At 43.9% G+C, this 144,179-nt stretch overlaps 2 protein-coding genes and 1 non-coding gene across 4 annotated transcripts; 2 read left to right on the top strand and 1 right to left on the bottom strand.

The window, feature by feature from the left end:
- The first annotated feature begins 20,685 nt into the window (after positions 1-20,685).
- On the top strand, positions 20,686-20,767 carry trnas-gcu (transfer RNA serine (anticodon GCU)). Its single transcript has one exon. It is a non-coding gene; the product is annotated as a tRNA-Ser (tRNA).
- Positions 20,768-42,313: 21,546 nt separating this feature from the next.
- Positions 42,314-111,506, bottom strand: nrip2 (nuclear receptor interacting protein 2). The gene is made up of 7 exons (XM_068050705.1): positions 111,054-111,506; positions 110,427-110,714; positions 91,479-91,655; positions 82,216-82,298; positions 71,581-71,720; positions 54,885-54,937; positions 42,314-46,855 (listed from the first exon to the last, which is right to left on the bottom strand). Exons 2-7 carry the CDS (start codon positions 110,580-110,582, stop codon positions 46,724-46,726), a joined length of 741 nt encoding a protein of 246 aa, XP_067906806.1. The 5' UTR covers positions 110,583-110,714; positions 111,054-111,506; the 3' UTR covers positions 42,314-46,723.
- LOC137379618 (probable E3 ubiquitin-protein ligase bre1) lies at positions 73,230-139,298 on the top strand. 2 transcript variants are annotated; one of them, XM_068050695.1, is made up of 2 exons: positions 73,230-73,256; positions 136,063-139,298. In XM_068050695.1, the coding sequence occupies exon 2, from the start codon at positions 136,269-136,271 to the stop codon at positions 138,060-138,062; it is 1,794 nt and encodes a 597-aa protein (XP_067906796.1). In that variant the 5' UTR covers positions 73,230-73,256; positions 136,063-136,268; the 3' UTR covers positions 138,063-139,298. The 2 variants fall into 2 exon arrangements, with proteins under 2 accessions (XP_067906796.1, XP_067906794.1); XM_068050693.1 differs by lacking the exon at positions 73,230-73,256 and adding an exon at positions 132,609-132,705.
- Positions 139,299-144,179: the final 4,881 nt, after the last annotated feature.

Below are 144,179 nucleotides of genomic sequence, written 5' to 3'. Positions count from 1 at the left end.
TTCTCAGAATAAGGGGCAGGCCATTTAAGACTGATGAGGAGGAATTTATTCACTCAGAGTGTGGTGAATCTGTGTAATTCTCTACCCCAGAGGGCTGTGGAAGGTCAACCAAGACAGAAATCGATAGATTTCTGAATACTAACAACATCAAGGGGTATAGGGAAAAATGGCATAGAGGTAGATGATCAGTCATGCTGTTTGAATTGTGGAGCAGGCTCGACGGGCCGAATGGCCTGCTCCTATTTCGTATGATCCTAACATTGTGGACTTGTACCAAAATTGGAAGAGCTGTTCCACAGACTAGACAAGCAACAACCTGACAAAGTCATACTCACAGAATTATATCTTTCAGCCAAAGTCTCAAACTCCTCCATCACCATCCCTGGGTACGTCCTGTCCCATCGTCAGGACATAACACCAATGGTATACAGTCAGAGGGAAGTAGCCCTGGGAGTCCTCAAAACTGACGTCGGACTCTATGAAGTCTCATGGCACCAGGTCAAACGTGGGCAAGGAAACCTCCTGCTGATTACCTCCTATCGCCCTCTGTTATCTGATGAATCAGTACTCCTCCTTGTTGAAGACCACTTGAAAGAAGCACCGAAGGTAGTAAGAGCACAGAATGTATTCTGGATGGGGGGCTTTAATACCCATCACCAAGAGTGGCTGAGTGGCACTATTACTGACCCAGCCGGCCACGTCCTGAAGGATATATCTGCCAGACTGGGCCTGTGCAGGTGTTGGGAGAACCAACACAAGAGAAAAACTTCCTTGATCAGTATGTTCTTGGCCCAACTAGAAAGGAGGCACTAGTAGATCTGGTGCTGGGAAATGAGGTAGGCCGCGTGGACCAAGTGTCTATGGGGGAGCACTTGGGTAAGAGTGATCATTGTATCATAATGTTTAGACTCGTAATGCAGAAAAAACAAGGAACGATATAAGGTAGAATGGCTAGATTGGAAGAGGGCTAATTTCAATGTGATAAGAAAGGGTCTAGCCAGGATAAAATGGAACCAAAGACTGACAGGAAAAGCTGTAACGGAACATTGGGTTTTCTTTAAGGAAGAGTTGCTTCAGATGTAAGCTAGGTACATTCCAACAAGGGAGAAAGATAGGGGAACTAAAAACAGGGCTTCATGGATGACAAGGGCGATAGAGATTATGATGAAAAAAAAAGAATGTATGATATACGTCAGGTGAATTCTTCAAGTGGGGAACCAGGTCTAATACAATAAGTTGAGAGGGGAGGTGAAGAGGAAAATAAGGCTGGCAAAGAGAGAATATGAGAATAGAATGGCAGTCAACATAAAAGGGAACCCAAAAATCTTGTACCAGAATGTAAATAGTAAGCAGGTAGTAAGAGGTGGAGTGGAGCCTATTAGGGACAAAGAGGGTAATATATGCTTAGAGGCACAAGGCAAGGCTAGGATACTTAATGAGTACTTTGTATTGGTGTTTACTAAGGAAGAGGAATCTGACAAAATATTGGTAGAAGCATAGAAGGTAGAGAGATTGGATAGGGTAAAAATTGAGAGTGAAGATGTACTGGAAAGGCTGACTATGCTTAGGGTAGATAAGTCACCTGGAGTCCTGATGGCTTGTATCCCAGGTTGCTAAGGGAAGTGGGGATGGAGATAATAGAAGGGCTTGCCATAATCTTCAAAACTTCTTTGAATTCAGGGGAGGTGCCAGAGGATTGGAGAGTGGCAAATGTGACACCCTTATTCAAGAAAGGGTATAAGGACAGGCCCAGCAACTACAGGCCAGTTAGTTTAACAGCAGGGTTGGGTAACGTTTTGGAAACAATAATCAGGGAAAAAATCAACAGGACCTTGGAGAGGTTTGAGTTAATTAAGGACAGCCAGCACAGATTCCTAAAAGGGAGATCTTGCTTGACTAATCTAATTGAATCTTTTGATGAAGTGACAGAGAAGGTTGGTGAAGGGAATGTGGTGGATGTTGTCCATATGGAATTTAAGAAAGTATTTGATAAAATACCACATAAAATGCTAGTTAACAAAATTGAGGCTCATGGATTAGGAGGGCCTGTGTCCAATTGGATAAAAGAAATGGCTTGAGGACAGAAAATGTACCTCTGGGAGTTGAGAGGGCTGGAACTGGACCTGCGAGGGAGAAGCTAGACCCAGGAGAGAATAAATACAGCCCAGGCTCAGTGCCTGCACTTACTTTCAGGAACGGAGAGGGCTGGAGTTGGACCTGCGAGGGAGCAGCTAGATCCAGGAGAGAATAAATACGGCGCCAGGCTCGGGGCCCACTGACCTTCAGAAGCTGAGAAGGCTGGAACTGGACCTGCGAGGGAGAAGCTAGGCCCGAGAGAGAATAAATACAGAGCCAGGCTCGGGGCCTGCACTTACTTTCGGGAGCGGAGAGGAGTGAAATTGGACCTGCGAGGGAACAGCCAGACCTGGGAGAGAATGAATACAATGCCAGGCTTGGGGCCCATACTTATCTTCGGGAGCAGAGATGAGCGGAATCAGACCTGCAAGGGAGCAGCTAGACCTGGGAGAGAATAAATACAGCACCAGACTCGGGGCCTGCACTTACCTTCGGGAGCTGAGAGTGCTGGAGTTTGACCTGTGAGGGAGTAGCTAGACCCAGGAAGGAATAAATACAGTTCCAGGCTCGGGGCCTGCACTTTCCTTCGGGAGCTGAGACGGCTGGAGTCGGACCTGCATTGGAGCAGCTCTTCAGCTGTTGGTGCGTGCTGACTGAGTTTAAAAAAAGAGAAACAGTGACATCACAGGTGATGTAAGGTGATTGGTTGGTGAGTAACTGCTGTTAAAGGGTCTCTGTAAATAGCTTGGTTAGTACAAGCTAAATAGCTACAAATTAGAAAAAAACTTAAAATTAGAATTTATGTAACTACCTTATAATTAATTAAGGCACACAAGCAGAAGGGAAAAACTGGTGAGTCTACTGTTTTATTTTAAAGCAGTAAGGTTTATTACTGAAGTTATTACTACTATTGGTAACAGTTTCGTATTGGTAGGGTATATTAATAGTGGTAAGATAGATAGGTTTTGGTGAAGTTTAGTATTAGCAGTAGTAATATCATTACTATTGGTCAGGTTTATTACTGTTGGTTGGGTTATTAGTATTAGCCGTAGCAAGGTTTATTAGTACCAGGATTTAGTTGTCGTACCAAGGTTACTATCTAATAGATAAAGGAATGGCAGGGCTGCTCCAACCTCTGCAATGCACATCCTGTGCTATGTGGGAACTAAAGGATGCTTCTTTGGTCCTGGATAACCATATATGCAGGAAGTGTCATCAGTTGCAGCAAGTTGAGCTCCGGGTTTCAGAACATGAGCAGCATCTGGCGTCACTGCGGTGCCTTCAGAGGATGAGAGCTTCGTCGATAACACGTTGATAGATGTGGTCACCCCACAGCTTAAGAGCATGCAGGGAGAGGGGGAATAGGTGACCACCAGACAGTCAAGAAGAAACAGGCAGGTAGTGCAGGAGACCCCTGAGTGCATCTCACTCTACAGCAGGTATTCATACGGAGGAGGGTGATGGTTCACCTGGGGAGTGCAGCCAGAGCTAAGGCCTTGGCACCATGGGTGGCTCAGCTGCACAGGGGGGCACAAGGAAAACTGGAAGAGTGATAGTAATAGGAGATTCAATAGTCAGGGGGACAGACAGGTGTTTCTGTGGCCGCAGACATGAATCCAGGATGGTGTGTTGCCTCCCTGGTGCAGAGTTAAGGATGTCTCCTGAGTGGAGAGGGTGATCAGACAACAGTTGTGGTCCACATCGGAACCAATGACATAGTTAGAAAGAGGGATGTGGTCCTGCAGAAAGGGTTTACTGAGCTAGGTAAGATATTAGCAAGCAGGACCTCAAAAGTAGTAATCTCTGGATTATTTCCAGTGCCATGCGCAAGTGAGTAGAAGGATAAGACAGATGAATGCGTGGCTGGAAAGTTGGTGCAGAAGGGAGGGCTTTTGATTCTTGGAACATTGGGACTGGCTCGGGGGGAGATGGGACCTGAGCAGAGCTGGGACTGTGTTTCTTGCGGGACATTTTGCTAGTGCTGTTGGGGAGGGTTTAAACTAGTTTGGCAGGGGGGTGGGGACCTGAGGGCAGACTCAGATGGGACAAAATCAGAAATGAAAATGGAAGGCAGAAAATTAGTGGATGAGTCTGGAAGGCAGAGGAAACAAAGATTAGAAAATTAAAAAAAAAAAGTTTGGCAGTGCTCAAGGATATCTACTTCAATGCAAGGAGTATAGCAAATACATCAGATGAGGGCACAGACAGACAGGTAGCAGTATGATATCATAGCTATTACAGAAACATGGCTTAAGGAGGCTCAATGTTATTGATTACAGGGTTTTCAGACGCGATAAGAAGGGGGATAAGAAAGGAGGGGGAGTGGCAATTTTGGTCAAAGGAACAATTACAGCTGTGAGGAGAGATGATATGTTGGAAAGTTCATGAAATGAGGCCATATGGATCAAGCTAAGGAGCAAAAAAGGGGCAATCATATAGACCCCCAAATAGTCAGAGGGAAATAGAAGAGCAGATATGTAGGCAAATTTCTGATAAGTGAAAAAAACAATAGGGCAGTAACAGTAGGGGATTTTAACTATCCCAATATTAACTGGGATAGTGTGAAAGGAATTGAGGGAGTAGAATTCCTGAGGTGCATTCAGGAGACCATTTTTGCCCAGTATGTAGCAAATCCAACAAGAGAGGGCACAGTTTTAGACTTTGTTATGACCAAGGATGGAGGAGTGCACATTTCTCTAGTTCCACTTCTCCACAGGTCACAACATATATTTTGGTTTCAGAATACAATCCACCAACCAGGTTTCTTTATTTCACAACAGAAGTATTAATTGATTATAAAACAAGACTTAGTCAATGAAGATGTAAAGCTTTAACACATAGTTTGAAATATGACGGTAAATATATATATTCTCTTCTAAGTAGCCAACACACACACACACACACACACGCACACACACACACACCGATTAAAGGAAAAATAAAAATACTTTGGCCAAAGTATTTGTTAATTCTTGAAGAAAAAGGATTATATGTTATGTTCCAGTTGGCATACAGTCTGGCATCCGAGTACATGTAGATGGGTCACTGGGATCTTTTCAGAAGCAGTTCGTTCAGGAGATGTCGAGAGGAAGTCTTTCAGAAGCTTCTCAGGAGAAATGCTGCTTCGGTTTCTCTATTACTTAGGGGTTATTCAAAGATGTGGAGAAAAGATGAGCCAGGCGTTTCTTTCAGCAGACTACAAAGCCAACTGACTCAAAACAGTATTCAAAAATGAAACCCACTCTTGAGCACTATAAATCTTGACATGTCACTTCTCTTGGAAGCATATCCCATAGTCAGAAGGCATGGGTTGTTTATTTAGCTGAAGACATGTGACATCTTTCCAGAGTCCTTCCAGTGACCATTTAAAAAAAGTTCAGCATTTATGGAATCGCTTCAGTCTTCCAATTAATCCATCTCCTCAATTCTAAAATACGAGTCCTCAAAAATATGAAAAAATGGAAGCACTTTCTTAACACCTCCATCCTCGGAGGAATGAAATGCCATTTTTAAATGTGTTTCATTACGAAGTGTAGATAAAAAAAGATGAAAAAAAAATTGAAATACATTTACACAGTCATTCTCATTCATTCTTGACCTGTAACTAATACTGTTCCTTTGTACCATCTTTGTACTCAGATAACTCAAAGCAAAGTTAATTTCTAGACAAAGCATCAGCATAAATTGGGAACAGATGTTCTCAGGGAAATGCAGAACAGAAATGTGGAGGTTGTTTAGGAAGCACTTGCTGCGACTGCTGGATAGTCTTGTCCCGATGAGGCAAGGAAGGGATGGTAGGGTGAAGGAACCTTGGATGACAAGAGATGTGGAACAGCTAGTCAAGAGGAAGAAGGAAGCTTACTTAAGGTTGAGGAAGCAAGGATCAGACAGGGCTCCAGAGGGTTACAAGGTAGCCAGGAAGGAACTGAAGAATGGACTTAGGAGAGCTAGAAGGGGACATGAAAAAGTCTTGGCGGGTAGGATTAAGGAAAATCCCAAGGCGTTCTACACTTATGTGAGGAACAAGAGGATGGCCAGAGTGAGGGTAGGGCCAATCAGGGATAGTGGAGGGAACTTGTGCCTGGAGTCGGAGGAGGTAGGAGAGGTCCTAAATGAATACTTTGCTTCAGTATTCACCAGTGAGAGAGACCTGGTCGTTTGTGAGGACAGCGTGAAACAGGCTGATATGCTTGAACAGGTTGATGTTAAGAGGGAGGATGTGCTGGAAATTTTGAAAGACATGAGGACAGATAAGTCCCCGGGGCCAGACGGGATATACCCAAGGATATTACGGGAAGTGAGGAAAGAGATTGCCGTGCCTTTGGTGATGATCTTTGCGTCCTCACTGTCCACTGGAGTAGTACCAGATGATTGGAGGGTGGCAAATGTTATTCCCTTGTTCAAGAAAGGGAATAGGGATAACCCTATTCTTACGTCAGTCTTACGTCGGTAGTGGGCAAATTATTGGAGAGGATTCGGAGAGACAGGATTTATGATTATTTGGAAAAGCAGAATTTGATTAGAGACAATCAGCATGGCTTTGTGAGGGGCAGGTCATGTCTCACAAGCCTTATTGAATTCTTTGAAGATATGACAAAACACATTGATGAAGGAAGAGCAGTGGATGTGGTGTATATGGATTTTAGCAAGGCGTTTGATAAGGTTCCCCATGGTAGGCTCATTCAGAAAGTAAGGAGGCATGGGATACAGGGAAAGTTGGCTGTCTGGATACAGATTTGGCTGGCCCATAGAAGACAGAGGTTGGTAGTAGATGGAAAGTATTCAGCCTGGAGCTCGGTGACCAGTGGTGTTCTGCAGGGATCTGTTCTGGGACCTCTGCTCTTTGTGATTTTTATAAATGACTTGGATGAGGAAGTGGAAGGCTGGGTTAGCAAGTTTGCCGATGACACGAAGGTTGCTGGAGTTGTGGATAGTGTGGAAGGCTGTTGTAGGTTGCAACGGACATTGACAGGATGCAGAGCTGGGCTGAGAAGTGACAGATGGAGTTCAACCTGGAAAAGTGTGAAGTGATTCATTTTGGAAGGTCGAATTTGAATGCAGAATACAGGCTTAAAGACAGGATTCTTGGTAGCGTGGAGGAACAGAGGGATATTGGGGTCCATGTCCATAGATCGCTCAAAGTTGCCACCCAAGTTGATAGGGTTGTTAAGAAAGCGTATGGTGTGTTGGCTTTCATTGACAGGGGGATTGAGTTTAAGAGTTGCGAGGTTATGCTGCAGCTCTATAAAGCCCTGGTTAGACCACACTTGGAATATTGTGTTCAGTTCTGGTTGCCTCATTATAGGAAGGATGTGGAAGCTTTAGAGAGGGTGCAGAGGAGATTTAGATTAGATTAGAGATACAGCACTGAAACAGGCCCTTCAGCCCACCGAGTCTGTGCCGACCGTCAACCACCCATTTATACTAATCCTACACTAATCCCATATTCCTACCAAACATCCCCACCTGTCCCTATATTCCCCTACCACCTACCTATACTAGTGACAATTTATAATGGCCAATTTACCTATCAACCTGCAAGTCTTTTGGCTTGTGGGAGGAAACCGGAGCACCCGGAGAAAACCCACGCAGACACAGGGAGAACTTGCAAACTCCACACAGGCAGTACCCAGAATCGAACCCGGGTCCCTGGAGCTGTGAGGCTGCAGTGCTAACCACTGCGCCACTGTGCTGCCCTAGGATGCTGCCTGGACTGGAGGGCATGTCTTATGAAGAAAGGTTGAGGGAGCTAGGGCTTTTCTCATTGGAGAGAAGAAGGATGAGAGGTGACTTGATAGAGGGGTACAAGATGATGAGAGGCATAGATAGAGTGGATAGCCAGAGACTTTTTCCCAGGGTGGAAAGGGCTATCACCAGGGGGCATAATTTTAATGTGATTGGAGGAAGGTTTCGGGGAGATGTCAGAGGTAGGTTCTTTACACAGAGTGGTGGGTGCGTGGAATGCACTGCCACCGGTGGTAGTAGAAGCAGATACATTAGGGACATTTAAGCGACTCTTGGATAGGTACATGGATGATAGTAGTATGAAGGGTATGTAGGTAGTTTGATCCTAGAGTAGGTTAAAGGTTCGGCACAACATCGTGGGCCGAAGGGCCTTTACTGTGCTGTACTGTTCTATGTTCTATGTATGTTCTGTTTAAACTATTTTTCCCCACAACATGGATAATCTTTAAGTGCTAACACTGCGATCATAAACTCCATCAAAATAGTCTGCCATTCTGGTTTTTGAGTTTTTCCACAAAGGGTTGTGATCAGTATATACCGGTGTCTCTCTGTAGTCTTGGCAGACATAGACTTCAAAATGCTTAAGAGCTGGTAGTAAGCCCATGTTTCTTTTTCCACTGTTGAGTATCTCTTTTGCTGTCGATTTAGCTTTTTGGAAAGGTATCCTGCTGGCCTTTCTATGTCTGATTCATCGTCTTGTAGCAGGATTGCACCGACCCCCAGGTCACTAGCATCAATTGCTACCTTGAAGGGTTTAGTGAAATTTGAGGCAGCCAACACTGGTTCATTAATCAAAATGACTTTCAGCCTCTCAAAAGATGCTAGGCACTCTCCTGACCACACGATCTTGTCTTTCTTTTTGTGTAGCAAATCCGTCAATGGAGCAGCTAAATTACTAAAATTTGGTACAAACATGTGTCGCTGTATACCAGCACATCATCAAGGTAAACTACACAGTTTGGAACACTGGCTATCACTTGGTTCATTAGTCTCTGAAAAGTTACTGGGGCATTTTTTAGCTCGAATGGCATCACTCAGCATTGAAAAAGACCATCTGGTGTGACAAAGGATGATATTTCTTTAGCTTGGGGTGTTAAAAGAACTTGCCAGTATTCCTTTAACAAATCTATTTTGGTAAGAAATGTGACACTGCCAACTCTGTCAATACAGTCTTCCAAGTGAGGAATTGGGTAAGAGTCTGCCTTTGTTACTGCATTAACCTTTTTGTAGTCTATGCAAAACCTATTTGAACCAACAGGTTTAAGCACTAACACCACTGGGGAACCCCAGCTGCTTTGACTGGGTTCAATTAGGCAGTTTTCTGACATGTATTGGATTTCTGCTTTCACCTGGGCCTGTTTCTCTGGACTTAAGCGATAAGGATGCTGTTTTATAGGAGAGGATTCTCCTATTTCCACATCATGTATGGCTAAGGCTGTACATCCTGGTTTGTCCCTACAGACTCCTTTAAATATCGTGAGTAGCCTTATTAGGTCTCCTCGTTGTTCTACATCTAAATATGAAAACATAGTGTCTAATCTCCCTAACCATTCAGTGTTAGCTAACCAGATAGTAGGAGGTTCAATTTGAGAATTGTCTAGGCCTCCTTCTGCCTCATCCTCACTATCCCTTTTGTCCTCACTGTCTTTACTACCTGACATACCTGTGCTTGCTTAGCCTTCTCCTGGTGATGATATTGTTTCAAAATATTGATGTGACACAACCAATTCTTTTTCCGGCGATTTGGGATGTCAATCAAAAAATTTACTTTATCGATTCGTTTGACCAGTTAATGTGCACCACAGAACCATGCTTTCAGTGGTTCACCCTGTAAAGGCAGTCATACTAACACCTCATCCCCTTTTTGAAATGTTCGGGTCTTGGCATGCTTGTCTGCCCATTTCCCCAGGGCCGGATGAAATGTACCCCAGGATGTTAAAAGAAGCCAGAAAGGAAATAACGGAGGTCTGTCGATCATTTTCCAGTCCTCACTGGATACAGGTGTGGTGCCGGAGGATTGGAGGACTACTAACATTGTACCTCTGTTTAAAAGGGGAGCGAGGGATAGACCGAATAATTACAGGCCGGTCAGTCCAACCTCAGTAGTGGGCAAATTATTGGAATCAATTCTGAGAGACAAGATAAACTGTCACTTAGAAGGGCACAGATTAATCAAGGATAGTCAGCATGGATTTGTTAAGGGAAGATCTTGTCTGACTAACTTGATCGAATTTTTTGAAGAAGTAACAAGGAAAATAGATGAGGGTAGTGCAGTTGATGCTGTCTCCATGGATTTTAGCAAGGCTTTTGACATGGTTCCACATGGCAGACTGGTTAAAAAAATAGAAGCCCATGGGATCCAGGGAAATGTAGCAAGGTGGACACAAAATTGGCTTAGTGGCAGGAAACAAAGGGTTGACAGGTGTTTTTGTGACTGGAGGGCTGTTTCCAGTGGTGTTCCGCAGGGCTTAGTACTGGGTCCCCTGCTTTTTGTGGTATATATTAACGATTTGGATGTAAATGTAGGGGGCATGATCAAGAAATTTGCAGACAACACAAAGATTGGCCATGTGGTAGATAATGAGGAGGACAGCAGTAGGCTGCAGGAAGATATCGAGGAACTGGTCAGATGGGTAGAAAAGTGGCAACTGGAATTCAACCTGGAGAAGTGTGAGGTGATGCATTTGGGGAGATCAAACAAGGCAAAGGAAAACACGATTAATGGGAGAATACTGAGAGGTGTAGAGGAAGTGAAAGACCTTGGAGTGAATGTCCGCAGATCTCTGAAGGTAGCAGGGCAGATTGATAAGATGGTTAAGAAGGCATATGGAATCCTTACCTTTCTTAGCCGAGGTATTGAATATAAGAGCAGGGATGTTACACTGGAACTGTAAAAATCATTGGTTAGGTCACAACTTGAGTACTGTGTGCAGTTCTGCTCACCTCATTACAGAAAGGATGTAATTGCACTAGAGAGGGTACAGAGGAGATTTACGAGGATGTTGCTGGGACTGGAAAAATGCAGCTATGAGGAAAGATTGGATAGGCTGGGGTTCTCCTTGGAACAGAGAAGGCTGAGGGGAGATGTACAAAATTGTGAGGGGCCTGGATAGAGTGGATGTGAAGAGCCCATTTACCTTAGCAGAGACGTCAGTGACTAAGGGGCGTAGATTTAAAGTGATTGGTAGAAAGATTAGAGGGGAGATAAGGAAAAGATTTCTCGCCCAGAGGGTGATGGGGGTCTGGAACTCAGTGCCGGAAAGGGAAGAAGAGGCGCAGAACCTTCAACTCATTGAAAAGGTGTCTGGATATGCACGTCAAGTGCCGTAACCTGCAGGGCTACGGACCAAATGCTGGAAGGTGAGATTAGACTCGGTGGCTCATTTTTCGGCTGCGCAGACACGATGGGACAAGTGGCCTCTTTCTGTGCTGTAAACTTTCTATGATTCTATTATTCTAAAACAGCGAATTGTGGTAAATGGTTTTTCAGACTGGAGCATGGTAGTCAGTGGTATTCCCCAAGGGTCATTTTATGGCAATATATAAATGACTTGTATCTTGGAATACAGAGTAGAATTTCAAAATTTGAAAATGATAGCAAACTTGGAGGAGTAGCAAACAGTGAGGATGATATGCACCACTGGCAATAGGACATAAATAGGCTAGCAGAATGGGCAGACAAGCAGCAGATGGAATTTAATACAGACAAGTGTGAGGTGAAGCATTTTGGCAGGAGGGATAATGGCACAGTTCTAAAGAGTGTGCAGGAACAGAGGGACCTGAGGGTGCATGTGCATCAATCTCTGAAGTTGCAGGACGTATTGAGAGAGTGGTTAGCAAAGCATATGAGATTTTGGGCTTCATAAATAGAGGCATTCAATACAAAAGCAGGGAAGTTATGCTGAACCTTTATAAAGCTCTAGTTAGGCCCCAACTGGAGTATTGCATCCAGTTCTGGTCATCATACAATCGGAAGGTTGTGAGGGTCCTTGAGAAGGTGCAAAGGAAATTTACAGAATGATTCCAGGGATGAGGGATTTTAGTTACAAAGTTAAGTTGGAAAAGCTGGGGTTGTTCTGCTTAGAGCAAAGGAGATTGAGGGGTGATTTGATAGAGGTGTACAAGATTATGACAGGCTTAGATAAGTCGAATCAGGAAAAACTGTTCCCATTAACTGATGGTACAAGGACTAGGGGACACAGATTGAAGGTTTTGGGCAAGAGGTGCAGGGAGATTGTGAGGGAGAACTTTTTTCTGCAGTGAGTGGTAACGACCTGGAACTTGCTGCCCTCGAGGGTGGTGGAAGGGGAGACAATCAATGATTTCAAAAGGAAATTGGTTGGGCACTTGAAGAAAATAAACTTGCAGGGCTATGGGGATCGAGCAGGGGACTGGGACTGACTGGAAGTGCTCTGAGGAGAGCTGGCATGGACTCGATGGGCCGAATGGCCTCCTTCTCTGCCGTAAATGGCTCTATGACCTCATCCTCCAGTTTAAATGTCAGAGATGCACCTGTCCATGACAGTATTGGTAGGAGTGACCACCATACAGTCCTTGTGGAGACATCCCATCTTCATATGGAGGACACCCTTCATTGTGTTGTGTGGAACTGCCACTGTGCTAACTAGAACAGATTCAGAACAGTTCTGGCAGCTCAAAGCTCAGCCTAGATCAAAGCTCTACAGACCTGCCACATCCAGTTATGAATGGTGGTGGACAATTAAGCAACTAACAGGAGGAGGAGGCTTCACGAACATCCCCATCCTCAATGATGACAGAGCCCAGCATGTGAATGCAAAAGACGAGGCTGAAGTATTTGCAATCATTTGAATCCAGAGGTGCTGAGTGGATGATCCATCTTGGCTTCCACCTGAGGTCCCCCGCATCATAGATGCCAGACTTCTACCAATTTGATTCACTCCATGAGATATCAAGAAACTGCTGAAGGCACAGGATTTTGCAAAGGCTATGGGTCTTGATAACATCCCGGCTGTAATGCTGAAGACTTGTACTCCAGAACTAGCTGTGCCCCTAGCCAAGCTGTTCCAGTACAGTTAAAACACTGGCATTTACCCAACAATGTGGCAATTTGCTCAGGTATGGCCTACCCACAAAAAGCAAGGTAAATCGAATCCGGCCATAAAAACATAGGACTTAGGAGCAGGAGTAGGCCATTCGGCCCTTCGAGCCTGCTGTACCATTTGATAAGATCATGGCTGATCTGGTTGTGGTCACAAATGCACTTTCCTGTCTGCCCTGCATAACCCTTGACTCCCTTATCTATCAAAAATCTAACTAACTCAGCCTTGAATAAATTCAGTGACCCAGCCTCCACTGTTTTCTGGGGAAGAGAATTCACCAGACTAATGACCCTTTGGGAAAAAATATTTCTCCTCATCTCCAGCTTAAAAGGGAGACAGACCTCTTATTCTTAAAATATGTCCCCTAGTTCTAGTCTTCCCCACAAGAGGGCACATCCTCCTGTTATCCTCTCTATCAAGTCCCCTCAGGATCTGGTTTCCAATACGATCACACCTCATTCTTCTAAACTCCAGTAGATATAGGGCCAACCTGTTCAACCTTTCTTCATAAGGTAAGCTCTTAATCCCCGGAAATAGTTGAGTGAACCTTCTCTGAACTGCTTCTAACACAATTATATCCATTTCAAATAAGGAGACCAAAACTGTACACAGTACTCCAGATGTGGGCTGGAATTTTTCGCTGCACGGGAGGCACCGCCCACCGGCCAAAAAGTCGGTGGCGAGCCTGCCTCCGCCGGGCCTGGGGAGCCAGGCTGGGATTTTTCGCTTCCCAAGCCCGTAATTGGTCTTGAGCGGGAAGTCTCGCCTAATTGAGCTGCCGGCCAATCAGTGGACCAACAGCTCTTAGTCGCAGCAGTGCCACGGGACCAGTGGCCACTGCTGGGACTACACCCAGCCATTGCAAGCAAGGTGAAGGATGGCCCCAGAAGACAGGTAAGATTTTAGGGCCTCGACAGGGTCAATCAGCTAGGCATCGGTGAGGCATGGTGAGTCAGGGGGACAGAAGGAGTGATGTGCATTGGGGGCGGTTGGGGCTTTGGGGACGGCCCTCCGTGGGGCGCAGGGTGCCCAATCAGGAGGGCCCCCCACAGCCCGCAAGAAGGCTGCCTGATTTTAACAGGCGGGGCTCTTGAGGTTTTTGTCGTCCTTCCACCAAGGGTAAAATATCCACAGTGGCGGGAGGAGGCCCTTAAGTGCCAATTAATTGGCCACTGCCTTTTTTGGCCTGGGGTGGGTGGGCCATTTCTTGCCGCCACCGCCCTGTGTAAAATTGCAGCGGGGATGAGAGGGTGTCGGGAATGCCCCCCCCCCAACCTCCTACTCAATTTTACGCATGCCCCCCTGCCACCAGTCCACTCTTTGGAGGTGGTAAAATTCTGTCCTTGGTCTCACAAAGGTCCTGTACAGCCGCAGTAAAACTTCCCTACTTTTATACTCGATTCCCCTTGCAATAAACGGCAACATTCCATTTGACTTCCTAATCACTTGCTGTACTTGCATGCTACCTTTTTGTCATTCATTTACCATGGCACCCAGAACCCTCTGTACCACCAAGTTCTGCAATCTTTCTCCATTTAAATAGTATGCAGCTTTTCTATTCTTCCTGCCAAAGTGGACAAGTTCACATTTTCTCATTATACTCTACTGTCAAAGTTTTGCCCACTCACTTAATCTGTCTATATCCCTTTGTGGGTTCTTTACATCCTCTTGACAACTTGCTTTCCTACCTATCTTGATGTCATTGGCAAACTTAGCTACCGCACATTTGCTTCCTTCATCCATGTCATTGATATAAATTATTCATAGCTGAAACCCCAACACTGATCCCTGTGGCACTCCACTAGTTATAGCTTCCCAACCCGAAAAAGACCCATTTATGCCTACTCTCTGCTTCCTGGTAGCTAACCAGTCCTTTATCCGTACTAATATGTTACCCCCTACACCATGTGCCCTTATCTTGTGTAGAACCCTTTGATGTGGCACCTTATCAAATGCCTTTTGGAAACCCAAGTACACCACATCTATAGGTTCCCTTTTATCCACCTTGCTTTTTACTTCCTCGAAGAACTCTAATAAATTGGTTAAACATGATTTCCCTTTCACAAAGCCATGTTGACTCTGTCAGATCCAAATATGATTTTCCAAGTATCCTGCTATAACCTCCTTAATAATGAATTCTAGTAATTTCCCTGCGACAGATGTTAAGCTAACTGGCCTATCGTTTCCTGCTTTCTGTCTCCCTCCTTTCTTGAATAAAGGTGTTACATTTGCTATTTTCCAAGCCGCTGAGACTCTTACAGAATCTAAGGAATTTTGGAAGATTGCAACCAATGCATTTACTATCTCTGCAGCCATTTCTTTTAAGACTCTAGGATGCAGGACATCTGGTCCTGGGGACTTATCAGCCTTTATCTTTGTGAGGTTTTCTAAGTCTTCTACAATAAAAACAGACACAAAATACCTGTTCAACGCCTCTGCCATTTCCTTGTTTTCCATTATCAATTCCCCAGACTCTCTCTCTTGAGGACCAATTCTAGCTTCAGTTCTTTGGGCCTCCTTATCTCGAGAGACAATGGAAATGCCCCTGGAGGTGGTCAGTGGTTTGTGAAGCAGCGCCTGGAGTGGCTATAAAGGCCAATTCTGGAGTGACAGGCTCTTCCACAGGTGCTGCAGAGAAATTTGTTTGTCGGGGCTGTTGCACAGTTGGCTCTATACTTGCGCCTCTGTCTTTTTTCCTGCCAACTACTACGTCTCTTCGACTCGCCACAATTTAGCCCTGTCTTTATGGCTGCCCGCCAGCTCTGGCGAATGCTGGCAACTGACTCCCACGACTTATGATCAATGTCACACGATTTCATGTCGCGTTTGCAGACGTCTTTATAGCGGAGACATGGACGACCGGTGGGTCTGATACCAGTGGCGAGCTCGCTGTACAATGTGTCTTTGGGGATCCTGCCATCTTCCATGCGGCTCACATGGCCAAGCCATCTCAAGCGCCGCTGACTCAGTAGTGTGTATAAGCTGGGGATGTTGGCCGCTTCAAGGACTTCTGTGTTGGAGATATAGTCCTGCCACCTGATGCCAAGTATTCTCCGAAGGCAGCGAAGATGGAATGAATTGAGACGTCGCTCTTGGCTGGCATACGTTGTCCAGGCCTCGCTGCCGTAGAGCAAGGTACTGAGGACACAGGCCTGATACACTCGGACTTTTGTGTTCCGTGTCAGTGCGCCATTTTCCCACACTCTCTTGGCCAGTCTGGACATAGCAGTGGAAGTCTTACCCATGCGCTTGTTGATTTCTGCATCTAGAGACAGGTTACTGGTGATAGTTGAGCCTAGGTAGGTGAACTCTTGAACCACTTCCAGAGCGTGGTCGCCAATATTGATGGATGGAGCATTTCTGACGTCCTGCCCCATGATGTTCATTTTCTTGAGGCTGATGGTTAGGCCAAATTCATTGCAGGCAGCCGCAAACCTGTCGATGAGACTCTGCAGGCATTCTTCAGTGTGAGATGTTAAAGCAGCATCGTCAGCAAAGAGGAGTTCTCTGATGAGGACTTTCCGTACTTTGGACTTCGCTCTTAGACGGGCAAGGTTGAACAACCTGCCCCCTGATCTTGTGTGGAGGAAAATTCCTTCTTCAGAGGATTTGAACGCATGTGAAAGCAGCAGGGAGAAGAAAATCCCAAAAAGTGTGGGTGTGAGAACACAGCCCTGTTTCACACCACTCAGGATAGGAAAGGGCTCTGATGAGAAGCCACCATGTTGAATTGTGCCTTTCATATTGTCATGGAATGAGGTGATGATACTTAGTAGCTTTGGTGGACATCCGATCTTTTCTAGTAGTCTGAAGAGACCACGTCTGCTGACGAGGTCAAAGGCTTTGGTGAGATCAATGAAAGCAATGTAGAGGGGCATCTGTTGTTCACGGCATTTCTCCTGTATCTGACGAAGGGAGAACAGCATGTCAATGGTCGATCTCTCTGCACGAAAGCCACACTGTGCCTCAGGGTAGACGCGCTCGGCCAGCTTCTGGAGCCTGTTCAGAGCGACTCGAGCAAAGACTTTCCCCCCTATGCTGAGCAGGGAGATTCCACGGTAGTTGTTGCAGTCACCGCGGTCACCTTTGTTTTTATAGAGGGTGATGATGTTGGCATCGCGCATGTCCTGGGGTACTGCTCCCTCGTCCCAGCACAGGCATAGCAGTTCATGTAGTGCTGAGAGTATAGCAGGCTTGGCACTCTTGATTATTTCAGGGGTAATGCTGTCCTTCCCAGGGGCTTTTCCGCTGGCTAGAGAATCAATGGCATCACTGAGTTCCGATTTGGTTGGCTGTATGTCCAGCTCATCCATGACTGGTAGAGGCTGGGCTGCATTGAGGGCAGTCTCAGTGACAGCATTCTCCCTGGAGTACAGTTCTAGGTAGTGCTCAACCCAGCGGTCCATCTGTTTGCGTTGGTCAGTGATTATGTCCCCCGATTTAGATTTGAGGGGGGCGATCTTCTTGATGGTTGGCCCAAGAGCTCTCTTCATGCCATCATACATTCCTCTGATGTTTCCGGTGTCAGAGGCCAGCTGAATATGACTGCATAGGTGTTGCCAGTAGTCGTTTGCGCAACGCCTAGCTGTTCTTTGTGCAGTACCTCTGGCTGCTTTAAGTGCTGCGGATGTTAAATCGCTGGGGGCTTTCTTGTAGTTCAACAGTGCAATGCGCTTAGCGGCTATGACAGGTTCCAGCTCTTCATTATGAGATTGAAACCAGTCTGCATTTCTCTTCGCACTTTTGCCGTAGGTGGTCAAAGCTGACTCATAGATGGCGTCTCTGATCTTTTCTTATTTAAATCTTGTAGAATCTCTTACTATCTGTTTTTATATTACTAGCTAGTTTTTTCTCATACCTACTTTTCCCCTGTATTTTTTTTTCATCATTCTTTCCTGGTTCTTAAAATCTGTCCAATCTTTTGACCTTTCACTAATCTTTGCAGATTTGTACAGTGTTTCTTTTAATCTGATACTATCCTTAACTTCCTTATTTAGCCACGAATGATGCATCCTACTCAAAGAATCTTTCTTTCTCACTGGGATAAATCTTTGCTGAGAGTTTTTAAATACCTCCTTAAAGGTCTACCACTGCTGTCCCACCTTTTAACCTAGTTTCTCAGTTTACTTTAACTAGCTCTGCCTTCATACTCTTGTAATTACCTTTATTTAGGTTTAAAACACTAGTCTTGGACCCACACTTCTCCCCTTCAGACTGAACGTGAAATTCTATCATGTTATGATCGCTGTCACCTACAGGCTCCTTGACCATGAGGTTATTGATTAATCCTGTCTTATTGCACATTACCAGGTCTAGAATAGCCTGCTCCCTAGTTGGCTCTAGAACATACTGCTCTAAGAAATTGTCCCAAATACACTCTATGAACTCATTTTTCAGGCTACCTTTGCCAATCTGATTCGCTCAATCTACATGCAGATTAAAATCACCCATGACTATTGTGGTACTTTTCTTACATGCCCCATTTATTTCTTCCAGCATACTCTGTCCTACAGTGTAGCAACTGTAGGGGGCCTATAAACTGCTTTTACAAGTGACCTCTTACCTTTTCTATTTCTTGTCTCTACCCAAACTAATTCTACATCTTGCTCTTCCGAGCTAAGGTCATCTATGGCTACTGTACTAATGACATCCTTAATTAACAAAGGTACCTCACCACCTTTTCCTAGCTTCCTGTCTTTTCAAAATGTCAAATACCCTTCAATATTCAGATCCCAGCCTTGGTCACCTTGCAACCATCTTTCTGTAATGGCTATCAGATCATACATATTTATTTCTATCTGTGCTAACAATTCATCCATTTTGTTACGAATGCTGCATGCATTCAGATACAGAGCCTTTAACTTTGTCTTTTTACAATTTCTGCAATCTTTGGCCATATCTACTGGTGCACTCTTACGTTTGTATGCTCTGTCCCTTCCTGCCACACTCTGGTTATTAATACCCATATCGCTACCCTGCTCTATTACTTTGTTGTTTCACTTTGATTTAGCACATCTCCTCTCACATGATCACTTCCACCCACTATTTAGTTTAAAGCCCTCTCTACCACCCTAATAATATGACTTGCCAGAACACTGGTCCCAGTACATTTCAGGCGAGAACCATCCCAATGGTACAGCTCCCACTTTCCCCAGTACTGATGCCAGTGTCCCATGAATCGAAACCCATTTCTCCCACACCAATCTTTGATCCACCCATTCAACTCTCTAATCTTATTTACCCTACAATTTGCCCAAAATTTGCTTTTGGTTCAGGTAATAATCCAGAGATTATTACCTTTGAAGTTCAGCTTTTTAATTTAGCCCTTACTTAGCTGCTCATACTCCGTATGAGGATCTTCTTTCCTAGTCCTATCTATGCTGTTGGTGTGTGTTGTTGTTGTAGTAGTAGCGTAACTAGGGCATTGTTGATCGAGTCTCGGAGTCTGGATAAGGTGAACTAATAACTTATTATTTACACATCTCTATTTCTACTCTCCATAAGCCTCTCTAGCTAGCATCCTTTGTGCTGCTACTCTCTTCTTCCAAAACCCATTACCATGTGTCTATTACATCACCATCATACAGCGGGAGGGGTTGCTCTCACTTTTAACCTTTTCAGGTTCTTGTTTAACATATATACATTCTTGACTTTACCTACTATCTTTTCTTCCCCCAAGTCTCTGACTTCACAGATTTAGTCTGTGAGGGGGTTTCACGACTCCCTGATCTTGTTCTAGTCTGACTGGGATGATCTAGTCTTCCTTGTAAGTCTGGATCGCTGACTTGGTGGATTTTTACTAAGGACTGTGGTATTCTGTTCGCTCTAAGTTTCTTCATACTCATCCGGTTCTTCCAAATACATGATTGACTGTTGCTTCTGGGGAATAGGGATAATGTTTCTTCGATTTCTATATATGTTCCCTTCTGTTGTGTCTACCACATACGATCTCTGGTAGTTTTTATCTCTGTTGGTTACAATACCTTCCCTTTCTAGGTCTCATATCCATACTCTTTGGCCTTCAGTCAGTTTCAGTAAGTCTGTGGCATGAAATCTTTTGTTGTAATTTCGAGTTTGTTGCCTTCTGTAAGAATTTTCCTAGTCTCTTACTCTCTCATAGTCCCGGACATCCAATCCTGGAAGCAATTTTTTAGGCAACATAGAAAGTTGCATTCTTATCTTCCTGCCCATAAGTAACTCTGCAGGTGATAGTCCACACATCAATGGTGTAGAATGATCAACTATGAGTGAGGTTGGAAGGTCTTTATTCTTCTTCAAAAAGGACTTTATGGTTCTTACATCTTACATCTCTTTTCGCTTCACCATTCAACTCTTGTTATGACCAAGGCGAGAGGAGTGCACTGTTTGTTCTAGTCCCATTTCCCCACAGGCCACATCATATATTTAAATTTTCCCACTTACCGAAACAATCATATACTCTATTTTTCCCCCAGAATAAAGCACACCAACCAGGTTTCTTTAATAAACAACAAAAAATTATCAGTTTATTATAAACCGAGGCTTAACCAATAATGAAGTAAAACATGCACACAAATTGAAATATTAAAGCCCCTTATTTATCCTAGCCCTCACACACACCCACACACATGCATACACACCGGTTAACTGGGAATATAAAAGATATTTTTGTTTGCAGCTATTACAAAGAAAACAGAAGAAAACAAAACTTAGGCTGAAAAGACAGTATGGAAAGATGTCTGTTGTTTTGGTTAGGCATCCCAAATGCGTGATAGCTGTCAATGGGATCTTCCTAGAGCTGCAGGATGAGGTGGCCGAGTGGTTATGGTGATGGACTGCTAATCCATTGTGCTCTGCATGCGTGGGTTTGAATCCCATCCTTGTCATTTATTAATGAAATATTTAAAGTAGCTGTGTATCACTCTGAAGAGCACCGGCTACAGGTGATTTTTAAAAGGAAGAATTTACAGGGAGAAGGCAGGGGAATGGAATTGTGTAAATTGCTTTTTCAGAGAGCCAGTGCGGACACGATGGGCTGAATGGCCTCCTCCTGCACTGTAACAATTCTGTGATTCTGTGAGATTTTTCCAGGCCATGTTGAAGATCAGTTTGGGTAGGCTTTCCAAGAGATGCAGGTACAGAGGCTCCAAATAGGTCTTACAGCAGGAATTCAGCACAAACATTTCAGTTCACATACGTTTGATACAAAGGTTCCTTCAAACATACAGGGTTTCTGCAAATACAGGAGGAATTAGGAAACTGACACACTGTATGCAGGTTGGTTTTCAAAAGAGAGAGAACTGAGCTGTTTGACTTCTGGCAGGAAAAAAAGAACTGGCTTTTTTAACAGCTCAAAATGGAACTGAAAACATTCCAGAATCAAGTCTCCTAGCATCCATAAATCTTGGCCTGTCACTCCTTTGTAAAAATCTCCCCAAGTCAAAAACAACCCCTGCTGGGTTATTTGAAAACAGGTGCCTTCCAGTAACTGTTTACAGTTCAAACTCAGTCCAAACTAAATAATCAATGATGATTATGTAGGGGTTTCTGTTGAACATGAATAAATCCATACCTAGACATTCCCATGGTCTGGTCAGAAATTGAATAGTATCAGAGGTTCATGCTGTTCTGGTCTTTGTATTGCACAGAACTGGCAGTTCTGGATCACATTTTCAATGTCTTTGGATAATCCTGGCCACCACACTGTTGATTGTGCCCTTGCTCTGCACTTCATTATTCCCACGTGGCCTTGATGTAGACATTCCAAGATGTCCAATCTAAATGAACTGGGAATGACTAGTCTGTCATTATAAATGAGCAAATTGTCAATTATTGTGAAGTATTTTCTATATTTATAGAAAGTTTTCATTGTCTTCCCACTAGGACATTATTGTGGCCACCCTTGTGTGCAACACGGCCTTATACGAATACATTCTTCATCACTTTTTGGGCATGACGAATTTCTTGCAGTTTCTGTATACTTGCCGGCCATTGTCGTGCAGTATATTATGAAAATCACTATCTTGTCCACAAAATTCACATCTTGTTGTGTCAGATGGTCTACCATCGCTCTAGATAGCGGATCAGTGGACACTTGCATCTTTCCCTAGACATATATGGTCTCATACGTCTCTTTTCATCCAACAAGGATACCAAAAATTGATGGTCTGTCTTGATGACGACTCTCAATCCAACAATATAATCAGAGAATTTTTCATATGCCCATGTGATGGCAAGTGCTTCTTTTTCAATTACCACATATTTTGTCTCTGTCTTGGATTCGTCACGCCCAAAAACATGATGAAGATTGTATTCGTATGAGGTTGTATTGCACACAAGGGTGGCCACAAGAATGTCCTAGTGGGAAGACAATGAAAACGTTCTATAAATATAGAAAATACTTCACAATAATCAATAATTTGCTCATTTATAATGACAGACTAGTCATTCCCAGTTCATTTGGATCGGACATCTTGGAACATCTACATCAAACTCCAAAGCTCTAGATGCATAGTATATTGGTCTGCAAGAACCATCAGGTTGCTCTTGGAAAAGGACTGCCCCTAACCCCATGGAGAAGGCATCTGCAGTTAACATTGTTGGTAATGTAGGGTTATAGTGTGCGAAGATGTCCAGCGATAAGAGCATTTATTTAATCTTCTGGAATGCTTGCTCTTGATGTGAGCTCCAGTAGCATGCTTGATCTTTTTTGAGAAGTTGGCTTAGTAGTTCTGTTACCTGCGCTAAATGAGATAGAAATCTGGCTAACTGATTCACCATTCCAAGGAATATTTGGAGCTGTTGAACGGAAGTAAACGTAGGAAATTCTGTAATGGTTCGTGTCTTTGGTAGGTCTGCCATTATACCTTTACTGCTTATCATGTGTCCCAAGAAACAAAATAATTTCTTGGAGAATTCACACTTCTCATTCAGTGTTAGCCCTGCTTCTTGAAGCCATTGTAAACTGCTCGAACTCTTTGGTCATGTTCTTCCACTGACTGCCCATGTACCATGATGTCTTCCATGTGACAAATAACTCCCTTGAGCCCTTCTACGATGTTAGACATAGACCTTTGGAAGATCTCTGGTGCGGGAGTTATCCCAAATGGTAACCTTCCGAATGGGGTTATAAATGTGGTTAGTAATCTTGAGGTCTCATCTAAGGGTACCAACGAAAACCCACTATTGGCGTTGAGTTTGGTAAACATGATGCTCTGAGACAATTCTGTCAAGCTATCATCCACTATGGACATTTGATGACTTTCCTGCGCCACTGCTTTGTTAAGCTACGTTAAATCCGCACAGATACGACGAGTACCATTTTGTTTTGGAACTGGAACCATAACCGAACACCACTCTGTGGGTTTCAGAACAGGAGAAATGGCTCCCATCCAGGTCATCATTCCAGCTAGTCTTGAACTTGGTTCATCAACGGGTGTGGTATCTTTTTGGGTGTAAAGATACAAATTGGTCTGGCATCTTCTTTAAAGCGTGATTTTATACTCTGTCTTCAGTTTTCCTAGACATGAGAAAAGCTTTGGATAGTCTGCTTGAAAGCGACTGTTTACCTTTGTCTGTTTGACGTCATCAATCTTCTTGATCAGATGCAGGTATAAGCATGCTTTTCTGCTTAACAGGGAAAATTCTTGGTTTTGCAAGATGCATAGGGTTTCCATAAATTGTCTCCCTCTATATTGGAAAGCTTACCCTTCACTTTCAGGTGGGTCCCGCCTGGACCATGCAACTGTGTCCCCGCCAGTTTTAGGCAATGTCTCGTCATCCATGGCTCTTAGTGTGACATAATTGTGACACTAGCACCTGTGTCCAATTTGGAAATTTGTTAGATGTTCATTTATATAAATGTCCGCTGTCCAAAATCCTATATTTGGGTCATTAATTTCTCCTAAGAAATCTTCTGGTTCCTTTTCTGCTGGACATTGATGCACTTCATTCACCACTCTTTATGTGAAGGTCTTTTGCTTTGTGATTTTTGAACGAAGAGGTCTTGCTCTGGCACATTTTTCCATAATGGCCTGTATTTTTACAGTTGAAACATTCTGATTTACTGGCAGGACACTTCCCGTCTGTAGGTCTTCCTGACTCCACAGCACTGGCATGGTTTTCTGGCATCATGCACCTTCCCACCTATGTGTCCCTTCTCCATAGATTGCCTCTCTGTCTTTGGCTTAAAGAACTGTACAGTGATTGGATTTCTTCTAATCCAAGGCTTCTCCAGCCTGCTGAATGGCTCTATTTTGACTTTGGACTTCTGCCTGTTGTACGATCTGGATTGCCTTCTCGAGTGTAAGGTCATCTTTCGACTGTAAGAGCTCTGATAAAGACTCATCAGCTATTCCAACAACTATTCAGTCCCTTATTAATTCCGCTTTCAATTCTCCACAGTCACATCCTCAGCCAATCTGTGCAGGTCATTTATAAAAGAATCTATGGATTTGCCTATCATCTGGACTTGCTTGTTAAATTTTACTCTTTCCAGAATTTTGTCGCATTTAAATTGAAATATTTGTCAAAGGCTTGTAGCACATCTTCAAATTTATCAGAAGCCTTGTTTATTCCTTGCCTCACAATCATGTCATCTGCAATTGCACCCATAAGGGTGAATTTTACTGGACCCCGACATCGGGAGTTGTGGTGGGGGAGCCTGGAAAATGCCTACGGGAGAGGCCCACCACAGGCCTCGACGCCGGGAAGGCTCCGCCCCATATTACTGGCGGCGGTAAGGCCTTGTGGCGTCCCCTCGCCGCTCAGCAATGGGAGCAGGATTTAAATATCTAAATTAATGATTAAATGACCTACCTGCTCCCAACAGCCGTCCCACTGCCATATTCCGGTCAGTTACCAGGACTCCCACGCCTTTGGATATCCATCCGGATCCGAGGCGGAACACTGGTGGGGAGGGGGGAGGAGGTACGTTTTCAGGGCAGGAGGGGGAGGAGTGGGGTGAAACTTTTTTAATTGGTCTAGGCGATGGTGGGAAAGGGTAAAATTCATACTTCATAAATTTTGGGGGGAAAGGTTGGGATTGCAAGGTAAGTTTTTTGGGAGGGGGGAGAGGGCAAGTAATAAATTGTTTAGTCATTGGGGGTGGGAGAGGGGCTTGAAATTTTCATTAAAATTTTTACTTTAAATTCATGATGGCTCTCAATTTAAATATTCAAATTTGCCTGCCTCCTCCCATGTCATAGTTGCGGGGGGTTCCCCAGTCATGTAAAAAACGCGGCGGCTCCGTGGAGCAAATCCCATGCATGCACCCCACCATCTTTGAAGCTCACAGCCAAGATCAGTGGTGAGCTGGTAAAATTCAGCCCATAGAGTACAAAAGGGTATTTACTTGTTCTGCTTCTGATTTAGTCTGCAAGTGGGAAGCTATCCTATATCGTAGGAATCCTTTTCTTTATAAGGACCAGTTTTGTACCTGATTGGGTCCTTCCTGATCATGGAAGCTTTCAGGCATTCTATATTTTGAATCCATTTTGTTTTCCTGGGCTTTGTTAGACTTTTTAGGGTGTTCCCTTTTCTTTTTAAATCATTTTGTCTTTAATGGAGGTGTTTGCGCTCTTTCCTGGGGTTTCCTGTGCTTTCTGGGAGTTCCCGTGCTTTCTCTCCATGAGTTGAGACATGGCTCCCGACGCCGCCCGACTCCCAAGTCGCCTTTTCGCTAGAGATCGACATCTCTCCCCGCTTTTCCAACTCAGTATGCCGTTATCCAGCAATGTTCCCTTTTAAAATTCTCTCAATTGATCCTGGACCGTCACCCGGCACTGTGAGTTGGAACCTGATCGCTGGACCTGGATGTTTCATTGCAGACCCCCACACTTCTGTGGTGCAGTCTGAATGCCTGCATGGCTAATTCACCAACTGTCCATGTCTTCTTCGACTACAGAGCAACTCTGGAGATTGTTGCAGTGCCCCGACGATATCTGCTATTCTCTTGGTGCTACTTCACAAGGTGAGGTGTTTTCCGTACTTTTCGGTCATTTTGACTGGTGCCACCATGTGTGTTGTTGTTGTTGTAGTAGCATAGCTAGGGCATTGTTGATAAAGTCTCGGAGTCTGGATAAAGTCAACTAATAACTCTTTTATTATTTCCATGTCTCTATTTACACTCTCCACAAGTCTCTCTCGCCAGCATCCATCGTGCTGCTACTCTCTTCCAAAACCCATTGCCATGTGACTATTACATCATCATCACTATAGTGGGAGGGGTTGCTCTGACTGTCTTCAACATTAACCTTTTCAGGTTCTTATACGACAGTTGGTACCCACGTGGATCACAACAACTGGATCCTCCCCCTCCCACTAAAGTTCGTCTCCAGCCCTGAGCAAATGCCCCGAGCCCTGGCACTGGGCAGGCAACACAGCCTTCTGGACTCTTGCTCTTGGCCACAAAGAACTGTGTCTATCCCCCTTATTATACTGTTCTCTACTTCCACTACATTCCTATTTACTCCCCCCGCTTGAATGTCTTCCTGTACCACGGTGACAGTTAGTTTGCTCATCCACCCTGCAGCCCTCACTGTCATCCATACAAGCTGAAAGCACCTCAAACCTGTTGAACAATTGCAAGGGCTGAGAGTCCTCCACTTCTGCCTTCTCAATCCCCTTACCTGCCTCACTCGCAGTCAAAACCCCTGTCCCTGACTACTGACCAAATCAGACAACCCGATCCTATGGGGTGTGACCACCTTCTGGAACAAAGTGTCCAGGTAACTTTCCCCTTCCTGATGTATCACAGTGTCTGTAGCTCAACCTCCAGTTCATCTACTCTGAGCTGAAGCTTCTCAAGCCATAGACACTTAGTGCAGACGTGGTTGCCATGGATCACATTGGTGTCCATGAGCTCCCACATACTGCAGCTACAACACATCACCTGCCCTGCCATCCTGATTATAATTATCGAATTAATTATTTTCTCAATTTTTTTTTAAATTAATGCCTCTCCTCACTAGCATTTACAGTACTAATTTAAACTTTGTTAATACGATAAGCCTTACAGCTTAAAAATAAAAATAAAATAAAATAAAAATAGAGTGAGTCAGTATAAAAGTGAGCCATCTTACAGTGCTGACTTTGTTTGCACTGGAGTGCTGACTTGGGTTGCATTAGAGTGCTACAGTGGAAGTTTGGTAAGTGAGGATAATTAAGGGTTAATTTTATCTTAAATCTAATCTGTCTTTTATTTAGCTGATCAACTTAACAGTTGCTGTTAGGGTTGGGGAAGGTGCGTTTTAGACCAGCTTTAAACAGGGTTCACTTAGGCTCTGCTTGCAGCTGCACATTGTTAATTAGAGAATTGGTTTAAACCAGTTTTCAGGGGGCTAGAGTGAGTCAGTATAAAAGTGAGCCATCTTACAGTGCTGACTTGGGTTGCAATAGAGTGCCACAGTGGAAGTTCGGTAAGTGAGGAAGTTCGGTAAGGAGGGAGCGAGGAACTCCTTTCATTTTCTACCTGTCCTCAGAGTGAGGGGAGCCCAGAGCTTCCAAAGAGCACAGCTGACTGGGAGAAGACTCGGAGGGCAGAGTTCTGGACCGGTAAGTATAAAAAACTTACCTCTGGTAAAAAAAAAACTGAAAGTGACGTCACAGGAAAGCTGTGACCTGATTGGCTGGTAGGGAATTTTTTTTTACTGAATTTGAAAATAAAACATTGATAAAAATTGATTAAAACCCTAATTAACTAATTAATAAGTAGAGTAACTAAACCAGAGGGAGGAAATTACTGTATTTAGTTAGCATTTAATATTTATAGTAGGAATCTAGCACTAGGGACCATATAGTTATAGCAATTTAGTAAGGATTTAATAAGTATTTATTTATCTTAAATTAATTTATTAATTAGTGCTAGAAATGTCAGTTAGAGGGGTGAAGTGCTTCACCTGTGAGATGTGGGAGGTCCGTGACGCTTCCAGCGTTCCGGACGACTACATCTGCAGGAAGTGTACCCAGTTGCAGTTCCTCACAGACCGCATGGATCGGTTGGAGCAGCAACTGGATGTACTTAGGAGCATGCAGGTGGCAGAGAGCGTCATAGACAGGAGTTTTAGAGAAGTGGTTACACCCAAGGTGCAGGCAGATAGATGGGTGACCGCTAGAAGGGGCAGGCAGTCAGTGCAGGAATCCCCTGTGGCTATCCCCCTCTCTAACAAGTATACCGTTTTGGATATTGTTGGGGGGGATGGCCTATCAGGGGAAAACAGCAGCAGCCAGAGCAGTGGCACCATGGCTGGCACTGTTGTTCAGCAGGAAGGGACAAAGCGCAGAAGAGCAATAGTTATAGGGGACTCTATAGTCAGGGGCACAGATAGGCGCTTCTGTGGACGTGAAAGAGACTCGGGCGGGATAGAGGGGGATGTAAAAGGGGTGGGGGAGTTGCATTACTTGTTAAGGAGAATATCACAGCTGTACTGCAGGAGGACACCTCGGAGGGGTCGTGCAGAGAGGCAATATGGGTGGAGCTCAGGAATAGGAAGGGTGCAGTCACGATGTTGGGTGTTTTCTACAGGCCTCCCAACAGCCAGCGGGAGGTAGAGGAGCAGATATGTAGACAGATTTTGGAAAGATGTAAAGGTAACAGGGTTGTAGTGGTGGGTGATTTTAACTTCCCCTATATTGACTGGGACTCACTTAGTGCTAGGGGCTTAGATGGGGCAGAATTTGTAAGGAGCATCCAGGAGGGCTTCTTGAAACAATATGTAGATAGTCCAACTAGGGATGGGGCCGTACTGGACCTGGTATTGGGGAATGAGCCTGGCCAGGTGGTCGAAGTTTCAGTAGGGGAGCATTTTGGGAACAGTGACCATAATTCCATAAGTTTTAAGGTACTTGTGGATAAGGATAAGAGTAGTCCTCGGGTGAAGGTGCTAAATTGCGGGAAGGCTAATTATAACAATATTAGGCAGGAATTGAAGAATTTAGATTGGGGGCGGCTGTTTGAGGGTAAATCAACATCTGACATGTGGGAGTCTTTCAGATGTCAGTTGATTAGAATCCAGGACCAGCATGTTCCTGTGAGGAAGAAGGATAAGTTTGGCAAGTTTCGGGAACCTTGGATAATGCGGGATATTGTGAGCCTCGTCAAAAAGAAAAAGGAAGCATTTGTAAGGGCTGGAAGGCTAGGAACAGATGAATCTCTTGAGGAATATAAAGACAGTAGAAAGGAACTTAAGCAAGGAGTCAGGAGGGCTAAAAGGGGTCATGAAAAGTCATTGACAAGCAGGATTTAGGATAATCCCAAGGCTTTTTATACATATATAAAGAGCAAGAGGGTAACCAGGGAAAGGGTTGGCCCGCTCAAGGACAAAGATGGGAATCTATGTGTGGAGCCAGAGGAAATGGGCGAGGTACTAAATGAGTACTTTGCATCAGTATTCACCAAAGAGAAGGACTTGGTGGATGATGAGCCTAGGGAAGGGAGCCTAGTCTCAGTCATCTCATTATCAAAAAGGAGGAGGTGTTGGGTGTCTTGCAAAGCATTAAGGTAGATAAGTCCCCAGGGCCTGATGGGATCTACCCCAGAATACTGAGGGAGGCAAGGGAAGAAATTGCTGGGGCCTGGACAGAAATCTTTGCATCTTCATTGGCTACAGGTGAGGTCCCAGAGGACTGGAGAATAGCCAATGTTGTTCCTTTGTTTAAGAAGGGTAGCAAAGATAATCCAGGAAATTATAGGCAGGTGAGCCTTACGTCAGTGGTAGGGAAATTATTTGGGAGGATTTACTCCCATTTGGAAACAAACAAACTTATGAGCGAGAGACAGCATGATTTTGTGAAGGGGAGGTCGTGTTTCACTAATTTGATTGAGTTTTTTGAGGAAATGACAAAGAAGATTGATGAAGGAAGGGCAGTGGATGTTATCTATATGGACTGCAGTAAAGACTTTGACAAGGTCCCTCATGGCAGACTGATACAAAAGGTGAAGTCATATGGGATCAGAGGGGAGCTGGCAAGATGGATACAGAACTGGCTCGGTCATAGAAGACAGAGGGTAGCAGTGGAAGGGTGCTTTTCTGAATGGAGGGATGTGACTAGTGGTGTTCCGCAAGGATCAGAGCTGGGACCTTTGCTCTTTGTAGTATATATAAATGATTTGGAGGAAAATGTAGCTGGTCTGATTAGTAAGTTTGCGGAAGACACAAAGGTTGGTGGAGTTGCGGATAGTGATGAGGATTGTCAGAGGATACAGCAGGATATAGATCGGTTGGAGACTTGCGCAGAGAAATGGCAGATGGAGTTTAATCCGGACAAATGTGAGGTAATGCATTTTGGAAGATCTAATGCAGGTGGGAAGTATACAGTAAATGGCAGAACCCTTAGGAGTATTGACAGGCAGAGAGATCTGGGCATACAGGTCCACAGGTCACTGAAAGTGGCAACGCAGGTGGATAAGGTAGTCAAGAAGGCATACGGCATGCTTGCCTTCATCAGTCGGGGCATAGAATATAAAAATTGGCAAGTCATGCTGCAGCTGTACAGAACTTTAGTTAGGCCACACTTAGAATATTGCGTGCAATTCTGGTCGCCACACTACCAGAAGGACGTGGAGGCTTTGGAGAGGGTACAGAAGAGGTTTACCAGGATGTTGCCTGGTCTGGAGGGTACTAAAACTCAGCTTGTTCTCACTGGAACGACGGAGGTGGAGGGGTGACATGATGGAGGTTTACAAAGATATGAGTGGCATGGACAGAGTGGATAATCAGAAGCTTTTTCCCAATGTGGAAGAGTCAGTTACTAGGGGACATAGGTTTAAGGTGAGAGGGGCAAAGTTTAGAGGGGATGTGCGAGGCAAGTTCTTTCGACAGAGGGTGGTGAGTGCCTGGAACTTGCTGCCAGGGGAGGTGGTGGAAGCAGGTACGATAATGACGTTTAAGAGGCATCTTGACAAATACATGAATAGGATGGGAATAGAGGGATACGGTCCCCGGAAGTGCAGAAGGTTTTAGTTTAGGCAGGCATCAAGATCGGCGCAGGCTTGGAGGGCCAAATGGCCTGTTCCTGTGCTGTACTGTTCTTTGTTGTTCTAGACTCAACAGCTTCTTACTTTCCTTCTTTTTGCATGTCTTAATCTGTTCTAAGGTAGCTACTTAAAAATTTTAAAGTTTCATTTTACATTTTTTAATTTCCAGCTATTAACACACGCACCTTAACAGCAGTGTACTAACCTAGCTATTCACGGATACTCGCTAACAGTAGTTACTCACCATCCAATTACCTTACAGCTTTCCTGTGATTTCATTGTTTAATTCTTTTTCAAACTCAGTCAGCGCACGTCAACTCCTGCAGCTCCCTCGCAGGTCCAGTTCCTATATGCTCCCTGAAGGTAGGTGCAGACCCCAATTCCTTGCTCTGCATTTATCCTCTCCCACTATTAGGCGCTCCTTCGCAGTTAATGTTCCTCTCCGCTCCCTGCATGTCCTGAGCCTCGCTCTGTATTTATCTGCTCCCGATATTAGGATCTCCCATGCAGGTCTGGTTTCACACCACTCCCTGAAGATTGGACCAATGCTAAGGCCAATTACTGCCCTATCAATCTACTTTCAATCATAAGCAAATTGATGAAGGGTGTTGTCAATGGTTCTATCAAGTGGCATTTGCTCACTAAAAACCTACTCATGTATTCAGTTTGGGTTCCACCAGGACCACTGAACTCTAGATCTCATTGCAGCCATGGTCTGCACATGAACAAAAGAGCTCAATTCCAGAGGTGAGGTGAGTGTGACTGCACTTGACATCAAGGCAACATTTGACTAAGTGTGGCATCAAGGAGCCCTAACAAAATTGAAGTCAATGGGAATCAGGAGAAAACGCTCCACTGGCTGGAGCTATACCCAACACAAAGGATAATGGTTGTGGGTATTGGAGGTCAATTATCTCACCCCCCCGGACATTGCTGCAGGAGTTCCTCAGGGTAGTGTTGCAGGCCCAACAATCTTCAGCTGCTTCATTTGCAACGCATAACAGATAACGAAGCAGTCCGTGCCTGCTTGCAGCATGACCTGGATAACATTCAGGCTGATAAGTGGCAATTAGCATTTGCACCACACAAGTGCTAGGCAATGACCATCTCCAACAAGGGAGTATCTACCCATCTGCCATGACATTTGTTACAAAAGTGATACTATTTAAAAAAACATTTTTTTGAGGATTCGTGTGTTAGAATTATGGACATTGGTTTCTTTGGGAAAACTGAAAAGACTCCATGGATGTATTTTTACAAGGGTCACTGAGAGTTCTTGTTTGAAAATAACCTTTACTGGAAGTCACATGCCTTAAGCTCAATAAACAACAGAAACCTTGGTGACTTGGGGAGATGTTTACAGAGAAATGACATGTCAAGATTTATAGTGGTTAGGAGGTTCTGACATCGTGAATGGGGTTTCACTTTTGAAATATTGTTTTGGTTCAGTTGGGGTGGGGACTGTGTTGAAAAGCAATTGGAGATCAACCTGCCAAGGGAGAAACACCCAACTCATCTTTCCTGCACCTCTCAAACAGACATGGAGAAATCCAGTGTGTCAGCGACTCTTTCTCTACCTCTTTGACAAACCTGCGAATCCAGAGTGTGATGACTGAAACCCCTTTCTCCTGGAAAGCCTACCAGACTACATCTTGACATCTCCAGAATGAACTGTTCCACGAAAGATCCCAGTGATCCGTCTCTGTGTACCCGGACACCAAACCAAAAGAGACAACTGACATCCTTCCATATCTTCTCTTTTTTTCTTCAAGAATTAACAAGTATTTGGCCACAGTATTATCTTTTTTTGGGGGTTTTTTTGTAAAAGAGCTCTGCAGAGAAAATATCTTTATTTTTCAGTTAATCAGTGTGGCTGTGTGTGGCTAAGGTAAAAAGGCAACTTTCATATTTCAATCTGTGTGTTAATGCTTTGCTTTGTTACAGGATAAGTCTTGTTTTATAATAAACTGATAATTTTGTTCTTTATTAAAGAAACCTGGTTGGTGTATTTTATTCGGGGATAAAGAGTACAGTATCTGATTGACCGTATCAGTAACTGGGTAAACACTTAAATATATGTTGTGTGCTGTGGAGAAGTGGAACTGGAAAAGGCAGTACACTTCTCCCGTCTCAGTCATAACACATTCAACGGTATCACCATCGGCAAATCCCCATCGTCAACACCCTCCGGGTCATCATTGATCAGAAACTTAACTGGACCAACTACATTAGTACTGTGGCTATAAGAGCAAGGTAGAAACTAGGTATTCTGCAGTGAGCAACTCACCTCCTGACTTTGCAAAATTTTTCATCATCTACAAGGCACAAGTCAAGAGTGTGATGGAATGCTCACCACTTAACTGGGTGAGTGCAGCTCCAATAACACTCAAGAAGCTCGACACGATCCAGGACAAAGCAGCCCTCTTGATTGGCACCACACCCACCATTTTAAAACTTTCACTCCCTCTACCACCTGCCCTCAGTGGCTGCAATGTGTACCATCTGCAAGATGCTCTGCAGCAAATCACCAAGGCTTCTTCGACAGCACCTTCCAATCCTGCAAACTCTACTATCTCAAAAAACAAGGATAACAGGCGCATGGGAACACCACTACCTCCAAGTTCCCCTCCAGGTCACATAGCTTCTGACTTGGAAATATATTGCTGCTTCTTCATCGTTGCTGGCTCAAAATCCTGGAACTCCCTACCTAATAACACTAATGGGTTTACCTACATCACATGCACTGCAATGGCTCAGGATGGTGGCTCACTACTATGACCTTCCCAAGGACAATTAGGGATGAGAAATAAATGCTGGTCTTGACAGTGACAGCTACATCACATGAATGAATGGAAAAAAAGACTGTAGTGAGTAGTGCTTTCAACTTAAACCAGAAATTTTCTCAGAGGTGCTCCCACTCCATTTTCATAACCTCACTAATAGTGCAGCAGAAACCCTATTTATACATCGAAATGGGGTTCTCCCACACTTTCAGTGAGGTTACAGTGGTGGAGTGGGAGCAGCTCCAAGGAAATTTCTGCCCAGAGTTTATTTGGAATTTAGGAGGTAAGAGAGGAGAAAGTTTATAGAAGCAATGACCACAGTATCATTTATGGTAGGAGTAAAGTTGTAATAGAGAATGTTTGGGTCCTGCCAAAGGCAGAAATGGAGGCAGGCAGGGGCTGTTCCCGATGGCATTCCCAGTGCCGGCTATGTTCACCAGGGCATGGGGAGGGTGGCATCGCAATCCCACCCAATCACTGATTAAGGCCAATTAAACTGGTTGAAGAGCTCATCAAAAATTAATTAATAGGGGGTGTTATGACCCAGGCGGGAGGAGTGCACTGCTTTTCTAGTTCCACTTCTCCACAGGTCACAGCATATATTTAAGTTTTTTTCCCATTGCAGATACAGTCAATTATAGACTCTATTTTTAATCCCGGATTAAAATGCACCAACCAGGTTTCTTTAATAAACAAAAAATTATCAATTTATTACAAAACAATTGTTAACAAATATCGAAGCAAAGCATTAATACACAGATTGAAATATGAAAGTTCCCTCTTTACCTTAGTCCCTCACACACATACATACATCGGCCAGAGTTTTACGCCACCCCAGCGAGCCAGATGGTGGCAGGCGTGGGGTGGCGTAAAATCAAGCGGGAGCCTTCCCGGCTCGCTCACGCCTCCGCCCCACTTTACATGGGCTGGGGGGGTGGGGGGGTGCAAGAAAAGGGCTGCCAGCCCCAGGCCAATCAAGGCTAGTGGCCACTTAACAGCCACTTAAGGGCCTTCGCCCACCTCCATGGGTATTTTACCCATGGCAAGCGGGCATCCGGGAGATGTGAAAGGCCGCCCAGTGATACTTGGCAGCCTCTCAGCGCACCGGGGTGGGGGGAGGGAGTGGTAGGGGGCCCTGACAATCAGGCACTTTTACGTCGGTGGCCAGCTCCTGTCCACCTGGCGTAAATTCCAGCCCATCAGTTAACCAAAAAAATAGAGATTTTCTCTTTAAAACTCTGTTACAAAAAAAAACGAAAAAGAATACTTTGACCAAATTCTTGCTAATTCTTGAAGAAAAAAGAGAAGATATGGAAAGATGTCAGATGCCCTTTGTTTTGGTTTGGCATCCCAAATACGCGTAGACAGCTGTCACTGGGATCTTCCTAGAACAGTTCTTATCCGGCAAAGTTGAAGTTGAGTTTGGGCAAGCTTTCCAGGAAAAATGCAGCAAAAGGGGTTCAGGCAGGTCTTGCAGAAGGAATGCAGCTCAATTCTTACACTCGCTTCTAAGAGCTTCTCAAAAAGATGGGGAAACTGGCAGGCTATTCAAAGAGCTGGAAAAGGCTGAGTTGGGGTTGACCTTGGCAAGTTGATTCTCTTACTCATTTTCAGAACACTGTCCATATCCCAACTGCCTGTCCAATGTGAAACCAAAAACATCTTAGGAGCCAAGCCTCCCGACCTCTATAAATCTTGACCTGTCACTTCTCTGTAAACATCTTTCCCAAGTCAAAAAAGCCTCTGCTGGGTATTTATCTGAAAGCAGGTGCCTTTCAGTAACTGTTGTTTACGAGCCAAGTCCAAAAGACCTTCTGATGACATCTTTTTTTAAAAAAATCAAAGTTCCAGCATCTATGGAATCTTTCAGTTTTAAAACACAAATCCTCATAATTTTAACCAGAAAATGGAAGCACTTGTAACAGGGATGTTGAGATTTTCACAGGGGCACACAGACTGCAGCCGCTGTAAGGGGTAGACCAGATGAAGGGAGTCGGTACAGAGTGGGAAGCCAGTCATGGCCGCCCTAGGGAATTACCTCGGACCTATAAAGGAGTGAAAGGCGCAGAGGGGGACTCGCCCATTGACAATTAGGTGTCCTTGACACAGCACAATTGGCAGAGAGAGTGGGCAGTTAGAGCTTAGGCAGTACAAGGGTCGCCACCCTGTTGGCATTGTAGGGGCAGAGGAGCAGGGGTCAAGGCTAATTGGGCAACCAGCAGACCACAAGGAAGACAGCAGCTGCCAATGGGGGCATGACTCTCAGATTTTGGGCCCAGTGGCAATGAGGAGCAACACCCAGCCAACAGTTCCCCAGGCATCAGGGGAGCATGGAGCAGGAAGAACACGAAGGCGCTACTCCCAGCGTAGGATCTACCTTGATGTGAATGAGAACCGGTGCCACAGGAGACTGCGACTCACCAGGCAGATGGTCGCAGACATCTGTGACCTTGTTACCGAAGACCTCGAATCTTGCAGCACTGGTTTCCATGTCCTGCCAGTAGCTGTCAAATTCACTGTGGCCTTGAGCTTCTCACTAGAACAATCATTGAGCAGGCCATCAGGCTTCTCAAGATGCGATTCCAGGGCCTAGACCTGTCAGGTGGCACCCTTCACCACATTCCTGCAAGGGTCTTGCTCATTGTGATGAGTTGCTGCGCTCTCTGTAACAATGCCCTCCAGAGAGGTGTGCACCTTGAGGATGGTGAGGCGCTAGAAGGAGACAGCTTATCGGAAGAAGGGGAGGATGAGGAAGAGCAGGAGGTGGGAGAGGAGGATGATGAGGCAGATGGGAAGGATGCAGAACACCGAGGTGCTCCGGCTGCACAGGGAGGTGGCCAGGCACGCGGCACAAAGGTCTAGCCGGGATGCCATGATTGTCAGGGATTGGTTCACTCAGGATCATCTCAACTGAGCCCCTCTGACCCAGGATGAAGGGCATGGTATGGAGGTCACTTTGAGATACATATGCTAACACATCCATTGAAGATGCAGCCTGGAACATCTATACTCTTACTGCCAATGAAAGAAGCACATGTACCCAGAGGCTTTGCCGTCAACATTGAGGATCCTTGATCTCCTTCACCACCTCATACCTCTTTTATTGTCCTGCCATCAATAAGCAGAGTTTCATACATGTGGCTTAAAGTGCCATTATTTGCATTGTGCTCAGAAAAGAAAACAGTGCTCAGTTATAGCAAGAAGACACCCCAGTGACCCACTCAGTGTTCTGCACGATGTGGTGGCCTTCGCTCTCAGTCACTTTTACGTAGTGCTCCCCACTTTGGCCACGGTGGAGGTGGAACCAGCCTGCTCTCTGAGGCACCTCCAGAGGCTGCTGCACCTGCATCATTGCTGGGGGCAACCTCCATCACTTGGCCGTGCAGAGGCTCCCACAGTTAAAAGGAGCCAAAGAGGCTGAAGGTGATGAAGCGCCCTGTGAGGGCTGGCAGCCTCATCCTCCTCAGTGACATGCTCAATCCTTGGTGGGCTTTGCGGATGGCTCGAGGAGGGCACCAGCTGGGGTGCAACTGGCATCCCCTCCAAACAACTCTGCGCCACCAGCACCACGGACCGGTCCAGTGTGGCATGCATCCTGTGGATGTCAGTGTACATTTCCTGCATGCACTCTAAGTACAGCCTCATATGGCTGTCCATGAGGCTGGCCACTTGCTCAATGGAGGAGCTCATGTGCCAACAGCCCTGAGCCATTGTGGCACACACAAGATAGATGGACTCCTCCATTCTCTGCCCATAAAGCCGCACTGCTGCAGGGAACTCTGACATGTGGAAGCACATCTGCTGCTGCTGGTCTAGTTAGAACTTCCTTTCCAGCGTCCCCTGAGGCCCTGCACCTGTGCCCAGCTGAGATCCCTCCTGTGCTCCCTCCTCCAAAGGGAACTGTCCACAGCTGCCTCTACCTCTGGCACCTCCTCTCGCACACTAGTGACGTGCTGCTCACCCAGTGCCACCCTATCTTCTTTTTTATTCATTCATGGATGTGAGCGTTGCTGGCCAGGCCAGCATTTATTGCCCATCCCAAATACCCTTGAGAAGGTGATGGTGAGCTGCCTTCTAGAACGGCTGCAGTCCATGTGGGGTAGATACACCCACAGCGCTATTAGGAAGGAGTTCCAGGATTTTGATCCAGCGACAGTGAAGGAACAGCGATATAGTTCCAAGTCAGGATGGTGTGTGGCTTGGAGGGGAACTTGCAGGTAGTGGTGCTCCCATGCTTTTGCTGCCGTCCTCTTAGGTGGTAGAGGCGCGGGTTTGGAAGGTGCTGTCTAAGGAGTCTTGGTGCGTTGCTGCAGTGCATCTTGTCGATGGTACACACTGCTGCCACTGTGTGTTGGTGGTGGAGAGAGTGAATGTTTGTGGATGGGGTGCCAATCAAGCGGCCTGCTTTGTCCTGAATGGTGTCAAGCTTTTTGATTGTTGTTGGAGCTGCACCATCCAGACAAGTGGAGAGCATTCCATCACACTCCTGACTTGTGCCTTGTAGATAGTGGACAGGCTTTGGGGAGTCAGGAGGTGAGTTACTCGCCGCAGGATTCCTAGCCTCTGACCTGCTCTTGTAGCCACGGTATTTATATGACTACTCCAGTTCAGTTTCTGGTCAATGATAACCCCCAGGATGTTGATAGTAGGGGATTCAATGATTGTAATGCCATTGACTGTCAAGGGGAGATGGTTAGATTCACTCTTGTTGGTGATGGTCATTGCCTGGCACTTGTGTGGCACGAATGTTACTTGCCACTTATCAGTCTAAGCCTGTATATTGTCCAGGTCTTGCTGCATTTCTACACGGACTGCTTCAATATCTGAGGAGTCACGAATGGTGCTGAACATTGTGCAATCATCAGTGAGCATCCACACTTCTGACCTTGCAATTGAAGGAAGGTCATTGAGGGAGCAGCTGAAGATGTTTGGGTCCAGAACACTACCCTGAGGAACTCCTGCAGTGATGTCCTGGAGCTGAGATGATTAACCTCCAACAACCATGACCGTCTTCCTTTACACTAGGTATGCCTCCAACCAGCGGAGAGTTATCCCCCTGATTCTGTTTGACTCCAGTTTTGCTAGGGCTCCTTGATGCCTTACTCGGTCAAATGCTGCCCTGATGTCAAGGGCAGTCACTCTCACCTCACCTCTTGAGTTCAGCTCTTCTGTCCATGTTTGAACCAAGGCTGTAATGAGGTCAGGAGCTGAGTGGCCCTGGCGAAATCCAAACTAAACTTCAGTGAGCAGATCTATGCATGCATGAGGACCCACTGAGGTGAGAGCACCTTCGCTGGTGGATGGTGCGCTTGTAAGGTGTGACAGATGCTTCTTTGTTTCCTTGCTGCACATTTGGAGCTGCTGAGGAAGAAGGAGAAGGTCTTGTGAGGAGGATGTCTGCACCTGTGGGAGACACAAGTGATCATGGGAGCTAGCCTTGGAGAGCTGTTGCTCCCCAACGCAATTCAGTGACTGGTATGCTGTTGGATGGGTTGTAGTGCAATGCACCCCCTTAATGAGCACATTGCCCTCTGTAAGTCTGGTACCCCTCAGCTTGTTTGGGCTCTCTCCTGGGTATTATATGCCCGCTTCTCCTGCAATGACAAGAGAGAATGTGGTAATGCTGTTCTCTGTGGCCAATGGCATCTCTGCTGGTGTTTATTAGACATTGCATGTTTCAGTGCTGGCAGGTCCTCAGCAGCATTATGGCTCAGAGCCATTCTGAGGGGTCAGGAGCAGCATGTGCTTTGAGGCTCCTCAGCTGGTGTGACTGCCGGAGGGTGAATTCCCAGAGGCCTGTCCTGAGGGCTGCGGGCTGCACTCATCTTGCCAGAATGTGTATGAGGTCATTGAACCTTTTCCTTCACTAGATCCAGGCTCGTCTTACAACACTTCTGCTGCTAACAGTGGCTGCGATTTCTACCCAGGTTTGGTCTGTATGCGTGGCCTCCTCCTGCCATCCTCCGAGAAGAGGATCTCCCTCCTCTCCCTCATGGCCTCCAGCTTGACTTCCAGGTTGCTGTCCGAGAAGGGGCTGTCCTGTGCTGCATTCCAGGCATCCAGCTCTCCTGAGGCATCATGGAAAACAGAAATTCTGCCCAAAACTCACTAAGAGTCTTCTCTTTCAGTCCTCTTTCAGCAGTGAAACAATAGCCACAGTAATGGCTGCCATGGTGAGTTTAAATCGGGCCTGCGCTTCAGTTGATCCATCTCCGTTCCGGTCACCGCAGCCACTAATTGGCCACCAACCCATCTGCACATTAACTAAGGGGTCGCCACCAAGAAAATCATGACTCAATTCCATTTTCCCCCAGGAGTGGGTTTGGGACTGGGAAACAGTGTGAAAATCCAACGCAGAGATTGGAGAATACAGATGAGAGCAGGACCACCAATCAGTCAACAAGCTTTTTCTTTTGCTTTGTCCGGGACTTAGGACTAGACACTGCTAGTAAATGAAGGAGGCTTCATAGAGTGGTTAGGAAAGTAAGTATTTGACAAAAAAGAGGAAACCAAGCTTCATGGAGGGAGGTCGAGCAATGAAGGAACTGTGGATGTTCTACTTGTGATCAGCGGAGATTGCTAGGCCAAAATGTTAATAGATCCAAAAGGATAAGGGTGTAGCTGGTATGGTATGGTATGGTAGAAGTTACAAGAGATGGGCAGATGAATTTAGAGACTTACGAGAGAGAAGTTTTGTATCTAAATGTGTCTTGTTGGTTATCAGGCCCAAATTGAAGTGCCTCATGATAAAGGATTTGAAATCTCTGTGCTGTAATTGAACATTCAATAATGCCCACTATAAAAGCAATTCAATCTGTGCGGTTCAGCCACAGCAAGCAGTTTGTGTCATGATCACTATCCTTTTATCGGAAGACGATCTATAGCTTCAGATCCCAGAATATAGCACCTTCACTGGACTTAGGACTCAATCTTGGCTGCAATCAGACATTAAGTAAAATAGTACTGTAAGTCTGGAGTTTGAGCCCGAACTTCCCTGAAATCATATTATACCAACATTACCTCCGTTGTGCAGGTAGAATTTTTGAATTTTATTGAGAATGCAGCAATTTCATGTTGAGTTAAACATTTGTTAAAATCAAAATTGAATTTGCAATTATCTGTGATTTATCAGACTATCAGTTTATGAGGTTATTAGTTGATAATCAACCAGCCAGATCTTGTTGCGGAGCAGTTCCTGATTTAGGAATCCTCAAAGCCCTGTGAATATGAATTCAGTGTTCCAATGCCAGGGTTAACAGACTTCACCCTGTTGATTTTAGTCTTTTAGTCTTTCCTTTGTTTGTTTTCCTCCATTTCATATTAATTTGATCACGTCTTTCCCACCCTCCAGCTAACACTTATTATTCTCTGTATATTACCCATGTATATCTATTCAATCGGTTCAGAAGTGCTATTGCTGCTGGTTCTAGCTCTGACATTCTCATGGTGCCTGATTGCACTCTACTGTTAACATGTTGTATTCTTCAAACATAAAAAAAAGGTGGTAGATTTTCTATGTAATCTTCCTGTGTATGGGACTATTGGATCATCTGGGCAGTTGCAGGAAAATCAGGAAAGGAGGGCACCACCCCAACGGATCCACCAAAATTTTGATTCTTTAATTGAATGATAAATCAAGCAGATTCTCTTATGGACATGTGCTCAATTTTCTTGTATTCACTACCACAGATGATGCAATAGCTTCATGCACAAGAACAGGAAAATATGCCCCAATAATGGAGGACTACAGGATGTGATCAAACAGGGGTCTGTGTCTGTGATTTGCTCCATACTGAGTTCTGAATCTGAGCAAGTCACTTCCTCCAAGGGGCAAGGAGAAAGTATGAGTGAGTCAATCTGGGCCCTTGTCCTGAGCGGCTGGTAGCTGAGCAGTATTGGCAGAGGTTCAGCAGCAGCTTGCTGGGGAGAAAAATAATTTAAAAATTGCAAATTTAATTTCAATGGAAATGAAGGTCATAACTTGAAAATTAACTCTATAGTTCCTACTGTCATGTGCAGCCTTTTTAGTAAACTGGACAAAAATTTGGCAAAATAGTAAGCAAGTAATAGACAATGAAAAACACTAGAATGTGTGGCAGTAAAAGGACAACTGTTAACTTATTGAAGCCTGAAAGGACTGCCGACTCAGCTAAACCTTCTGTTCATCTATTGCTGCATGCTTGTAGATGTAGAATAGTTTCACTGGACCCAGTCGGATCCCAAACTTTTGATATTTGCGTTTGGATAGTACATATTGCATCGACAGGGGTGTATTTGTCAACTGAAGTTTCTACAGATACTTCTGAATTCAATCCCCTCTCCACAACTGGGACTTGAGCACAAACACCAACTCTGCAGACATCACCATATATGCTGCTTATTTTCTGGATCAATGCAAAAAAACAAACAGATGTCAGCAGTATGAGACTGAAATATGTTGTGAATCCCTCCAACTGATTTGCCTGCTGCAGTTGAGATAATGCTGAACAAATGTATGCCTATCTGACCAATCATGCAGGTATTGATTGGACCCTACCTTTCTGATTTTTTGTGCACCTCCATACAGTCTACCCAGTGTTATTGGATGCCAAAAGAAATCTGGTGTAAATTAATTTTCATGTATACTGGTGGGTTTGTTTCAATTGAAAAACAGAAGCCCAGTTACACTCTGCCGTTTGACAATGTCAGTTTATTGTGAACGATAAAGTGCACATCAGAATAACAAGGTAACATACAATACTGTTGGAAAGACATTGGTCAACAAACATAATTAGCTGATGCGTGCATAATACTGAAATGTCAGCCTGGAAGATTGCAATGTGCAATGGAGCATTCAGGAGTGAGTAACACTGAATCTGTACAGTATTGCAAAATAAAATAAACCACCTAAGCCAGAATCAGTACCTCCAAAGTCAAGAGGCAAGCATGTTGACTTTTCACAACCTGAATGGTTTTGATTTTTCTAATTTCAACACTTACTATTATAGAACCAATCAATTTAATGAGTAACAAATAGTTTGGACTTACTTTGCTCCCCCCATCACCACCACCAGCACCCCCCTCCCCCTGCCACCCGCCCTGCCACAAGACAAATCCATCAATGTGCTCTTTCAATTCTAGTCTTTGCTTTCCAATGTTGTACAAAAGAAACTAGACTATGCAGGAAGTGGGAAGTGGTTTGTTAATATATTTTTGCAGCAAAATGGTTGGCCATTTTAGACAGAGAAGCTGTGAGGGAGTTATTGATGGGTTTTGATAATTAGAGTGGTAGCTTACCGAGATTAAACAGCTGCATGTAAGACATGAATTGGGGTTTTACTTTGAAAACACAGAGACAATGCCCCATTTATAGGGAGCATGACAAACTTAAATATTTTCCCTCTCCTCTAGATTAAATGGTTTAGAATTAATGTATATAAAATAATGTTCAAGCTAATAAGGTATATAGCTATTGGTCTACACTACTAACATGTATATTTTCCTTTGAGCACTTCAAGTTCCACATGCTGTTTGCGTAAATGTTAATAATAATCTTTAAAATTCTGGTTCCCACAATGGGAACCCCAGTTGCCACCAAAACACTATGCTACAAGGTGATGGGACCACAGGTCTGTAACACACTGCCCTCCCCCACTTTAACTTCTCACACATGACATCACAGGGTACAACTCAAGCCAAGACCAAACACTTTATTTAGAGCAGGAGAACTCACCCAGAAATCAACCACTTGCACAGTTCCTAACCGCTGAATTAACCATACCAGGCTTGAACATCATGTTATTCAGGGAGAATTAAGTAACAGGAGCAGAAAGAACTATGAGAACAAAAATATAGAATCTTTAAAAAGTATTCTGTTGGTAATAGCTCTAACGCGAGAAGGGATTTCCCTCTCTTTATTTTTAATGAAGATATCATCTTCTGAAATTGTGAAAAAATGGACAACGATCAGAATATTTTGCACTGTTTTTCATTTGGATAAAGTGAGACATATGTTGCACTGAATTGTTTGCTGAAATGTAGAAATAGTTTCACCACAATGAAAAAGGAAGTGCCAAGTTCATTCAGTTTAGGTAGTGTTGCTTTTTGTTGCCTTCTCTTTTCCTCTGCAGATTAGACAGTAAGATTCTGCCTAAAACTGACTGAAACAATAAAAACAAATTTACCTTATTCTTGAGCAGCACCGGGGAAATTCTGCTGCTTCTCATGCATTTTCCTTGCCACTTTTGACTAGGTAGAAGTGGTTTAGGGTGGCCAGGTTAATTTTTAGGAGGAGTTTGAAAGAGAAAGTGCAATTATAATGAACTGGATATTAATTAAGTGCTGGAAAAATTATGGATTTTGACTTTAGTCATTATTTTTAATTAGCTAGTTCCCAGATGAGTTGCTCTCGGGTATGAGTAGGTCTTATGGCACACCTGCACCTATGCTTATAGCACACATGTGCCAGTAATTCTCGCAATATGCAACAGTAGTGCTCAAGCTGCTGCAATGGGAGAAGAGGAGCTTGGTGTGATGGACTGTGATTATTTACACCTCCCCTCTAACTGGTTTAATTAACGAAAATGACCTGCACTTGACTTAAAACACAGTATTTTATTTGGCCATTATATTGATTTTTTTTAAATGGCAAGTTTATTTAAAATGCTCAGTTGGTGACTAACCTCATTTTGAACTCCCCAACTTTGCTGTTGCATTAAAAGAGACAGTGGGCAAACCTGTGCTTTTCTACACTTGCAAGGTGCAGTAATATTGTGCTGCATTTGATTGAAGAAGCATAGTTTGAGTGTGCTACTGTTAGCCAGAGAACGATCATTGTTCCATTATTACTGCTAAATGGTGATATATCACTAATAAAATGTTATCCTATTATGGGAAGCTAGTGGCATGGTGGTAATGTTAATAGACTAGTAATCCAGATGCCTAGGCTAATGCTCTGGGGATATGGGTTCAAATCCCACCATGGCAGATGGTGAAATTGGAATTCAATTAATAAATCTGAATTTAAAAAAAAAGGCTAGTCTAATGGTGACCATGAAACCATTGTTGATTGTTGTAAAAACCCATCTGGTTCACTAATGTCCTTTAGGGAAGGAAATCTGCTGTCCTTACCTGTTCTGTCCCTCATGTGACTCCAGACCCACAGCAATGTGGTTGATGCTTAAATGCCCTCTGAAATTGTCTAGAAAGTCAAAGAAAAGGAATAAAACTGGACGGACCACCCAGCATCAAACTCCCTTCCTAACAGCACTGTGGGTGTACCTACACCCCAAGGACTGCAGTGAAGGCAGCTCACCACCACTTTCTCAAGGGCAATAACTGCTGGCCTTGCCAGCGACATCCACATCCCATGAACAAATTAAAAAAACATTCTCAGTTAGTTTGTGGGAATGCCAGTAGGAAAGTCAGATATCCAGTTTAGGTGAGAACTCAATGCACACTGAGGTCATGAAGTGAATTTCTTTTTACACACTGCTCCATTAAACACTTCTGGATCAAGTATGGGACACGTTTAATACAATAAAAGTCTCACTGTCCAATCAAGCACTCACAGGTCACGGTTAACATGGGTTAAGTGCAGATTAAAGTTATCCTGACCTGAAGAATTCATGACTTAAGTTACTTAACAACAGTTAATTCTTTGTAAAATATGAACCTCTACCAATTGAACCACTTACAATGTTCTTGTATCTAAATTTCAATACTTCATTATAAAACCATTAACTTTCATGAAAGATTGTTCCTGTATGAGAGATGATGATAAATGCTAAGCACAAAGACTGAATATAACGTGAATAAAAATTACACTTTATTAAAACTAATAGAAAGAAAATAATAAGGCTGATTGTGCGCAACTTTGCAAGATATGAATCTGGCAGGGGTCTTTTATCGCATGTTCTGGAATCAGTATGATGGATGTAAGGTGTGTACATGGATAACATTTTCTTTATAATCTGGGAAAATGGGAGAAGGTTGGGTCTGTTGAAATGTTACACAATAGGGATTATTGTCAAAATATTTAGCCACTGGAATTCTAAAAAGAGAATGAATGGGGCCAGGTTTGATGTACTGGAATTCTAAACAATGTGAATGAACTAAAAAGGATTCAATTCACTGTAATTACATTCAATGATAGTGAATGGGAAAGGATTTATTTGATGGAGCTCTATTTACGAGAAACTGACTGCAGTTTAAGGATATAGAAACCAAAAGTTTCCATCATCTGTTGATCATTGATTCGAGGGAAAAACTTCTTGACCGTTGACCTTATGTTGAAATGGATAATGCTGTGAGGCTGCAAATCACACACAACATCTCTTTTTTGTTTTTGACTGGCCACAGCTGTTGCAACACCTAATTAAGAAATGGTGTTGCACCTGAGCATTGGAAGTTTCTTTTGTTTTAAATAGAAATGTTTATAGGAATCTTTTTCTGTATACTTTTTTAATTAAAACGTAATTGATGCAAATGGGTGTAGTATAGAAATATCAATTTCAGTTCAAAAATATATCCACATTTGCCATTGACTATTTCTGTTACAGGAAGTGCTTCTATCAGGAACTTTCTGCTCACTGTTACATCAACAATTCTCAACAGGATCAGATAGTTTATTCCTCAAAAACCCAGGGAGGCTGTTATAATTTTTGGCACCAATCGCATAATTAAACTGGGCGACCAAAAACAGCCATCAGAGGAAGTGACCTTTCAAATGGCCTACTGTTAAAATTTAATTTTTGTTGCCCATTGCTGAAATTATTTGAAAAAGCAAATGTGTTTTTTTTCATGCCACAGTACACAAGACTGGGAGCAGCAAAAAGACAACAGAATGAACAGGTCTAGTATTCCTAACTCCAGTTACAAACCTGGAGTGGAACAATCTTTTGGTGATTTGGGAGAATGATGGTAGGAGAGGAGAGGTGCTTACATAATTGTCCTCTCCTCATCTCAGCCAGCTTACTCCTGCAGCAAGACAAGCCAAAGATTACAGCAGTCACAAAGGGTCAGAAAAAGAGAGACCGAGTAACCTCATGGTGCCAGTCTGTCACGTGAGCTTTTTTGTTCAAAACACTCGAATCTAGTGCCCTTGTTCAGTCTTTCTGTTCCTCGTTATCATTCTCCTCCTTCTCCTTCTCCTCCTCCTCTTCTGGCTCAGTCAGGAATGGTAGTTCTGTTTCTGACTTTCCCAGTAGCAGTGCTCCCCTTTCTAAGTCAATCACACACTGTGGGTAACAAATGACAATATTTTTTTCATGGAAAGTGGTAAATATAATGCCAATAACTGAGTCGTTGATTTACTACTGGTAACCATGGTGAGAGGAACTTGCATTATTTACGTCTCTGGGACGTCTGACCATTCTGCCATGTGAGACCTTGTCAAATGCCTTACTAAAATTCATGTAGACAACATTCACTGCACTACCTTCATCAATCTTCTTTGTTACTTCCTCAAAAAATTCAATTAAGTTAGTAAGACATGACCTTCCCTTAACAAATCCATGCTGACTATCCCTGATTAATCCGTGCCTTTCTAAGTGACAGTTTATCCTACCTCTCAGAATTGAATCTAATAATTTGCCATCACCGAGGTCAGACTGACTGGCCTATAATTATTGGCTGTGTTTGCTGACAACACAACCACTAGGTGGCACTGCACTGGCACATGTGCAAATGCAGCCTGTTCAACTAAAACGTCACAGTCAGCGACGTTCAGGCAGCTGCCAGGACTAAAGATGGCGCTGCTCAAATAATCACACAAAGGCAACGTAAACAGACGGCAGCCCACAATGGCTGGAGAGATTGGGCGGCAGGGGAATGGCCAGAGAGATCGGGCTGGGGAGGGGTGGAATGACCGGAGAGAGTGGGCTGGGTGGTGGCGGTGTGGGGGGGGGGAGGAGGCGGACGGAAATTGCCAGAGAGTGGGTTGGGGTGGGGGGGGGGGGAATTGCTGGAGAGAGGGGCGGGGGGGGAATGGCCGAAGCGAGTAGGTGGGGGGGAATTGCTGGAGAGATCAGGCAGGGGGGGGAGGAGTGCGCACTCGCCGCCACCAAGGTCTTCGGCTGCTCTTTCCCCACTTCCCCCCAACTAATTCCCTGCTCTCTCACAGCTTCCCTCCCTGCACTCTCCCCGCTTCCCCCCTGCTCTCTCCCCACTTCTCCGCTTGCTCTCTCCCGTGTTATGCAATGAAGTCATCTGTGCATACGTGAACCAGTCCTGGCAATTTACGCGATGACGTCATCTGTGCATGCACCAACTGGTCCTGGCAATGCAGAACGCAGCGCACGCGCAGAGAGCAGGAGCCCATTTGCGCATGTGCGCAGAAGTCACCGGCCAGCTGCGTTGTCAAGAATCACTTTGATAATTATTTGGCCTATCCCTCGCACCCATTTTAAACAATGGTACAATATTCGCAGACTACCATTCATCTGGTACCTTGCATGTATCTAGTGAGGATTTGAAAATGACCCTCAGAGCAGCTGCTATTTCCTCCCTGGCTTCCTTTAACAGCCTAGGATACAATCCATCCGTCCCTGGCGATTTATCCACTTTCAAGGATGTCAGACCCTCTAGTATTTCCTCTCTCCTTATGCTTATCGTATCTAATATTTCACACTTCTCCTCTTTAACTACAATGTCTGCATCATTCCTCTCCTTTGTGAAGACAGAGACAAATTACTCATTCAGAACCCCGCCCACATCTGTATCCACACATAAGTTCCCTTGTACATCTCTGATAGGCCCTATCTTTTCCTTAGTTATCCTCTTGCTCTTGATGTTCTGATAAAACATCTTTGGGTTTTCCTTGATTTTACCTGCCAATATTTTTTCACATTCTCTCTGCTTTCCTAATTTCCTTTTTTACTTCACCCCTGCACTTTCTATACTCCTCTAGGCTTTCTAAAGTGTTAAGCTTTTTTGGGACTGTCATAAGCTTTCTTTTTCTGCTTGATCTTAGCCTATATGAGTCTAGATAACCAGGAGGCTCTAGATTTGCCCATGCCACCCTTTATCTTTGCGAGTACATGTCTACACTGTGTCTGTAAAATCTTGCTTTTGAATGCCTCCTGCTGGTTTGCCACTGATATTCCTTCAAGTAGCTGTATCCAGTCCACTTTCGCCAGATCACCTCTCAGCTTTGTAAAATTTGCCTTCCCCCAATTTTGTGCTTTTCTATAATAATGCTAAATCTAACTATATTATGGTCACTATCTCCAAAATAGTCACCACTGCTACTTCATCCACTTGCCTAGCTTCATTTCCTAAGACTAAATCTAGAATTGCGCCCCCTCTCGCTGGGCTTGTTATGTGCTGGGTATTGACAAAGGCCGTCGAGTCCTTCGAGACGAGTAAAACTCCCGGAAGCGACGGCTTACCGGTCGAGTTGTATTCGGCCCTGTGGGACTGGGTCGGCCCGGACCTGCTGGAAGTATACGAGAGTATGCTCCTGGCTGGCAGCATGTCAGATTCCATGAGGAAAGGCATCATTATCCTCATCTACAAGCGGAAGGGGGAGAGGGCAGAAATCAGAAATTGGCAGCCCATCTCACTGCTTAATGTTGACAACAAGATTCTGTCCAAAGTCATAGCCAGTCGAGTCAAGTCTGCTCTGGAGTTGGTGATCCACCCAGATCAGACCTGTACTGTACCCGGCAGGAAGATCTCCAATAGCCTCACGCTACTCAGGGATACGATCGCCTACGTACGGGACAGGAGGGTGGACGCCTGCCTCATCAGCCTGGACCAGGAGAAGGCTTTTGAGAGGATATCGCACACCTACATAATGGACGTGCTTTCCAAAATGGAGTTTGGGGAGGGAATCTGCAATTGGATCAAACTGCTCTACACAAACATCAGTAGCGCAGTCTCAATCAATGGGTGGGAATCGGAAAGTTTCCCGATCCAATCTGGAGTCAGACAGGGCTGTCCTCTCTCCCCGGTCATGTTTGTTTCCTGTATTGAACCCTTTGCTGAGTCTATTAGGAAGGATGCGAGCATAAGAGGGGTGACAATCCCAGGTAGTGGAGGCACTCAGGTTAAAACCTCCCTGTACATGGTTGACATCACCGTCTTCTGCTCGGATCCGCTGTCTGTGCGCAGACTGATGAGCATCTGCGACCAGTTCGAACTGGCCTCGGGAGCCAAAGTTAACCAGGGCAAGAGCGAGGCCATGTTCTTTGGGCACTGGGCTGACCGATCCTTTGTCCCCTTCACCGTCAGGTCAGACTACCTGAAGGTGCTGGGGATATGGTTCGGAAGGGCCGGGGCGTGCACCAAAACCTGGGAGGAGCGAGTAGCTAAGGTACAACAAAAGTTGAGCATGTGGGGGCAGCGATCTCTCTCGATTGTGGGTAAGAACCTGCTCATCGGGTGCGAGGCGCTCACGTTGTTGCTGTACGTGGCACAGGTTTGGCCCATACCCCACTCCGAGCCATTTTCCGCTTCATCTGGGGATCTAAAATGGACCGGGTCCGGAGGGACACAATGTTCAAACCTATGGATAAGGGCGGGAAAAATTTACCCAACGTGGCCCTAATCCTGATGACCACCTTCGTGTGCGGCTGCATCAAGCTGTGTGTAGACCTCCAGTACGCAAACTCCAAGTGTCACTAAGTGCTGAGGTTCTATCTGTCCCCGGTGTTGCGAAGGATGGGCCTGGTCACATTGCCGCGGAACGCTCCATGCAGTTGGACCGTGCCGTACCACCTATCCTTCGTGGAGCAGTTTCTGCGGGAAAACACCTTTGACCACCGATCCATCAGGCAGTGGTCTGCACGGAATGTTCTCAAGGCCCTACGGGAAAAGGAGATGGTGGATCCTGTCCTTTGGTTCCCCGAGCAGCCCGCCAAAGTCATTTGGTGGAATGCCTCATCGCCAGAACTTTCAAACAAGCACCAAGATGTAGCTTGGCTGGTGGTGAGAAGAGCCCTCCCCGTCAGATCCTTCCTGCACGCCCGAAGTTTCGCCCCATCCGCGCAATGCCCCCGCGGTGGCTGTGGTGGGGAAGAGATGGTTGCCCACCTCCTCATGGAATGTGTCTTTGCAAAGCAGGTGTGGAAAGAGATGCAGTGGTTTTTGTCGAGGTTCATCCCAAGCAGCTCTGTAACACAGGAGTCTGTGCTCTACGGGCTGTTCCCAGGGATGCACACCGAGACAAACATCAGCTGCTGCTGGAGGACTATCAATTCGGTGAAAGACGCCCTTTGGTCTGCCCGAAACTTGCTGGTCTTCTGGCGCAACGAGTTGTCCACGACCGAATGTTGCAGACTGGCACATTCCAAGGTCCAGGACCATGTGCTGAGAGACGCACTAAAGCTTGGGGCAGCCGCAGCAAAGGCTCAATGGGGAAAGACCACAGTGTAAGGTCCCCCCACCAAGCTGAACTGAGGGGCTGGATCCATGGGAAACCCCTCGAACTGTATCGGGAAAGTTTTCAGTTGCTGTAAAATGTAAAAATATAATTGGCATGACAAATGTGAAATGGAAGCGTTGTGAGGCAACTCATGATTGTAATGAAGCAAATGGACCTCCTTTGCACTGTTTGTATTTTTTAACTTGGTGCTGTTTGAAACTGGTAATGTAATTTTTACAAATTTTTATGAATAAAGTATATTTTGGAAATAAAAAAAAAAGTTATGTGCTGGGTAAAAAAGTTCTCTTGAATGCAGTTCAAGAATTTTGTGCCCTCTGTATCTTTCACACTGTTTGTATCCCTGTTGCTATTAGGGTAGATGAAATCCCCAACTACTATTGCCCTATTGTTTTTGCATTCAGAAATTTGCCTACATATTTGTTCTTCTATCTCCCTCTCAGTGTATTTGGGAATCTATAGTACACTCCTAGTAGTGTGGCTGCCCCTTTTTTTATTTCTGAGCTCAACCCATATGGCCTCATTTGATGATTCATTTGGCATATCATCCCTCCTCACAGCTGCTATTCCTTAACCAATCATGCTACACCTCTTCCTTTTTTATCCCCCTTTCTATCCTGCCTAAAAACTGTATATCCAGGGATGTTGAGCTGCCAATTTCGTCCCTCTTTAAGCCAAGTTTCTGTTAAAGCAATGATATCATGCTGCCATGTTTCTATCTGTGCCCTCAGCTCATCGGCTTTCTTTGCTATACTCCTTGCATTTAAATAAGTCACTTTTCACACTGCCAAGTTCCTGTGCTGTACAGTTTTTAACCTTTGCTTCTTCTGTCTTTCTGAGTCACTCGCTAATTTTCTGCCTCCCGTTCCCTGCTCTGAATTTGTCCTATCTGAAACTGCCCTCAGGTTCCAACCCCCCTGCCAATCTAGTTTAAACCATCTCCAACAGCACTAGCAAACCTTCCTGCAAGGATATTCATCCTGGTCCTGTTCAGTGTAGGCTTGTACAGGTCCTACCTTCCCCAGAACCGATCCCAATGCCCCAGAAATCTGATGCCCTTCCTCCTGCACTATCTCTCCAGCCACACATTCATCTGGTGCATTCTCCTATTTCTATACTCACTAGCACGTGGCCTTGGGAGTAATCCGGAGATTGCTATGTTTGAGATCCTGCTTGCTAATCTCGTTCCTAACTCCCTAAATTCAGCCTGCAGGATCTCACCCCTTTTTCTACCTATATTGTTGGTACCAATGTGGATCACGACTTTTGGCTGTGCACCTCACCCTCCAGAATGCTCTGTAGCCGCTCGGTGATTTCCATGACTCTTGCACCAGGGAGGCAACGTACCATCCTGGAATCACGTCTGCGACCACAGAAACGCCTATCTGTTCCCCTAACTACAGAATCCCCTATCACAGTTGCTCTCCTGTCTTTTCTCCTCCCTCCCTGCACAGCTGAGCCACCCATGGTGCTCTGGTCATGACTCTCGCTACACTCTCCAGAAGAATCCTCTCTCCCATCGGTACTCAGATCTGAATACCGTTTAGAAAGTGAGATGCCCTCCGGGGACACCTGCACTACCTGCCTTGTCCTTCTTGTCTATCTGGCAGCCACCCAGTCCCTCTCTGCCTGCGCTCTCTTAAGCTGTGGGGTGACTACTTCCTGAAACGTACTATCCACGTATCTCTCATCCTGACAAATGCACTTCAGTGACACCAGCTGCTCCTCGAGTTCCAAGTTTCAGTGCTTGAGTTTTTGCATTTGGTGGCATTTTCTGCACATATAGTTGTCCAAGACATGGGTAGGGCCCTGGAGTAGCCACATGGCACAGGGTGAGCAGTCCTGCCATGCCTCAAATTATTCATTTACTGCACTAAACTTAGAAGTTAAATAAATAAAATAAAATGGTTATAAACAGAATGAACAAACGAGTATCCACCTACTGACTACTGGTATTTTCACTTCTACTTAGTAGATAGACTTAAATGTTAGAGAAAAAATAAAAATCAGCAGAAAAAAGAAAATAAGAAAGTAAGAAAACACCGACCACTCACCGACTAGCTCCCTGTGCCTCGCCGCTCTCTCTCCCCTTTCGCATTGTTTGTAGCTCCGAAGTCTCACCTGGCCAATCATCTACCTGCTTGCCTGTGATGTCAAACCTCTATTTTTCTTTCTGAATGCCAGCAGACTGGCGGCAGTAGCAAATAGCCCTGCTCTGATCTCGCTGTTTCCAGTGAACTCTTGTGCTCTCTCTCTCCCCCCGGGCTCTTTATGCTCTGCTCTTATTAACCTTACCACCAGTTCCTGTACTATATTAAACCTTAGGAATCGAATTGACCTTAACCACCTTGTTCAAAGTCCCACTCAGTGACTAGATACTTAAGGGTTGTAAAAATTTTAAGTTTTTCTAAATTCCAGCATTTTAATACTTAACACACTTTACCGGTAGTAATAAATCTTACTTAAAAATAAAAAGACAAGATAGTACTCACCAGCCACTCACTTGTTACTTATTATAATTACTTAATGTTTTAATATTTACCCCCATTGAAATTCTCTAGTTTAGATAAGTGTGAAACGGTATCTCAGTAATAAGAATCATCCAACCCAATTTCAGGTTGTGTATATTTCAGGCATCCTCTAGGAGCAGTACATTGGTCCCCAAAATTGGCCGCGGGTTTGGAACGTGCTGTCGAAGGAGCCTTGGTGAGTTGTTGAAGTGCATCTTGTAGATGGTACACACTGCTGCCACTGCATCCATTGGTGGTGAAGGGAGTGAATGTTGAAGGTTGTAGATGGGGTGTCAATCAAGCAGGCTGCCTGGTCCTGTATGGTGTCGAGCTTCTTGAATGTTGTTGGAGCCGCATCCATCCAGGCAAGTGGAGAGTATTCCATCACACTCCTGACTTGTGTGTAGATTGTGGACAGGCATTGGGGAGTCAAGAGGTGAGTTACTCGCTGCAGAATTCCCAGCCTCTGACCTGCTCTTGTAGCCACAGTATTTATGCGGCTGGTCCAGTTCAGTTTCTGGTCAATGGTAACCCCCAGGATGTTGATAATGGGGGATACAGCGATAGTAATGCCATTTAACATCAAAGGGAGATTCTCTCTTGTTTGAAATGATCATTGCCTGGCACTTGTGCGGCGTGAATGTTACTTGCCACTTATCCGCTCAAGCCTGGATGTTGTCCAGGTCTTGCTGCATATGGGCACAGGTTGCATCAGTATCCGAGGAGTTGCGAATGATGCTAAGCATTGTACAATCATCAGCAAACATCCCCACTTCTGACTTTATGATGGAGGGAAGGTCATTGATGAAGTGCTGAACATGGTTGGGCCTAGAACACTACCCTGAGAAACTCCTGCAGTAATGTCCTGGGATTGAGGTGATTGACCTCCAACAACCACAACCATCTTCTTTTGTGCTAGGTATGATTCCAACCAGCGGAGAGTTTTCCCCCTGATTCCCATTGACTCCAGTTTTGCTAGGGCTCCTTGATGCCAAACTTGGTCAAATGCTGCCTTGATGTCAAGGGCAGTCACTGTCACCTCACCTCTGGAGTTCAGCTCTTTTGTCCATGTTTGGACCAAGGCAGTAATGAGGTCAGGAGCTGAGTGGCCCTGGCAGAACCCAAACTGTGCACAAGTGAGCAGGTTATTGCTAAGCAAGTGCCGCTTGATAGCACTGTTGACGACCCCTTCCATCACTTTGATGATGATCGAGAGTATACTGCTAGGGCGCTAATTGGCCCGGTTGGATTTGTCCTGCTTTTTGTGTACAGGACATATTTGGACATACAGAAAGACAGAAATGGAAAAAAATTGGAAGTAAAAGAGACACTGTTGGAAACAAAATTAGAGACAGTCAGAGACATATCACTTACTTTGAGAGACAGCAGTGTCTTAAGACCAAGGGACAGCTCACATGTTTCATTATCTACAAAACAAAATGCACAACAATGTTACATTTCCCACCAGCAAGACAGAACAGCTCCAAATCATTTAACAGCTGCTTTTCTAGGTTGTGATTGAACAGTGAAGTGCAAAAAAGTTGAGGTGAAACATTCTTCCATCTTTTAACCAATTACAATGGTCTGCAAATTCATCACTAATTGGCATGAATCTGGAACATATGCTTTGGAAGACCACAGGGACTGAAAGATTTCTCATTATAGGACTAGAATTGTACAGAACTATATGGGAGCTTAGTGCTAATCAGTGGCGATATGAGTTTGTAATGTTGTATTCAGGTACACTCAGTGCCCACTGTCTCCCAAAACCACAATTATGATGGAGAAAAACCTGAACAGAAGATCAATGAAGCTGAAAATGATACACTTTAGAAAGACTTTCTTTGACAGTGAAGAACAAATACTTTTACAATGTTTCGTCTGTCTACTTACTCATCAGTCAGCTCAATTTTATTTACAGTCCATGGCCCTTTTCTATTATTTCTACTTAAAAATCAAGAGGTAAAAGAGAGGGAGGAACTTAAAACAATCACAATCATTAGGGAAAAGGTACTGGGAAAACTATTAGAGCTAAAGGCTGACAGGTCCCCAGGACCTGATGGCTTGCATCTAGGGTCTTAAAAGAAGTGGCTGCAGAGATAGTAGATGCATTGGTTGTGATCTTCCAGAATTCCCTAGATTTTGGAAAGGTCCCAGTGGATTGGAAAACGGCAAATGTAACACCGCTATGCAAGAGACAGAAAGCAGGAAACTATAGGCCAGTTAGCCTAACATCTGTCATAGGGAAAATGCTAGAATTCATTATTAAGGAGGTAATAGCAGAACATTTGGAAAATCATAATACAATCAGGCAGAGCCAACATGGTTTTATGAAAGGGAAATCATGTTTGAATAATTTATTAGAGTTCTTTGAGGAAGGAACAAGCAGGGTGGATAAAGAGAAACCTGTAGATGTGGTAAACTTGGATTTCCAAAAGGCATTCGTTAATTTGCCACATCAAAGATTACTACACAAAATAAGAGCTCATGGTGTAGAGGGTAACATAGGATTGGTTAGCTGACAGGAAGCAGAGAGTAGGGATAAATGGGTCATTTTCGGGTTGGCAAGCCATCACTAGTAGAGTGACACAAGGATCCGTGCTGGGGTCTCAACTATTTACAATCTATATCAATGACTGAGATGATGGGACTGAATGTATGGTAGCTAAATTTGCTGATGACACAAAGATAAGTTGGAAAGTAAGCTGTCAAGTGGACATAAAGGGCTGGATTTTACCAAACCCTTGGCGTTGTGATCCATGGCAGGGGGGGACTGAAAATCGGTCCGGATGAGCCCCGCCACGGACCTCGAAGGTGTCAGGGCCTGGCCCAAGCTTCCCAGCAGCGATGAGACTCCGTGGCAGCCACCCCGCCATTGGGTGACGGGACCTGCATTTAAATATGTAAATTAATTAAATAAATTAATGAACATACCATCTGAAATCTTACTGGCCAGCCATGATCTTTGGCGTGGTGGCCGGCACTCCCGCATATTCAGATCCCCGTCTGGGGAAATGTGGTGCCACAATGGTGGGGAGAAAGGAAGAGGTAAGTTTGTCAGTGCGGGAGGTGGGGGGATAGGGTCAAATACACGTAATGGGTGTAGGGAATGGTGGGAAGGGTTGAACCTTAAACTTTGTACAGTTCGGGGGTGGAGGTGGAAGGTCAGATGTAAAAGGTAAGTGTTTTGGGTGGGGAAGGGCAAATAGTTATTGTAATTGTTATTAGGGAGGTTGGAAAAGGGGCATAAGAATTTTATTTATTTAATTTTGGGGGATATGTCTTTAAAAATTTAAACTTGCCAGCAGGACTGGCTGCCCTTTAAAAATGGCGGCAGCACCGGCGCTTGAGATTGCGGTGGTTCTTTGGCATTGAACCGCACAGGCGGGCCACCATTTTGTGAGCTCACCGCTGAGATCGGCAGTGGGCTCTTAAATCCAGCCTAAAGAGTTGACAAAGGGATTTTGATAGGTTAAGTGAGTGGGCAAAAATTTGGCAGATGTAGTTACTTGTCCACTTTGTCAGGAAGAATAGAAAAGCAGTATAATTATTTGAATGGAGAGAGACTGCAGAACTCAATGGTATGGAGGGATCAGGGTGTCCTGGTACATGAATCACAAAACGTTAGTATGCAGGTATAGCAAGTGATTAGGAAGGCAAATGGAATGTTGGCATTTATTGCAAGGGGAATCGAGTATAAAAGTAGAGAAGTGTTGCTACAGCTGTACAGGGCTTTAGTTAGACCACATCTGGAGTTTTGGTCTCCTTACTTAAGAAAGGATATAATTGCATTAGAAGCAGTTCAGAGAAGATTCATTCAACTGATTCCTGGGATGAAGGGGTTATTTCATGAAGAAAGGTTGAGCAGATTGGGCCTATACCCATTGGAGTTTAGAAGAATGAGAGGTGATCTTATTGAAACATATAAGATCCTGAAAGGACATAACAGGGTGGATGCTAAGGAGATGTTTCCCCTTGTGGGAGAATCTAGAACTAGGGGATACAGTTTAAAAATTGGGGGTCTCCCATTTAAGACTGAAATGAGGAGAAATGTTTTCTCTCAGAGGGTCATTAGTCTGTGGAATTCTCTTCCCCAGAGAGCAGTGGAAGCTGGGTCATTGAATATATTCAAGGCTGAGTTAGATAGCTTTTTGATTGACAAGGGAGTCAAGGGTTATGGGGTGCAGACAGGAAAGTGGAGTTTAGGCCACAATCAGATTAGCCAGCCATGATCTTAGCAAATGACAGAGCAGGCTCGAGGGGCCAGATGACCTATTTCTGCTCCTAATTCTTGTGTTTTTATGTGTTTGATGAAGTAAGGAGTCCTTTGTGCATCATTGCTGATGTGCAAGTATTTGCTCTTGAGGATTTTCTGATGTGATTTTCTACTTATTCGTGGAAGGTCGCGAGTTGCTCTGTAATGTAGTTTTTTGGGCATCAGTAGCATTTTCATATCAATTTGCAATCCTTTATTTCTAAGCCGAGAAAGTATTGTAAGCTCCAAGCGGGCTTGGGCTGATAAGTGGCAAGTAACATTCACACCACACAAGTGCCAGGCAATGACCGTTTCCAACAAGAGAGAATCTAACCATCTCCCCTTGACATTCAATGGCATTACCATCGCTGAATCCCCCACTATCAACATCCTAGGGGCTTGACCAGAAACTGAACTGGAGTAGCCATGTAAATACCGTGGCTACAAGAGCAGGTCAGAGGCTAGGAATCCTGCGGCGAGTAACTCACCCCCTGACTCCCCAAAGCCTGTCCACCATCTACAAGGCACAAGTCAGGAGTATGATGGAATACTCTCCACTTGCCTGGATGGGTGCAGCTCCAACAACACTCAAGAAACTCGACACCATCCAGGGCAAAGCAGCACACTTGATTAGCACTCCATCTACAAACATTCAATCCCTCCACCACCAACGCACAGTGGCAGCAGTGTGTACCATCTACAAGATGTATTTCAGCAATGCACCAAGGCTCCGTGGACAGCACCTTCCAAACCCGCAACCTATACCACTAGAAGGACAAGGGCAGCAAATGCATGGGAACACCACCCCCTGCAAGTTCCTCTCCAAGTCACACACCATCCTGACTTGGAACTATAGCGCCGTTCCTTCACTGTTGCTGGGTCACAATCCTGGAACTCCCTTCCTAACAGCACTGTGGGTGTACCTACCCCAAATGGACTGCAGCAGTTCAAGAAGGCAGCTCACCACCACCTTCTCACGGGTAATTAGGGATGGGCAATAAATGCTGGCCTGGCCAGCGATGCCCACATCCCATGAATGAATAAAAAAACTTTAAAATTGGGTGCATGATGAGTTCCGCAAAGGACATAGTTTGCTCTGGTAAGTTTCTTAAAAATGGTTTCTGTTGCAGGTTTTTTTTCATTTTCAATTAACTGATTTTGCTCCATACATTATTTTTATATTCTGGCTAGTTCTCTATGTGTACATTTTTGCCTTTTTTCCCTCACAGGCTCGTTAGTGCGACAGGCTAGTACAACTCCATTTTTTGTCAGCCGTTCAAAATCAGGGATAGCAACAGTGTCCTTTCTTCAAAGTGTAAAACTTAGAATACTGTCTGAGAAATTAATCAAACCAATTTTGACTTGAGAAGAGACTATTTACAAAAACATGAATAGCAGTGGGATGCCCCCCCCCCAATCTCCCCTTGAGTATCAATGTCCACTCCTACCATCAAATGAGGATTTACTTTACACTCAGCTCACCACCACCTTCTCAACGGTAATTAGGGATGGGCAATAAATGCTCGCCAAGCCAGTGACGTCCACATCCTCCGAATGAATAAAAAAACTCAGCTGCTCCCATTAAGATAGAGAATTTCTTAACAAACATAGCTTTCTATTTAAAAGAAGACTTTAGGCCCAGCTCCAAATTCATCTAATCATATATACTATAGAATGGAGCTAGTGTGGATCTTATTCTTTAACAACTGCAAAGATAAATGTTGATGATGGTAAAATTACAAGTTGTTGCTGCATCCAATATTCTCACATTTATTTTTCTAATTCTTAATTGAATTTACCTACAGATATAATCAACTTCCCTGACCTCTTTGGGAATCAGATGATCCCTAAAACTTGAGCCCTAAATTTTCATGCAGTGCATTGTGCCACATTTGAATGAATGTAAGATGAGTTGTGTCTGCCAATGCATGGCAGAGCTTTTGCCACTAAATTTTCTTAGGTCAGGTATTTCCATATCCATTGGAGATTCATTGGCATAAATCCTTTGCAAGATGGGAGTAGATAATGGTAATGGAGTTGATGTAATTTATCTGAATTTTCAAAAGACCTTCGATAAGGTGCCCTATAACAGACTCATAAATAAGTTCAGAAAATAGGAGTCAGGGGACAAGTGACAGAATGGATTGCTAGCTGCCATCAAGACAGTAAGCAGAGGGTGGGAGTAAAGGGTAGTTAATCAGAGTGGCAGAAGGTGTGCCACAAGAATCAGTGCTAGGACCACTGCTGTTCACAATTTACATTAATGATTTGGACTTTGGAATCAAAAACATAATTTCTAAATTTACAGATGATACCAAATTGGGGGATAATCAATACTGAGGTGGACTGCAACTCTAAATTACAGGAGGACATTAATAAACTTGCAGAATGGGCAGATATTTGGCAAATGAAGTTCAAAACAGGTAAATGTAGATAAATGTGAGGTAGTACATTTTGGTAGGAAGAATAGGGAGGTCAAAGTGGAGTAGAGGAACAAAAGGATCTGGGAGTACAAATACACCAATCACTAAATGCTGCGCCACACATTCGCAAGGCCATAAAAAAAAGCCAAACAGGAACTAGGCTTTATTTCTAGAGGGATATAGTTGAAAAGTAGGGAAGCTGTGCTAAACCTGGTTCAAGCCTTGGATAGACCATACTTAAGAGTACTGTGTGCAGTTCTGGTCACCGTATTGTGGAAAGGATATAGAGGCACTGGAGAGGCTGCAGAGGAGATTTACAAGAATGACAGCAGAAATGCGTGGGTATACCTATTAGGAAGGGATGAATATCCTGGGTTTCTTTTCTCTTGAAAATAGAAGACTGAGAGGTGACCTAATAGAGGTCTTTAAAATTATAAAAGGTTTTGATAGAGTGGATACAGAGAGAATGTTTCCACTTGTGGGGAGGAGCATAGCCAGAGGCCATCAATGTAAGGTAGTCACCAAGAAATCAAATAGGAAATCCAGAATTAACTTCTTTACCCAGAGAGTGGTGGAACCTGCTACCACAGGGAGTAGTTGAAGCGAATAATATAGATGGTTTTAAGGGGAAGCTAGACAAGCATATGAGGGAGAAAGGAATAGAGGGTTACGATGATAGATTTAAATGAGGAAAGAGGAAGGAGGCTCGAGTGAAGCAAGAACGCCAGCATGGACTGGTTGGGCCAAATGGTCTGTTTCTGTGCCGTATGTCCGATGTAATCCTATGTAATGTGCTGGTGTGCTTAGAAATTAGAGTACGGTCTTTAAAAGCCAGTTCTAGCTGACAATTGCAAAAGCAACCTGGGAGAGCAGCAGGCAAGTAACAAAGTGATGCTAGATAACTTTTCAAGAATGTCTATCATAGAAGCATTTGGGAAAGGGAATCAGAGAAGTAACGAGGGCATGGCAAAGAGGCATAAAAGAAGAAACCACAATTTAAATGAGTCAGACCACAAAGCCTCCTCAGTGGAACAGAACCATAGGAGATAAAAACAAGAAATTCTGGATCCACTCAGCAGGTCTGGCAGCATCTGTGGAAAGAGAAGAAGGGTCACTGACCCGAAACGTTAACTCTGCTTCTCTTTCCACAGATGCTGCCAGACCTGCTGAGTGGTTCCAGCATTTCTTGTTTTTATTTCAGATTTCCAGCATCCGCAGTATTTTGCTTTTATATTAGAACCATAGGAGAGACAGACTCCTGGGTCTCTGTGTGAGGAAAGCTCTGAAAACTATCACTTGAGCTTTGTGGAAAGAGGTGCCACTAGCACAGAGTGGCAACAATCTCACCTCCAGGACTGCCAGCTTCAAAGGTTTGTGCAGAAACACTTCCAGGTCTCTCCCTTCTTGTACCCCTTAAAAATTGTACTGTTTAGCTTGTATCATCTCTCCTCATTCTTCCAATCAAGAATTATCACCCCACATTTTCCTGCGTTGAATTTCATCTACCATGTATCTGCCCATTCCATCAGCCTGTCTATGTCCTCTTGAAGTCTATTACTATTTTCCTCACTGTTTAATACACTTCCAAGTCTTGTGTCATCAGCAAATTTTGAAATTGTCTCCTGTACACCACCACCCCTCTGACAACACTTTTACTGTTAATATGCCAAGAGGAGACCTTGGGATTGCCTTTCATGTTCACCACCAATCTATTCTCATACTGTCTGTTTGTCCCTGTTATTTCCTTTTTCACTTCTCCTCTGTACTTTCTATTTTCAGCCTGATTCTCCCTTGTATTATCAAGCTGATATCTGTCATATGCCCCTTTTTCTAATTAATTCTATTCTCTGTGTCCTTTCGAATATCCAGGTAGCTCTGGCTTTGGTTGCCCTCCCTTTCCCCCTTAAAGTAATGTACCTAGACACTACATGAACCACCTCTTCTTTAAAGGCCACCCATTGCTGCATTACATTTCTGTATGTCAGTCTTTGCCTTCAATTTACCCAGGCCAGATCCCTCATCTATTTGCTGAAATGAGCCCTCCTCTAGTTAAGTATTTTCATTCTAGATTGCCCCTTGTCCTTTTCCACAACTAATCTAAACCTTACAATACTATGATCACTATTCCAGAGATGTTCTTCAATTGTGACATTCTCCACTTAACCCACTTAATTCCCCAGAACTAGATCCAGCAATGCCTCCTTGCTTAAATAAAAGCAAAATACTGCGGATGCTGGAAATCTGAAACAAAAACAAGAAATGCTGGAATCACTCAGCAGGTCTGGCAGCATCTGTGGAAAGAGAAGCAGAGTTAACGTTTCGGGTCAGCAACCCTTCTTCGGAATGCCTCCTTGCTTGTTGGGTATGGAACATATTGATCAAAAGAATTCTCCTTCAAAAATTCCTCCACTCTCTGCCCTTAACACAGTCACTGCACCATTCAATATTTAAGTAGTCAGGGTCTCCCATTATCACTACACTATAATTCTTGCACCTCTCAGAAATTTCTTCGCAAATCGGCTCCTTTATCTCTTTCTCCGTATTTGGTGGCCTATAAAATACTCCATGCATAGATATAAAAGATAATAAATGATCAACCACACTAATGGTGTAGTCTACTGACCACCTAATAGTGGAAGGGAGGTGGAGGAAGAAATATGCAAACAAATTAGGGAAATTAGTTTAAAAAAAATCGAACGATAATCATGGGTGATTTCAACTTGGCCAGATGAGATAGTAAAGGGGATAAGGGATTGGAGTTCCTACAATGTGTACAAAACTCCTTTATCTCCTATGTAAAAAGCCCAACAAGGGAGGATTCCCTGCTGGATCTAGTAATGGGGAATAATCCAGAGCAGATGGAAAACAGATGAAAGAAGTAAAGGGACATCTAGGCAAAGGGACCATAATATTATGCACTTTAAGATAATAATTGAGAAGGACATAAGTATGATGAGGACCAGGCTAATAGATTGGAGAAAAGCTGATTTTGAAGAAGAGAGGAGAACTTCAGAAAATAAAATGGACAATGATATTGGCAAACAATGATATAGAACACAATGGGAAACATTTACAAGGGTGTTCAACACAGTCCAGGAAAAATATATTCCACTAAAACTCAAAAATAAGCTAAACACCAATGAGTCACATGGATGAATAAAGACATAAGGAAAAAAAATGAGGGAAAGGAAAGTACATGAAGTACATGGACAGCAGGGGCTGAACTTTACCAGCCCCTCGACGCTGTGGGTCGTGGCGGGGAGGCCCGTAAAATGCTAGTGGGAGCGGCCCGCCACGACCCACGATGCCGAGACGACCCGGCCAGATATTAGCAGCGGCAGGGAGGCCTCGGTGCTGCCTTCTCCACCGCTTGGCGGTGGGTCCTTCATTAAAATATTAAAATGAGGATAATTAAAATGCAAATTAACGTACCTGCCGACAGCAGGTGTCCCACGCCGATTTTACGGCAAACGAGCCGCAACTCACGCGCCCTTGGAACTCTGTTGAAGCCCTTTAAAAATGGCGCCAGCGCCTGCACGGTGGTGCCAGACGCCATTGCCAGGGACGTGGCGGCCACTCCCTCTAGGTCATCAGGAGTGGCCACTCCGCCCCCTCAATTTAAATGAGCCCCCGCATGTAATATCGCGGGGAATGTGCGGCAGCACTCTCATGTCGGAAGGCCGCCGATATCACAGTGCACTGCTGCGGAGCATGACGTGCTGATAAAATTCAGCCCCAGGAAAGAGCATGGCAAGGGAGAATATGAAGAAATTGGAAGAGAAATCAAAAAAACAATTAGGATGACAGAAAAGAATTATGAAATTAATTTATCTAGACTTTTAAAAGGCCTTCAATAAGGCACCACATAATTGGCTAATAAGATCAGAGAATGTGGAAGCAGGAGACAAGTAGCAAAATGGAAAGCTAGCTGGCTTCAATACAGAAAGCAGAGAGTAGGGGTAAAGGGTAGTTATTCAGAGCGGCAGTAGGTGGGATGTGGTGTTCCACATGGATCAGTGCTGGGACCACTGTTGTTCACAATTTATATCAACAATTTAGACTTTAGAATCAAAAACACAATTTCTAAATTTGAAGATGACACCAAATTTGAGGGGAATGGGTGGGGGTTGGTGGTGGGGTGATAGTCAACACTGAGGAGGACTGCAACAAATTACAAGAGATATTAACAGGCTTTCAGAATGGAAATATAAAATGAATTTCAACATAGGTAAATGTGAGGTCATACATTCTGGTGAGAAAAACAAGGAGGTTGCATATTACTTAGAAAATAAGGATCTAAATGGGGTAGAGGAGCAAAGGGATCTGAGATTACAAATACATAAATCACGAAAAGTAGCAACACAGAGTTGTTGATACAGAGTGGATACAGGGAGACTGTTTCCACTTGTAGGGAAGAACAAATCTGGAGGCCATCAATATAAGATAGTCACCAAGAAATCAAATAGGGAATTCAGAAGAAAGTTCTTTACTCAGACAGTGGTGAGAATGTAGAACTTGCTACCTTAGGGAGTATTTGAAGTGAATAGTGTAGATGCACTTAAGGGGAGACCAGATAAGGATATGAGGGAGAAGGGAATTGAGGCTTATACTGATAGAGTTAGATGAGGAAAGATGGGAGGAGGCTCGAGTGAAGCATAAACGTTAGCATTGACTGGTTGGGCCAAAGGTCTGTTTCTGTGCTGTCTTTCCTATGTAATCCTATCTAAGAAGCATAATAGCTCTTTTATTGTTTCTCAACTCCAACCAAATAGATTCTGTCTTTGATCCCTCAAGGACATTCTCTCTTTTTAGCACTGTAATATTTTCCTGAATCAAAACTGCTCCCCTCCTTTTTATCTCTCACTATTTTTCCTGAGTATCCCATACACAGGAATATTAAGCATCCAATGCTCCCTGCTTTTGAGCCAGGTCTCAGTTATCGCCACTGCATCATATTCTCATGTGGCTATTTGCACCTACAGCTCACCAACCTTATTAATCACACCATGCATTTACACACATGTGACTGAATTTTACAAGCCCTCTGACGTCGGGGGTCATGGCAGGGGGGCCCAGAAAATTCTTCCAGGAGAGGCCCACCACGAACCCTAACGCCGAGAAGGCCCCGCCGCATTTTACCGCCGGCAGCAAGGCCTTGGTGTGGCATACCTGCTACTCAGCTGTGGGGCCGGCACTCCTGCACCTTCGGAACTCTGTTCGGAGTTCCAAGGTGTGACACAGGTAGGGAGGGGGGAAGAGTGAAATTATCAGGGCTGGGGGTGGGGGGGGGCATCAAGGGAAACTGTTTCCATTGGCTGAGGGGATGGTGGGAAGGGGTTGAAGGGCGAAGAGTATGAAGTTTGGGGTGAAAGGTCGGTACCGGCAGAAATGGTTTTTCGGAGGGGGAGATGGAGATATATTGTTTGATCATTGGAGGGATAGAAGAGGGGCTTTGATGTTCAATTAACAGTTTTTATTAAAAGTAAAGGTGCTGTGCTCTTTAAAAATGTAAATTGCCGGTAAGGGCTTGAAGTCCTTTAAAAATGGCACTGGCGCCTGCATGGTGGCACTGGACACGATTGCTGGGTACGGAGGGACTGCCTCTCTACGTCATCGGGGATGGCCAGTCCAACCCCTCCATTTAAATGAGCCCTTGGCCGAAATATTGCGGGGGCTCAGCAACGGCAGCTCCGCGTGGGCAGATCGCCGATTTCAAAGTGCGCTGCCGTGATTTGCGGCACACTAGTAAAATTCAGGCCATGCACTCAGATCTAACTTAGAACTCTTTAGGGCGAATTTTACTGGCCCCCCGATATCGGGGGTCATGGTGGGGGGAGGGGGGCCAGAAAATGCCTCCGGGGGAGGCGACGGGAGCAGGATTTAAATATTTAAATTGATGTAAATTAATGAATTAATGACCTACCTGCTCCTGTCGGCCGTCCCGCTGCCATATTCCAGTCGATTGCTGGGATTCCCGCGCCTTCGGATCTCTGTTCGGAGATCCGATGTGCACATTAGTTGGGACGGGGGAGCAGGGCAGGGATAGGGGGCGTGGGAAAACTATTGCAATTGATGGAGGGGATGGTGGGAAGGGGTTGAAGGTGAAAGTTAATAAACTTTGTGGGGGGAAGGTCGGGATCACAAGCTAAATTTTTTTGGCGGGGAGAGAGCAAGTAATGAAATGTTTAGTCATGGGGGGGGACGTGGAAGAGGGGTTGAAACTTTCATTCAAGTTTTTACTTTAAATTTATAATGCCTCGCACTTTAAAAATTCAATGTAAGGGCTTGAAGCCCTTAAAAAATATAGCTGGCATCTGTGCAGTGGCGCCGGACGCCGTTGCCAGGGACAGAGTGCCCACCCCTCCTATGTCATTGGGGGGGGGGAGGGGGGGTGGGGATAGGGTGCTCCGCCCTGGCCATGTAAATGAGCCACCGCGTTGAATATCACGCAGTTCCACGGAGCAAATGCCGCGTGTGCGCCCCGCCATCTTTGAAGCTTGCTGGAAATTCAGCCCTTTGTATTTTCTATGATCCCACCTAATTCAGTGTTAGTTCTAATTCTTAACCATCTCTCTCAGTTATCTATGTACTTTATATCTATTTTTAATACTATATCGTGGTGTTGAATCCCCTATTGAATTAGTTTAAAGTCTTCCCCTTTGAAATAAAAGCTTTGAGAATTCAATCTAATTTTTTTCAAAGTTTTTTGGAAGAAGCAAGGAAACTCTCCGATCCTCACACTGTGAGGGAACACATCCTTCTGCCCTTCAATGTCTGTTGATGCACAGATTGCATGCTGGGATGTTTTCCAAATTACACATGCTCAGAAAGCACAGATGTAATCAAAAGCTCTGGGCCGGATCTTAGTCTCCTCCCGAAATCGGGTTCCATGGCTGGAAAATCGGAGCGGCAGTGGCCCGCCACAGTACCCGATGCTGGGATTGCCGGTCCCGATCTTCCAGCAGCAGGGAAGCTCTGTGGCGGCCCCTCCGCCGCTCTGTGATGGGACCCAAGTTTGCATATTTAAATTACATCTTTGCATTAATTTAAATGCAATCCGCAGCAAACTTACCTTCAGTTCCCGATCTTCAGTGTGACGTGCGGCACTCATGCACCTTCCCTTTCCTATACAGGGAAAGCTGGTGCCACCGAGGTGGGAAAGGGTGAACTCTGTACTATGTACTGTATGGGGTGGAGGGGAGGGGTCAACTTTAAAATGATGCATTTCTTTTAAATTATCCACCACAGCTCTGCTGCTGTTTGCTGCTATGGTTTCATTGATACCTGCAGAAATAAATCGCTGTAACTTTATTCAATCAAATGATCAGTGGCTGACTGCATACTGAATGTAAGAAGAATGATTCTTGTGAAGTGAATTAGTGACTAGGCCTGCATTGGAGGGCTTTCATTAAATAAATGGAAACTTAGATGCTGGGCTGAATTTTACTGGCCCCTCGACACCGTGGGTTGCGGCGTGATAAAATTCTGCGGGGAGAGGCCCGCCTCGACCCACGACATCGAAAAGGGCCCGCCACATATTACCTGTTGTGGGGGGCCCTCGGTGCGGCCCCCCTGCCACCGCCGCCAGGTGGCATGCCCTTCATCTCCATATTAAAATGAACCCTAATGAAATGTAAATTAACTTACCTGCAGGCAGCGGCCGACCCACGACGATTTTTCGGCCTTTGTGCGTCTTTGGAACTCTGTATGGAGTTTCGAGGCGAGAATTAAAGAATCGATTCTTTCTTAGGGGTGTGGATGAGGGGAGTGAAAGTGTTACTATATGTGTAACTTGAATTTTGAACATTTGTTCCCTTTAAAAATGCAAATGCTAGTGAAGGGCTTGAAGCCCTTTAAAAATGGCGCCGGTGCCTGCATGGTGACGCCAGATGCCATTGCTGGGGATGGCCACCCCTCTAAGTCATCGAGGGCGGTCGCTCTGCCCCCTCCATTTAAATGACCCCCCGCGTGAAAGATCGCGGGAGCTCAGTGGTGGCCGCTCTACGCAGGCGGACCACCAACTTCAAAGCACGCTGCCACGATTTGCGCCGTGCTCATAAAATTCAGCCCAGGGTATTTTTTTTTTTTGCCTTTTTTGTAAAGCGATCTCTGCAAAGAAAACTTCTTTATTTTTTCTTTAACCAGTGTGTGTGTGTGTGTGTTGGGCTAAGTTAGAAGGGAACTTTCATATTTCAGTCTGTATGTTAATGCTTTGCATCTTTACTGAATGAGTCTTATTTTATAATAAATTGATAATTTTTTTGTTTATTAAAGAAGCCTGGTTGGTGAATTTTATTCTGAAATTAAAAATAGAGTATATAATTGACTGTATTGGTAACTGGGTAAACATTTAAATATACGTTGTGACCCATGGAGAAGGGAACTAGAGAAAGCCAGTGCCCTCCTCCCACCTTGGTTGTAACAATACCTTCAGGAATATGTCAAACCAGAGTTGGCAGCCCTAGGTTCCTCAGCTGCTGGGACACTAGAAATGCCAAGGATGCTAATTAGTTTAGGATGTATGTTGTAAGGGCAGAACAATAACTTGGAATTTAACTTGATTTACCTTTGTTGGCAAAGAGAAAGTTTGTGAGAATTTTCCTCCAAATAGGAAATGGACCATGATAGAGCAGAGTCTGTAAAATGAGCAAGCTTTCTTGATTCAGGTGCCCCATTTCTCATTTTATGCTTTTTTATGTTCTAATATTAGTATTTTATGGCCAACTGAGATTTTTCATGTTTCTATCTTAAAATGTTTAGTAACTCTCCAAATTAACCCATCTGCTTGCACAGAAACTTGTCTTAAACATTCTGAAGTTAAGGGCTTCACAATGTTGGATCACATCTCTGAACACAAACAATTGCACTAAGGAAACACTTAGATGATCACCCTTCAATGCAGTTACAACAAAAACAACTTGTATTTATATAGCACCTTTAATGAAATAAAATGTCCCAAGGCACTTCAAAGGGGCAGTATAAAACAAAGTTTGACACCGAGCCACAAAAGGAAATATTAGGGCAGATGACCAAGAACTTGTTCAAAGAGGTAGATTTTAAGGAGCATCTTAAAGGAGGAAAGAGAGGTGAAGAGTTCTAGGGAGGGAATTCCAGAGTTTAGGGCCCAGGCAGCTGAAGGCATGGCCACCAATGGCGGGCGATTAAAATCAGGGATGCTCAAGAGACCAGAATTAGCAGCACAGATATCTTGGAGGGTTGTGGATCTGGAAGAAATTGGGGGAGACCATGGAGGGATTTGAAACAAGAATGGGAATTTAAAACCAAGGTGTTGCTTAACCAGGAGGCAGCACAGGTCAGCAAACACAGAAGTGATGACTGAAAAGAGATCTGGGGGTGTGAGTTAGAAAATGGGGAGCAGAGTTTTGGATGGCCTTAAGTGAATGGAGGGTAGAATGTGGGAGGCCAGCCAGGAATGCATTAGGACAATCAAGTCTGGAGTTACGCCTAGGAATCCCTTAACAGTTCACCTAGGTTTTCATTACTTAGGGCAAACATTTACTCAAGCATACTTTAATTGAAAAAGTTACTTGGTTCCAGAACAAACTACAAGCATGTTCCCCACAGTGGCACAGTGGCGTGCACCGCAGCCTCACAGCTCCAGTGACCCGGGTTCAGTTCTGGGTACTGCCTGTGTGGAGTTTGCAAGTTCTCCCTGTGACTGTGTGGGTTTTCGCTGGGTGCTCTGGTTTCCTCCCACAGCCAAAGACTTGCAGGTTGATAGGTAAATTGGCCATTATAATTGCCCCTAGTGTAGGTAGGGAATATGGGATTACTGTAGGGTTAGTATAAATGGGTGGTTGTTGGTCGGCACAGACTCAGTGGGCCGAAGGGCCTGTTTCAGTGCTGTATCTCTAAATAAAATAAATAAATAAGGTCCTCTAACACATGCCATATATACTTGTGTAAAAGTCGATCTCGTGTAAAAGTCAACCCATGACTTTAGGCCAAAAAATCTTGAATTTTTCCTTTATCTAGTGCAAAAGTCAAGCTTAACTTCCAGAGCGCAGACAGAACATTCTAATCACGTGCTAGAATAAATACCCAAACATTCAGCTAGGACCTCCACATTTTTTCATATGCCACCAAAGAACAACAACAAATACACAGCGCAGTTTAAACTAAAAGTTGTGTGTGTAGAGAAGGCGAATAATTGTGTGGCAGAAAGAGAATTCAAAGTATGAGAGAACAATGTCAGAGATTGGAGAAAGCTTTCCACACAGCTCATGAAGATGTCAAAGAATAAAAGTGCCAACAGGGAAAAGCCTAGCAAGTGGTCGCAATTAGATGGTAAAGTTGCAGCATGGGTCAGTGAACGTCGCTGGAGTGGATACATAGTTTCCTGTGTTTCCATCGACTCTAAGCCCTAAAAGAAGTGAACAAAGAAGGCATAGCAGACTTCAAGGCCAGCGCTGGATGGTGTACCAGGTTCATGCAGAGAATGCAGAGACACGATTTTGTACTTTGCCAAAAGACAGATTTCACAGCGTCTACCTGCTGAACTTAACAACAAGATCACCAAATTCCACCGATTTATACTCAGACATCGAGAGAAGAATGGTTACAGTTTGGCTTGTATTGGCAACATGGACGAAACTCCCATGAATTTTCGTATGCCGGCAAATCAATCAGTGAATAAAATTGGAGAAAAAACAGTACTAATTAAAACAACTGGCCATGAGAAGATCAGATTCACTGTCATACTTTCTTGTATGTCCGACGGGACAAAGCTAAAGCCAATGTTGATATTTAAGAGGAAAACCATCCCCAAACAGAAATTTCCAAGAGGCATTGTTATCCATGTTCACCAAAAAGGATGGATGGACGAAGGTGGCTGCAAAATATGGTTGAGGGAAGTGTGGAATTTGTGACCAGATGCATTATGTAAAGAAAAAGTTTGCTCATCTGGGATATGTTTAAATCACACCTAGTAGATGATGTTGTCGCTGAGGGTCAACTGCAGAACTCTGATATTGCTGTGATTCCCAGTGGCTTTAACAGCATGGTCCAACCATTAGACATCAGTATCAACAGGATTGGGAAGAATTATTTGGAGCTGCAGATGATGATGAGAGTGATTTTCATGGATTTTAATGTACGTTCAGTTCTAACTAGTTTTTGTTATTAAATTGCTCCATTTACTATAATAAAAATTGTATATGACTTTTGTTTAAATAAATGAGTTTACACTATTTATGTCTGTCTCCATAGTGCTATTATTTTGTTGATAAAAGTTCGAAAATATGACTTATGTAAAAGTCAATACCCCTCAAATTTTCTCCTTCTCCAAAAATTGGACTTTTACACAAGTATATGTGGTAATTCATTACAGAATCTTCTACAGTTCATGGGAAAGATACAGCGAGGTTCTTACCTACGACCAGAGCAGAACACTCTATCTTCTCTTTCCCCAATATGATTTCTAACTTCTCCACCCGGTCCATTGTTTCTGAACTATGTGTGAATCTGTTATGTCCACAGTCTTCACTCTCTGCTGCAGGCAATTCCTTTAAACTGAAAAAATGGATCATAGGTCAAATACATCAATTTAAAAACTGCACATAATTGTATCAAAAGAAATAACTAGGAGATACACTCCGTACTTTCCTGTAATCACATTCACCCTACAGCCAATTTACATTTTACAATGACAATGATGCCCTTTTAATCGGCTGCTAACACCATAAACGATTTGAAGATTAGTCTCCAACCTCTACTATTGCCTCCAGCTCAAATTTTTAGATTTTTTTTTAGATTTTTAGGTTTAGAGATACAGCACTGAAATAGGCCCTTCGGCCCACTGAGTCTGTGCCGACCATTAACCACCCATTTATACCAATCCTACACTAATCCCAATTCCTACTACATCCTCACCTGTCCCTATATTCCCCTACCACCTACCTATACTAGGGGCAATTTATAATGGCCAATTTATCTATCAACCTGCAAGTCTTTTGGCTTGTGGGAGGAAACCGGAGCACCCGGAGGAAACCCACGCAGACACAGGGAGAACTTGCAAACTCCACACAGGCAGTACCCAGAATTGAACCCGAGTCGCTGGAGCTGTGAGGCTGCGGTGCTAACCACTGCGCCACTGGGTCTTTATTCTATTAAAATTCTATACATTGTGAGTTTATTGAGATTTGTCAATGAAGGGCCAAAGGCCATTCAACACAGAATGCATTCAAAAGAATGACAATCATGGAATGATGATTAGGTGATGGCACCTTGGATATTAAAGGCTTTTAAGTTGTAGGAGGATGTAAACACTGATGGAGATAAATCGTTCTCCAAATTTTAAATCCTGAAAAAGGATTTGAAAAAAGGAAGTCCAAAGGTGGAATTATTAAATGCAAGACAAAATAATTGCCAGTTGGACTTGTGAGATGAAGAACTTGTTTTTTCTAAAAATTAATGCAGCAAATCCAAACCAACTAAGTCATTTTTACAGCAAAGTCCCAACAGGAGGGAAAGGGCCACCTTTGCAACATCCTATCAACTGCAAAATGGGACCCAGCCCTAATTTATATATTTTTCTGGCCATTAAAGAGCCTGACTCTTGCATTGGCTCACAGGATTACAGGCATTTGCTGATCAGATTATAGTGCATAATGCACAGGGACTCCTGAGGAATACCTGGTTTTCAATGTTTCAATGCTTTATCATGTAAGAAAGTATGCTGTATGCATAGGAGCATAATGAGCAAGCTAGATCATATTTTCAGCCTCCATATTGACATTGAAAGCCAATGATATAAGCAAAAAACTGATTCTAGGTATATAGTATTTAAGTTTTGAGAAGAGGAGCTTTTATTTGGAAAAGAAACATTGAGGTAACCTCAATGCACTTTTGAAAATGATGAAAAGAACTAACAAAGTTCAGTCAGGCAAGTTGTTCATTATAGTGAAGAGTTCCATGTCAGTGGGCACAAGTTAAAAATTAGGAATAAACTACTAAGGAAAGTCACTGAAGTGGATAGAATAAAAACATCAAGAGACTATTGACTGTTTCTAAAGAGAGAAGGATTGAGGGGTTACGGTCCAAAGGCAGGTAGGTGAGGTTGCTCTATCAAAAAGGAAAACGTATTGGATGCAGTGGCCTTATTCTGTTATCAGAAATTCATATGCAAAAGCAGATTATAGCCCTGAAATTCCACAGTGCTTTTGGCATAGTTTCAGTATATAATTGGGACAAGTGACATTATTTAGCAGTAAAATGGGGCTAAGCTGTTTCCAGTCATTTTTTCCCTTAAAACGAATTCCCCTGAATACTCTCATGCTTTTTGGTCTTCCTGTAGTTTGCCTGCCAAGTCCCAAGTGAACTCAGTACAAAATTATGATACTAAGAGCCAGTGGGACTTCTCCAAGTTTCCTGCTTTTATACTCGTGATGGACTAGAGCAGGTCAGATTGAGAATTATAAAGAGCAAGGCTTGCCAGGATCACCCAAGATAGGTAGAGTGAGATGTTTGTGAATCTGAAGGGTTTGGAATGTTTCAATAATGATTTCTGCAGCTGGGAACAACTTTGAGCAGTGATTTTTGACATTCTGCTTATACTGACCTAGATTTTCTTCTCAATGCTAATGAAAATACCCTGTGGGTCATTATCATGGAAGACATGGGAGACTTATCAAGAAAGCAAATGCACATGGGATACAAGGTAACTTGATAAGGTGGATTCAAAATTGGCTTAGCTGTAGGAGACAGAGAGTGATGACAGACGGCTGTTTTAGTGACTGGAAGCCAGTGTCCAGTGGCGTACCACAGGGATCTGTGCTGGGTCCCCTATTGTTTGTCATTTATATAAACGACATAGATGACTATGTGGGGGGTAGGATCAGTAAGTTCGCGGATGACACAAAGATTGGCCGAGTGGTTAACAGTGAAGTGGAGTGTCTTAGGTTACAGGAAGATATAGACAGGATGGTCAAATGGACAGAAAAGTGGCAGATGGAATTTAACGCTGAAAAGTGTGAGGTGATACACTTTGGAAGGAGTAATGTGACATGGAAGTATTCAATTAATGGCCTGACACTGGGAAGTTCCAAGGAACAAAGGGACCTTGGCGTGTTTGTCCATAGATCTCTGAAGGCAGAAGGGCAGGTAATAGGGTGGTGAAAAAGGCATATGGGACACTTGCCTTTATCAATCAAGGCATAGATTACAAAAGCAGGGAGGTCATGTTGGAGTTGTACAGAACTTTGGTAAGGCCACAGCTGGAGTACTGTGTGCAATTCTGGTCGCCACAATATAGGAAGGATGTGATTGCATTGGAGGGGGTGCAGAGGCGATTCACCAGGATGTTGCCTGGGATGGAATATTTAAGCTATGAAGAGGCTTGGGTTGTTTTCGCTGGAGCAGAGAAGACTGAGGGGTGACCTGATCGAGGTGTACAAGATTATGAGGGGCATGGACAGGGTGAATAGGGAGCAGCTGTTCCCCTTAGTTGAAGGGCCAGTTACGAGGGGTCACAAGTTTAAGGTGAGGGCTGGGAGGTTTAAGGGGGATTTAAGGAAGAACTTTTTTACCCAGAGGGTGGTGATGGTCTGGAATGCCCTTCCTGGGAGGGTGGTAGAGGCAGGTTGCCTCACATCCTTTAAAAAGTGCCTGGATGAGCACTTGGCACGTCATAACATTCAAGGCTATGGGCCAAGTGCTGGCAAATGGGATTAGGTAGACAGGTCAGGTGTCTTTAATGCATCGGTGCAGACTTGATGGGCCGAAGGGCCTCTTCTGCACTGTATTATTCTGTGATTCTGTGATCATGTAAAAGGAGGTGCAGCACAAGATGGAGCAAAGGAGACTCAGGCAGCATTAGAAGAGGATGGGCCCCACCAGATACCACTTTCACAATAGAATATACAGGCAACACTGGTCATATGTGGATCTTAGTGAGAAGGTATGTATAAGAAGAATGTGCTTCACCCAAAAGTAATAGGGAAACTCCTGCATGAGGACTTGGAGCCTTGGTCATCTACCTGCACTTGTCTATCTGTGACTACAAAGGTGACAACCATCCTCAACTTTTACAACATAGGATCATTTCAGGGAACCATGGGGTATCTCTGTAATATACGACAGGGTACCACATGGGCATGCATTTGTCAGATGACTGACACACTTGACAGTAGAACTAGTGAATTCATCACCAAGACATTACAGCAAGGCAGCAGCCTGACACTGCCAACAAGTTTTATGGGGGCTCTAGCTTTCACAAGGATTTATAGATAGATCTATAGCATTTATGCTGTTTTGCAAGTTCTGGTAGGAAATCCCTCAACTTCCTCAACAGAAAGGGCTTCCACTCCCTGAATTCAGATTGTGACAACACTGCAAAGGATTCGGCAAGTCAATGCAAGATATGCTGAAAATTGTCACGGTGCACTCGTACATTGAAATTCAGGTTCCCTGACCTTTTCAGGGAATAAAATTATGTCACGGATAGTTTTTGGATGGAAAAGCCTATCTCCTGATCCCATGGATAATGGCCTGAACAGAGGAAGAGGAGCACCACAATGAGGCATATGTCTCTACAAGAATTGTCATTGAAAAGATCAATTATGGTCTTAAAGGCACAGACTTGCTACCTAGACAAGTTGGGAGGGGCTATGCAATACTGTCCAGCTTTGAGGGTTGGTAACGAGAGGAAACAGATTTAAGATAATTGCCAAAAAATCGATGGGAAAGATGAGAATTTCTTTTACACAGTGCGTTGTTATGATCTGAAATACACGATCTGAAAGTGTGGTGGAAATGGATTCAATAGTAATTTTCAAAAGGGAATTGGATGTATACTTGAAAAGGAAAAAATTGCGGGGCTATGAGGAAAGAACAGGGGAGTGGGTCTAATTGTATAGCTCTTTCAAGCACGGTGGGCTGAAAGGCCTCCTACTGTGCTACATGATGCTATGATTGTGTGTCATGCAAAGTTTCAGCCTGCTGGGCCCTGCACAGCTTTGCCATACAAAAAGGTCTGGACTTGGACATTGCTGTATAGGCAGCTGTGGCTGCTTTAGAGGCAAAGCTACATGGAGCAGAAAATTATGACTATCTCTCAGGGTAACCTCAGTGACTGCAAGTGGGCAGCACAGTGGCGCAGTGGTTAACACCACAGCCTCACAGCTCCAGCGACCCAGGTTCCGTTCGGGGTACTGCCTGTGCGGAGTTTGCAAGTTCTCCCTTTGACCTCGTGGGTTTCCGCCTGGTGCTCTGGTTTCCTCCCACAGCCAAAGACTTGCAGGTTGATAGGTAAATTGGCCATTGTAAATTGCCCCTAGTTTAGGTAGGTGGTAGGAGAATGGTGGGGATGTGGTAGGGAATATGGGATTAATGTAGGATTAGTATAAATGGGTGGTTGTTGGTCGGCACAGACTCGCTGGGTTGAAGGGCCTGTTTCAGTGCTGTATCCCTAAATAAATAAAATAAAAAGTAGTACCAGAACACAAAGACTGTTTACTACAGACTAGCTTGCCCACCACTGCCTTAATTTCTTCTCCCCCACCTTCAATTGAGGACCAATCCTTCAATCCAGTACCCATCCCAGAACATCACAATGCATCAACTATCTTCGGCTCTACATGTTTGTGCAAGTAATTACCTGATTGAATAAGTCAGCACCAATCAAGTCCAATTAAGCCCGTCTAAGAGCAAAGACCAAAGTATGGGAAGTCCTCTTTTCTGACGATGCTGCATTAACATCTCACACTGAAGAGTGTCTGCAGAGACTCAACGACAGGATTGTGGCTGACTGCAAAGAATTTGGCCTAACCATCAGCCTCAAGAAAACCAACATCATGGGACAGGACGTCAGAAATGCTCCATCCATCAATATCGGTGACCACGCTCTGGAAGTGGTTCAAGAGTTCACCTACCTAGGCTCAACTATCACCAGTAACCTGTCTCTCGATGCAGATATCAATAAGTGCATGGGAAAGGCTTCCACTGCTATGTCCAGACTGACCAAGAGAGTGGGAAAATGGCGCCCTGACACAGAACACAAAAGTGTATCAAGCCTGTGTTCTCAGTACCTTGCTCTATAGCAGCGAGGCCTGGACAACGTATGTCAGCCAAGAGCGACGTCTCAATTCATTAGCTGCCTCCGGAGAATCCTTGGCATTAGGTGGCAGGACCGTATCTCCAGCACAGAAGTCCTTGAGGCGGCCAACATCCCCAGCATATACATCCTACTGAGCCAGCGGCACTTGAGATGGCTTGGCCATGTGAGCCGCATGGAAAATGGCAGGATCCCCAAGGACACATTGTACAGCGAGCTCATCACTGGTACCATGTCTCTGTTTTAAAGACGTCTGCAAACACAACATGAAGTCCTGTGACATTGATCACGAGTCAGTGGCCAGTGATCGCCAGAGCTGGCGGGCAGCCATAAATGCAGGGCTAAAGTGTGGCGAGTCGAAGAGACTTAGCAGTTGGCAGGAAAAAAGACAGAAGCGCAAGAGGAGAGCCAACTGTGTAACAGCCCTGACAACCAGGTGCTGCTTCACAAATCACTGACCACCTCCAGGCGCTTACCCATTGTCTCTCGAGACAAGGAGTCCAAAGAATTAAGTCCACCCTTTCCTATATGACTGTAATGTGATTAACAACAGAGCCATGACATAAATGCACAATCTGCTTTAATATTACAAAGTCCAAGTGGAAAAAACCCAACATACAGTTTCCTAACATCGCGCTTCCCCTGGGTGGTTAAATGTACTTTTTTTTCATCTATTCTAGTACTTTTCCTAGAGGCTACCTAAGGGTCAGTATCACCAGAGGTGGTTGGCTGCTAATATTCTACGAAACAGTAATGGGACTGAGGTGACCTCCTCTCATGGCAGCCTTCCCCTGGTAAGGAACCACTGCTGGCTGCATCTTTGGAGCTTGTTCTTGCCAGCGATGCCCAGATCCCATGAACAAATTAAAAAACAGCCTGGCAGGTCACCTCCCATGATGCTCTGTGGCGAAGTTAAGAGGCTTGGCATGTCTGCTATCTTGACTCACAGGCAGGTCAACATTAACTGTTGCCATTCCACTGGACGCTGGATCTGTGTCCTTAATGATCAGCAGGTGTATTTATCTGAAAGCCCTGAGAAACAACAGAATACATCAAGGCTGCCATGGTCTAGACGCCCATATGCAGGTTGCTATGCATTCTCTCCTCATTGCCACCTGAGTTGCAGTCTGTGGCGGGAAGACACTGATTAGTCACTGGAGGCTTCTTAGGTGGGGTTTGCTGCAGATTCCAATGAAACTGCCACAAACTCCATTGATGTCTGGAACAAAGAAAAAGTGTCCCCTAATGTTGCTGCAAATAAGTGATACAGGCCTAAGAGTCAAACTTGTCAGTTGTGGCACATCTTCAAAGACTAACTTCAGTGCCTTCAAATAGATATGATGTTCCTCGAGCATCCTTCTTGTCAGGCAAATTCTGCGTCCAGACCTTCAAAGCCATGAGCAGCCTACTGTTCAGCCTCTCCACATCTTCACTCACTTATCATTCCTCTGACTCTTTCACACTCTATGATTCAGTCCTCTCACATCCTCAAAAACATTATTTAGTTCTGCACAGGGATGCCACAGCAATTCTGCAGATATTCATTCAGTAATCCGGCACTGGCATTATACCCCCGACCTCATCATTTCACATGACAAGAGCAGAATGCCTGGCCATGTGATCTATTACCTGATTCTCATAGGGCATTCTGCACCATTTTCTCTGGAAAGAAGATGGAGCAAGTTAGGTGAAAGCTAGCATTTGAGGAATGTATGACAAGTGGAATATGAGAAAGCACTTTTTTACGCAGTGGGTGGTAATGACCTGGAACTTGCTGCCTACAAGGATGGTGGAAGCGGAGATGATCAATGACTTCAAGAGGAAGTTAGATGGTCACCTGAGAGAAATAGACTTGCAGGGCTATGGGATCAAGCTGAGGAATGGGGCTGACTGCATAGCTCTGTGCAGAGCGGCATGGTGTTGATGGGCCGAATGGCCTCCTTCTGAGGCGTAAATGACTCTATGAATCTATGGCATGGAAGAGCTGAGTAAAAGATGTGGTGGCATTGCCCTGTTAAATGGGTTTTAGGGTTGTGCATTTGAGCAATTTATTTTAGGGCAGATGTCTAGCCATACTGTAAGATCCTAAGTTAGTGTCCCCACCATACGCTTTAACCAGAGTGCATTGTGAGGGGTTGGTAGTACAGCTGTTACTTTAAGAGAGTGAAGACTATGCTGGCACCCAGGGTGCCCAAGGAAGAAAAGGGAGAATAGGTAATGTGTTACATTGCCTGTCTTGTTAGATCAGTGTAGCTGTTGCAGCATTGGCCTACATCCTGGGCTAAGACAAACCTTTATGGCAGATTTTCTGAAAAGAACACCAACACTCTGGGCCCGATTTTAACTCTGTTTAAGGGGATGGATTTTGAGTGAGTCAAAATGTCGCCCTGTCTTTTTTCTATTCTACTTCATCAAGCATGATTTGCAGGTCAGACTGGGTTTCCTGATATTACAGATGGTCAGGATATGGTAGCATACCGCCATGGTACCAGACTAACAACCAAGACATCATGTGTTCACATCCCATCATGGAAAGTTAAGAAACTGATTCAATCATTGTGGGCAGCCACCAGAAGAGTAGTGTACTGTAGCTACTGTAAAATCTCAACTGGTTCACAGGAAAAGGAACTTATCATTCTTACATGTGACTCCAGTTTCATATGAAACAATTGATCTTAATTTCCTAAGGCAACATGGAATGGACCATAAATGCCACTTTGCCAGAACAACTGTAGCATTTGCTCTTTGTGAAACATTCCGGCTGCCTTTTTTACCTGTTTCTGGTTCCACTATATTTAAATGTTCTTGTAAGGTGGCACAAAGGCAGTCAGGAGACATCCATTCAAGTTAGTTAACAGTCCACTAACTGAATCGAGCACTTTCCTCCTTACGTGCTGCAGCACATTTTTCAGCCAGTACTAGCTTGTTAAAAGCTGCACTGTAATTTCAAAGCAACCCAGCGCGTCACCCCCATTTTACAGGAAATTTATGCCAATGACTGCTCCAATTGATATTGATATGGAAATGAGCTGATACAGGAAATTCTGCTGCAAACAGTTCTCCAGGCCGTTGGCAGGTGCAATTGATTTCCATTGGCGCAAATCTGGCGCAACTGACCACATGAAATTTGAAGGCCAAACGTCACAGATAGCAGTGATCTGAATCCTTACATCCATTAACACAAATTCTGTCTGCTGTAGGTGTCTTGTGAGATCATGCCCGAAAGCACTTGGAGCGGCATACTCTAATGGAACTAACCTTGTGTCACAAGTTATTTTCTTATGTGAGAGCAAAATGCAGGATATAACCGTAGCATCCCTTTGTGATCTGGACAAATATTGTGTCCTTCACATAAATGTTGCTTCAATCTCTCCAAAGATTGACTCAGAAAACATTTGGTGAAAAGAAGCCAAATATGAACAGTTAAGCTGCTTTATTTCGTGGAACATGTATACACAGAGTACCAGTTGTAATCAAAATACACTTATTCCACTCGGGTTCACTTTGCATCCTGTACATAATGAAAACATGAAGTTGCTGTGCTATTCAGTTGGTGGACTACCTTACTCAGAATTACCTTTCTGAATGACAGCTACCTATAGAAACTGAAGCTCTGCATTTTAGCCTTGAGCCCAAGGCAGGGCTTCCTCTCTCAGCAGTCTCCTGTGCTTTTTTCTGGAATCAGTATCATTCTATAGTCATCTTTTCGTCAAACTAAATCCTCCCACCTCGGGCTGGATTTTGAGCAGGAGGCGGGGCTCCCCATCCCTTTAAAGACTTTATAGAGACAGGAATCCTGCCTCCAAGAGCTGCCAACCAATCACAGGGCCGGCAGCTCAGCAGTATCGGCAGCACCACTGGGATCAGTGGCCACTGCCACTACTGCAGAGCCCTCAGACCCAGTTCCAATGGTGGAACCCTGGAAGAGAGGTAGGTTAGGTGGGGTTGCTGGGGCCAGTTCGAAGGCGCTGGTGAGGGGGATGAGGGGGTGGTCGTTTGGTCCAAAAGGAAGGGGTATCCTGGGGAGTACAGTTGTTCCCGGTGGGGGTCCTCTGTGGGCCACAGATTACCCACGAAGGAAGGAGCCCTACCCCAAGCCCGCAGGGAGAGCACCTCATTTTACAAGCCGTCCTCCCTGTGCAGTGGAGGCCCTCCGTGCCTCTGGTAAGATCACATTGGCTTAGGCCACTTAAGGGCCTCAATTTGCCTCTGGGTGGGAAGGTCGTCATCGGCCTATCCTGCCCCGGGAAGATCGGAACTGGGAATCCCGGTGTCGGGTTCTGTGGCGGACGGTTCTACTCCAATTCTCCGACACCCACCCCCCCCTCCCCCCCACCACGAAACCCATCTTCCGAATAAGCACAAGATCCGGCTCGCATCTCACCCAAGAGCAAAGCCACCAGTCTAACTTGCCAGTAACTCCCACTGAGTTCAAGTGAATTCTTGCAGCTTAATACCTAGAAAACAATCACTCGAATGTACAGTTATGTTTCATTGTCAACAACATACTGATTCAAACACCTTGACTGAGTGCTGATCTACATCTTCAAACCCTGTTGTACTGTGAATTAAACTCCCGAGGGTAGGTTTAGCTAAACAGTCTCATTTTAGCATATGTTCTAGCACGTTTTCTTTCCTCTTTCATGGAAGCATTGTCAGCAATCTTAAACATGACAGGGACAGACAAGTTAGAAAAGTCCAGCAGGCTTGCAATGCAGTCTCCAGTATATTGATTAATAGATTAATCATTAATAAAGGTTGTAATACATGCATTTTTATTAGATAACAGACAGCTGATGACAATGGTCTAACATAGCTTAATTGTCATCTACTGTCTTGTGATTTAAACAGCACCAACTCACTCTATCAGAGTGCAGATCTTCAGGCTACTTGTGTCTGAAAAAAATCCTTTCCTAATTTTAATTAGAGTGGTTCATCTGCTAAATGATATCTTACCCCATTCTGTTTAAGCAACTGGTGGAGATTGTGTTCTGTTGGCAGCCTGTGTTGATGGTGACTTTGATCTCTTGGTCACGGCACTGAGGAAACAAGGGACGTAAGTTACTGAAAGAATAAATAAAAAGGAACAAGGAACAGAGTATAAGTAATATATTTCTATCTATACGTATTATTAAAAATTTGTGGATTTCAAATACTACCTGTGCTATGATTTTATACTGTAAAATTTTCCATAAACATTTCTAATGGAAATTTCAATGTTGAAATGTCAATGCTTAGCGGGTGATGTCTATAGGTGGTCTTTTAATACATCCCCTTACCCAATTTACCTTCCCCATCTAATAGTGTATGCCAGTCCATTATTCTTAGATTTTTTCTCATTCCTTTAAAGTCTACCTACCTGAAGTTAAAAATCAAAGTTCTACTTAAAGTGTTTAATTGATCTGAGTTTGATGGTTTTGGTCTGTGTTCACTGCTTTGATTACTTAAACCTCCGGGTGGAGCTAGAGAGACCAGAAGCTTCCAGATATCAGACAGTTTGAAACTGCTCTCACAACCACAGGCTGCTGTCAAGATATGTGCCACAATCTGTAAGATCTGTATAGTTAATGTGCTTTAAATAAACCAGTTTACACCACTTTACGTAGGGCAGAGAGGACGGAAAAAGGGCCGCCCGCCCCAGACCAATCAAGGCCCTTAAGTTGCCAATTGAGGGCTTCCCCAACCACCCCCCAGGGCCCAACATGCCCCCCCTTCCCCCCAAACGACTCCCTTGCCTCGCCGGTGCCCGGCCGATCACACCCGGCAAGGCAACCAAATCTCACCTGAAATCCCGGCTCCATGTCTTCATCTGCCGTCAGCTGAGCTGCAGTCCCAGCAGTGGCCACCACTCCTGGTGGTGCTGTTGGAACTAAGAGCTGCTGGCCCGCTGATTGACCGACAGCTCAATGAGGTGGGGCTTCCTCCCTCAAGCGGATGGAAGTCCCACCTCAGAACAATTAAAGCCTGGAGACCCATAAAATACGGACGGATCCCCAGGCTAGGCGGAAGCAACTGACTTTTACATTCGTGGCCAGCTCCTGTCCGCCCAACGTAAAATCCTGCCCTGAGACTCAAGGATGCAGACACAGCTTGCCCAACCAGCTTCAGCGCAAGGGTTAAGTGCAAGAAAGCCTCAGCAACCTCATCAAAATGTGCCCCATCATGGTCAGTTACCTGCAAAACTGTGCTCAAATTGCAGAACTCCTCATCAGGTCACAATGCCATGTCCAGCTCGAGGGAAAAAGTCTAACCCATGTTCAAAGTGGAACCATTTTGCAAAGATGTGCAGGTTGTCAAAGGAAAAGTCTTCATCGGTTCAACATGTAGAGATGTTTCCCTTGATGTACTATTGGAGATTGTGCGGATCTGGAGTGAAATACTGTTCCCCAGCAATAGGGGAAAGAAACCTACTGCAGCCACAAAGAAGGCATAGCTAGAGGTGACTATGAGGTCATCAGCAGGAGTATTGTGCCATGCTCGTGGATTCATTGGTAGAAGTGTTTTAATGACCTAACCAGGTCAGGAAAGGTGAGTGCAGTTGCACATTCACGTATGTCCTGCTGTGTGCACCATCCCACCCACTCATTCTGCCTTGTCAAGCCTATTCCGTCACATCACTGCTCTCATCCACTTACTTTGCAAACATACCCATCCTTCTCCCTCAATGTACTTCTTCACATCCCGATCTATCCATCCACCACTGCCACCCACCCTCATTCTGAGACAATTTTATGCCTTTCCCTATTTGTCATCCTCACCAATCGTACTGCATCCAATGGTGAACACATCCCATTACACTCTCTCATTGGTTGTTCTTTCCCGCATTGCAAGAGGAAAGCACAGAACATGAGGGAGCGGGAGAGAGCCGGACGTGGTCCTCCACAGATCTCCCAATTAACAACTGCAGAGGAGGAAGCACTGTAGATCAGTGGCATTTCAGCGTCCCTGGCAATTGGAGATGGGGGCCTCTCAGCCACCTGGTGACACAATTAAATAACAGCAACCCGCATGCCATACAACAAACAGTCATGTTGACTTGATTTCAACAGCAAGTAAAATATGAACATTTTCATAATGCGAAGATGCTTGCCAGTACTAATTCATATCTTTTCTCTTTGTCACGCCCTTCGTGTGTGCAACAGGAGTCCATGGACCTCACAGACGATGAATCTTCAGAGATGCTGAGGGTGAACCATCACAGGATTCACGCTTACCATGCACCAGCTCAGATACTCGCATTTCAGTGGGTCTGGTTAGAAAGATAATTGGGTTTTCATCTGATGAGTCACACTTCACAAGTGAATAAGAACAGGGAAAACTGTGAAGAGTCCAAGTCAGAGGGTGCAGCGCTCTCCAAACGCTGCTCATCTGAACACAGATGCTATGCCCTGGGAGCTGTCGATGAAAAGGGGAATCACTGAGGAGCAGCAGAGAATGTGTGATGTATGGACAGGCCTTCCAATCACACTGGCCAGGACTGCAGAGAGAATGGAGCAGTCCGCCTCAAGCATGAGTGGGATGATGTCACAGGGCATTGCAATGGTACTTTCTTGCATGGATAGATGGCCAGTTCTGTGGAACATCAAATGCGGCAATCAGATAAGATCATGCATGTCTTGACCACAGGCGTGTACACTCTGCATGTCAACATGTCTGCTGCCTTAAATAGGATGACAGACACTTTAGTCTTTGCATGATAACGCTGCACTGATCAGTACCAAAGTGCTCTCCAGCAGTAGTGAAGTGTGGCTAGACCATAAGAGGGATGATGTCAAAAGGAGACATGGAATTGGAGACGTCACTGAAAGTGCTTCCACTTCTCACCCATTGTTCACCCCGCCTCAGTCAGTACCTGGCATGCTTCCTTGTGTTCTATGGCCAAGTATGCGCCTGCATAGGTGCAAGGGGAAAATTCTTCGGTGGGGCCTTGATGGGCCCCAAAACCCAGAGGTCATCAGCCAAGAGTATCTCAGCAGTAAGAGCAGGGATCTGAGCAGTCTGCCTCTACCTCTGCACCATGTAGGATCACTACGAAAAGGAAGAGTAAAGCTTTGTAGTTGTGCATATGAGAAAATGTTAAGTTGTGGAGTTTCCCTTCTTCAGTAGGATTACATAAATTTTATTAGTTTACATCACTTTCCAGTCTTGCCCATTCTTGGTTGTTGGGTAGCACATCACCTTTGAACTTGCTTGATAATGAATGGGATGACATGAATTAGGAGGATGTGCAACGGGTTGTTTGCTGGGCTGCTTTACGTCAGTGGTGTTGTGGGGGGTGGGGCGGATGATGGAAAGAGTGGCCATTGCATGTTGTTCTGACATTATTCACCTTGTGCAACATAAGTGAGTCTTGCATTAATAAGGGCATCCCTGGCATCCCAGCAGCCGTTGCCTTCTTCACCTCAGGGGAGGTGGTGGCGTAGTGGTATTGTCACTGGACTAGTAACCCAGAGACCCAGGGTATTACTCTGGGGACATGGGTTCGAATCCCACCACAGCATAAGGTGGGATTTGAATTCAATTAATAAAAAAAGAAAATCTGGAATTAAAAAGCTAGTCTAATGATGGCCAGGAAACCATTGTCGATTGTTGTAAAAACCCATCTGGTTCACTCATGTCCTTTAGGGGAAGGAAATCTGCTGTCCTTACCTGGTCTGGCCTACACCAGACACACAGCAATGTGGTTGACTCTTACATGCCCTCTGAAATGGCCTAGCAAGCAACTCAGTTGTATCTAACGGCTACGAAGTCAATAAAAAGGAATGAAACTGGACGGATCACCCGGCATCGACCTAGGCACCGGAAACGACTATGGCAAACCCAGTTCTGTCGACCCTGCAAAGTCCTCCTTACTAACATCTGGGGGCTGGTGCCAAAGCTGTCCCACAGACTAGTCAAGCAACAGCCTGACATAGTCATACTCACGGAATCATACCTTACAGACAATGTCCCAGACACTGCCATCACTATCCCCGGGTATGTCCTGTCCCACTGGAAGGACAGACCCAGCACAGGTGGCGGCACAGTGGCATACAGTAGGGAGGGAGCTGCCCTGGGAGTACTCAACATCAACTCCGGATCCCATGAAGTCTCATGGCATCAGGTCAAACATGGGCAAGGAAACCTTCTTCTGATTACCACCTACTGCCCTCCCTCAGCTGATGAGTCAGTACTCCTCCATGTTGAACACCACTTGGAGGAAGCACTGAGGGTGGCAAGGGCGCAGAATGTACTCTGGGTGGGGGACTTCAATGTCCATCACCAAGAGTGGCATGGTAACACCACTACTGACCGAGCTGGCCGAGTCCTAAAGGACATAGCTGCTAGACTGGGTCTATGGCAGGTGGTGGGGGAACCAACAAGAGGGAAAAACATATATGACCTCGTCCTCACCAATCTGCCTGCCGCAGATGCATCTGTCCATGACAGTATTTGTAGGAATGACCACTGCACAGTCCTTGTGAAGATGAAGTCCCGCCTTCACATTGAAGATACCGTCCATCATGTTGTGTGGCATGATCACCGTGCTAAATGGGATAGATTTCAAACAGATCTAGCAATGCAAAACTGGGCATCCATGAGGCACTGTGGGCCATTGTACTCAACAACAATCTGTGACCTCATGGCCCCGCCTGTCCACAACTCTACCATTACCATCAAGCCAGGAGACCAATCCTGGTTCAATGAAGAGTGCAGAAGGGCAGGCCAGGAGCAGCACCAGACATATCTCAAAATGAGGTGTCAACCTGGTGAAGCTGCAACACAGGACTATCTGCGTGCCAAACTGCGTTAGCAGCATGCGATTGACAGAGCTAAGCAATCCCATAACCAACGGATCAGATCTAAGCTCTGCAGTCCTGCCACCTCCAGCCGTGAATGGTAGTAGACAATTAAACAACTAACTGGAGGAGGTGGCTCCACAAATATCCCCATCCTCAATGATGGGGGAGCCCAGCACATCAGTGCAAAAGATAAGGCAGAAGCATTTGCAACAATCTTCAGCCATAAGTGCAGAGTTGATGATCCATCTCGGCCTCCTCCTGAAGTCCCCAGCATCACAGATGCCAGACTTCAGCCATTTTGATTCACTTCGCATGATATCAAGAAACGACTGAAGGCACTGGATACTGCAAAGGCTATGGGCCCTGACAATATTACGGTAATAGTACTGAAAACCTGTGCTCCAGAACTTGGCGCGCCCCTAGCCAAGCTGTTCCAGTACAGATACAACACTGGCATCTACCCGGCAATGTGAAAAATTGCCCAGGTATGTCCTGGACACAAAAAGCAGGACAAGTCCAACCCGGCCAATTACCACCCCATCAGTCGACTCTCAATCATCAGTAAAGTGATGGAAGGTGTCATTAACAGTGCCATCAAGCAGCACTTGCCTAGCAATAACCTGCTCAGTGACGCTCAGTTTGGGTTCCGCCAGGGGCCACTCAGCTCCTGACCTCATTGCAGCCTTGGTTCAAACATGGACAAAAGAGCTGAACTCAAGAGGTGAGGTGAGAGTGACTGCCCTTGACATCAAGGCAGCATTTGACCGAGTATGGCATCAAGGAGCCCTAGCAAAAGTGAAGTCAATGGGAATCAGGAGGAAAACTCTCCGCTGATTGGAGTCATACCTAGCCCAAAAGAAGATGGTTGTGGTTGTTGGATGTCAATCATCTGAGCTCCAGGACATCACTGCAGGAGTTCCTCAGAGTAGTGTCCTTGGCCCAACCATCTTCAGCTGCTTCATCCATGACCTTCCTTCAATAATAAGGTCAGAAGTGCACCATATTCTGCACCATTCGTGACTCCTCAGAAATGGAAGCAGTCCGTGTAGAAATGCAGCAAGACCTGGACAATATCCAGGCTTGGGCTGATAAGTGGCAAGTAACATTCGCACCACACAAGTGCCAGGCAATGACCATCTCCAAGAAAACAGAATCTAAACATCTCCCCTTGACATTCAGTGGCATTACAATCGCTGAATCCCCCACGATCAACATCCTAGGGGCTACCATTGACCAGAAACTGAACTGGAGTAGCCATATAAATACCATGGCTACATAGCAGGTCAGAGGCTAGGAATCCTGTGGTGAGTAACTCATCTCTTGACTCCCCAAAGCCTGTCCACCAACTACAAGGCACAAGTCAGGAGTGTGATGGAATACACTCCACTTGCCTGAATGGGTGCAGCTCCAACAACACTCAAGAAGCTTGACACCATCCAGGACAATGCAGCCCACTTGATTGGCACACTATCCACAAACATTCACTCCCTCCACCACCGACGCACAGTGGCAGCAGTGTGTACCATCTACAAGATGCACTGCAGCAATGCACCAAGGCCCCTTAGACAGCACCTTCCAAATCCGCGACCACTACCAACGAGAATGCATGGGAACACCACCACCTGCAAGTTCCCCTCCAAGTCACACACCATCCTGACTTGGAACTATATCGCCATTCCTTCACTGTTGCTGGGTCAAAATCCTGGAACTCCCTTTCTAACAGCACTGTGGGTGTACCTACCTCACATGGACTGCAGCAGTTCAAGAAGGCAGCTCACCACCACCTTCTCAAGGGCAATTAGGGATGGGCAATAAATGCTGGCCTAGCCAGCGACACCCGCATCCCATGAATGAATAAAAAAAAAGCTTCCTCCTCCTTGGCTTCTTTGTCTTCCTCTTCCTACTTGGAATCATCCCCAGACACTCTACACTCTGCTTCTTTTTCCTCCTGCAGGTCCACACCTTGCTGCTGGGCAATGTAGTCCTGTAACTACAGGAGACCCTGGATGAAGAATACCTCCAGACCTATCTAGGCACCTGAAGCACATTCTCAGCGTGCCGATGGCTTGAGCAATCACACATCTGGTGGTCAAATGGCATTCATTTTAATGCTGTTCAAACATCAATGGTTAGGCTTCTGATAGGTGTCATTGGCCAAGTTTGAAGTAGGTATCCCTTGTCTCCTAGCCGCCACCCGCAAGGGTCCAAAGAAGTTGGGAAGCTTGAAATGCCGTAGAATGAAAGAATCATGGAAGGTCACTGCAAACGCCTGGAGAATTATCTTTTTGTGGTTGTACACCAGCTGCACATTGATGGAGTGGAAGCCTTGTAGAAAGTAAACTCTCAGCAACAGTACTGTAAAGCTTTTCCCACGAGTAGATAAGAAAGCAGCTGTGAGTAGTGAGTATTTATTGCAGAACTTCCATGAGTTTTAATCAGCTCCCTCATATTCTTACCTTGCTTTCATTGGTGAGATTCAGGAAACCCATGGATGCAAAGTTACATTTAAATTGCGTTGAAATATTGCTGCAATTAAGTGATTACCGTATGTTAATAGGCAACCTACCTCTCCCAAGGGGATTGCGTACAATGGGACTTACACGCTCAAATTAAATTTTCTACTGAACAGGTTAAATAATTCAAGGATCTTCTGTGCCTGTTACTACAGATTACCTTTACTGCCCTTGCAATACTATCTTTCAACGCGATCCTTGTTACTTTCTCAGATTCACTGGGGCCAGTTGCTTCTGTAAGTGGATCACACACACTTATACTTTGCAGTTGACTTACACTTTCTAATATCTACTTAAATGATAACTTTACCCAAGGTATGTAACATTGCATTCACTCATCCAATCATTCAACATACAAAAATTACGAACACTGGTAGGACAAAGTCAATGACAAATCAAGAAACTAGTTTATTTTGCTCCATACAAATAAGTTGTGTAAACCGTGGCGCGGAGTCAACTCCACCTTGGCCCCTTTATTCCCTTCACCCACTTGATCCTGGCCGTCACGTGGGATGAAGTCCTCTTAATTCAGGCTCAGGCTGGGTGTTTGGGTTATCGGGTTACAGGAGAGTTACCCTCCACTTAATCCACCGGCTACAGTTAATGGCTTAGTACAAAGAGGAGGAAACTCAGTCCTTTCTTTAACTATCAATTTACTTTATTCCCGTTGTTGTACAATGTAAGAATAAGGCTTATACACTTGGTCAAACAAAGGCATGCAACTCAAACTGGGTTATACAGTTAATGACAAAGCTAGCTAGAATTGATAAGCACACCCACTAGGTTCCTCTGACCTTTCCCTGACCTAGTCACAGAAAACAAGGGATAATACCCGAAAAAGGGGAGAGCTGATGCTGGCCAGGCGTTCTGTTCTCTCTTTTATGTCGTCGCCGCATTGCTCACGCAGGGTCTTCCACTTCCGCGATGGTTGATCTCCGGAGTTTCTCGCTGGCTCTATGCCCGAAATTCTCTATTCTTATTCTCTTTCTCTATCTCTTCAAAACTATGCTGTCTCTTTCCGGTTGGTTTAAGCCTGCTCACCTCGTTCGTATCTTCTCCTTATTGGCTCAGGCCCAAAGATCCCGGTATCACACCGTGTCCAAATAAGGCTCTATTCCTGTGTCCTCTCCTTTGTCTTGTCACATAAATTAATTAGTTCAAACTGGTTTTTACCAGCACAGGCCAGTGTCTGAGCTCCAGGGTACTATAGTTCAACAAGCAATCCAGCAGTTTATAACAGACTCTGTATTTCTTGCAGCCCCTGGCCAACAGTTGTTTTTAACAACTTCTACAATGCTTCCCATAACAACAGAAAAACAAAAATATGCTATGCTATCCCAAACAGTGGATGTTCTATTTCCTTTTGGATTAGCTTCTGTCAGGGAAAACCAACCTGTTATATCTTACTTCTCACTTTAGGCCAAGACTTTCCTTTTTTGCAGCCATTGTAAGATCTGACTGACCCTAAACATGGAGTTTTCTCTCCTTTTTACTAATTCTGACCCCAGGAAGCAGAACTTCACAGGACTTGCCTGGAAAGTACCCTGCTGTGCTCCAATCAATTGAGTCAGAACCAGAATGAACAATCACTGAAATGTCCAAACTAACTTTCATTTCCTGAAGAACACTAGTTTTGACACCCTGTCTGACTCTAGTCTACATTTGTTCAGCACAACATATATGTAGAAGTCATAGTTCAATCTGAGCTCCCAATAAAATGTATGCAATGAACTGTTTAAATTTCTTGTTTTGCGAATGTTGAGCAAGGTCATTCAGGTGCTATAGACACTTTCAAGCTATCCTCCTTGATAGCTTTGCTTACTTTGAGGTTCTCTAAACAGTGTATAGGAAATTCTGTATGGATAATGACTACAGGATTATTAGATGGAAAAATTACATCACACTGTAACACAACTGTACATACCTTGCAGAAGACAGTGAGTGTGTCGCATTGCTTTGAACATGCAGTATCCTTGTTCATGCTGGACTTTAGCTCCTCAGCAAGTGGTGATCGAGTCACAGACCCGATGTCCCTTGGATCCCCATGTAATTTTGTGATGTTGCTCTCAAGTAACCGTCTTTGAACAATGTTGTGAGGTTGCTGTGTGGACAAACAGAAAGTAAAACAAAACAGCATGTGCATAAAAGAAGGTTATTGTTGAACTCTTTCGATCACTGCAGTACCAAACTTTCTCAGCCTCAAGATCATTGGTAATTTCATTCATAAGGGACATGAAGAAAGGTTTATAAAGAGGACAAATATTTTGGTTCCTTCCTTCATATCAATAACATAAAAAAGATATTAAAGGCCCATGTGAAACTGAGGATATTTTCCACAAAGCACAAGTCATTTGAGTATTTGAAACCTTTCATGATACTACTTATTTTAAATAAAGCACCTCAGGAAAAAAATAGACAGAAAAACAGCAACAGAATATATAAAGCATCTGTCTGCTATTATTATTATTTTTAGCCTTGGATTTAAAATTTATTTTACATTTACATTTCTGGTACTGTTATTAATTCCTCATTAGTATCTTCACTTTCTTACTCTGCCATGGCACCATAACTGTGCTAAAGGACAAATTTATAGAGTGTGCATCAGATGACAATTATTCCTAAAGCCAAAGAAGAGCCGGGGGGAAAGGGGTGGGGGGGGGTGGGGGGGGGGCGGGGGTGGTTGTTGAACTGCAAGGCTGCTCCCAATTGGTCCAGATATGTACAACACAGCTTCAAAATCCCAGTGGTTGTAATATGAGCTTTGTTGTACCTGGGCTGCACTTCAGTCTGTGATTAGCACATGAGCAAAAGCAGCACTGCATAGTCTTAGTCCCCTGGAACCATCCTTTCATCCTTCGTTTCTCTTCAGATAAGGATGGCACAGATATTTGGCTTTACGTTAGGGCATCATGAGAACTGCCTGCATCTTGCATTATTCTGAGATGGTGTTCAGACTGAGAGAATGAAATATCTTTGGGTCATATAGGGCATAGCATTGTGCAGAGGGGTCCATATAGCAACATGGGCTTCATTGATAACAAAAGAACAAAGAACAGTACAGCACAGGAACAGGCCATTTGGCCCACCAAGCCTGCGCCGATCTTGATGCCTGCCGAAACTAACACCTTCTGCAGTTCCGGGGCCCATATCCCTCTATTCCCTTCCTATTCATATATTTGTCAAGATGTCTCTTAAACGTCGCTATCGTATCTGCTTCCACCACCTCCCCTGGCAGCAAGTTCCAGGCACTCACCACCCTCTGTGTAAAAAACTTGCCTTGCACATCCCCTCTAAACTTTGCCCCTCGCATCTTAAACCTATGTCCCCTAGTAACTGACTCTTCCACCCTGGGAAAAAGCTTCTGACTATCCACTCTGTCTATGCCGCTCATAACTTTGTAAACCTCTATCATGTTGCCCCTCCACCTCCGTCATTCCAATGAAAACAATCCGAGTTTTTCCAACCTCTCCTCATAGCTAATGCCCTCCAGACCAGGCAACATCCTGGTAAACCTCCTCTGTACCCTCTCCAAAGCCTCCACGTCCTTCTGGTAGTGTGGCGACCAGAATTGCACGCAATATTCTAAGTGTGGCCTAACTAAGGTTCTGTACAGCTGCAACATGACTTGCCAATTTTTATACTCTATGCCCCGACCGATGAAGGCAAGCATGCCGTATGCCTTCTTGACTACCTTATCCACCTGCGTTGCTACTTTCAGTGACCTGTGGACCTGTACGCCCAGATCTCTCTGCCTGTCAATACTCCTAAGGGTTCTGCCACTTACTGTATACCTTCCACCTGCATTAGACCTTCCAAAATGCATTACCTCACATTTGTCCAGATTAAACTCCATCTGCCATTTCTCCGCCCAAGTCTCCAGCCGATCTATATCCCGCTGTATCCTCTGACAATCCTCATCATTATCCGCAACTCCACCAACCTTTGTGTCGTCCGCAAACTTACTAATCAGACCAGCTACATTTTCCTCCAAATCATTTATATATACTACAAACAGCAAAGGTCCCAGCACTGATCCCTGCGGAACACCACTAGTCACATCCCTCCATTCAGAAAAACACCCATCCACTGTTACCCTCTGTCTTCTGTGACTGAGCCAGTTCTGTATCCATCTTGCCAGCTCACCCGTGTGACTTCACCTTTTGCACCAGTCTGCCATGCGGGACCTGTTCAAAGGCTTTACTAAAGTCCATATAGACAACATCCACCGCCCTTCCCTCATCAATCATCTTCATCACTTCCTCAAAAAACTCAATCGAATTAGTAAGACACGACCTCCCCTTCACAAAACCATGCTGTCTCTCGCTAATGTTCGTTTGTTTCCAAATGGGAGTAAATCCTGTCCCGAAGAATCCTCTCTAATAGTTTCCCTACCACTGACGTAAGGATCACTGGCCTATAATTTCCTGGATTATCCTTCCACCCTTCTTAAACAAAGGAACAACACTGGCTATTCTCCAGTCCTCTGGGACTTCACCTGTAGCCAATGAGGATGCAAAGATTTATGTCAAGGCCCCAGCAATTTCTTCCCTTGCCTCCCTCAGTATTCTAGGGTAGATCCCATCAGGCCCTGGAGACGTATCTACCTTAATGCTTTGCAAGACACCCAACACCTCCTCCTTTTTGATAATGAGATGACTGAGACTATCTGCACTCCCTTCCCTCGGCTCATCGTCCACCAAGTCCTTCTCCTTGGTGAATACTGATGCAAAGTACTCATTTAGCACCTCACTCATTTCCTCTGGCTCCACGCATAGATTCCCATCTCTGTCCTTGAGTGGACCAACCCTTTCCCTGGTTACCCTCTTGCTCTTTATATATGTATAAAAAGCCTTGGGATTTTCCTTAATCCTGTTTGCCAATGACTTTTCATGACCCCTTTTAGCCCTCCTAACACCTTGCTTAAGTTCCTTCCTACTGTCTTTATATTCCTCAAGTGCTTCATCTGTTCCTAGCCTTCCAGCCCTTACAAATGCTTCCTTTTTCTCTAGACTCTGTAAAAGCCAGCAATAGTATAGAGTTGTTCCTTTTTGTTTTGTTTCTGTTAGTGGAAAAAATGAAGCTGTTGGCCATGCTGAATAAATCATCTGTAAGTTCTTTGATACATCTATAGAAAGCAAACAGGTTAATACTGCAGATGGCCTCAGTGTTAGCCTGAGGGAACCTGACACATTAAAATTGAAGGGCTTGCTTCTTTTGCCACTGGCAGTGCCATACAAGTGTAACATGTCATATGGAGGTCTTCCTGAGGAAGATAGCACAACTTCACTGCCTTCTCTTTTCAATTTCTGCCTCCTTTGGGACATCTGTACTGTCACTACCAGATAACTGCATCCACCATAGCAAATCCACTGTGTACTGCAACAAGGAACTTGACGCTGCCCTGTGCACCATATCTCATGCTTTTGTTGTCCCTCCTCCGCCAATTCCAGTGCTAGTTGAATATTGAATGTAGTCCCTATAGGATGGAAAAAACCTAGAGTTTGGAAAGAAAATTTACAGTAGCATATCCTCGAGTTGTAACTTTTCCAGCAACGGCAGCACAGTGGCACAGTGGCTAGCACCACAGCCTCACAGCTCCAGCGACCCGGGTTCAATTCAGGGTACTGCCTGTGTAGAGTTTGCATGTTCTCCCTGTGTCTGCGTGGGTTTTTGCCGGGTGCTCCGGTTTCCTCCCACCACCAAAAGATTTGCAGTTGATAGGTAAATTGGCCATTATAAATTGCCCCTAGTATAGGTAGGTGGTAGGGAAATATAGGGACAGGTGGGGATGTTGTAGGAATATGGGATTAGTGTAGGATTAGTATAAATGGGTGATTGATGGTCGGCACAGACTCGGTGGGCCGAAGGGCCTGTTTCAGTGCTGTATCTCTAAATAAAAATAAATAAATAACGTCTGTTCCATTTGAACAAGATAAAAGCATGAAACAAGCAAAGTGTTCATATGATGATAAGTCTCTACTAAGTGCCTAATCTGCCAGTGTAATAGGCCTTTAGCAAAAATTGAGTGCATTAGCCCTCAACCTAAAAATTTTTCACACGATAATTTTTAAATGGATGTAAGAAAGCAATATACTTCAGCAAGCAAACTTCCAATATTAGGGGTCATTATTGTACATTTACCACAAGCATTATATTTAATGCTGACAGTAATTTTGAGCTTTTAGGATAATGTCGAAGATGAAAAGCTTTACTTCATATCCAACTTGTGCTGTACCTGATGCAGGGGTGTTTCATGGGACACTGTAGAGGAGTTTTATCCTGCATCAGATCAACATCTGTTTGCCCCAAAATGACTTGGAACATAACTGATCCAGAGAATAACCAATTTGAGTGAACTGTAATACTGTATGGGACATGAAACTGAAGGACTGTGCACAGAACCTTCTGCAGAAAAATTTTAAAAATTCCCAGTTTCACTCCTCCTCTCTGGAAAGTACTGATTTTTTGTTGGGTTATGGTTCCTCAGGCACAGACAGCTTACAGGTATCTCAATCAAGTGGCCATTCTTAGATGTTAAGCCTTGATACAAGGACCTAGTCTACATAGCATCGTGCTACTACACTTGGCGGGTCCTTTATCTAATTGGGTGCTGAGGAAACAATTTTAAAGATATTTAATTACAATGCCATTCAATAATGAAATTTGTTCAATATGCTGCCTAAAAATACATTATTGCAGAAGATATCCAAAAAAGCAGAAGAAATATTTTGTAAAATGAAATCCTTACAATATTAAATTTTCTGTATTTAATGTGATGATGTATGCCACTTCCTGATTGAGTCAGATGGTAATCAATTTATAACGTGGGAAAGTCAATTCTCACAATTATTAGTCATAAAAACAATTTTTTGGAGAGAGGACACCAAGTTCCTGGATTCTTTCAGATGTCATTGTGCACTATAATTATTTCACAAATTTGGACAATTGTTTTGTTCAGAATGTAAAATACAGTTATTCATAATAATGCTCCTCTGAGGCGTATTACTGGCTGAATATGTTTTGTTTCAATCTGGTATCAGCTATTTTCATTAAACTTTGATGATTTCTTACACACTAAACAGGGAGGGTTGCTATCAGGACCCATTATTTTTAAAAATCCATTGTAATGAACTTGAGCATCATTTTAATTCTGTCTTTCAGTTGATTTGGGTTAATTTTTGATGACACCAGTCAGTTCCACTGATAACACTGATTCAACCTGTTGTTACATTTTGAAGCTGAGATTGTTCTCCTTAGAGCAGCGAAGGTTAAATGGAGATTTAACAGAGGTGTTCAAAATTATATGGGGTTTTGATGGAGTAGATGGGAAGAAATAATTTCCATTGGCAAGAGGGTCAGTTACCAGAGAACACAAATTTAGGACATTTGACAAAAAATCTGGAGAGGGACTGAGGAGAAATTTTTTGCTATCATCTGGAATGCATTACCTGAAAGGGTGGTGGAAGCAGATTCTAAAGTAACTTGCAAAAGGGAATCAGATATTTATTTGAAAAGGAGAAATTTGCAATGCTATAGGGAAAAAGTAGCAGACTGGTATTAATTAAACAGCTCTTTCAAAAAGCCAACACAAGCATGAGGGGTTCTGTGCTGCATGATTATAGGTTCTAAGCGCTCACATTGTCAAATTCCTTCAAACATTTTCCCCAATGATGATAATTTGCCTCCTCATGTTGTTGGCCAGCGTAAGAAAAGTGAGAGTGTCCAGTGTGTTACCCAAGCCTGCTTTGGTCATGTCTTTGAACTTCTTAAGCACCTGGTCTACAATCCTGGGGGTTGAAAAAGCTGGGATTCAGTGCCAGTGCCACCTCCTCCCACATAGCACGAGATGTTTTGGAGATTTCCTTCACAGAGACCCAGTGGTCTGTCTTTCCTATGCTCCAATTCATCAAGGGGGGTTTGTAGGTCTGACTCATTGAATAGTATGCTCTTTTGTGCTTCTGTTACACCCTGGTCTCTTCTTTGGCTGCCCCTGCTACATACTTCTGTGGTGGACAATTTTGTGAAGTTGCTTAGAAAAAAGCAATCTGCTGCTTCTTCAGTTAGAATTGGGCTTTTTGAAGATTACACTCTAATTTCCAAGAACCCTGCTGCATTGACCATTATTTTACCTCCCCCACCTTGTGGAAACCAGGCATGGAGGTAGTTAATAATATATAATATATATGAAGGTAATTAAAATGGAGTGGGGGATTACATTTTAGATTGTAGATGACAAATGCAGCCATTCCAAGATAACAGGGTTCCCTTTAAATATGACAACATCGTGGCCTGATCTGCTATTTTAACCATAGACCTGAATGGGAAAGCAGTGGTAGCTTCCTTGCCAGGCCAAGCCTGCTGGGAGCTGGGTTGAGTGCCAGAAGAGGTCCAGCAAAATAAGTTTTTAAATTGTGTTTTTTAGTTTCTTTGTGGGCCAGGAAGAACAGGACTACTCCTCCAGGCTCTAAAAGGAGACCTTGGGCATCCTTTGTCCCCAGCTTCCCCCAGTTCCAATTACAATGATTTCCAGAGTCCCTCTCACCACTTAACTAACTGCCAGGGCAGTTCCCATGGGTTCTTGGCAGCGTCCTCCTGCTGCCCACATAATCTATCCCGCTGCTGGCAAGGCAGGAATTTCTGGGAGGTTCGGGTGGAAGTTGGAACCTGAATATTAAAACGATGCCCATTAAATGGGCTAAAAGTTGGAATGTACTGTTATTCGGGGGTGAGAGTCATGATCCGTGACCTGCCCGCACTGATTCCAGTGGGGCTAGCAACATGCAGATTTGATGCTACCACCTCATTTCCATGATTGTAATGTAGGGCTGAACATTTGCCACGCTGCAGGCTGTCTCTGCGCTCAGCAAGGAGCTGAGCAGTATTTGTTAATAGGACATGGTGCAGCCAGACTTATGTTCCTAAAGGCAGTCTGTCCCTCTTAAAGGGAAGCTGCACTGAATTATAAGAGGCTGCTGCTGAATATTATTACTGCAATTCTAAAGAAAGAAAATGGAATACTAGGGCAGAGAGAAGGCTCCCAATGTTAAGGATATGGTGCTGGAGGCCTTAGTGGTGGAGGTGGGCAGGAAGAGTGATAACAAGGTTCTGCAGGGGGCCGAGGCCCTCAAGGGCCACCCTCTGAAGGAACTGGAAGCAGGTGGTCAGGGAGGTCAATTGCCAGGCACATTATCCAAACACAGTGTTATACAATCACTGACATTCTTCTCTCTCTCTTGCAGGACAAGCTGGCACACAACAGAAGGGAACAGAGCAGTGTGAACAGGGGACAAAGATGCCTGCATTTCCTGACCCCTATGGCAGCGTTGGTTCTCTTCATCATGCGGCTGGCTGCGACAGAGCCCGTGGTGTCTGGTGTCACTGAGAATATTCAGGATGACAGTGTTCCTGCCTTATACCCCTTCTCAACTCCTAGCTCACCATCATCCTGCTATCTGGCATGATCAGCAAGCTGCAGATGATGTGACCATGGACCTCTCGTTTTCCACCCCACCCCTTTCCCTCACCCCAACCTTCCCCTTCAGACTTTCTGCCCAGCCACAGCAGCCAAGGAGAAGGACAGAGTGCAACGGCTCGGCACTGTTGCTGAGACCCCATCATTTGATTTGACACTGACAGCCACCAGCTCAGATAGTGACACTGCGCGTACCTTATATGGTGGTATAGAGCTTGAATCTGGAAATGGTGAGTCACCGGCCATAAGTGGACTCCAGCCATGCCAGGGGGAAAGGATGGTTTGGGTACCAGCTCCACAGAGGGCGAGGTGGCAGATGGGTTCTGCTGCAGAGGACTTAGACAAGGACCTCAATGGGATGGTATACAGCAGAAACCTGATGGGCAGGCACACCAAGGTACTGGGTGCATTGAGTGGCATGCCAGACAGCCTCCTGTACTGTTAAGGAGCATGGACGATTCTGGCTCTAGGTTCGCAGAGATCGTGCAGAGCTTGTCCTCTCCACAACCTCTTCTCTGCTCCTGTCGTGCTACAGACCTAGAAACACTGAAACTGCACCCATCCTACCAGTTGCAGCCTTTCTGTGGACAGATCACCTACTTCTCTGCCCTCTCTGTGAGGATGCAGCAGCACTCTGTGCCAAATACAGAAACTCACAACACGTCCAAAAACACTCCAGAGTATTTTCAGACACTTTACAATAGCATAGGTTCCTCAAAATGACCTTATCTGCAAGTTGGGTGCCTGACTCTTTAAATAACACTAGTGGTGGGCCCCTCTTGCAACTGAACACTTGAGTTTTGTTGAGTGACATGAGAATTATTTGAATGGCCCTGCTTAGTCCAAATTTGAAAAATGGGCCTCATTAGCTGGTAGAGGTATGTGACATCATGCTATCACCAGTTCCGTTGCTTCTGGTGCTTGCGAGCGTCTTTCTCAAGATGGTGTGCTGTGCTGTGCGGGTTGCACCAGAAGCAGCTAGCAGCACAACATGCATCCCCAGGAGGATGTTTGGCTTCAATGACACCACTGGAGGTGGTGCTCCTGATACAAATTTCACATCCAAAGTTGCTCCAGACCTCAAAATGCGAGCTTGTTGCTCACGCAGACTCCTTACATGGACCAATTTCACCTCATGATAAAATCGGGGCCATTACTCCCGGTTTATATGAGATTTGCATCAATTAATCTTCCAGTGGCTATGCAAGTTATCTGATCTGTGAAACTCTAGTGCAAATACCTCTGCAGATCATTGGCAGTCAAACCCATCTCACATTGGTATAAATGTGTCCAATACCCTAGGTGGAAATTTGGGGCCATAGTTTTGAAGCAGGTTCTGATGACAGCATTATATATCTGTCTATTTATCTATCAATCCATCTATAATTGCTACTTTGAACACCAACAAATTCTCAGCTTATAATAACTCCCAAAAGAAGAATGTAATATATAAATGTAGTTTTCGTTCTGGCTTTACTGTGCAGAGCTTCTGCCATTAGGATCGTCCGAAATGATCACAAATTACTGAAACATGTTCACTAGAGAATCTTCACATGGATAACTGTTAATTAGAAGATATAGGTCACTGCATTAGAAGGGAAGCATATAATGGGTCTGTCTATGTCTCTCCCTCTTCCTCTGATTGACTTGCTCTCCTATCTGTCCCTGTCTGTTTGTCTGCCTCACCTGTTTGGCACCTTCTCTGACTATCACTCCCCATCTTTCCCTCTAAGTTGTTGCTGGTGTCTGGCTATTTGCCTCTGACACACTTTTCTCACTTTTCTTCAGATTTTTGTTTGCATATTCTTCTCATTTTCAGAGTTTCTCTTATCTTTTCTTTCTACAGTCAACCTTTCTCCCACAAAATTGCCTTCCTCACATTTTCTCTCCGATCTGTCAACCTACAGTTTCTATTTTCTAGTACTCGCTTGGAGCTTTTTTTTGACATCACACACTGGCTGCAGCTGTCACACAGGGGAAAGTACAGTACCATTTGAATGTGCTGCACTCTGGGTGTTGTTCATGTGGAGTGAAAGTTCTCGGTTCCTAATGGCCTGAGCTAGCATGTGAGCTGACTTCAAACTCAGGCTCAGGAAGCTCAATGAATTTAGCAGCAAAATACAGCATAAATTAACAATGATTCAAATCAAGAAGTGTGTGCCCCAAGCTGTACAAAAGCTCCATATAGAGAGGCAGTTTCAAACAGAGTAGAGAATAACAACCATACAGGTGAGATAGAATAAAGGAGTTGCAGAGGGATAATGGCCACCAAAGAGGGTGTTACATGGAGGACAAAACACAGATTGCAAGATTGAAGATCTTGGTTTATCAATTGTCATTTGTACTACTGCCAGATTATATTTCACTGAATATTGCAGTATTATTTGGGGTCAGACTAAGAGGGAATATAGTTTCTGAAGTGTGTTCAGTGTAATACAGAATGATCTAATTTAGGTTTACAGTATGTATATAAACACACAAAGTGTAGTAAATAAGATTGGTGAGCTGCAGGTGCAAATAAGCACATGGTAATTTGATGTGGCAATAACAGAGATCTTGCTCAAAAAAGGGCAGGACTGGGTACTAAATATTCCTGGATACAAGATGTTCAGGAAAGATCAGGAAGGAAAGAAAGAAGGAGGTGTGCCAATACTGATTAAGGAGAATATTACAATGCTGGAGAGAGAGGATATCCCAGAGGGGTCAAGGATAGAATTTATTTGGTTAGCGTTAAGAATCAGTAGAGGTGTCATTGCACCACTATAAGCCACCAACTAGTGGCAAAGATATAAATGAGCAAATTTGCAGGGGTATTACAGAGAGGTGGAAGAACTATAGAGTAGTGAGAATGGGGGTCTTTAATTATCCTAGTATAGATTGGGAGTGTAATAGTGTAAAGGGCAGAGAGTGAGAAGAGTTTCAAAAATGGTTCAGGAGAATTTTCCAGCCCAAAGAGGAAGGAGGCATTGCTGAATCTGGTTCTTGGGAATGAGGTGGGTCAAGTGGGTCAAATGGATCAAGTGTCAGTCAGGAACATTTAGGGAACAGAGATCATAGTATCACAAGGTTTGGATTAGCTCTGGAAAAGGACAAGGAGCAATCTCGAGTAAAAATATTTAATTGGAGGGGGGTCAATTTCAGTGGGTTGAGAACGGACCTGTTCCAGGTAATTTGGAATGAAAGATTGACTGACAAAACTGTAATGGAACAATGGACTGCCTTTAAAGAGGTGGTTCATGTACAGTCAAGGTACATTCCCATGATGGGGAAAGGTAGGGCAAACAAAGCCAGAACTCTCCGGTTGATGAAAGAGATAGAGAGTAAGATGTAGCAGAAAAAGGATGCATATGACAGATGTCAGGTTGTTAATACAAGTGAGAACCAGGCTGAATATAAAAAGTTCAGAGGGGAAGTGAAAAGGAAATAAAAGAGGCAAAGAGAGAGTATGAGAAGAGAATGGCTAGCTAACATGAAAGGGAATCAAAATGTCTTCTATAAGCATATAAATAGTAAAAGAGGAGGGGTGGGCTGATTAGGGACCAAAAAGTGGATTCATGCATGGAGCCAGAAGGCATGGCTCAGGTGCTAAATGTGTACTTTGCATCTGTCTTTACCAAAGAGGAAGATGCTGTTGGAATCACAGTGAATGAAAAGGTAGTTGAAATACAGAATGGGCCAAAAATTGATAAAGAGGAGGTATTAGAAAGGCTGGTTATACTTAAAGTTAATAAGTCATTAGGACCAGAGGGTCTGCATCCGAAGATACTGAGGGAAATAAGGGTAGAAATTGCAGAGCCACTGGCCATAATCTTCCAATCCTCCTTAGATACACAGGTGGTGCCAGAGGACCGGAGAACTACAAATGTTACACCCTTATTCAAAAAGGGGTGTAAGGATAAACCCAATAACTACAGACCAGTCAGTTTAACCTCAGTGGTGGGAAAGCTTTAAGAAATGATAATCTGGGAAAAAAAAGTAACAGTTACTTGGACAAGTGCAGATAAATTAAGGAAAGCCAGCATGGATTTTTAAAGGTTTTTTTTTAAAAGATCCCTAACCAAATTGAAGTCAATGGGAATCAGGGGGAAAACTCTTCACTGGTTGGAGTTATACCTAACACAAAGGAAGACGGTTGTGGTTGTTGGAGGCCAATTATCTCAGCCCCAGGACATTGCTGCAGGAGTTCCTCAGGGTAGTTCCTAGGCCCAACCATATTCAGCTGCTTCATCAATGACCTTCTCTTCATCATAAGGTCACAAGTGAGGAAGTTCACTGATGATTGTACAATGTTCAGTATCATTCATAACTGCTCAGATACTGAAGCAGTCCAAGTCCATATACAGCAAGACCAGGCCAACATTCAGGCTTGGGCTAATAGGTGGCAAGTAACATTTGCAGCACACAGTGGGCGGCACAGTGGCGCAGTGGTTAGCACCGCAGCCTCACAGCTCCAGCGACCCAGGTTCAATTCTGGGTACTGCCTGTGCGGAGTTTGCAAGTTCTCCCTGTGTCTACGTGGGTTTCCGCCGGGTGCTCCGGTTTCCTCCCACCTCCAAAAGACTTGCAAGTTGATAGGTAAATTGGCCATTGTAAATTGCCCCTAGTGTAGGAAGGTGGTAGGAGAATGGTGAGGATGTGGTAGAGAATATGGGATTAATGTAGGATTAGTATAAATGGGTGGTTGTTGGTCGGCACAGACTTGGTGGGCCGAAGGGCCTGTTTCAGTGCTGTATCTCTAAATAAATAAATAAAAACAAGTGCCAGGCAATGACAATCTCCAACAAGAAAAAGTCTAACCATCTCCCCTTGTCATTCAATGGCATTACCATTGCTGAATCCCCCACTATCAACATCCTAGGGGTTATCATTGACCAGAAACTGAACTGGAGCAGCCACATAAATGCTGTAACTACAAGAGCAGATCAGAGGCTGGGAATTCTGAGGTGAGTAATCCACCTCCTGACTTCCCAAAGCCTGTCCACCAACTACAAGGCACAAGTCAGGAGTGTGATGGAATACTCTCCCCATTCATCACCTTAAACATTCACTCCCTCCACCACTGACACACAGTGGCACCAATGTGTACCATATACAAATGCACTGCAACAACTCACCACGCCTTCTTTGACAGCACCTTCCAAACCCACGACCTCTTCCACCTAGAAGAACAAGGGCAGCAGACACATGGGAACACCACCACCTTCAAGTTCCCCTCCAAGCCACACACCATCCTAACTTGAAAATATATTGCTGTTCTTTCACTATCACTGGATCAAAATCTTAGAACTCCCCCCCCCCTAACAGCACTGTGGGTGTACCCTCACCAGATGGACAGCAGTGACTCAAGAAGGCAGATCACCATCACATTCTCAAGGGCAATTACTGATGGGCAACAAAGGCTGGCTTAGCCAATGATGCCCACATTCCATGAAATGAATTTTAAAAAATTGTGTTTAACCAACTCGATTCAGTTTTTTGATGTGGTAACAGAGAAGGTTGATGAGGATAATGCAGTTGATGTGGTCTATATGGACTTCCAAAAAGCTGTTTGATAAACTGCCACATGATAGGCTTGCCAGCAAAATTGAAACCCATGGAATAAAACGGACTGTGGCAATATGGATAAGAAGTTGGCTGAGTGACAGGAAACAGAAAATAGTGGTGAATGACTGGAGGAAGGTGTACAGTGGGGTTGGTACTAGGATCACTGCTTTTCTTGATATATATTAATAACTTAGATTTGGCACATTATCAAAATTTGCAGATGACACAAAACTTGAAAGTATTGTGAACTGTGAGGAGGATAGTACTGGACATCAAGAGGCTGTAGACAGGCTAGTGGAATGGATAGACGTGGCAGATGAAATTTAATGCAGAAAAGTGTGAAGTGATACATTTTGGTAGGAAGAATGAGGAGAGGGAATATAAACTAAAGGGTACAATTCTAAAGCAGGTACAGGAATAGAGAGACCTGGGAGTATATGTACACAAATCGTTGAGGGTAGCAGGGCAGATTGAGAAAATGGTTGAAAAGGTATACCGGATCCTAGGCTTTATAAATAGAGGCAAAGGAAGCTATGGTGAACTTTTATAAAATAATGGTTCAACTGATGTATTGTGTCCAATTCACCTCACTTTAGGAAGGCTTTAGAAACGGTACAGAAACCATTTATGAGAATGGTTCCAAGGGTGACGGCTTCAGTTACATGTATATATTAGAAAAGCTGGAGTTGTTCTCCTTAGAGAAGAAAAGGTTGAGAGGAGCTTTGACAGAGGCGTACAAAATCATGAGGAGTTGAGACAGAGTAAATAGACAGAAATCATTCCCATTGGTGGAAGCGTCGAGAACCAGAGGACACAGATTTAAGGTGATTGGCAAAAGAACCAAAGGTGACATAAGGAAAAACATTTTTACATAGGGAATAGTTAGGATTTGGAATGCTCTGCCTGGGAGTATAGTGGAGGCAAATTCAACTGAGGCTTTCAAAAGTGAATAGGATAAGAACCTAAAGAGAAAATAATTTACAGGGTTACAGGGAAAGCTTGGGGAGTGGGACTGGCTGAGTTGCTCTTTCAGAGAGCTGGCACTGACTCAATGGGCCAAGTGGTCTCCTTCTGTGCTGTACATATGATCTATGTAAATTGCAATTTCTGTATGTATAGAGAAACCAACAGTTATGCCAAGAAGACTAATGGATACTCAGGAGGAAGTATTGATTTTTCTAGCTATTCTTCCCCAGAGCACTCAGTTCCCCGAGTAAAGGTCAGAAAAAGAAAAGTCAAATTGCCACATTTTTATATCTTTAATGCTGCCATGGGATTTCCAACACTTTCAGAAAAGATGGCACTTTTACCTCCTCTGGGATCTCTGTTGACCATTGAGGCCGTAGGAATCTCAGGAACAAGCTAAAATTACTATAGTGGCCAAGGATTAATTCAGGACCTTTTTTCTGGCGATCTTCATCAGTAGCCAGAAGGTCCCTATCACTCAGACCTATAGAGGTCCCCAGCTACCATTTGCTCTTTAGGTCTTCACACAGGCCTCACCACCTCCCCAAAACATTTAAATAGGCTCTAACAGGAAATAACAGCCATCTTGAGCTGGACAGGAGCAGAGTACTTTAGGAATAATTAGAAATGGGATGGATATATGATTACTTGGAAAGAGCAGCAGTTATTAGGGATTTTCAACATGGCTTTTGGAAACAGGTCCTGTCTCAACGATAAAAGCAAAATAATGTGGATGCTGGAAATCTGGAATAATAACAGAAAGTGCTGGAAATACACAGCAGGTCTGGCAGCATCTGTGGAGACCGAAACAGAGTTAACATTTCGAGTCAGATATGACTCTACTTCAGAAGCGAAGGAAGGTAGATATATGATGAGTTATATGCCATTGAAAGGGAAGAGGGGGAGGAAGAACAAAGGGAAGGTCTATGATAGGGTGAGGATACAAGAGATTAAATGATAAAGATGTTATGGAATATAAGGCAAAGGGAGTGGTAATAGTTGTAGTAAAAGACAAAGCATTTGTCTAGAGAGAGTGTTAATGGGAGAAGAATGAACAGCTCTGTCCAAAAGTAAAAACATGAAAAGCAAGTTTAAGACTGGCACATGGTAAAAAAAAAACAATCAAAATGGGGGTCATGCTCTGAAATTGATGAACTCAGTGTTGAGTCCAGAAGTCTGTAAAGTGCCTAATCAGAAAATTTGGTGCTATTCCTCGAGCTTGCAATTAATTTCACTGGAACACTGCAGCAGGCCAAGGACAGAAATGTAGGTGTGAGAGCAAGGTGGTGAAATAAAATAGCAAGCAACCGGAAGCTCAGAGTCATGCTTGCAGACTGAGCAGAGGTGTTCCACAAAGCAGTCACCCAGGTCACCCAATCTGCATTTTGTCTCCCAAATGTAGAGGGAACTGCATTGTGAGCAGCAAATACAGTATACTAAATTGAAAGAAGTACAAGTAAATCGCTGCTTCAACTGGAAGGAGTGTTTGGGGCCTTGGGTCCACAAACAGGACTGTCCTGGTAGACCCATCATTTCAGCCTGTTCCTGCCCCACTGAACTTATTTCTTTCTATCTTGATTCAATTTTTCTCCCCTGGTCCAGTCTTTTCTCACCTACATCTGTGACTCTTCTGATGCCCTATGTCATTTTGACAATTTGCAGTTTCCTGGCCCTAACCATCTCCACTTCACTATGGATGTCCAATCTCTGTATACCTCCATCCCCCACCAGGATGGGCTGAGGGCTCTCCGCTTCTTCCTTGAACAGTTGCCCAACCAATCCCTATCCACCAACATTTTCCTCTGCCTGGCTGAACTTGTTCTCACATTGAACAACTTCTCCTTCAACTCTCGCCATGTCCTCCAAATTAAAGATGTTGCTTTGGGTACCCACATGGGTCCTAGCTATGCCTGTCTTTTTGTGGGGTATGTCGAACATTCCTTGTTCCAGTCCGACTCAGGCCCCCTCCCACAACTCTTTTTCCAGTACATTGATGACTGTATCGGTGCTGTTTCCTGCTCCTGCCTGGAACTGGAAAACCTCATCAACTTTGCTTACAATTTCCACCCTTCTCTCACCTTCACATGGTCGATCTCCAACACTTCCCTTCCTCAACTTCTTAGTCTCCATTTCTGGGGATAGGCTGTCTACTAATATTCATTATAAACCCCCCAACTCCCACAGCTACCTTGACTACACTTCATTACACCCTGCCTCCTGTAAGGACTTCATTCCATTCTCACAGTTTCCCCGTCTCTGTTGCATCTGTTCTGATGATGCAACCTTCCACAACAGCGCTTCTGATAGGTCTTCCTTTTTCCTCAACCAACCCCCCCCCCACCCCCCAACTGTGATTGACAGGATCCTCGACCATATCCAAACTATTTCCCACACTTCTGCTCTCACCCCTTCCCCTCCCTCCCAGAACTGCGATAGGGATCCCCTGGTCCTCACTTTCCACCCCACCAGCTTCCACATCCAAAGGATCATCCTCCGCTATTTCCGCCACCTCAAGCATGATGCCACTACCAAACACATCTTCCCCTCGCCTGTCAGCATTCCAAAGGGACCATTCCCTCTGCGACATCCTGTTTCAATGGGAGCACTGCAAGTCTGACACACTGACTTCCACACCCATTTCTCCCATCCGTGATGTTTCTGATTTTATGGTAATTCATTTTAATTACCAGAAAATTAGAAACACCTTAAATTGGCTGTGCTGATCCCCATATTTGATTTTCAGATCAGTGCTCCCTTCAAGCAAAGGCTCCCCACCAAGAGCAAAGATCTATCCTTTATGTTTGAAGAATTGAAAGAAATAAGATTTTCATTACCTCATCAAAGGGCAGCATGAAACTAAGGATGTCTCGATTACACCAATGCACTGAGAGGAATGAAGGAATTGTGCACACTAAAGCCATGTGATCTGAAGGAAATTGATGAATGTAGAGTGAAATCTTCATCCAAAGAGGGGGCAGGTTTAGATAATGAGTCAAGGAGATGATTAATATGAAGTTGTAACAAAGTGTGAAAGAGGATAGAACTCTGGGAATCTCTGAGTAAATAGAAAATGAGTCAGAGCATGAGCCATCAACTACAGCACAAATTTCTCAATTTTCTATTTTTTAAATCTATTTTTGTCAATCATCTTCTCTCTCTAGTTCAGCTTCCATCCCATTCTCTCTCCCCATCTCTGTCTCTAGCCATGATTCTAGTAGCCGGAAAATATTCTAATCCTCCAGATCCAAAAAGGAATCATAACAAAATGTAACATAAAACTTACTAGGCCTCTTCTGACCCGATACTGATTACCACCTGCCCTTGCTGGGGGATTTGGCACCATGTGGGCCTTATAATCCTGGAAGTTAGAATCGAGTTGCCAATGACATCATCGGGCAGCAAATTTTCCCATTTTAATTACACAATTGCCTACTGGAGTCAGGCAACCTCCACACTGCCGGAATCCTGCCAGTTAAAATAATGTGGGTGGGAACAAGTGGGGAATGTGTTGTGACCTCCCTCCACACTCCCGCCTTATTCGTGTTGGGGGAGCTGTTAAAATTGAGGTTTCTGTTTCTGTCTCCTCTGTCTCTCTGGTAGGTGTTTCTTCTCATTCTCCCTTTTCTATTTGTTTTTCTCTGTTTCTCCACCTTTTTCCATTTCTTTCACTCAGTTCTTATCTATTCCTTTCTCTTATTTACTCCTATCTCCTAATTTTGTTCCTGAATCTTGTTCTACAAAGAACCAGAGGAATGAGGAGAATTTTTGATGCAACAAATTGTTGTGACCTGGAACACACTGCCTGAAAGGATGGTGGATGCAGATTCAATAGTAATTTTCAAAAAGGAATTGGATAAATAACTGCAAAAAAATTGCATGACTATGAGGAAAGAGCAGGGGAGTGGGAATAATTGGATAGTTGTTTCTAAGATTTGACACAGACATGGTGGGTCAAATGACCTCTTATTGTGCTGTATGATTTTATCTGTCTCTCCCATCTGTTTCTCCCGCTTTTATTCTCTTACATATCTTTATTTCTCCCTCTCTGAGTTTCTTCCAGCAGTTTTTATTTCTCTGCTTCTTATCTGTGCTGTTCCTTTTCTCTTGTATTTTTATTTTTTCTCCTTCTATATCTCACTTCCTACCTATATTTTTCTCTCGTTCCTCCTTGTATTCTTCTTCACTCTTTGATTTGCGGTATTTTCCTACTTAGCTGTACCTCTAGTCCTATCCTTACCCTCATTCATCCAATGTCTCCAAATATCATCTATTTTCAGCGAATTAGAATAGATTTGGTTTCGTTACTTTTTCCCACTCTGATAGATATACTGATTCAATTTAGTATCATCATATTTTTATCTGTTAAACTTGAAACTCTAACAGACTCCAGCATTCTCGGGTAATGCATGTCTTCCAGTCACCATCCGAACCCTCAATCCTTCATCGCAGCAAGCCAGAATTTTATTTAAATGTTAACAGGACCCGTTTCCTAATTGCACGTAAAGGCCGTGCTTCTGCATATGGATACATAGCTGGAAAGACGCAAACTATTCTTAAATGGAATCTTAAACTAATATTAATCACGTATTAATCATACATGATATGCATCACCAATTTATAATATGCATTAGATGTCAGCATCTATACTAATAAAATGATATGTATATAAAAGGATACAAACTCGTAAATGTATATGCACGAGCACGCTTCCATGAACATATATATTCATTCACATATTTCCACGTATCAGCACACCTATACTATTCGAGTTCAAATCACATATATATTGATTATAAGTGTAAAGTCCCTCTGTCTATCCTCATACATTACCATTGCTCACTGCAGACCCCGCTGACATCCTACATACTGCCAACAGAAAGGGCGACTCACCAGATCTTTCGATGTTCCCAACCTTTTCAGCCCATCCAAAGGGAGCAAATCTGCAGAATCTTTGTGGATAAACTGTGTGGCTTGCTTTAGACGCCTCTGTTGATGCAGGATAGCTTTATCCCTCATTTCCATTTCGTTTTTCTTGAGCTCGGACATTGCTGCTGCATTTGTTTCCCTCCGGCTTGCGGTTCAAGTGATTTCGTGCTGTTGCCCTGTCCTAGTCCTCTCCTCCAGCACTTTGCTCCTCTGCAGTTCGCTGGCTCTGGGTTTTTTTCCTCGGGTGCTTGCCTGCAACATACGTCACGATCATCACATTTCCAGAAATAACAAATAAAACACCAGAAGAAATCTGCAGAAATATAAAAAGCAGAAAGTGAAAAATATACGAGAGGTGAAAGGGGGAGAAGGAAAAGGCCTCGGTGTTACTAACACGTATCGATTAATATCGGTTTGGTGCCAGGAGTCAGGGTTGTTTTCAACATTGAGCAGAACAATGAACTATTCCCAGCAAATCCGTGCCGTTTAAGTCCGGGCAGAATTAGTGTTTACAAACCTTACCAAAAAGAAACTCAGAATGGTAAATAAATAATTACAAACAAGGAGAGAAGTAATTGTTTCTTATCTTACATCCAAATTATTGTTTGTTTCCAATTGACTTAGAATTTAGTTGAATATTTTCTCTTCGCAATTTTACTTCAGAAAAAGTCGCAGATGGTAAACTGAATTTCAGAAAATAAAGACACGTGTTATTAAAACATATATTTCCCATAACAATGCAGCCTCGTAACATGTCAGTAAAATCTCTAGTATTTAGAATTATTCCCTCGTAGGATCAGTTTTATTAAATCTGTTCGCAGCTCCGGTGTTCATCTGATATGATTTGTTAAAATGTCATATTGTAACGGATTCCAATTCGACGTAAATCCTGAAAATCAATACATTTTGTTCATGAATTTAAATAGAGTTACGTCCCATTATGAGAAGACGTTGTTTAAATCTTGCTCTCCCCCTCCTGGTCTTCCAATCTAACACTTGGAAGTGGTTTCGTTTAATGGAAACTATATAAATCCAGCTGCCTTTTGAGTTCATTGCATTCAGTCTTGGTGCTATTGATATGCAAATTAAATTTAATAGGTTTCGTTTTGTAGAGACAGAGAAGCTGCACCCAGCTCCTTACTGACTATTAACAGCACTTTCTGTAAAGAGACAACGTGACACTATTACACATCCTGCCGATTGCAATGAGATACGGTTCCCATAAGGATGGCCTCTTCTAAAGGGTGCTTCACATCCACTGCAATAAATATTTTACATTAAGAATCATCCTCCTTTGAACAGATAATGATGAGATAAATGAATTTAACCTTTATGAAACATAGGCCTTAGCTGGAATATTGCTTTCAAGTCTGGCACCATGTTTTAGGAAAGATGTCAAGGCCTTGGAGAAGGTGCAGAAGAGATGTATGAGAATCATGCCAGGGATGAAGGACTGGAGAAACTGGAATTGTTCTACTTAGAGCAGAGAAGGTTAAGAGGAGATTTGAAGGGGGTGTTCAAAATCATGAACAGATTTGATAGAGTAAATAAGGAGAAACTGTTTCCAGTGGCAGAAGGGTCAGCAATCAGGACACAGATTTAAGGTAAAAGCAAAATACTGCGGATGCTGGAAATCTGAAATAAAAACAAGAAATGCTGGAACCACTCAGCAGGTCTGGCAGCATCTGTGAAAAGAGAAGCAGAGTTAACGTTTCGGGTCAGTGACCCTTCTTCGGAACTGACAAATATTAGAAAAGTCACAGATTATAAACAAGTGAGGTGGGGGTGGGGCAAGAGATAACAAAGGAGAAGGTGCAGATTGGACCAGGCCACATAGCTGACCAAAAGGTCACGGAGCAAAGGCAAACAATATGTTAATGGTGTGTTGAAAGACAAAGCATTAGTACAGATTAGGTGTGAATACACTGAATATTGAACAGCAGCAAGTGCAAACCTGAAGAAAAACAACCTCAAAAAAACAGTGGGTAAGCAAACTGAACAAACTAAGATGAAATGAAATAAATGCAAAAAAAGATTGTAAAAAATGTAAAAAGGAATGTAAAAAAAAAGGAAGAAAAAATAACTAAAAATGAAAGTAAAATGGGGGGCTGTCATGCTCTGAAATTATTGAACTCAATGTTCAGTCCGGCAGGCTGTAGTGTGCCTAATCGGTAGATGAGATGCTGTTCCTCGAGCTTGCGTTGATGTTCACTGGAACACTGCAGCAATCCCAGGACAGAGATGTGAGCATGAGAGCAGGGGGGAGTGTTGAAATGGCAAGCAACCGGAAGCTCAGGGTCCTGCTTGCGGACTGAGCGGAGATGTTCCGCAAACAAACTCTGCTTCTCTTTCCACAGATGCTGCCAGACCTGCTGAGTGACTCCAGCATTTCTTGTTTTTGTTTCAGATTTCCAGCATCCGCAGTATTTTGCTTTTATCTAGAATGCACTGCCTGAATGTGTAGTGAAAGCAGGAACATTAGTAACTTTCAAAAGGGAATTGGATAAACACTTGGAGGTCAAAGATTTGCAGGGCTATGGGGAACGAATGGACGAGTGGGACTAATTGGATAGCTCTAGCAAAGAGGTGGCACAGGCACAAAGGGCTGAATGGCCTCCTTCTGTGCTGTATTATTCTATGATTCTTTGATTCCATGATAATATGAAATGGGTAACAATCATATAACAAACTTCAACATAAATCAACCATACAAATTTACAGCACAGGAAGTGGCCATAGAGTTAATACTACTTACCTTGTGACCTGGTATATCTCTCACTCTACCATTACCATCAAACCAGGAGGTCAACTATGGTTCAATAAGGAGTGCAGAAGAGCATGCCAGGAGCAGCACCAAGCACACAAGCTACAGCACAGGACAAGAAGCATGCTAATCAGTGGAAGCAACATGCTATAGACAGAGCTTAGTGATCCCACAACCAATAGAGCAAATCAAAGCTCTGCAGTCCTGCCACACCCAGTCATGAATGATAGTGGACAATTAAACAACTAACCAGTGAAGGAGGCTCCGCAAACATCCCCATGCTCAATGATGGGATAGCCCAGCATGTCAGTGCAAAAGACAAGGCTGAAGCATTTTCAACCATCTTCAGCCAGAAGTGCCAAGTGGATGATCCATCTCAGCTTCCTCAAGAGGCCCTTAGCATCACCGATTCCAGTCTTCAGACAATTCGATTCACTTCACGTGATATGAAGAAATGACTGAAGGCACTGGATACAGCAAAGGTTATGGGCTCTGACAACATCCTGGATGTGGAACTGAAGACTTGTGCTCCAGAACTAGCCATGCCCCTAGCCAAGCTGTTCCAGTACAGCTACAACACTGACATTTACCTGACAATGTGGAAAATTGCCCAGGTATGACCTGTCCGCAAAAAGCAGGATAAATGCAATCTGGCCAAATATCACCCCATCAGTCTACTCTCAATCATTAGCAAAGTGATAGAAGGTGTCATTCACAGTACTATCAAGTGGCACTTACTCAGCAACAACCTGCTCATCGAAGCTCAGTTTGCCAGGTGCACTCTTCTCCAGACCTCATTACAGCCTTGGTCCAAACATGGAGAGAGGAGCTGAACTCCAGATGTGTAGTGAAAGTGAATGCCCTTGACATCAAGGCAGCATCTGACTGCGTATGGCATCAAGCAGCCCTAGAAAAATTAAAGTCAATGGGAATTGGGGGTAAACTCTCTACTAGTTGGAGTTACACCTAGCACAAAGTAAGATGGTAGTGGGTATTGGTGGCCAATTATCTCAGCCCTAGGACATCACTGCAGGAATTCCTCAGAGTAGTGTCCTAGGCCCAACCATCATCATCAATGACCTTCCCTATATCATAAGGTCAGAATTGGGGACATTCGCTGATGATTTACATCTTCTCAGATACTGAAACAGTCCATGGCAACATGCAGCAAGACCCAAACAACATTCAGGCTTGGGCTGATAAGTGGCAAATAACATTCTGGTCACCACACTATAGGGAGGATGTGATTGCACTGGAGAGGGTGCAGAGGAGATTCACCAGGATGTTGCCTGGGCTGGAGCATTTCAGCTATGAAGAGAGACTGAAAAGGCCAGGGTTGTTTTCCTTGGAGCAGAGAAGGCTGAGGGGGGACATGATTGAGGTGTACAAGATTATGAGGGGCATTGATAGATTAGATAGGAGGAAACTTTTTCCCTTAGCGGAGGGGTCAAGAACCGGGGGCATAGATTTAGGGTAAGGGGCAGGACGTTTAGGGGAGATTTGAGGAAACATTTTTTCACCCAGAGGGAGGTTGGAATCTGGAACGCACTGCCTGAAGAGGTGGTGGAGGCAGGAACTCTCACAACATTTAAGAAGTATTTAGATGAGCACTTGAAATGCCATAGCATACAGGGCTACGGGTCAAGTGCAGGAATATGGGATAAGAATAGTTGGGTGCTGCATGGCCAGCACAGACACGATGGGCCGAAGGGCCTGTTTCTGTGCTGTTTAACTCTATGACTCTATGAGAAGTGCCAGGCAATGATGAGAGAATTTAACCATCTCCCCTTGACATTCAACGGCATTACCATTGCTGAAACCCCTACTATCGAAATCCTGGGGTTACCATTTGTAAGAACTGTTTTGTAGAACCATTTGTAGATCTCTGGAAGAAAACATATGGTGCCGCCTTCTGGATTGCTGCTGTAAACTGAACCTTTATATTTGACTTCCCCTACTGGTACACCACGCATGCTCTACCAAGTACATACGGTGGCCTCAAATGAACAATATACTACAGAATACACATCCCCCCTTCTTGGTAAATGAGGGTTATATCGTCCTTTTTTTGATCAACACAATATTCGAACTTCCAGAATGAACTATCTGTTTCATGGTGTTTCAGTGGTTTGCTCTCATTGTTCTGTTTGGACTAAATTTCACATCATAACATAATCGCTTAAGTATGGCGGACGTTGCCGCTCACGAGTAGGATATCGATGTGTGATATCAGGTGTTGTCTCTTTTAACTCATGCTTCATCTGAAGTGTTGATGTCTGGATTAGACACAATGCTTGTGGATGGTGTTTGCAACACTTTGAAGAATGATGTGTTTCATATGATGATTTGCGAACCACACTTAGTAATGATCAGTGATCCTTTTGTGTTGGTCACAACAAATAGCTGGATGTCATACGGGCTTGTTTGATTTCCAACCTAATCATCATGTTTTACAAGCACTTTGTTTTGTGGCTTTAGCGGTGTAGTTCTGAATTTCATGTTTTGCTCTGTGTTTGCTCTCATGCAATCTTTCTGTCCTCGATCACGCTTGCGTATGTGTTGATCATTTGTCTTATGGGGTAGCTCCGGGAGACGTGTACGCATAGGATGGGAGAAGATGAGCGGAGCTGGAGGCTTTCCAGTGGTCAAGTGAGCAGGCGCTCTGTAATTGCAAAGAAAACAATACAACTCCTGCTTCCATGATTGCTGTCAGCTGCAGCTGTACGGATCACTTTTTTCAAAGAAAGCATGGATTTCTCAACTTCTCCAATAGCTCTTGGACAACAGGGTGTGATTTTTCGGTGAGTGAAGCCCAGGTAGTTTGCAAATTTACTGAACTCATTGCTGTTGAATGGGGGTCCATTATCACTTCTCATCATTTGAGGGACTCCAAACAAAGCGAAGCTTTGTGATGACAGCTTTTCCTGAGGCAGGCATAACTATTTCTACGACTGGGAATCTGCTGTCATCAGTGAGAACAGGCAACTGCTCAGCAATGGGCAAGTCTGTGAAGTCTATACTAACTTCAATCCATGTACCTGCAGGCAGCTCAGCAGATAACGAAGTTTTGACATTATGGTTGCTTGACATGGCAAACACTGATTGATTTTGTGCTCCAACGTGTGGTCAGTTCCCAGGAAGCATACCTTTTCTCAAAGAATTTGCTTGGTTTTGACAATTCCCTGGTGACCCTGATGTACTATTTCTACAACACATTCTCTCAAAGACAATGATAATGCAGTTACTGCGTAACACATGATCAAAAGTGGTTGCAACTGTGAGCCAATTTCGAACATTGTGAAGACCTTGTAGCTTGTGAGCGATTTCATTTGTAGATACTCTCCCAATCACATCTTTCCAGTTTTGTGATTCTATAGCTATTACACATAGCTGCAATGCTTCATCTTGTTTTGTTGCCACTTTGATATCAGCTAATTTTAGAGACTTCGGCACTGCATTTACATTCTTTGCCACTCTGTTCTTTGCTACCAGTCAGACTGATTGGCGGCAGAGGATGGCATTTAGGGTAGTCCACTGGATTAAGCTTGCCTGGCTGATACTGAACACGGAACTCATACTCTTGTAGTTTGAGTATCCAACACTCTATTTGAGTAGGTGGTTTGTTCCGCAGATTGTTGAACAGGCTCATCATGGCCTATGATTGGTTATCACTTCAAACTCGCTTCCATACAAGTAGAGATGAGATTGTAGGATGCTCCATGTGATTGAGAGTGCTTCTTTCTCTGCTGGCGTTAATGATCTACTTGCCATCGTGATGATTGATGGGTGACCTGCTTTGTCTTTCTGCATGAGAGCTTCATCCAAGCCAACCAGGCTTGCATCCATGATTAGCTGGGTGGTTTTCTCGGAAGTAGTCATTTGTGCAACTTGCTGACAACCATTGTTTGATCTGGTATACAGCTTGTTTGTGAGAATAGTCCACTCCCACTTGGTGGTCTCCTTTGTCAGATTGTGTAGGGTGGCAGACAGCGTAGCAAAGTCAGGATTGAAATGACTACAGTATGTGATCAGCCCAAGCAGACTCCAGATTTCATGCATGTTTGTAGGATCTGCAGCGTTTGCAATGGCTTTGACTTTCCATGGATCAGGTGATACTCCTACCCTGCTCAATACCTGACCGAAGATTTCAATTCTGCTTTCATTGAACAGGCTTTGTTCAGGGTGAGATTGCATTCTTTAAGATGTTGTAGGCATGCATGTAGGCATGTCTCAAGTTCACTTTCAGCGAGTGTAGATGAGAATGTCATCATTGATATTCAGCGTGCCCTCAAGTCCTTGCAGTGCAGACTGAATCATGTGCTGAAATACCTCAGCTGCTGAATGGACTCCAAAGTTGAGCCTCTTGTATTGAAAGGGCCTGATGTAATTGGAGAGCACTGTAAGATACCTCAATTTTTCTGCAAGCTCAATTGGATGGTAGCCTGCATTGAGGGCAAGTTTAGCAAAACGTTTTGCACTATTCACTTTCTCTATTGTATCGTCAATTGTCAGTGTCAAATGTCTTTCTCATATTGCATGGTTGGGTGACTGCATATCGACACAAATTCTGGTTATGTTCTCACTCTTGGGTTTCTTGACAACTTGTATGGGTGAGATCCAAGGGGTGCGTTCATCCCTAACATTTTCAATGATGTCAAAGTCAAGCAATCGCTTAAGTTCCTTCTCTGTCTGCTTTCCAACATGGAGCAGTATTCGTTTATGCTGACACACAGCTGGACGCACCTTGGGATCTAAATGCAGCTTGCATGTAGCACCCTTCAGTTTGCCGATATCCATGAAGCGGTCAGCATACAGTTCAAGAATGTTGTTGGTATATGTATGAACTGCATATGTGACTGCAATCATGTGCAAATCTGTTGCTGTTGTTATGACCAGGTGAGAAGGGGTCTAGGGGTTCCCTCTCAGCCTTTGCCTGGTTTAACCATAACAGGGTTTAATTTTTGAAACACCGTGTTTTTAGCTCCCCCTTCAGTGAATCCTTGTTCACTGCTCCAATTGTAAGGCAAAGAAATCAGACAGGTTTCCTTAGATTTCAAAAAAAAAGGTAGAAGTTTATTAATCTTAAACTCTTAATCCAGTTAATGACTACGTATATGCGACGCAACCACGCTAGCATGCATACGCGGTAAACACACACACAGATAGAGACAGAAAAAGTAGAAAGAATAAGCGGAAAAGTTTGAGGCAATATCTGTTAGCTATTTACTGTCCTTTGAGTTCAATGTGGAGTCTTTGGTTGCCGGTAAGTCCTGGTATTTGTTGGGGCCTAGTTCACGCTTCAACTTGTTTCGATGTCGGTGTCTTTTCTCTCTTGAGGTGTACGTGTCTTCCATGGGTCCAGAGGCTTGGGAGAAGGTGAGAGAGACAGCCAGGAGAGAGGCCTGCTTGCTCCAGCTTCAGTTGCAAAACTGCCTTCTGTTCCTTTCTGTGTGGCACAATTCTAAAAATCTCATGTTGCCCAGCAGGTTAGTCATGTGACTAGCTCCTTATTTGGAACAGTCTCTCCTGTGGGGTTTGTGGATTGTATTACCTTAGCAGGCCCTGGAATGTGCCTCTTTACCCCTTCAATGTCTGGTGATCAAAATCCACTTGGGTTAATCGGATCAGGGAATAGTCCTTTGTCCACAAGCAGCGTCTCTTAGTATGCACATGTACTTCTAGCTCAAATGTCTGGTCATCTCTCTTAACAAGTAATTTCTTCACTCCAGCAACAGTTAAAAATCAATGTTCATATGGCAAAATTAATATGCCTCATTCTTTGCAGGTGGGGGTCTGCATGACACTGTGTGTAAACTGATGAGTGTGCCACTTTCTCCAGATATCACATAGAATACAGCATTCATTCTGGTGTCTTTGAATGCAACTGATATTTCAAAAGAACTTTCAGTGGTTTATTACTGTTATAGGGGAAGATTTTTGTATTCCCTGGTTTGCAAAAGATGGGGCAGTCCTGATGTTTGTTGAACATTTTATCTCCCATGACGTTGACAGATGCTCCTGTATCTATGGGAGCATCTACATTCAAGCAGCCAATGGTCACTGTCACACATGGCTAGTTGTTGTGTCCGGAAGAGAGAGCTAAAATATATTCAGGGTCATCTATCTCTATATTGGCTACATTCTCTCATTATTTTGGTGTGGTATGTGTATGTGTTGCCCTTTTGGTAGTATTGGTCTTAACAGTTGAATTTTCTGATGAATAGCAAATGCAAGCAAAATGGTTGAATTTCCCACGAGCTTTACACTGCTTGCCAGCAGCAGGGCATACTGTGTGGTGTGGATAAACACTGTCACAGTGGAAGCATTACTTGGGCAAGTCATGATCCTGTTTGCAAGATTGTTATTGTTGCTTTGAAGGTGGTTGCGGTGAACGCTGTTCACAGGAGTTGAGATTGAAGTGTGGTAGTTGCTGTTGGCAGCCTCAACTTCAGCAGATCTGGACTCTGAAAGGGATAGTGATCTTACTAACTCCAGCAGCTCTGACAGCTTTCTGGCATTCTCGAGTGCTTTTCTGCATATTTGACTAGTGAGGCTACCTTCAATTATTTGTTTCGATTTTCTCTTTGACATGTTTGTCATTACCGAAGTCACATTTGGTTGCCAGTTGTCTCACTCATGTGCAATATTGATCAATTGTCTCATTTGCTTCTTGTTTGGTTCATTGGAAAATAATTGTTTCATATATTGCATTCTTTTTGGGCATGAAATAAGTTGTTAGAGCGTTTTATGCTGAGTCGTAGTCATCTTGTGCAGGCATAAGTGTCAAAGATATTTTCCAATTCTTTGCATCTGTAAGAAACATGGGTTTTTATATATTTTTCCTTGTACTATGAATTTTAGGTACTGTACTTTATAAATGTTTGTGTGGGCTTTTGGTAAGCAAAGAGTCTTCTTCTTCTTCTTCTTTGGCCTCCTTGTCTCGGGAGACAATGGGTAAGCGCCTGGAGGTGGTTTGTGGAGCAGCGCCTGGAGTGGCTATAAAGGCCAATACTAGAGTGAAAGACTCTTCCACAGGTGCTGCAGATAAAATTGGTTGTCAGGGCTGTTACGCAGTTGGCTCTCCCCTTGCACTTCTGTCTTTTTTCCTGTCAACTGCTAAGTCTCTTCAACTCATCACACTTTAGCCCCGCCTTTATGGCTGCCCGCCAGCTCTGGCGATCGCTGGCAACTGACTCCCACGACTTGTGATCAATGTCACAGGACTTCATGTCGCGTTTGCAGACGTCTTTAAAGCGGAGACATGGACGGCCGGTGGGTCTGATACCAGTGGCGAGCTCGCTATACAATGTGTCCTTGGGGATCCTGCCATCTTCCATGCGGCTCACATGGCCAAGCCATCTCAAGCGCCGCTGACTCAGTAGGGTGTATAAGCTGGGGATGTTGGCCGCCTCGAGGACTTCTGTGTTGGAGATACGGTCCTGCCACCTGATGCCAAGGATTCTCCGGAGGCAGCGAAGATGGAAAGAGTTAACTGCTGGTATGTGCACAGCTGTTTGCATTGATTAGGTTGTGCATAAATAAAGGATGTTATGTGATGATGAGGGATAATGTTGCATGAAACTAGACATTTATAGAAACAAAGGGTAAGAAGTTAGAACAATTCAGAATGATTAAATGGAAATGCGAATAGTTTAAAATGATTGAGTCTGTTTGTGAAATGTATAGTTTAACAATAAGGGACAGATAGTGGCGCAGTGGTTAGCACCGCAGCCTCACAACTCCAGCAACCCAGGTTCAGTTCTGGGTACTGCCTGTGTGGAGTTTGTAAGTTCTCCCTGTGACCACATGGGTTTACACTGGGTGCTCCGGTTTCATCCCACAGCCAAAGACTTACAGGTTGATGGGTAAATTGGTCATTGTAAATTGCCCCTAGTGTAGGTAGATGGTAGGAGAATTGAGGGAAGGTGTGGATATGGTAGGGGCTGTGGGATTGATGTAGGATTAGTATAAATGGGTGGTTGATGGTTGGCACAGACTCAGTGGGCTGAAGGGCCTGTTTCAGTGCTGTATCTCTCTCTGACTCTAAGATCCTAACTGTGAAGGACAATGCAAGCCTTTAAGATGTCTGTATGCTAACTTCGTCCATGAAATAACTGTGAATGGGCAATTGATTGTATTGCATTAATTATGGTATGAATGGTGAGAATTAAAGTTAATTACTTTTACAAAATATGGTAGGAGAAATCATGAATGTTACCTAATGAACCTAAGATCAAAAAAAGGAATGAATGCAATAAAAATGGGAAGTGCTGGAAATACTCAGCAGGTCTGGCAGCATCTGTGGAAAGAGAAGCAGAGTTAATGTTTCAGGTTTGTGACCTTTCAGCAGTAAAAGACTACAACTATTGGCACTCCCTTTGCCTTTGTTCCATGACAACTTTGTCATTTCATCTTTCCTGCCCTCTTCCCTATCACAGACATTCCATTTGTTCTTCTTCCCCCCTCCCCCCTTTCACTTGCTCAAAGCCTCTTACATTTCTGAACTTTGCAAATTCTGCTCCTTCCACCTGCCCAGCTTCATTCCCTAAAATTAAAACCAGAATTGCCCCCTGATTCTTTTTGGGCTTACCACATACTGGCTAAAAATGTTCTCCCTATTACAATTTCAGTATTCTGTGCCCTCTGTACCTTTTACACTAACGGTATCCCAATTAATAATAGGGTAATTGAAATCCCCCACTATTACTGCCTTATTGTTTTTGCATTTGTCAGAAATTTGCCTACAAATTTGATCTTCTATCTCCCTTGGACTGTTTGGAGGTCTATAAAGCACTCTCAGCAGTGATTACCCCTTTTTTGTTCCTTAGTTCAACCAAATTGCCTCTTTTGATGATCCCGCTAACATATAATCTTTTCTTGTGGCTGTAATTGTTTCTTTAATCAATATTTCCACCCACTTCCTTTTTTATCCCCCTCTCTAACTTGTCTGAAACCCCTGTAATCAGAAACATTAAGTTGCCATATTCCTCTCTAAGCTATGTTTCAGTAATAGCTAATAAAAACTTCTACATGTCACTCTGCGCCCTCAGCTCATCTGCTTTATTCAGTACACTCTTTGCATTTAGCTATGTATCATTAAACCCAACCGGACTTCTTTTTGTCTATTTTCCAACCTTTGTTTGCTCTGCCTCCCAAACTCTCTTGCTAATTTTCTGCCTTCCATTTCTAGCTCTGCTTTTCTCCCTTCTGAATCTATGCTCAGTTCCCCATCCCCTTGCCTAGCTAGTTTAAACCTTCCCTAACAGCATTAGCAAACCTGCCCATGAGGATATTGGTCCCGGCCCTGTTGAGGTGAAACCCGTCTGGACTATACAGATCCCAGCTTCCCCAGAACTGGTCTCAGTGCCCCAAGAATCTAAAGCCCTCCTTCCTACACCATCTCTCCAGCCATGCATTCATCTGCTGTATCTGTACACACTGTGTGGTGTTGGGAATTATCCTGAGATTACTACCTTTGAGGTTCTGCTTCTTTATCTCTTTCCTACCTCCTCAAAATCTGCCTGCAGGATCTCAACCCTTTTTCTACCTATGTCATTGGTACTGATATGGACCATGACCTCTGGCTGTTCACCCCCCACCCCCCCACCTCCTCCAGAATGTTCTGTAGCCATTTGGCAATATCCTTGACCCTGGCCCAGGGAGGCAACATACCATCCTGGCATCATGTCTGCTACCCAGAATTGCCTGTCTGCTCCCCTAACTATGGAATCCCTTATAACTATTGCTTGCTTGACCATTTTGCTCCCTTCCGAGACAGCTAAACCACCCATGGTGCTATGGTCTTGGATTTTTAAAAATTCTTTCATGAGGATAAGGGCTTCACTGGCAAGGTCAGCATTTGTTGCCCATCCTTAATTGCCCTTGACAGGCTTGCTAGGCCATTTCAGAGGGCAGTTAAGAGTCAACAATATTGTGGGTCTGGAGTCACAAGTAGGCCAGACCAGGTAAGGATGGCAGATTTCCTTCCCTAAAGGACATTAGTGAACCGGAAGGGTTTTTACAACAAACGATGATAGTTCATGGCAGCATTACTGAGACTAGCTCTTAATTCTAGATTTTTAATTAATTGAATTTAAATTTCATCAGCTGCCATGGTGAGATTTGAACCTATGTCCCCAAGGGCCTCTGTATTACCACTATGGCACTCCCCAGAGGAACCGTCTCCCCCATCAACATTTAGAACCGAATACTGGTTAGAGAGCGAGATGCTCTCACGGGTTTCCTGAACGACTTGCCTACTTTTTTTTGGTCTGTCTGACAATCACCCTGTCCCTCTCTGTCTGTACTTCCTTAAGCTGTGGGGTGACCACCTCCTGAAATTTTCTATCCACAAAACATGCAACCTTGTAAATGGATCACAATGATGTCAGCTATTGCTCTAGCTCCAAAACCTGGAGCTTGAGCTCCTTTATGGTACTTCTTGCACCTGTAGTTGTCTGAGACACGGGAAGCATCCTGGAGTTCCTGAATGGCACAGGATGCATATTCCACGAGTCTGAGTGCCCTAACATGTCTCTATTTATTAGATTAATTCACTTAACAGTTATAATGAAAATACTCTTATTATTAATATACTTACTGTTTTGTTTACTAATCAACTACCTGTGTTCCTCTGGTACAGATGGCTTGCTCAGTTGTCTAATTATAGTCTTCAATCTATCTGATAACCTTTAAGCTTTTTATCTTCGGTATACGCTTTTATCACTGGAAGTTATCAATATTTCACCTTACTATTGTATAGGTCTAAATCTCTCTCCACATCCAACAAAAAGCTTAAGTGGACATACACATTTGATTTACTCTGTGACAACATAAGGTTTAAAATATATCAATCTGGTTTAATCAGCATATTCCACAGCTGCCTTGCTCCAAAGGTTTTTAACCTTTGATAGGAGAATTCTTATAAATTTATTAATGAGAATTACCGTATTAAAGCTCCTTTAGTGCTTGTGCTAATGATGTAAGGTTAATGGTGAATATTTTTCCTGAGTTGGTACTCATATATAGGCTATTAGAAGGAAAAGCAAGTTGTTGCCATGTTTGTACATTCAGGGCTATTTAGAGTTGTTCAGACAAACTGGAATTTCAGAGCATTAGCACAAACAGACAGACAGTGAAGATGACTTGGAAAGATTTGTTTTTTATTTTGCAGGTCAGTTTTTTCATAACTATTCATTTCTCCTCCATTCTTGCTATGTGCACTGAATGTTTGGAAATTTGAATTTCTGACTTGTACCTTTGCCTGAGGTGTCCAAATTTACCACGGGAAAGTTGTTTTAAAGGGACTCTGGGCATGAAATTGGGCTCGGCAGCCCATGCTCTTGGCACTACGAGTGCCCTTTGGGATCCAAAATAGCATGCATGCACACTTCTGATGCAAAGCATGGCAGACGTCAGCTTGATAAAGGCACACAGTTCATGTCTGGTGGAAGAATGCAGAGCAGGCAGATTGTGATGTCAATCAGCGTGCAATGCTGATTTGACTCCAGTGCTGCCATTTTGGAGCTCCATGCTCCAACCAATGCCCTCTCTTAACCTTGCACAGCACTGTTTAAAGGGATCATCAACTGCTTACAAGTTTGTTGCTGGTTGATTTTTTCTCATGTCACTGCAATTCCACAATTTTTTTTGGTGCTTTCCATAGTTGTTTCAAGTTTCAAAGGTCTACACAGGGTGGAGTGGCAGGTGCTGAAGTATTTTGTAGTGGTAAAAGGAGGAGTGGGGCCGAATAGAGACCAGAAAAAGGATTTACACATGGACGCAGAGGGCATAGTTGAGGTATTAAATTAATATTTTGCATGTCTTTACCAAGGAAGAAGATGCAACCCAGGCAATGTTGAAAGAGGAGGTAAGTCAGACATTAGAGGGGTTTAAGATTGATAAAGAGGAAGTATTAGATAGACTGTCTGTACTTAAAGTGGATAAGGCACCAGGGCCGGATGAGATGCATCCAAGGATACTGAGGGAAGTGAGGGTGGAAATCACAGAGGCACTTGCCATAATTTTTCAGTCTTCCTTAGACTCAGGGGTGGTGCCAGAGGACTGGAGAATTGCAAACGTTACACCCTTGTTCAAAAAAGGGTGTAAAGATAAGCCCAACAACTACAGACCAGTCAGTTTAACTTCAGTAGTGGGAAGACTTCTGAAAAAATAATTTGGGACAAAATCAATAGTCACATGAACAAATGCAAGTTAATTAAGGAAAGTCAGCATGGATTTCTTAAGGGAAAATTATGTTTAACTAATTTGCTGGAATTTTTTGAGGAGGTAACAGAGAGAGTTGATGAGGGCAATGCTGTTGATGTGGTGTACATGGACTTTCAAAAGGCATTTGATACAGTGTCACACAACAGACTTGTGAGCAAACTTGTAGCTCATGGAATTAAAGGGACGATAGCAACATGGATCCAAACTGGTTGAGTGACAGGAAACAAAGAATAGTGGTTAATGGATGTTTTTCAGGCTGGAGGAAGGTTTGTAGTGGAGTTCCCCAGGGATCAGTGTTGGGACCCTTGCTTTTCCTGATCTATATTAATGACCTAGACCTTGGTGTACAGGGCACAATTTCAAAGTTTGCAGATGATATGAAACTTGGAAGCATTGTGAACTGTGAGGAGGATAGTGTAGAACTTCAAAAGGACATAGACAAGTTGGTGGAATGGGCCGACAGGTGGCAGATGAACTTCAATGCAGAAAAATGTGAAGTGATTCATTTTGGTAGGAAGAACATGGAGAGACAATATAGAATAAAGGTTACAATTCTAAAGCGGGCGCAGGAGCAGAGGGACCTAGGTGTATAGGTGCATAAGTCATTGAAGGTGGCAAGACAGGTTGAGAGAGTGGTTAATAAAGCATGCAGTATCCTGGGCTTTATTACTAGGGGCAGAGAGTTGTACAAGAGCAAAGAAGTTATGTAGAACTTGTATAAAACACTAGTTCGGCCTCAGCTGGAGTATTGCCTCCAATTCTGGGCACCACACTTGAGGAAAGACGTGAGGGTATTGGAGAGAGTACAGAAAAGATTCATGAGAATGGTTCCAGCGATGAGGAATTCCAGTTATGAAGATAGATTGGAGAAGTTAGGACTGTTTTCCTTGGAGAAGAGAAGGCTGTGAGGTGATTTGATTGAGGTATTCAAAATCATGAGTGGTCTGGACAGAGTAGATAGAGAGAAACTGTTCCCACTCGTGAAAGGACCAGAAACGAGAGAGCACAGATTTAAAGTATTTGGTAAGAGAAGCAAAAGGGACATGAGGAAAAACATTTTCACGCAGTGAATGGTTCAGGTCTGGAATGCGCTGCCTGAGAACGTGGTGGAGGCAGGTTCAATTAAAGCATTCAAAACGGAATTAGACAGTTATATGAAAAGGAAGAATGTGCAGGGTTATGGGGAGAGGGCAGAGGAATGGAACTGAGGAAGTTGCTCTTTCAGAGAGCCAGTGTGGACATGAATGTTTTTGCTGATTTCAAGACTTCTGCACAAACCAGTTGCTCCTAGAAATAAAAACAGAAAATGCTAAAAATATTCAGCAGCTGTGGAGAGAGAACCAGAGATAATCTTTCATCAGTTTTTCCTTGGAACAAAGGAGATTAAGGGGAGATTTAATAGAAGTAAACAAGATTATGACAGGTTTAGTAGATAAGTTACACATGAAAAAAACTGTTCCTACTAACTAATGATACAAGGACTAGGGGACACAGATTGAAGGTTTTGGAAAGAGATGCAGGGGAAATACGAGGAAGAACTTTTTTATACAGCGGGTGTTAACCACCTGGAACTCGCTGCCCACAAGGGTGGTAGAAGTGGAGACAATCAATGACTTCAAGAGAAAATTGGATGACCACTTGAAGGAAATAGACTTGCAGGGCTACAGGGATTGAGTGGGGGAGTGGGACTGACTAGATAGCTCTGTGGAGAGCCGGCATGAACTCGATGGGCCACATGGTCTCCTTCCGTGTTATAAATGACTCTACGACATGAGTGCACTGGTATGCCTTCCTCTTGGAATCGAGCATGACTGGGTGAATGATCTGAGACCATGCAGAGGTGAATATGCTGCTAGAAGAGGGAGTAGGAGGAGGGAGAGAAGGGCTCTCAGCAGGTGACATAGCTACCCACAGTGTTCAGGGAACAATTTCCCCTCCCGGAACCTCAGCGACTTGCAATGTTTGAGATGTCTGTGCTTCACTAAGGAGATTGTCATTGAAATCTGTCACCTGCTGTAGCGACAACTCCTACCTCAGAGCAGGATAAGGATGGCATTGCCAATGGCTGTGAAGGTGACAGTGGTTATGAACTTTTATGCGTTTGGCTCCTTTCAGGCGAGCACTGGAGATATTTGCAAAATTTCACAGTTTGCAGACCACTGTTGTGTAAGAGAGGTCATTGAGGCTGTCAATTCAAAGAGAGATAACTTCATTTAATTTTCTCTTGCCAGATTCAAGCAGGTGGAGTGAGCATGGGGGTTTGCAAGGTTTGCAGGCTTCTCCATGGTGCAGGGTGCCATTGCCTTCACACACATTGCTTTGTGGGCATCCGATATCAATTCTGCCATGTACAGGAACTTAAAGGGATTCCACTTCCTTAACATGCAGCTGGTGTGAAATTATAGGCAGCGGATCATGCAGGTCAATGCCCAGTATCCTGGCAGCAGCCATGATGCCTTCATTCAATGGCAGTCCGCTGTGCCAGCTGTAATTCAGTCACCACACCAAACCAAAGGGTGGCTACTAGGTGACAAGGCCTATCCACTGATGACATGGCTCATGACTCTGGTTCGCAACCCACACGTATGGCCGGAATTTTGTTGAGGTCCCGACGTCGGGATCTGTGGCCGGGTGTGGTGGGGGGGGTGGGGGCGGAAGATTGTACTAGCAGCGGCCCGCCATGGGGTCCGATGACAGGAGTGCCAGGCCCGATCTTTCCGGCGGCAGCAAGGGTCCATGGTGGACACCCCGCCGCTCGCTGACAGGACCTGGCTTTACATATTTAAATTAAGAAAATGAATATATTTAAATAAAATTCGCAGCAATCTTCACAGGCAGCTGGCGCCGTTGCCAGCATCGCAGAGCCCACCCCCTCCATGTGATTGTGGGAGTTGGGAGGGTGGCCCGACCAGAGTATTTATGTTGGGCCGCTGCGTGGTAGATCGTGGTGGCATAGTGGCGAACAGCCCATGTGTGTGGGCCACCATTTTTATTGCCCTCCGTTGCTCCCTAGGAGAAGAAAATTCAGCCCACATATGGGCAGCACGTATACAATAAGAGCCATGCTGCCACAATAAATATGCTAGAGCAGATCATTGGTATGCGGAAGCATTAATTCTATTACCTGGACTGCTGTGAAGGAGCCCTGCAAGACATGGCTGAGCGACTCTCAATATTTGTGGTGGTATGCTGCATGCAGCATAACCTTGCTACCTTGAGGGAACAGCCCTTGCCTCCACCTATTGGGTGAGATGCTGAGGAGCAGCAGTAGGAGGAGGAAGAGAAAGAGGATATGGAAAAGGAGGAGGCAGAAGAGGAAGAAGAGGAAAGGAGCCTGGAACCTAGATAGCTCCTTTCTGCCTGGGCTGTACATGAAGAACTAATTCAAGTGTGGTACTAGTAACCTCAACCCCAATTTCCCATTCACTAGCAGTCCCACACTCCTTACCTTCCTTCTGTCATTGACCATCACATCATTGTCTTGGTCACAATGCAGTAATAAAAGTCAACACAAATAAACATTCCAAACCAAATTTATAAATGGAATTATGCCTAATTGCATACAAATGTCAACTAATTACCCTTGTGCATTCCCCGATTCCTTGTCTTCTGTTTACCGTTCCCTGACTTAGTGCTCCTATGCAACGCTACCCCAGTGGCTGCAGCATGGCTGGTGGAAAGCTGCTGATTTTCAGTGGAAGGAATTGCAGGTGGCCTGTGAGAACAGAATAATATGGGGACATTTAAGGTGAAATAATTAATCAATCATGTACTACTAATAAACTTTAGAGCTTCAGCAGACAGCTTATCAGAAATTAATAGTAGCCCATTCAGTGCTGTAGGGACAGCTTATCAGAATGACTTCATAGCTTCAGGGATGCACAGACAGCTTATTGGTAGGAGTAGACTAGCAAGCAAAACTAGCAGGACAGCTGCAGGCTGCTTAATAATAACCCTTTGTATAACAGTCAGCCTAACGGTTCACAGGAAGATAAGGGGGATGAGAAAATGAAGTAAGAAGTTAAAAACAAATTGACAAGGCAGGACCCCAATCAGGCCATGACAGCAAGAAACTGCAGAGTTTGTAAACCAATTGGGAACATAAAGGGGTGTCACTGATGTGTATGAAGAACTATAAGAAAGGCTTGATTTCCCTGCACCACCCCGGAGAAAGGTGGAGGCAAAGGTGTTGTTGTAATTTGCTTTGCTGATGATGTAACCAAGAAGTACTGCAATAAAGTTTCTTAAAGCTACAGTCGGACTTCGTCTCTCTTTGTGCAACTGATGGGATCCAACAGGCCTTAGAGGATGACCTCGAGCAGCTCTGGTCCTTGAAAGCCCAACTTTGAACTGCACCAGCTTGGCATGGGTGGCAGCAATTTGGGTTGACTGGCTGACAGGAGACAGAAAGGGCACTGGCGGAATGTGAGTGGTGGAATCATGAATGCTGTTATCCTAACAGAGGAAAGCAAGTTCTTGCTCCATGGAACCACAACCAGTCCAGGGGGCAGGGCAGGGCGAGCCCTCAGCAATCCTGGTAATCTGCTTGAGGACAGATTGCTGTACTGCTGTGACACCCTGCAAGCTCCTTGAATACTGATATTCATATGGCAGCAGTCTAAGCTTGCAGGACAGCAAGCTGACTTTGCATGGCTTCAGTTTGAGCTTCCACTGTGGCACTCAGACTTTTGGTGGGAGCTGTGGTTGGGCCTACAAATGTGTTGTGATGTTGGCCACCAGTTCCATGTTGGAAAGAATGGGTTCCAAGCTCGGTGCATAGCCCTGTGCCAAGTTAGCACCAGACTCCTTCAAGCTCCATGACATTGACTGCAGGATTTCTGACGGGATTCCCAATGTATCAAACATTTTGTGTATACACCCATCAGCTTTCTTCTGTAGCCTGGGCCAACAAAGTCCTCATTTGAGTCGTCTGCAGCAAAACCCATGTGCGACCTTGCCTTCCGGTGAGCTGGGACTTGCGATATTCTTGCCCCAATATTCTTGCACACTTGTACTCGGTGCCTTCACATACAGATCCTGCCTCTATGCTATCCCCAACATACGCACAGTGTCAGTGCCGGAGCTGGTGGCTGCGAGTGTAAAATCACATGACAGTGTGTCTTCATCATCATTCTGTTGGTCTTCCTACACAGCCTGGCCAGCTTGCCCTTCTTGGATATCTGAAAGGAAAAAGGCAGAATGCTAAGGTTGAGGTGAGGAGAGGGGGGAAAGTAGGAGGTCCATGATTACACAATCAGCAGCTTGTAAGTCAGAAGAGATTGTAGGATGAGTGGGTAGTGGGATGTGAGAAGGAGGATTAGGTATAAGGCTACCTTCATCTTCAATGAATTCAGCCCTGTTGCTGGCCACGGCCTCAGCAAGGACCCTTCTGACGACCATGCCATCTCTTTCATGGAGGTTACAGAATCCAGGTGCTTCTCCCCACCTCCGGTGAGTTCCTGCTACTTGCAGTTGTGCACCACCTTTTCCGCAAGAGTGAGGGAAGAGTGAGTGTTGTGCAATATGTTTGGGTGATGTGGTTGTCATGATTGAATAGCTGTGAGATGTGGGTGTGAGGCTTGCAACAGTGTTGTGTGTAAAGATAAGGTGAAACATATGAATTACAGGTATGAGTCCTCATTGATGAAGATTGTTGGTAGGTTGGTAGGTGAGTCATGGGGCTTTGGTGATTTGAGTAGTGTCTGATGCTAGTTGTGCAGTTTGTAGGTATGGCACATTTACTGATCTTGACCATTATAATGAGGTTTCTGAACTTCTTGCGACACTGCATCCAGCTCCTTGGAGTTTGATTCCTGGCACTGACCTCCACAACTGTATGTTTCCACTGCCTTCTCACCCTGTGTCTGGAGGGCCTTTGGCTCCCTTGCAGATACAAGATGTTTCTCCTTTTCTCCACCTTTCCCACCAAGTCCACCAGTGAAACATCGGAAAACCTGGGTGCCTGCACTCTCTCATGCTCAGTCATTCATCTCTCTTTCCCAGGTCAGATTCAGCTCACACAGGGCACCCAGCACTTGCTCCAGCCACATTGCATCTCCCCTTTAAGTGGTGCAGGCAAGCTTTAAGTGCTGCTGGCAAGTTATAATTTTAGCTCCCCTGCTGATGCGTTCAACCATGCACATACACAACATCAAAAAAGGTCAGCGAGCTATCCTAGTCAACATTGTTCTCTCAAGCAGTACCACTTAAAAACAGATTGATTTGTCATTTGATCTCCACTATTTGTGGGACTTTGGGAATGCAGAAGGGCTGCACACAGAAATCTGATAATGAGTTGGCAGTGTGAAGATGTGCTGCTTGCATCAGATAGAATAGTGCATGTTAATCGTGCATCATAAACCCCACAATCGCTTTTGGGGACTATCCAATTTAGTCCCCTCTGTCTTTGTCTAAAAAGTATTTGACAAAAGCAAAGTATTAAATTCAGTGAGCTGATTATACTTTTGCCTCGAGGTCAGAAGATTGTGCAATGAAGACCCACACCAGGAGATGTATGCATAATCTAGGCTGATGCTCCAGTGCAGTACTGAAGGATTGCTGCATTGTGTTTGTTGGATGTGTCATCTTTTGCATGAGACATATTACAAGATCCTATCTACTTGTTACAGTAGTTCATGTGGATGTTAAAGATTCCTAAAATCTCATGCACCAATTGAAAATTGTCAGAGATTAATCCTCGGCAACCACCTTCTCTCAACCAATACTCCTTAAAAAGGATTGATTGGTCATTTGATCTCCACTGTTTGTGGACTCCAGGAATGCAGAATGGCTGCCATCTTTGCCTACATAATTGCAGTCAGTCACAATGTGTTCCAAAAGGATTCTGTTGTATGGAATGTTTTGAAACAACAGGTTAAAGTGCTCCAGAAGTGCATGTATGATTTATTTTAAAGTTTTTTTGCGAGGAGAGTTTAACTTTTTGTTATTTTGATGGCATGTACAAGTAGCACAATGAAACAAAGTTTTGCTAAATACTATTTTTCATGGAGACCTTAGTCTTTGAAGGAAACTTGGTAAACAACTCCTGCCTCCATGGCAACCAGTTAATTGCTTGTTCATAGCTTAGCAACAGCTGGAAGCTACCATGATCAACAATGTTTAAACTTTACAGTCAAATTGGTTAGGTGAAAGACATAGAACGGAAATGAAAATTCTGAACTTCTTATTGCAATGCAGTTGCTCAGGGAGCACTGCAATAAACAGAAGAGGAAGGGTCTCTGGAATAAATCAGTAAGTTACTACCAAACTTATCATTAAACCTTAATAACTGTTCAAGTACATTGTAGTATCAAGTAGCTTGTAGTATTTGAACAGACATATGAAGGGAAACAATCAGAAAATAATTCATGGTTAAAAAGTAATGCTCCAAGGAACCTTTTGCAGTTCTAGATTCCATTGCAATGACAAACATTCATATCAGTTATATTTTACAAGATTAATTTCCTTTAAATATAAATTATTTTGGTGGTCTTCTCTGTTTGTAATCAGTGGTGCATTTTGTGAATGAAAGAAGAGATCAACTATGTTGTGATTTATGGAAAATGCTGTAATTACAATGAAATGAATCATATACTTGGAGAATTTTACTTTAGTTTTTTGATAGTTACCATTTTCACAATCAATTTCCAGGGAGTGACTTTTGTTGTTGTTGAGTATTATTGCTTCAAATGTTAAAGTTTCCCTGATACTCCACTTCTTGGTCATTTGTGCTTCATGCACTGACCCTGACTTGCTTCCAAGCCTCTGCTGGCCTGTTTGTAAGCTTTCACCAATCTCGTATCAAACCTCCATTTATGTCAATTGTCTGATGGCAGGCACATAGGACTATTTCCTGGATCGTTGGCTCATGGCCAACCTCCACATTATCCAACAAGCTGAGATTGGTGAGTCAGTGTGGGTGAAACCAATGCAAGTCCCTGTCCCATATCCTTATTCCTTGCAACTTCCTCCTCCCAGGCACTTTATACGTTTATAAATGCACTGAACTGAATTGAACTCAAATTAATCTGGTTTGTTTCATTTGGAGGTTGCGTGATTTGCTTTTTCACCAGGCTCAATAAAATGCTGTGTAAAATTTTCCAGGCTTTTTGCAATACCTTCTGAAAGTGTATATAAAGAAGGTGGACCCTATTTCAATATTTGAGACAGGGTCCCAAACTGGTTTTAGGGGCCCTGGCGCCATTTTCGTGTACAAAATGATGAAGTGCTGAATAGCCTAAGTGGATGGTCCTGAAGGGGATTGCTGAAGACCACTCACAAAACAGCCCGTGGGAAGTATTTAAAAGGAATTTTGTGTGTCCAGGAGGAGCATGTATAATTATAATATATATAATATATAGAACCATAGAAAAATTACGGCACAGAAGGAGAAAATTCAGCCCATCGTGTCCATGCTGGCCGAAAAAACAAGCCATCCAATCTAATCTCACTTTCCAGCACCTGATCTATAGCCTTGCAGGTTACAACTCTTCAGGTGCAGTTCCAGGCACATTTTAAAAGAATAAAGGGTATCTGCCTCCACCACCATTCCTGGCAGTGAATTCCAGACACCTACCACTTTTGCCCTTCTTTAAGCCAAGTTTCTGTTATAGCAATGATATCGTGTTGCCATGTGTCTATCTGTTTCCTTAGCTCATCGACTTTATTTACTAAACTCCTTGTATTTAAATAAAAACCCTTTAACACAGCCAAGCTCCTGTGCTGCACACTTTTTAACCTTTGCTTCTTCTGTCTTTCTGAGTCACATGCTAATTTTCTGCCACCCATTCCCTGCCCTGAAATTGTCTCATCTAAGACTGCGCTCAGGTTCCCATCTCCCTGCCAAACTATCTTTATCTATATCTTTAGGAATTATCTTACCCTTTCCCACAGCAGCAAGTTGCCTGTGTATGCTACCTTGGTGTTTGCAGCTCGCTGCTATATTGGAAATGATGTCTAACCATGAAAGCTAGTGGGGTGTATGACAGATTCCATTGGACAGATGGGGGATTTGCACCAACCGCCTCCCACCCAGTGGAATTGGTTGCCTGCAAATCAGCTGCATTGGGTTTTGCAGTTCTAGGGGAACAGGAAAACTCTCGGCCATTTTGCAACATCTTCTTAAACAGTGTAAGTAATCAGAAACATGAAGTCAAGTTTCTTTAGCTTTACGTATATTTTTACATTTTAGGAGCATGTTGGCTCTGCAACGAGAACAAAAATATTTGAAGTGCACAGAATCTGTGGATCAGCACAGTTTCTTTCAAAGTGGGACAGAATATTATTGTAATATTTAGGCTGGAGTTTTTACTTAAACATTTTTCTGTGAATGCTTGTGTTCTTCATAGTAAAAAAATGTCAATGCTGGAGAACAGAATGCTTCTCTGATTGGACAGTATCAATACCTCACCCACCCAGCTAAGATATAATAAAAGCAAAATACTGCGGATGCTGGAAATCTGAAATAAAAAGAAGAAATGCTGGAAATACTCAACAGGTCAGGCAGCATCTGTGGAGAGAGAAGCAGAGTTAACCTTTCAGGACCTGAAACGTTAACTCTGCTTCTCTCTCCACAGATGCTGCCAGACCTGCTGAGTATTTCCAGCATTTCTTGCTTTTATTTCAGCTAAGATATAACACGGGTTAAATGCAGAAGTATAGCTTCAATTCAACAGCACTCAAGCACTCCCAAGTCAGATCTACTTTGGGTTAGTTGTAAAGTAAATCTCATTGCCCTGTCTCCAACAACGCACCCAGCTCCAATGTCCCTATAATTAAGAATGCCAATGAACGGTAATACTGGCATTCACAAAGCACCTTATCACATTGAAACATCTCAAAGTGGTTCATGCCATGAGTTACTTTTGGTCAACGATAAGCTTTGCTCTGTAGTTTAGTATTCACATAATCAATTTTTGTGCAATGCAATTTCATCCATTAGAAATTTGGCTGTTATTGTCCCAAACTGATTTTTCCTGGTAGCCAATTGTACCAATGCTCCATTATTAGATTTCTTTGGTTTTATGCTTAATTTAACATTTTGGGAGCAGGATGGTTCTGCTTCACTGTGCTGATAAAGCCAGATTTCTCATAAGTTCCAACAAAATCAGAAATGTTAACCAATCTTTCTTTTCAAAATTCTCATTAACCTTCTGTGCATTTCCAGTATTTTCTGTTATATTTCACATTTCCATCGTTTGTAGTTTTAATTTTTATCTCCATTGTTTATGGAGTACATTTGGTAGCTGATAGGGCAATATTATTATTTCAGTTTCTCTTTCTTTTGAGCCAGAACACACAATTATGATAGATGTATGATGATATTCCTGCTGAAAGCTTGAAGATTGTGATGTAATCACTGTAAATTTTCTGGAGATCATCTGTAAATTAACGTGCTTAGTAAATCACAAGCAAGCTTTAATTGATAGAACAGATGTTGCATTTATGAGAATATGAAGTTATTCCAAGAACATTCCAAAATGTTTGATCTAGTGTTGTATTAAAATCATTAACCACAACATTATCAGATTATATAACACTGTAATTGCCAATTGGAGCAATTATGTGAATTTCCCAATGGTTTACTTCTGTGTTGTGGTTCATTTGTAGGTTTCATCACATTAATTTTCCCTGGGAGGATTGAACATCAATGAATGAATTCATGATTGATCCTAATTAATATGCTATTAGCATGAAACAGTTATTCTCCTGTGAGCCAGACTACTGCTGAACCAAAATATGAACTCCACCAGGAGTATTTGAGCCGAATCTAGAGAGTTGATTCTTCTAGCAACAAAGTTTAACTATACAAGCAAATGGCCAAGATGAAGAATGGGAATGAAACTACAGTGAAAGTGGAAAAGAACACCAAAGGGCGAAGAACACAAAAGTTACTCATCAATACAGAAGAAATGTGGTCAGATGATGTGCTCATAGACTCAAGACAACTGCCTAAATGGACATCTCATAAGAAGCGTGGTAGGTTTGAGACAAATAATTCAATCTGTTCAAACCCTAAAGGACTCTCCAGAGCAATCAGTGTTGATAATTTTGAAGTATCTCAATGTGGGAAGAATGAAGACTTTGAAGAAGCTGAAAACACATGCTCTCAAAATCCACCATGTCCAATGAAGGTTAGTATAGTTAAAAAGGAAAGAAAACACTTAACAAACAAAAGTGAAACATTACAAATTAATGAAAAGATCTTTGCAAAGCCCAGATTAATCATTGCCACGATGAAGCCATTTGGTCTACGAATTGTCCGTTCCAATTCAGCCCCAACTGTAAATGTGTCTATTCAGCACATTCAAAAATGGAAAATGAAAATGCGAACCCAGAGTAAACAGCAGAGTGAAGATATTCTGAGGAAGAGAATTTCAGTGCCAATTGACAGTCATCTGGAAAACTCAAACAATAATGTTGTAAAGGCGTGGATTCATCAAAAGAACATGTTACTAAGAAAAGAGAGAAAAGCAAAGAGGAAGCAGAGACGCCTGGAAAGAGCTGAACATAAAAGGCAAGAAATTGATCATCAAAAAAGGCAAAGGGAATCTGAAGAAAAGGTTAAAACATGGATGGAGAAGAAAAACATAAACAGGATTCAGAAGAATATGAAAGTTAACAACTGTATGATTTCACTCGGTACAGGTGCAAATACTCAGAATGCAAAGACATCACCTCCTGTAGTAAATGGAGTCAGAAAATCTGTTAACCAAAGCTCAGCTAAAACCTTAAAGACTGAAAAACAAATAACTGAAGACAATTTGGAGATGAACAAGAAAAGAGTGCTTATTCTCGGTACTGAGAAATCCAAAACAGAGATCATGTCTTCAAGACCATCTAAAGATTTATCTAAAGATCAAGTGACGAGTTCATGCAAGATGGAGGCAACACTGGTTCAAGATTCACAGCATGGCAGCCAAGAATCCCAGAAATCAAACAGCAAGAAAGTGCAGAAGATTAAATTAGTGCATCAAGAAATTAAGCAGAAAGCATTTTCAAAATCAACATCCTTCAGAAAGACAAAAAGAGATACACCAAGTTCCGGCAACACACCTCAGATCAAAGGACTGGACAATGGCAATTGTAGAAGAGGGACGCATCTCATACATAGATTACCATTCAATGAATGGCTTTCAAGAAAGTCAAAGGAATCCAAGGAGATCCGAGCAAAGATGAAAGAACAGGAGACAGAACTGGATAAAGATTTTCAAAACATTGTCCCAAAATTGGCGAGTAAACGAATACAAAATAAAATGGATAGCAAAAAGAGAGTCAATACAGGGAAAGAGTTTGATAGGTTGGCTAATATTTCATTGGTATCTGAGTTCACTGGGGTAACACAGAATCCAAAATGGCTCCAAGAAGCTATAGTTACTCCAGCCGTAAAGAATTGGTTTGTGCACAGAATGGAAGAGAATCTGCATGATGTAAGTGGTAATTCATCAATACAGGATGACCAGAAAGTCCAACTTAAAACATCTTATTCTTTGTATGGAAAGCCATACAAAGCAGCTGAAGAAAGATCTAAAGCCCTGAAACAAGGTCACATACTCAGAGATAAGGAGGTTGGTGAAACATTATCTGACCTTAATGCAAAGCTTTGTTGAACACCAGATGTATAGGACAATGAGGAGTCAAAACAAAAAACAAGCAACTAACTTCAAAGTAAGGTCTGGCAATGCAGTCAGTCTTCAGATTATATTTTGTTACTAAGCTGAGCTCACACTAGATTCACACTGCAATCAAATTCATTTCTTGTTTACTTTAAATTAATTTAAATTGTTCAAAGTAGCTGTCCATCTAGCCAGTGGATTAAGATTACACACAGAAGTAAAATTATCGGCAATTAGGGATGGGCAATAAATGGTGGCCTAGCCACCGACGCTCACATCCCATGAATGAATTAAAAAAAACTTCCGAATGCTCCCTGTAATCTTCATAAACTACAGTTTAAGTTGCTGTGAAAGATGCAAAATGTTAAAATGTACAAATGTTATGCTGGTGATCTACAGTTCTTTTTGAGTTATTAACTAAACCTAGTCAAATAACAATTTGCAAAATTATAGGATGTCTAAACAATATTCAAATACCGCTAAGCCTCTTGGTTTTGTAATGGACTAATTCTGTGTTAGTGGAAAAGGAATAGTGAAATCATACCACTATTACAGGATTTGTACTGCTTGAAACTGGTTACAGAGATATTTGTCCAAATGTCCTCAATGTGATTCTTTAATGTATCCTTTGGTAAAAAAGACTATTCAGAAATGTTTACCTGTGCACTGGAACTTTTATTAAAAAAATAGGCCCACCAAATATCATTGTTCGACATGTTGGAGAATGAAGTGGTAATAATCAAACTGAACTGTATAATGTAACTGGTCAAGGAGCAACAGGGTTCCTAGGGATAATGGGAGAGATGGATCAGTAGTTTGCCGATGAGGGAGAGGGAGATGAATTATGTTCCTCTCCAGATGCGTTTTTATCGTCTTCAAAGAATGCCTATGTAAGGAATTACGTGACTGAAACATCAATTGTGAGTGATTAATGTATAACTTTAGTGATCAGTGGAACAAACATAAGCAGAAGGATTAATGGTATAGAATGGATGCCTTTACAATTTGACTAAAATAAGCTGTCCTTCTGAAAGGCAGGAGACAGCTAAATTATGAGGTAATTCATCATGAGAAAGTTAGAGGGGTGAGAAGTCCAAGGATCTATTTATCTGTGCAATGTACTTTTGAAGTAAACTAATAGAATATATAAGGAGGGTTTTCCAGGGCTAGTTAGGTAGCTGGAGAGATCGAGAAACCTGGGGCTGCTACCTTTGTAATTTATAGATTGAAACCTGTGCTGCATGAATAAAGTCAGTTCTGTATACACAACAATGTTGTGAACGTCTTACTTAAAGTGTGATGCTAGAAGGAAGAAGGTTGACTCAATATGTTCCACCAAGGGTCAGGGGTATATTTTCATGTGACCATTTTCAAAGAGTAGGGTTGGGTGCACCCACTGGTAACCCAATGAAAGTGGTCAGAAACGGAAGCATTTTCATGATCAGGCCTCATTAGTATTCGTCAGCAAGTGGCTGGGAGCAACTCACAATAAGGAGGGGCAAAGAAAATCTGCCATTTCCCCTGTGGAATCAGCTGGTGCAGGCAAGCTCAAAGCTGGTGGGAAGGCAATCCTCGGGGAGGGTGCAGAAGGTTGGGAATTAGGGCTTGTCAGAAATTTTGGAGCTAGTGGAAAATTAATGCTTCTCCTGGTCCTGCAAATGTCATTTATAAACTGTTATTCGAACAGCCTGCAATGACGCTTTGAGCACAATTGGTTAGGTTACTCTACATCAAGCACCAATGGGCATAACATGCATGCACACACTCCGCCCATTGGTACTTCAAAATTACATTGGGCCCATACTAGAATCATATGATCCCAATTTGCATGGGTTAATGAAGCTCTGGCCTGTTTCCTGTGGGTGCTGGTGTTTCTCATTTCAAGGGCCTCAGCATAATGGCAGAGATCCGGGGTGAATTTTCGCCCCCACATGGGGGCGAGAACAGAGGTGGGCAGGTGCGTAATTTAGCACCGCCAGCTGTCATGCCAGTTTGCCGCTGCCATTCTGACTGTCAGCAATTTTCCTCAGGAGGGTGGAAGGCGGGACCTGGCAACCTGCCCGGATCAGATTATTGGCCAATTAATCCTGTTAATTAGCTTGTTTGTCATCTCGTCAAAGGCCAGTTTGGAATATTGTGAGGAAGCACGGCTTACACGATGCATCAGGAACAGCTCAAGTGGAAAGAGCAACACAGCAAGGAGCCAATCATGGCCATGCCATTCAATTAGGTGGGCCCATAAAAGGGTTGCACGGTTGAGAGGGACACGCAGTCATTGGCACTCAGGTGCCATTGAATCAGCGAAGTTAGCAGAGCAAGTGGTCTGTGTGCGCTTAATTAGTTGAGGGGGTCATGACCCTCCAGGGGTCACGGGGCCATTGGTGGGGGAGGGTCCAGCGAGCATTGTGAGTGCAGCTGACTGTAAGCAAGGCAACAGTTGGACGTAGGATTAAGGTGTTCAGAGATAGCGAGCAGTGGAGATGAGGATCAACATCCAGGGCCAGGAAGGCAACAAAGTGCATACTCTCAGCATTGAGGGTACCGCCAAAGAAGAAGCTGCCTGGACTAGTCAGTGAATCAGTGACACGGGAGACTGCACCTATCGAGGCAGATGGCAACTGAAATTTGTACCCTCATTAAGGAAGGCCTCACACCTCGCAGCACTGCTCTCCATGACCTGACAGTATCCGTTAAAGTCATTGTGGCCTTGAACTTCTTCACCTCTGGTTCATTCCAAGGATCAGCAGCAGATCTTGGTGATGTCTCACAAGTGGCAGGACACCATTACAACTCGCAGGTCACTGATGCCCTATTTGCAAGAGTTGGACAGTTCATACAATTTCAAACAGATGAGGCTTCACAGGCACAAAGGCAGTGGGAATCATCTCAATCGTTTGATTCCTACAGGTTTAGGGTACCATCAATTGCACCCATGGCCACCAAGGTGCTGAATGAGCAGCCAGTAAGATTCATCAACAGGAAGGGCTTCCACTCCCTAAATGTTCAGCTGGTATATGGTCACAGCAAGAGCTTTATGCATATGTGCACTTGCTATCCTGGCATCTGTCATGACATGTTCATCCTCCGGCAGCCCAGGGTTCTGCAGCTCTTCGTGTTTCTAACCCAAACTCCGTGAATGGATTCTAGGGGACAAGGGATATCCTTTGAAAAGATGGCTGCTCATGCCTTTACATGACCCCAAGACGGAGGCACAGAGGTCCTACAACGCAAGCCATCTGCTCACTACCATCAAGCAGGCCATTGGGCTTCTGAAGATGCAGTTCCAGTGCCTGGACTAGTCAAGTGGCACCTTGCAGTACAATACTGTAAGGATCTTGTGCATTCTGGTGGTCTGCTCTCCATAACATGGCCCCCCAAAGAGGAGTGGACTGTTGCGAGGGTGAAACACTAGATCAACACAGTTCATTGGAGGAGGAGGCTGCAGAGCAGAATGGTGCCCATGGGGGTATCCGGGGCTGGCTCAGGAGGCAAAGTTCCCATCAGGATGGTGTCAACTCCTCAAACAACAGGACTGCGTGCTCTGGCACTCACTTTGCTCTGTCTGTGAGATCAGATCCATTAAAAACACACCATTGAACGGACCCACTGTTACCACCAATGCATGATGCACATCTGTCCAGCGGTCTCAGTGTCCCCATTCAAAGACAACACCTTCACCACTTCTTCCCTGTTTTGCAGTTGTGTCATTAAAGAATGGAAGCTCACACATCTGGGATCATGGCTCAACATTTCCAGTGTTATCAATAAATTACAATGTGCACATTCACAAGTGAAGTGAACCCCAGTGAAACACTAAAATAAAAGCAAAATACTGCAGATGCTGGAAAACTGAAATAAAAACAAGAAATGCTGGAAATATTCAGCAGGTCTGGCAGCATCTGCCTCTGTCACCTCCACCTTCCAATGACCATTGCTGCCTCCTCCATGGCAATGAGGATGGTGAGCTGGGGCACTCTTCTTCCTGTGTGCACCCTCTCCCTTACATTCTGCACCCTTTTCTTCTGCAAGGCCAAAGGAGACAGTGAGATAGGGTAATGCTGGCCTCTCTCACCAATGCCAATGGCTCATTTAAATAAGAAGCCGCATGTATCACTGTTGCCAGGTCCTCAACAGCTCTGAGTCATGCTGATGGGTCAGTAATTACCCTGGGAATTCATTTCTCCCATTTTCAGGAGCACCATGCACCCTCAGGCTGCTCAGCTGGCGTGTCTGCTGGTGGCTGCAGCCCTCGAGGCCTGCCATCTGGGTGTCACATTGCACTCACCTTGCCAGCCTGAAGAAGGTCGTTAATACTTTTGCGGTACTGCACCCAGGTCTTCCAGCCAACACTGCGGCTACTAACATTTTCTCCCACCTCCAGCCTGGCCTGCTTAGTTTGCCTGGGTGGCCTTTTCCTGCCACCCTCTGGGAAAAGACCACTCACCTCTCATGTAAATTGGGCTTGCAGTGTCACGCCTCCATCCCAAGTCCGCCACTGCTAATTGGCTGCGAAACCTGCCCTCCAGCAAATATAGACTTTGGTCAAAAGCACAGACTGTGACTACATTTCCCACCCCGGTGTGGGATCAGGACCCAGAAATTATTCCGATATCAGGTTCCGACCCCAAATGCAAAATCCTTCCCCCAGATGTTTGCTAGGAATGGGCTAGTAAGTGCTGTGCTGCTAGTTCAATCATGTTACTTGTTCCTGGGGGGTAAAAATCAGCCACTCGGTATATAGCATGTCCAGATCTTTATGGTGACCTGCACAGGCAGTACCCAGAACCAAACCTAGGTCACTAGAGCTGTGAGGCTGCAGTGCTAACCACTGCGCCACCAGTTCTGTTATTATAATTGAACAGTAAATGGTACAGTTCCCCATTAAAACGTTGAAACGTTGGATGGGCTAAAAATTGATAAAAAGATGTTAGAAAGGCTGGCTATATTTAAAGTTGATAAGTCACCAGAACCAGATCAGATGCATCTGAGGATACTGAGGGAAGTAAGGGTAAAAATTGCAGAGCCACTGGCCATAATCTTTGAATCCTCCTTAGATACAGGTGTGATGCCAGAGGACAGGAGAATTGCAAATGTTACATCCTTGTAAGGATAAACCCAGCAATTACAGGCTAATCAGCTTAACCTTGGTGGTAGGAAAGCTTGTAGAAACAATAATCCAGAACAAAATAAACAGTCACTTGCACAAATGTGTATTAATTAAGGAAACCCAGCATGGATTTGTTAAGGGCAAATCATGTTTATCTCACTTGCCTGAGTTTTTTTGATGAGGCAACAGAGAGGGTTGATGAGGGTAATGTGGTTGATGTGGTGTACATGGACTTCCAATAGGCGTTTGATGAAATGCCATATAACAGGCATGTCATCAAAATTAAAGCCTATGGAATAAAAGGAATGGTTGCAGCATGGATATGAAGTTGTTTGAGTGACAGGAAACAAAGAGTAGTGGTGAACAGTTATTTATTGGACTGGCGGAAGGTATACAGTGGGGTTCCCCAGGGATTGGTATTAGAACCACTGCAATTCTCGATTGATATTAATGACCTAGACTTGGATGTGCATAGCACAATTTCAAAATTTGCAGATGGCATAAAACTTGGAAGTATTGTGAACTGTGAAGAGGAAAGTGATAGACTTCAAGATGAGTAGACAGGCTGGTGGAATGGGCGGACATGTGGCAAATGAAATTTAATGCAGTGAAATGTGGTGATATATTTTAGTAGGAAGAACAAGGAGAGGCAATATAAAATAAAGGATACAATTCTAAAGGGGGTACAGGAGCAGAGAGTCCTGGGAGTATATGTGCACAAGTCATTGAAGGTGGTAGGGTAGGTTGAGAAAGTGGGATCCTGGGCTTCATAAATAGAACGATAGAATACAAAAGCAAGGAAGTTATGGTGAACCTTTATAAAACACTGGTTCGACCTCAACTGGAGTATTGTGTCCAATTCTCAGCACCACACTTTAGGAAGGATGTGATGGCATTAGAGAGGGTGCAGAAAAGATTCACAAGAATTATTCCAGGGATGAGGGACTTCATTTATGAGGATAGATTGAGAGAAGCTGAGGCTTTTCTCCTTAGAGAAGAGAAGA

This window comes from Heterodontus francisci, chromosome 18 (assembly GCF_036365525.1).
Source record: "Heterodontus francisci isolate sHetFra1 chromosome 18, sHetFra1.hap1, whole genome shotgun sequence".
Taxonomy (NCBI): Eukaryota; Metazoa; Chordata; class Chondrichthyes; order Heterodontiformes; family Heterodontidae; genus Heterodontus; species Heterodontus francisci.
Note: the sequence above shows the minus strand (reverse complement) of the source record. Positions and strands in the feature narration are given on the sequence as shown.

Coding starts and splice junctions, on each gene's coding strand:
- LOC137379618 (XM_068050695.1), top strand. CDS start 136,269: ATGGCCAAGATGAAGAATGGGAATGAAACTACAGTGAAAGTGGAAAAG.
- nrip2 (XM_068050705.1), bottom strand. CDS start 110,582: ATGTCCGAGCTCAAGAAAAACGAAATGGAAATGAGGGATAAAGCTATC. Junction 54,938..71,580: donor GTGTTCTGCTCTGGTCGTAG/GTAAGAACCTCG, acceptor TTTGTTTTGTAG/ATAATGAAACATGTGAGCTG. Junction 46,856..54,884: donor AGACACTGCTGTCTCTCAAA/GTAAGTGATATG, acceptor TGTTACCCACAG/TGTGTGATTGACTTAGAAAG.